The sequence below is a fragment of the Scardinius erythrophthalmus genome, assembly GCF_964197995.2.
Source record: "Scardinius erythrophthalmus genome assembly, chromosome: 13".
Taxonomy (NCBI): domain Eukaryota; kingdom Metazoa; phylum Chordata; class Actinopteri; order Cypriniformes; family Leuciscidae; genus Scardinius; species Scardinius erythrophthalmus.
The window spans coordinates 39,408,425-39,552,603 of NC_138233.1; the positions used below are offsets into that span (position 1 = coordinate 39,408,425).

General features: G+C 41.3%; 3 protein-coding genes across 3 annotated transcripts; 2 read left to right on the top strand and 1 right to left on the bottom strand.

The window, feature by feature from the left end:
* Window positions 1-2,030: 2,030 nt before the first annotated feature.
* Window positions 2,031-21,063, bottom strand: ptcd3 (pentatricopeptide repeat domain 3). The gene is made up of 25 exons (XM_081383556.1): window positions 20,998-21,063; window positions 20,560-20,755; window positions 20,275-20,327; window positions 20,142-20,172; window positions 19,698-19,743; window positions 19,511-19,579; window positions 18,901-19,005; window positions 18,689-18,812; window positions 16,166-16,275; window positions 15,227-15,309; window positions 14,414-14,501; window positions 13,881-13,941; window positions 13,709-13,791; window positions 12,466-12,610; window positions 12,315-12,365; window positions 12,115-12,204; window positions 7,068-7,096; window positions 6,877-6,983; window positions 4,934-5,012; window positions 4,766-4,856; window positions 4,003-4,088; window positions 3,442-3,590; window positions 3,324-3,365; window positions 2,450-2,608; window positions 2,031-2,373 (listed from the first exon to the last, which is right to left on the bottom strand). The coding sequence occupies exons 2-25, from the start codon at window positions 20,676-20,678 to the stop codon at window positions 2,328-2,330; spliced, it is 2,046 nt and encodes a 681-aa protein (XP_081239682.1). The 5' UTR covers window positions 20,679-20,755; window positions 20,998-21,063; the 3' UTR covers window positions 2,031-2,327.
* Window positions 21,064-21,155: 92 nt separating this feature from the next.
* Window positions 21,156-103,690, top strand: polr1a (RNA polymerase I subunit A). The gene is made up of 34 exons (XM_081383557.1): window positions 21,156-21,315; window positions 22,094-22,298; window positions 26,019-26,168; window positions 35,585-35,692; window positions 35,763-35,848; window positions 36,001-36,068; window positions 37,201-37,281; window positions 37,365-37,470; window positions 37,583-37,727; window positions 39,299-39,475; window positions 39,596-39,718; window positions 40,407-40,634; window positions 41,805-42,059; window positions 43,207-43,398; window positions 70,112-70,261; window positions 73,483-73,666; window positions 73,750-73,832; window positions 74,564-74,722; window positions 74,813-74,911; window positions 77,011-77,163; window positions 78,694-78,776; window positions 78,856-79,021; window positions 79,560-79,781; window positions 81,023-81,237; window positions 87,123-87,290; window positions 87,489-87,624; window positions 90,254-90,414; window positions 90,503-90,644; window positions 92,508-92,615; window positions 94,099-94,347; window positions 96,289-96,489; window positions 96,780-96,897; window positions 97,726-97,890; window positions 103,062-103,690. The coding sequence occupies exons 1-34, from the start codon at window positions 21,239-21,241 to the stop codon at window positions 103,166-103,168; spliced, it is 5,070 nt and encodes a 1,689-aa protein (XP_081239683.1). The 5' UTR covers window positions 21,156-21,238; the 3' UTR covers window positions 103,169-103,690.
* A 1,398-nt stretch (window positions 103,691-105,088) lies between these two features.
* On the top strand, window positions 105,089-120,854 carry prpf19 (pre-mRNA processing factor 19). The gene is made up of 16 exons (XM_081382595.1): window positions 105,089-105,556; window positions 106,209-106,358; window positions 107,331-107,407; window positions 109,920-110,061; window positions 110,149-110,222; window positions 111,224-111,289; window positions 111,381-111,422; window positions 111,505-111,579; window positions 113,027-113,102; window positions 113,724-113,833; window positions 113,917-114,072; window positions 116,368-116,437; window positions 116,950-117,123; window positions 118,857-118,939; window positions 119,038-119,143; window positions 120,493-120,854. The coding sequence occupies exons 1-16, from the start codon at window positions 105,538-105,540 to the stop codon at window positions 120,588-120,590; spliced, it is 1,518 nt and encodes a 505-aa protein (XP_081238721.1). The 5' UTR covers window positions 105,089-105,537; the 3' UTR covers window positions 120,591-120,854.
* The last annotated feature ends 23,325 nt before the right edge of the window (window positions 120,855-144,179 follow it).

Below are 144,179 nucleotides of genomic sequence, written 5' to 3' on the forward strand. Positions count from 1 at the left end.
TCGTTGAAATGTAATAGTATAAGGTTTATAAAAATAAATTAACAAAAATACTTAGAACAAGGAAAGAGGCATACTATAGTAGCAGATTAGAGAAAAACAGAGACAATATGAAAGGCACATGGAAAGTTATAAATAGTTTGTTGAAAAATAAAAATTTTGAATTTGAATATCCTAAATATATTATGAAAAAAAATATGTTGGTTGACAAAAAAGAGAATATTGCTAAAGAGTTTAATGATTTCTTTGTGAATGTGGGGCCCAACCTAGCTAAGAACATCGTTGAACCCCAAGATGAAGAGGGGGTAGAAGAATTAATTGAAAATAATTTATATACAAGTTTTTAAGGGAGGTTGATGAATGTGAAGTAAGAGAAACGGTTAGAAATTGCAAAAATAAAAGATCAGTTGATGTCCATGGTATAGATATGGCTTTATTGAAAGAGACTATTGAATGTGTGAGTAAGCCATTGACATATATTTGCAATGCTTCCTTCAAAGCAGGAATATTTCCAGATCAAATGAAAATAGCCAAGGTGTTACCTTTATTCAAAGCGGGAGATAAAAAGGAACTCTCGAACTACAGGCCGGTATCGATTCTGCCACAATTTTCCAAGATTTTGGAAAAATTATTTGTTAAGAGGCTGGATAGTTTCATTGATAAATATAATATTCTAACTGAGAATCAGTATGGGTTTAGAATTAATCAGTCAACTGGATTGGCATTAATGAAGCTAGTGGAAGAAATTACATCAGCTATAGATAAAAAGGAAATTTGTCTTGGGATTTTTATCGATTTAAAAAAGGCTTTTGATACGATCGACCATGAGATTCTTTTGAAAAAATTAAGCAAATATGGGATTAGAGGAATTGGTCATTCCTGGATTAAGTCATATATAAATAATAGAAGTCAATTTGTTTCATTTGATGGAATGGACTCAGATTCCTAAAAATACTTTGTGGGGTGCCCCAAGGCTCTGTATTAGGACCTAAATTATTTATTTTATATTTAAATGATTTGTGTAAAGCGTCCAAATCGCTTAAAAGTATTCTTTTTGCTGATGACACAAGTTTCTTCCACTCAGGCAAAGAGTTGCAGGACATAGTGAGGGTTGTAGAGAGAGAAATGGTAACGGTTAAAAAGTGGTTTGACACAAATAAATTATCGTTAAATATGAGCAAAACTAAGTTTATGATTTGGGGAAATTGCAAGGTACAGGAGATAAAAGTAAGAATTGGTCAAGGGGAAATAGAGAGAGTAGAGGAAACTAAATTTTTGGGTGTTATACTTGATTGTAAATTGGGATGGAAGAGGCATGTTAATTTTGTTAAGATGAAAATATCGAAATCAATAGCAATACTAAATAAAATTAAGGGATTGTTGAATAAACAGGCATTGTACTTGTTATACTCCTCATTAATTTTGCCATATATCACCTACTGTTTAGAGATATGGGGAAATACTTATAAGACTGATCCCCATTCAATTTTCCTTTTACAGAAAAGGGCTATAAGGATCATTACATATTCTAAATATAGAGATCACACTAATGATTTATTTCTTAAATTAAAAACATTAAAGTTTTATGATTTGGTAGAATATAAAATTGCACAGATTATGTTTAAAGTTTATAATAATTTGCTGCCAATTAAAATCTTAGTTATGTTTGAAAAAAGGGATTGCAAATACAGATTAAAAGGAAGAAGTATATTTAAAAAAAATAAAGTTAGAACTTATATTAGATGTAGGACCATCTCCATAAAGGGGGTGAATGTATGGAACAATTTAGATGATGAATTGAAATTGTGTCAAACCATTAGTAGTTTTAAGAGACTTCTAAGAATAAAGAGATTGGAGGTTTATAGATTAAGTGGGTGATTCAAGTGATTCAAGTAAAATAAATCATGAGTTTGTTTGCATTCTATGTTATACTATGATGTCATAGAGTAAATTAAATGTCTGTTGTATGTTAAGTGAGAAGGTTAGGCGTCATAAGCTGTCAGCTTCAGCCTAAACCTTTTTTTTTCTTTTTTGGTTAAATACTGATACATGTTATGTTACATGTTACATGAAATTGTTTGTATGTTCATGATTATACTGCTCCTTATGACAAAAACACAAGGTCATACATTCAGAGCTAGAATCCAGACTCAAAAGCCCAGTGAGGAAAAGAGCTAAAGATTTTAAACTATTGATTTTTTTTATTGAGTTATCTCAAGTTACACTTTTGTATGTGCCAAACATGTTGAAGTATTTTAAGTATACAGTAAATGAAGAGCAGCACATTTCACCAGATACTCAGCCGCTGATCATCGACACCGCCCCGGGATTTAATCGCTGTTAAAGGTCTGAATCTCCAGATCAGACAAGATGCTCCTGCAAGAGGACCAGATTACAATCACATTCTGGAATCTTCTGATTCATCTAAAGCGTCGACGTGGGCGAGACGTACTTGTGCTGCTCTGAGAGCTGGAACTCCTGCTGGATCCTCTGGACGAGTGTGTGTGTGTCGGGCAGACAGAAGCCAGCGGAGATCTTCACCAGCTCCACGGCCTGATCCACATCTCCGCTCTCCTTCACACACGTCAGGAACCGGTTCAGCAGATCCGCACTGACACACACACACACAACACACGTTAGTCTGAACCATAGACTGTAAAAACATAGTAGTGTTTGTGACGTCAACCGTCGTGTTTCTGAAGAGTGTTTTTGACCCCCAAAGTGGGCGGAGCCGGCCGTCGCCATCTTGGATAACTGAAAATGTGCAGCGAGGCGGATTAGCTGAGGTGATGCTAACAGACAAACGGCTAGAAGTGACATCAGAATAATCCACCTGTCACTCAAGTGGCCACGCCCTTAATTATGCAGAACTTTAAGTCTTAATATAATATAAACAGATGAGTTATTAAATATTCACCCCCTCACAGTTTTCATGAAGGGCAAAATTAGCTTTATAGACCAAAACCACTTTTAGCTCCAGGCTGTAAACATGTTTTCTTCTGCTGTAAAGTTGGGCATTTTAACATGGGGGTTTATGGGACTGACTCTCCTCTGCAGCCGGCCTCTAGTGGCCAGAGGATGAACTGCAGGTTAAGTCACTTCAGTGTTGAAGTGAAGAGAGAGACAGGAAGGATCTGCTTGGTTTGAACACATCAGGACTTGAAATAAAGCCTTTCAGTTACAGTGCACAGGGCAAACATTGCTACATTAACTTCTAGTCAATAAACATTAGTGATTCATATTGGCACATTATAAAAATCTTGATGCTTGTGAAGCAAAATCACAAATGACTAGAAAAGTCATGGGAAAAATGAGCGGGCTCTTACCTGGGAACTCTATTGTGGGTTTTGAAGAGTTTCAGTGTCTCCCTGCATGAAGAGAAGTGAAATTAACAGATCTGAGGGGCATTTAAAACACATGACAGAGTCCCATAGGAGACGTTACCAGGCGGCCGATGTCCTGTGAGCCGCGAGCAGAACAGAGATGACGTTACTGAGAGAGCCGGCCGTCCAGCTCATCAGGACCTTCCCTCGGTCACCGGTGCTGTACATGCTCTTAATGTCCAGCGCACAGTCGGCCAATGAGTCCTGCACCTGAAACACACACACACACACACACACACACACACACACACACACACACACACACAGACATTGACTGGCTTCCAATGACAATGCATGGAATTTTAACAACAAAAGCAGAAGTAAGACTTATATCGACCAATGCAGATCATCTGACGCCAATGCTACAATTTTCTGTCATAATCATTTGTTAACAAACATGTATTCATTATTACATTGCCTTAAATTATTACACTGTTTAAAACATTTTTAACTAACTGATTTGTATATGTACATTTCCGAAATGCATAACTAAGACTGATAACAGATCACTCTAATTTGTAATGTTGACTCGTGTATTTTCTGTAAAGCTGCTTTGAAGCGATGCATATTGTGGAAAGCACTATACAAATAAATGTGAATTGAACTAGTGATGGGGTTGTACCTGCTGACTGTGTGTTTCTCTGGCCATCAGTGCCAGCAGATCCTCCACCAGCTTCTGTCTGTTCCCGTGGCCCAGCGTTTTGATATCTGTGCAACAACACATTATTAGTGTTTTTCAGGTGTTCTCCTCCGACCACTGTCTGGCAACTGTTGATTTATGATGATTTTTGGCCAAACTATTCAGAAGTTATAAGCAAAAACTGCCATTTTTCATTTCTCCTGAACACTAGGTGGCACTGTGCCAAAATTGTGCAGGAATTCTCAAGTCATGGTTGTCATAACACACACCAAGTTTGGTCAGAACACACTAAAGCGTTGTGGAGATAAAGCCTCACGTTCACTTTGGCGAGCTCTTCATCATTCGTTCATGTGATATTCATGAACAGTTTGACGAATAAACCTGAATTCCATAACTTTGTCACAACGGTCTGAAGATGATCTGGTTCAATTTTCGTAAAAATCGAATTCGTGAAAAAGTAGGTTTTTCCGAAATTCCAAAATGGCAGGAAAATTGGAATGACGGAAAATGATGGTTCAAAGGTTATTAGCATAAATGAGTGCACATTTGGACAGGTGGTGGCGCTAGAGGGATTGAGCTAGTGGTTAATGTTCAGACGGTCCTCTATCTGTGTGCCAAATGTCCCAGCTCTCCCACAAGCGGATCTATGGGATGCCATCGGCTCAAGAGGAGAAGCAGCAGCATTACAGGAGCTGACATCACTTCAGTGCTCGGCCCATGATGCATCACTCTGTCAATCAATCACCTCTCCATATCTGCGGGATGAGCTCTAATCTGCTGTCGGTGTCCAGCGCTCGGAGGAGATCCGTCATGACGTTAGAGCTGGGGTAGTACACCTGCAACCACATCACATCAATGATGTCACATCCTGTGTGCGCTCACATGAAGCAGTGCATGAGTGTGTGTTACTCACTGAGGGAATCAGATCTCTGTACCACTTCATCACCACGTCCACCTGCTCCATCAGACACAGCAGACTGAAGAAGCGCGCGCTGGAACACACACACACACACACGAGCAGGTCAGACGCCAACCACCTTATTCCTGACCAGCTGACCGCACTTTGAGTTATGGGCGGCACTTCCGGTTTGGGGAACTTCCATTCAAAAAGACTGAAACTAATCATTTCAAATCATAAGCTTGCCCTACAAATAAAGCTGGGCTGGGTTTCCCGAAACCTTCTTAACGCTACGTCGTTCTTAAGTTACACCTTAAGCTGTACCTTATCGATAATACATGTTTCCTGAAACGATCTTAGTTAAGTATACCTTCTGTAAGTCATGCGTTCGTGAGGTTGGTCTGGACCACTATAGCTTTACCTTATCACTGTTGCAGGTCTACACGAATATAACTCTGAAGTTTTAATACACCCAGACAGTGTTCAATTAGGCTAATTCAAGTGTTTTCATGCAAAGAATAAAATTGTCATTTTATGCTTTTAAAGGCCAGTGAAAGCATAGGCTACTGTCAGTTAAGTCCTATTCGGACGCTAATATTGTTTCTCATGGGCTCGTACGGTATTTTAAACATTTACAGGGGTAAGTCGGTGATTTTAGTGCCGTCCGAATATAATATCAGTGTTTTTCTCACCCAACCCGCGTAAAAATCCCTGGCCAAATTAGTACCTTCTGTTTTTTGACAAACAGGTCGTGTGGGGATTTAATTGCCGTCTGAATCCACATCTCTGAGTTTACAAGAAGAGATTCAAAATTCACTGTTTAAATCCTTTTTGATCACTGCCGAGCACCGTACGTAAGAGGTACACTTTTATTACTGAAATGCTGGAAAGTATTTACAAGAACAATATTTCATTGCAGCTCCACCTCAGCGAACAAAAATGGGGAAGAGAAGAAAGCACGTAAACATTTGAAATGGTTATTATAGGCTATTATAGTTTGGATTATTTTTTATAATATCCCATGAGTCCTAATAAACGCAATTCCCACTATTTCTGAAGTGCTTCTTTAATAAAGAGCACCGCTTTCCCCTGCACGAGAGAATAGCTGATTCTCCAGCCGTCGACATCAGCAGATTCAGCAGCATCGCCACGGACAGCGCCGGGTAACGTCACACGTAAGAGGGTATATCTTAAGCAGCTTCCTAAGGGATGGTTCGGGGAACACGTCTAGAAATGGTATAACTTTAGTTAAGTTATACCTTAAGAGTCTTCATAGTGCGCTAAGAGACAACGCTATCGGGAAACCCAGCCCTGATCCGTCAGTTTTCCTTCATGATTTATTTTCAGACATACAAAAAAATGACAACATATCCTGCACATCTGTGGTCTCTTCTCCCGATTTAATTTACGATATATCCCATTAATAATTCACTGGAATACACGGAAAAATCTCGTTTTTTCTCCTCAAATTCTCACGTCTCTTTCCCGGTTGTTTTCACTATTTATTATCTGTCAAAATGACAGAAATCACTTTGAAATAGTATCACGTAATGCTGAAGTTAACGAACATTTTTGATTAACGCAACATAAGTTACATAACACATATATATTACAGTAGTGATGTTTACCCGGCCCGTTATTGCAGTGGAAGGACTGGTGCTCTGGGGTTCCTCATGATCTGCTGAAGCCCCTTGTTGATGCTTTACACTGTAAATGTCCTTTTAATGCTCGATGGTTGAAGGGCGAGTGGAATAATGTCATCATTGTACCCAGTTTAAACATTTCTCTATTATTGCGTCCACAGAGCGAGTCTCTCACTGACTGTTAGCGGAAGTAGCGGACGTCATAACTCGCGCAGGAATAAGCTGGACTGAGTGTAGCGCAGAAGAAGACGAGGCTTTGGTGGAGGAACTGACAGGGAAAGCTCTTCATGAACGAGTTTGCAGGAATACACTCACTAGTAGATGTTCTGCCTTGAATCATTTCCCATAAGTCTCCAGTTCTCCCCGACTCCCAGCAGCTCGTGGACCCTGTACGCCTGCTCGATGTCCTTGGTGTCCAGACACTGTAGACAGAGATGACACACAGGGTCACGCTTCAGAACTGTGTGGTGTTTCCCATAAAGCCCGTCGTGTTTGAGCGCACTTACGATTCTCATGGCGGTGATGAAGAACTGAGCTGGAAAACAAGAGCATTACAGCGGTGATTCAGGAGTTCTGCAGGAGCTTCAGCACATGCAGACGTTAGTGCTTAGGGTCAGTCCTCACACACACACTTGCAGTGTTGGCCAAGTGAAAGCGCATTCATGTGACAGGAAGTAAGTGTGCAAGACTAATCACATGTCTAATAAACCAAAGCACAGTACACTAAACACTTCAATCTTCTCATCACATCCACTGCAGCTTCAGCTCTATTCTCACAGTCTGACACAGTTTGATAAAGGATTCGGTCTCTCTAAACCCCGCCTTTCCGAGAGCCTCCTCTGCTCTGATTGGTCAGATGGCTCAGTCTGTTGTGATTGGTCTACTCTGCTCTGATTGGTCAGATGGCTCAGTCTGTTGTGATTGGTCTACTCTGCTCTGATTGGTCAGATGGCCCAGTCTGTTGTGATTGGTCTACTCTGCTCTGATTGGTCAGATCGCCCAGTCTGTTGTGATTGGTCTACTCTGCTCTGATTGGTCAGATGGCCCAGTCTGTTGTGATTGGCCTACTCTGCTCTGATTGGTCAGATGGCCCAGTCTGTTGTGATTGGTCTACTCTGCTCTGATTGGTCAGATGGCCCAGTCTGTTGTGATTGGTCTACTCTGCTCTGATTGGTCAGATGGCCCAGTCTGTTGTGATTGGTCTACTCTGCTCTGATTGGTCAGATGGCCCAGTCTGTTGTGATTGGTCTACTCTGCTCTGATTGGTCAGATGGCCCAGTCTGTTGTGATTGGCCTACTCTGCTCTGATTGGTCAGATGGCCCAGTCTGTTGTGATTGGTCTACTCTGCTCTGATTGGTCAGATGGCCCAGTCTGTTGTGATTGGTCTACTCTGCTCTGATTGGTCAGATGGCCCAGTCTGTTGTGATTGGTCTACTCTGCTCTGATTGGTCAGATGGCCCAGTCTGTTGTGATTGGTCTACTCTGCTCTGATTGGTCAGATGGCCCAGTCTGTTGTGATTGGCCTACTCTGCTCTGATTGGTCAGATGGCCCAGTCTGTTGTGATTGGTCTACTCTGCTCTGATTGGTCAGATGGCCCAGTCTGTGGTGATTGGTCTACTCTGCTCTGATTGGTCAGATGGCTCAGTCTGTTGTGATTGGTCTACTCTGCTCTGATTGGTCAGATGGCTCAGTCTGTTGTGATTGGTCTACTCTGCTCTGATTGGTCAGATGGCCCAGTCTGTTGTGATTGGTCTACTCTGCTCTGATTGGTCAGATGGCCCAGTCTGTTGTGATTGGTCTACTCTGCTCTGATTGGTCAGATCGCCCAGTCTGTTGTGATTGGTCTACTCTGCTCTGATTGGTCAGATGGCCCAGTCTGTTGTGATTGGCCTACTCTGCTCTGATTGGTCAGATGGCCCAGTCTGTTGTGATTGGTCTACTCTGCTCTGATTGGTCAGATGGCCCAGTCTGTTGTGATTGGCCTACTCTGCTCTGATTGGTCAGATGGCTCAGTCTGTTGTGATTGGTCTACTCTGCTCTGATTGGTCAGATGACCCAGTCTGTTGTGATTGGTCTACTCTGCTCTGATTGGTCAGATGGCCCAGTCTGTTGTGATTGGTCTACTCTGCTCTGATTGGTCAGATGACCCAGTCTGTTGTGATTGGTCTACTCTGCTCTGATTGGTCAGATGGCCCAGTCTGTTGTGATTGGTCTGCTCTGCTCTGATTGGTCAGATGGCCCAGTCTGTTGTGATTGGTCTACTCTGCTCTGATTGGTCAGATGACCCAGTCTGTTGTGATTGGTCAGATGGCCCTGTCTGTTGTGATTGGTCAGATGGCCCTGTCTGTTGTGATTGGTCGACTCTGCTCTGATTGGTCAGATGGCCCAGTCTGTTGTGATTGGTCTACTCTGCTCTGATTGGTCAGATGACCCAGTCTGTTGTGATTGGTCAGATGGCCCTGTCTGTTGTGATTGGTCGACTCTGCTCTGATTGGTCAGATGGCCCAGTCTGTTGTGATTGGTCTACTCTGCTCTGATTGGTCAGATGGCCCAGTCTGTTGTGATTGGTCTACTCTGCTCTGATTGGTCAGATGGCCCAGTCTGTTGTGATTGGTCTACTCTGCTCTGATTGGTCAGATGGCCCAGTCTGTTGTGATTGGTCTACTCTGCTCTGATTGGTCAGATGGCCCAGTCTGTTGTGATTGGTCTACTCTGCTCTGATTGGTCAGATGGCCCAGTCTGTTGTGATTGGTCTACTCTGCTCTGATTGGTCAGATGGCCCAGTCTGTTGTGATTGGCCTACTCTGCTCTGATTGGTCAGATGGCCCAGTCTGTTGTGATTGGTCTACTCTGCTCTGATTGGTCAGACGGCCCAGTCTGTTGTGATTGGTCTACTCTGCTCTGATTGGTCAGATGGCCCAGTCTGTTGTGATTGGTCTACTCTGCTCTGATTGGTCAGATGGCCCAGTCTGTTGTGATTGGTCTACTCTGCTCTGATTGGTCAGATGGCCCAGTCTGTTGTGATTGGCCTACTCTGCTCTGATTGGTCAGATGGCCCAGTCTGTTGTGATTGGTCTACTCTGCTCTGATTGGTCAGATGGCCCAGTCTGTGGTGATTGGTCTACTCTGCTCTGATTGGTCAGATGGCTCAGTCTGTTGTGATTGGTCTACTCTGCTCTGATTGGTCAGATGGCTCAGTCTGTTGTGATTGGTCTACTCTGCTCTGATTGGTCAGATGGCCCAGTCTGTTGTGATTGGTCTACTCTGCTCTGATTGGTCAGATGGCCCAGTCTGTTGTGATTGGTCTACTCTGCTCTGATTGGTCAGATCGCCCAGTCTGTTGTGATTGGTCTACTCTGCTCTGATTGGTCAGATGGCCCAGTCTGTTGTGATTGGCCTACTCTGCTCTGATTGGTCAGATGGCCCAGTCTGTTGTGATTGGTCTACTCTGCTCTGATTGGTCAGATGGCCCAGTCTGTTGTGATTGGTCTACTCTGCTCTGATTGGTCAGATGGCCCAGTCTGTTGTGATTGGTCTACTCTGCTCTGATTGGTCAGATGACCCAGTCTGTTGTGATTGGTCTACTCTGCTCTTATTGGTCAGATGACCCAGTCTGTTGTGATTGGTCTACTCTGCTCTGATTGGTCAGATGGCCCAGTCTGTTGTGATTGGTCTACTCTGCTCTGATTGGTCAGATGGCTCAGTCTGTTGTGATTGGTCTGCTCTGATTGGTCAGATGGCCCAGTCTGTTGTGATTGGTCTACTCTGCTCTGATTGGTCAGATGACCCAGTCTGTTGTGATTGGTCTACTCTGCTCTGATTGGTCAGATGGCTCAGTCTGTTGTGATTGGTCTACTCTGCTCTGATTGGTCAGATGACCCAGTCTGTTGTGATTGGTCTACTCTGCTCTGATTGGTCAGATGGCCCAGTCTGTTGTGATTGGTCTACTCTGCTCTGATTGGTCAGATGACCCAGTCTGTTGTGATTGGTCTACTCTGCTCTGATTGGTCAGATGGCCCAGTCTGTTGTGATTGGTCTGCTCTGCTCTGATTGGTCAGATGGCCCAGTCTGTTGTGATTGGTCTACTCTGCTCTGATTGGTCAGATGACCCAGTCTGTTGTGATTGGTCAGATGGCCCTGTCTGTTGTGATTGGTCAGATGGCCCTGTCTGTTGTGATTGGTCGACTCTGCTCTGATTGGTCAGATGGCCCAGTCTGTTGTGATTGGTCTACTCTGCTCTGATTGGTCAGATGACCCAGTCTGTTGTGATTGGTCAGATGGCCCTGTCTGTTGTGATTGGTCGACTCTGCTCTGATTGGTCAGATGGCCCAGTCTGTTGTGATTGGTCTACTCTGCTCTGATTGGTCAGATGACCCAGTCTGTTGTGATTGGTCTACTCTGCTCTGATTGGTCAGATCGCCCAGTCTGTTGTGATTGGTCTACTCTGCTCTGATTGGTCAGATGGCCCAGTCTGTTGTGATTGGCCTACTCTGCTCTGATTGGTCAGATGACCCAGTCTGTTGTGATTGGCCTACTCTGCTCTGATTGGTCAGATGGCCCAGTCTGTTGTGATTGGTCTACTCTGCTCTGATTGGTCAGAGGGCCCAGTCTGTTGTGATTGGTCTACTCTGCTCTGATTGGTCAGATGGCCCAGTCTGTTGTGATTGGTCTACTCTGCTCTGATTGGTCAGATGGCCCAGTCTGTTGTGATTGGTCTACTCTGCTCTGATTGGTCAGATGACCCAGTCTGTTGTGATTGGTCTACTCTGCTCTGATTGGTCAGATGGCCCAGTCTGTTGTGATTGGTCTACTCTGCTCTGATTGGTCAGATGGCCCAGTCTGTTGTGATTGGTCTACTCTGCTCTGATTGGTCAGATGGGCCAGTCTGTTGTGATTGGTCTACTCTGCTCTGATTGGTCAGATGGCCCAGTCTGTTGTGATTGGTCTACTCTGCTCTGATTGGTCAGATGGCCCAGTCTGTTGTGATTGGTCTACTCTGCTCTGATTGGTCAGATGACCCAGTCTGTTGTGATTGGTCTACTCTGCTCTGATTGGTCAGATGGCCCAGTCTGTTGTGATTGGTCTACTCTACTCTGATTGGTCAGATGACCCAGTCTGTTGTGATTGGTCTACTCTGCTCTGATTGGTCAGATGGCCCAGTCTGTTGTGATTGGTCTACTCTGCTCTGATTGGTCAGATGGCCCAGTCTGTTGTGATTGGTCTACTCTACTACTGTATTTTGTATAACATTTGTAACTTTTTAAACCCTTAATGAGAAGCTGCACAATACAATGTCTTGTTCCTGAACAGACATTTAGAAGTTTATTTTAAAGTGTAACGTACTGAAAATAATAATGTGTAAATTAAGCTCTATAAAACCTTTACTTGCATTTATGTGGGACACTCGCAGTCTTCACGGCCACACAAACACTTGGGCCAAATACAGGAAATACATCATGTAAATAGACAAGTGTTCAAGCGCAAAGAGCACAGGTGTGTGTATTAGGACAGGCCCTGTTCAGCAAACCCCACTGTGATAATGAGCAGATACCATCATCAGGGTCCTGAGGGGTGAAGCTCTTCCCCGACACCTCGTACATCACTTCCTGTAGAATGTCTTTTTGGCCCTGAACTGGGGCACCTGCAGAGCAAAGCATGATGGGAAATGCATGATCATGTGTTCCTATGTACATGTATGCATATTCTTATATAGAGAATTGAGAGAATTGTTATTGTAAGACATCAAATGACCTATTTTATAAAATATGCTGAGCAAGTGACCGTAAGAGGCCAGACTGGGGTCTGAAATCAGAAGAAAAAGAATCAATTACACACCAAAATAAATAAGCATACACCACTTCATTTCTGTAAAGCATGAATAAACGAGTATCACTCATCGGACCGATGTTGAGAGCCTTCATCTCGCTGATCACAGGAAAGGCCTGAGATTTCCCCAAAGCGCCACAGCGTCTCAAAGCCTTCAGGACGGCGTTAAACGTCAGGAGGTTCGGCTTGACCTTCTGCTCCGCCATCTGCTTCAGAAGATCCTGCAACACACACACACACACACACACACACACACTGATGCACAGGCTGGCTTTGCTGATGGGCTAGTGCTGGGCGGTGTGACCAAAAATTTACATCACAGTATTTTTCACAATGATACCAGTTTCACGTTATATGACGGTATTTATTATTTCTTCAAGCATGACTGGGTGTTAGACACATTTTCTACTGAGTGAGAGGGGAAGTACTGCAGTAGATTGGCTTAAACGCCCTATTGTGAATATTGTAGAAGAAATCACACTGGTATTAATACAGGTTTGCAAGGCTGATTAAAAGAGGTCCAGCAGGAGGCGCTGTAAGAGCGGCTTTATATGGAAAGATGAATGAAAATAACATCGAAACTTTTCTAAAGACCGTCAGTTCCCTTCAGATACATTCATATAACAAAAATAAACACCGGTATTCAGTATGAATCACACACAAATGGTTAAAACAAGAGAGACCAACATTAGATGACTGGGTAGATGTGACCATAGAGAGAGGTATATGATGGAAAATATCACTTTTTTTTGTTAATTTAAAGAGATTAATTATGTTTTTTATGGAAAAATTGAGGAAATGGGTTGAATATGTATTAGAAGGAAGGTCAGATTTTGCTGTTATACATAAATAGATGAAGATTAATATATTATGTATACGTTAACAATGTATGTTTGCATGTGTGTGTAATAATAATTATAATAAATCATTTGAGATTAAAATAATAATAAGTCATTTGAGGTTGTTAAGGATGGAATTGAACAAAGACATGTTCTCTCCCTAGATGTACATGGTTACCTTTTTTATTTTATCTTTTTTACCCTTATTAATTTTGTTTGTTTTAACTTTTTCTTTTTTTTGTAAAAAGGGGGAAAAAATGTATACTCGGAAATAATTTAACAAATCTGGAGTACAATTTATATTTAAAACACATTAGGTAATTGTACATTTTTGTATTTGTAAAGACACTTTGTGATTGCATTGAGCGCTATATGTAAACTGAAATATACTATATGATTGTACTCTTATGAATGATCAAAATAAACATAAAATAACAAAAAAAGGAAAGTGGCTTTGCAACAAAAGCTCAAGTCACGTACCACTATCAGCTCCCATTTCTCATTGTATTTCTCCTGTGCTTCTGGGGCCGCTGCTATCAGGGCGTTGAAGATGTGCACATCAGCTACAGGAACAAAACAGAAACACAATCTCCTTTAAAACACTAAATCTCAGTTACTGAGCAAGCGTCTGAAGCGTACAGCAGGCCCTCACCCGTGAGCCGGTGGTTCAGCAGGTCCGTGTAGGTGCTGAACGCCTTCGAGTATGCGCCGTACTGCCAAATCAAGCACACATACAGTCATCTTCTGCCATCAAACTAGTGGATTTGCCTGATAACCGATAATTCTTTATATTTGAAAGCCGATAACCGATATATTGGCCGATAAATCTGATACCAATTTTTGATTCTGAGAGCCTGATTGCAAAAACAAAAGCCACCATTAAAAGCCATGACCCAAACACACAATTATAATCATCTCATTATAATTATATGTAGCTTACATTACAGACTTGAACTGTATTTTCCTTTTTTTGAAGTGATTCCAAATCATATTACAAGCAATTAAAACCCATCATGTTGAACAGTGCACATCTGGAGTGTCTCAGCTTTAATATATCGGCCACATTTTCTTATCGGGTCGATAACATGGAAAATGAACATCTATGGGCCGATAGCGATATGGTGGCCGATATATATCGTGCGTCCCTCAGAGAAAAGCGTGAGCAGAAGTTCCCACACACGTTACCTTCACCATGCCTCGGATCAGAGCGCTGTGTGAGCGCGTGTTCGGCTCTGACAGATGCGCAAAGATTCGCTCAGCATTATTATTCTCTCTGTGGGAACAAACAGACAGTGGCCTCTTATGACACGACAGGGGATCATCTCGACTTTGTATTGTTATGCACCGGTCAAAATTGTTCAATACCAAGGATTATTTTGTTCGCATTGAATTTGAATCACATTTATTTGTGATAAAAGGTAAAACATTTATATTGTGAAGTATTATATACTTAAATTTTCAGCGTCATTACTCAAGTCTTCAGTGTCACGTGATCTTTTGTAATATTATAAAAATCTTTACTGTCACTTTTGATCAGTTTGATGCATCCTTACTGAATAAAAGTATGAATTAAATTTTTATTAAAATATTATTTACCCAATCTTTTTAATGTTAGTGTATCACGGTTTCCACAAAATAAGAAGCAGCACAACGGTTTTCAACATTGATAATAATCATAAATGTTTCTTGATCATCAAATCCTCATATTAGAGTGATTTCTGAAGGATCATGTGACACTGAAGACTGGACTAATGATGCTGAACATTCAGCTTTGATCACAGGAATAAATTACAGTTTACTGTATATTCACATAGAAAACAGATGATTTACATTGGAATAATATTTCACAATATTAATGTTTTAACTGCATTTTTAATCAAATAAATGCAGCTTGGTGAGCAAAAGAGACTTCCTTCAAAAATAAAAATAAATCTTAATTCCACACTTTAGACCAGTAGTGTACACACCAGGTTTGATCAGATAAACGTGATCACTCACTTCCAGGGGGCCTTCAGTAAGTCTGAGGTTCTGGGTCCTCTTCCTCTTTTAGTCTGCGGTTCATCCTGGACGTCCTCCTGGGGCTTCCATGGGTAAGAGGAGTTGATGGACATGTGGAGAATAATCACCATTACACAAGGTCTCAGAAGGCTCACTGGTTTTTATAAATCTCAGCACTATCAATAGTCACATTTATTTTTTATTTTATCCAAACTGATTTTAGAGCTGGAAGAGGGGTCCAAGACCCTAAGACTTTTTTCGCACTTGAACCACTACTACACAAAAAAAAGTTGTGGTTGAAACTTTAAAAAGTAACAAATCCTTCATTCGCGGGTCAACTTGAGCCCCTGAGGAATGAATTCGAGGAATGCTTCAGTACACATAGAAAACCCTAAAAATGCAAACTAAAAATGCTAAACCAATAAAATATTTTATAATGTCTACATGTGTATCTGAATGAACTGACTTTAGGACCCAGAGGAACAGCTCATTTGCTCCATATAGAGCTATACGGCCATCTAGTGGCTAGAGTTATGACCAAAATTATTATATTTATTATATTTAATATTTATTTTCCACAAGAGGTCGGCAAAGACACCCAATGTAAGATATTTTAAGCTGAATTAAAAGGGTTATGCATGAAATTGTGAGTCATTTTGAATTTGAAAGAATGTGAGGAATGTGCTTGCATTAAATTATCATTTATTTATTATTAAATTTGCATTAAAAAAATTGAAAAAAATATTATCAAAAATGAAATGAAATAAAATAAAGATTTCTGGACAAAAAAAAAAAGTATAATTTTAGGCTTTGGGTCATTTTGACCCACAAGGGAAGGATAAGGTTAAATGAGGAATATTGTGATGTGTTTGTGCAGGAATAGAGCTGCTAAAGACACAGAGCATCTCAAACAGTGTTTTATGGTGTGAGAGGCCTTACCGTCTCTTCAGTCCTCTGTTCGGGGACGTTCTCTTGTGCGGGATCACGGTCTCCATAGAAGCAGATCAGCTCTAACAGCTCATTCGTCACGTCCAAAGACACTGATGTCCCTGCACAGAACACACACTCGTCATCATTCAGTCACACAGACTCAGACGCAGACTCAGACTCAGACGCAGACTCAGACGCAGTCTCAGACGCAGACTCAGACGCAGACTCAGACTCAGACGCAGACTCAGACGCACACTCAGACACTCAGACGCACACTCAGACGCACACTCAGACGCACACTCAGACGCACACTCAGACGCACACTCAGACGCACACTCAGACGCACACTCAGACGCACACTCAGACGCACACTCAGACACTCAGACGCACACTCAGACGCACACTCAGACGCACACTCAGACGCACACTCAGACGCACACTCAGACGCACACTCAGACGCACACTCAGACGCACACTCAGACGCACACTCAGACGCACACTCAGACGCACACTCAGACGCACACTCAGACGCACACTCAGACGCACACTCAGACGCAGACTCAGACGCAGACGCAGACTCAGACGCAGACGCACACTCAGACACGCAGACGCACACTCAGACACTCAGACGCACACTCAGACGCACACTCAGACGCACACTCAGACGCACACTCAGACGCACACTCAGACGCACACTCAGACGCACACTCAGACGCACACTCAGACGCACACTCAGACGCAGACGCACACTCAGACTCAGACGCAGACGCAGACGCACACTCAGACGCACACTCAGACTCAGACGCAGACTCAGACGCAGACTCAGACGCAGACTCAGACGCAGACTCAGACGCAGACGCAGACGCAGACTCAGACGCAGACTCAGACGCAGACTCAGACGCAGACTCAGACGCAGACTCAGACGCAGACTCAGACGCAGTCTCAGACGCAGTCTCAGACGCAGTCTCAGACTCAGACGCAGACTCAGACGCAGACTCAGACGCAGTCGCAGACTCAGACGCAGACTCAGACGCAGACTCAGACTCAGACGCAGACTCAGACGCAGACTCAGACGCAGACTCAGACGCAGACTCAGACGCAGACGCACACTCAGACGCACACTCAGACGCACACTCAGACGCACACTCAGACGCACACTCAGACGCACACTCAGACGCACACTCAGACGCACACGCAGACTCAGACGCAGACTCAGACGCAGACTCAGACGCAGACTCAGACGCAGACTCAGACGCAGACTCAGACGCAGACTCAGACGCAGACTCAGACGCAGACTCAGACGCAGACTCAGACGCAGACTCAGACGCAGACTCAGACGCAGACTCAGACGCAGTCTCAGACTCAGACGCAGACTCAGACGCAGTCTCAGACGCAGTCTCAGACTCAGACGCAGTCTCAGACTCAGACGCAGACTCAGACGCAGACTCAGACGCACACTCAGACGCACACTCAGACGCACACTCAGACGCACACTCAGACGCACACTCAGACGCACACTCAGACGCACACTCAGACGCACACTCAGACGCACACTCAGACGCACACTCAGACGCACACTCAGACGCACACTCAGACGCACACTCAGACGCACACTCAGACGCACACTCAGACGCACACTCAGACTCAGACGCACACTCAGACGCACACGCAGACTCAGACGCAGACGCAGACTCAGACGCACACTCAGACGCAGACGCAGACTCAGACGCAGACGCAGACTCAGACGCAGACGCAGACTCAGACTCAGACTCAGACGCAGACTCAGACGCAGACTCAGACGCAGTCTCAGACTCAGACTCAGACTCAGACTCAGACTCAGACTCAGACGCAGACTCAGACGCAGACTCAGACGCAGACGCAGACGCAGACGCAGACTCAGACGCAGTCTCAGACGCAGACTCAGACGCAGACTCAGACTCAGACTCAGACGCAGACTCAGACGCAGACTCAGACGCAGTCTCAGACTCAGACTCAGACTCAGACTCAGACTCAGACTCAGACGCAGACTCAGACGCAGACTCAGACGCAGACGCAGACGCAGACGCAGACTCAGACGCAGTCTCAGACGCAGTCTCAGACGCAGACTCAGACTCAGACGCAGACGCAGACTCAGACGCAGACTCAGACGCAGACTCAGACGCAGACGCAGACGCAGACTCAGACGCAGTCTCAGACGCAGTCTCAGACGCAGACGCAGACTCAGACGCAGACGCAGACTCAGACGCAGACTCAGACGCAGACTCAGACGCAGACTCAGACGCAGACTCAGACGCAGACGCAGACGCAGACGCAGACTCAGACTCAGACTCAGACGCAGACGCAGACTCAGACGCAGACTCAGACGCACACTCAGACGCACACTCAGACGCACACTCAGACGCACACTCAGACGCACACTCAGACGCACACTCAGACGCACACTCAGACGCACACTCAGACGCACACTCAGACGCACACTCAGACACACTCACACACACTCACACACACTCACACACACTCACACACACTCACCGGCCTGCAGCAGCTGGTCGTACAGATCTACAGCGGCTTTGACCTTCCTCAGCTGAACTCTCTCTGCGAGCGCAGCTTCAGACGCCTCCTCTATCTGAGCCTCCAAAGTCTCCGGCATCAGACACTTCCAACAGAACACAGCAGATGCTTCACAACATTCACACACACGCAAGAGCAAAGCAAACCACAGGACACAAGCACTGGACACTCACGGGAATATGAGGGTGTGCGTAGTCTTTCTGGAAGTAATTTGGGTATTTGTTGATGAAATAATTGGCAGCATTTCTGCCCGACTCCTGGGACAAGGAGAATAATTTCTGTGTGGGAGAAATAAAGAGGTCAGTGTGGGTTTTCATGTAATGTGCATCTATGCTCACAACTTATGCATGCAGCATATACATTAACTCTTTCCCTTCCAGCGTTAAAAAAAATAAACCTGTCAGCCACCAACAGCGTTTTTGACCATTTTCACAAAAATTTCACCGGCCACAGAATATTTTGTTGTATTAATATCTTAACATGCAATGTGTGAAAAGAAAGATTTAAAAAAAAAATGTATTCTAGCTTCAAGCATTCTTTTTTTATCAACACTTGAATGTGGGTAAGTTTCATAAATAGCAACATTTGGCGCAAAAGGCTGAGAAAATTATGTTTTTCTCAAAGTCTTCGTCCGGATGGGATCAAAACACAGACGGAGTAGATCGAGTTCATCAACACCTCAAAGTTCAACATTTCAGTCAGTAACGTTAGCCAGTTTTGATATGCCGTTTGTGAACTTCTCTAATGGTTTGATAGCAAGTTCAATATTTATGAGCTACTCACAAAGTCTAATGATGTTCTTGGAGCGAGATATGGATCATCCTGGAATCTGTAATCTGATGCTGTAGGATCCTAGACAACACACACACACACACACACACACACACACACACACAGTAACTTTGTTTACATGATATTAGATGACAAATATGTTTATAACATGGATGTTGGAGTTGTCTTATAAACATACCCTGTTCACGGTGGATGCCAGTGCCTGTAAGACAGCCTCTTTACTCCTGATAATAATAATAATAATAATAAACTTTATTTCTATCGCGCCTTTAAAGGAGCTTCTCAAAGCGCAAAGGTAAAAATACAAGAAAATACAAAATAATTCAACAATATTAAATTGGTGTATTAAAAAAGAATATAGATCTGTGTGTCAATGGCATAAAAGTGATACTTAATACCAAGAGTTCATAAAAGTTGGCCAAGCAGGAATAAATAAAGACTAAAGAGTAAAAAGTAAAGGTCCTAAAACTGAGCTCTGAGGGATGCCAGTAGAAACTGGTCCAATATCAGACCTGTATTGTGCATCCGGGCAAATAAGTAAATTAATTAATTAATCTAATTAATTGACTGTGTAAATGAATGAGTTAGTGATCTTTCATGTGTTGATCAGAACAGTACTTACCATGTTTTCTTCTTTGGAATGACTATTTCTTCTAAAAAATATAATAAAAAAAATGTATTTCTGATTATAATGCAGCTTAATTTAACAAAGCACATGAATTATCCTATTAAAAGACAGAAATGAGTTGTCAAACCTAGTGAAGAAACGGCAGGTTGTTGGTCTGCAGCAGAATTCAGAGCAAAACTCCTGTAATCAAACCCCGTAATGAGCTGTCTCATTCTAATAAAACATTTCATATTCTGGTAAAACTTGGAAAGTTATTAATCATATGCCGACGCGAGCTGACACATAACGTTACAGCCCCTTGAAATGACCTAGAGACAACCAGTTATTTCTTTAAATGCATGGAAATGACAAAAATGTCATTTAATAAAAAAGCGCAAGTAAGCCTGTTCTTGTGCATTCATCTTAACATTACCTATTAGGCCATGAATTCTGCAGATGGATGCGCAATATTCTGCTACTCTTACAAGCATGATGCCTGAGAGCTCGCGAACAGGAGGACGCCATGACACCGAGTGCGCGATCGAAAACCATCCGCTTAAACGCTTCCTTTAAAACACCAGGAAGCGCTGAAGAGATCTCGGGCTGTCATTGGTCCATCCTGGTCAGCGCTGAGAAAAGTAACAGGTATCATGTGACGTGATCGTTCAAATTCTACTTAAATCGCGGTGTGGAAAATAATTTACTTGATAATTACACGGAGAAATTTTAATAACCATTGAATTAAAATAAATAGCGAAGAGTTAAAAAAAATATTCTGAAAGTTTCAAACTAATTTCAATTCTACCAATCTCTACGGCCGGGATATACCATCTGACCAAACAATAATAATAATAAAAACTATTCGTCTTACATCCCCGTAGAATATTAATATGCAGGTGTTTTACTAGCAAATAATTAATATTTACCACTGTTCCTTAGGTCAACATCTCTGCTTCTGTCGCTTTTGTTCATGTTTCAGTCTAATTTACCCCTCCGTGTTCTTTGGTCTCGTCCATGCGTCCAGCACGCGCTCCCACATGTTACAGCTCTACCTGACGCACATGGGGAATACAGAGAGATTTCTATTCTAATGTACATAGTTTATTAACAAAATGCAATTTTCTAAAGAAACACCATGGAGGCGATTAGAGGGCATGTCGTTTGGCTTGTACGATGCTAAGGAATTAAGGTAATGATAATAATACACTTGCACAACTAACTTGCTCAGCTAGCAGGAGATTAGTTGCATGTTACTGTAAACTAAAGACTCCAAGCGTTATTACCAAAACACACAGTTCATTTAACAGCACATGTGGAGCTTTGTGACAACATGATCAATATGCTGTCACGCTAAATGCTGTTTTAAAACATTAAGTTACGTTTGAGTCAAATATAAGCAGTAACACAATCAAGAAGCTCAATAATTCCTGAAAGTAGTCCACTGCTTCATATTCATAACTCAATAACTTTACACAGTTTTGCACTGAAATGATGACACTTTTCAAATAAGGGCTCGTTTGTTGACTACATTAGTTAACATGAACTAATAATATACTTATACTACAGTAGTCAACATTTGAAGTTGTCCTAAGACAAGAACGGGTATTGTCCAAAATTCATGTATAACTTTGATGAAAGGTTTTGATCCACTTCAAATGTTGACTACTGTATTTATATAATATAATATACTATACTTATACAGCATGTATTATAATATACTATACTTATACAGCATGCATTAAAATATACTATACTTATACAGCATGTATTATAATATACTATACTTCTACAACATGTATTAATCTAGTTAAATGTTAGTTAATTTGAACATGTACTTGTTGTTTTCCTGTGAAGCTGCTTTGAAACCAGATCTGAGTTGTATAAAGCTCTATAGAGATGAAGGTAGATGAGCTGACCTTCTGTCATCCTCTGGTGTGTGTGTGTGTGTGTGTGTGTGTGTGTCTCAGGAGGCTGAGTGTGAAGACGGTCACGAACCCGGAGCTGCTGGACGGCGTGGGTAACGCGGCCCCGAACGGGCTGTACGATCTGGCCCTGGGCCCCGCCGACAGCAAGGAGATCTGCTCCACCTGCATGCAGGACTACGACAGCTGTCCGGGACACCTGGGCCTCGTGGAGCTGCCGCTGCCCGTCTACAACCCGCTCTTCTTCACCGTAAGCTCTGCTCTCACGGGGTAGACGGTTCACACTAATATGATGATTCTGCCATTAATCACTCGCCCTCATGTCAAACCCTTGAATGAAGATCTTTTTGATGAAATCTGAGAGATTTCTTTCCCTCCATTGACAGTCTATGCAACTACCTCTTATAAAGGCTCAGAAAGGTAGGAAAGACGTCATTAAAGTAGGGGTGTAACGATTCCTTCATGTCACGATTCAATAATTATGATATTATTGCGATACTCCAAGACATATGATAAAAGGTTATAAAAAATGAACTGATTGAAATGCTAGATTTGGTGTTACATTGTGTGTGTAAATGAATATTCTTGGACTTGGTGCTGAAACCCAAAGCACAGGACAATAGAGACGCCAGAATAACAATATTCATGATTCTGAAGATGAAAACACTGAATTATTGTAGATGAATATGCTTGAACTCTTTCACTGGCTAGATATATTTAATATAATGTCAGACACTTTTACTGGTAACATCAGACATCTGGCATTATCAGGACACACACATATTCCCCCAGCGCATTATTATACACAGTGTTGTGTGTAACGCGTTACAAAGTAACGCGTTACAGTAACGTAACTACTTTTTCGGGTAAAAAGTAGTGTAACGCGTTACTACAAAAAATTTGGTAACGAAACGTAGTTCCTTTTTCAATTCGGCGCAACGTTACTTTTCCCATGGATATATTTGACAGCGACACTGCCTCAGCTGCGCGCTTGAGAGAAGAGAACGGTTGAGATCTGAAGAGAACGATTTAGTTTCATATTTATGTTTAAATAAAATAAAATAACAATTTTGTGTGGAGACATGATTTTGACCACTTTATTAAGTTTGTTTTTGTAGAAAACCTGTATTTAAAGTGAATTTCGTTTTGTATTAATTGTATCTTAATTTTAATAAATGTTTTATCAATCAATTGCCTGAATTTAATAAGAAGTAAATTAAAGAAAACTATTTAGTTTCATATTTATGTTTAAATGAAATAAATAAATAAATAAATAATTTAATCTATGTTGATTATATGAAAAGTGAAAAGCATGAGTAAGATCATAATTTTGTGCAATATATCGGGAGATAAATGGAGTGGGCAGACATGATTTAGACCACTTTATTAAGTTTGTTTTTGTAGAAAGACTTTCTTTAAAACGAATTTCGTTGAGTATTAATTGTATCTTAATTTTAATCAATGTTTTACCAACCAATTAATTGCCTGAATTTAATAAATAAGTAAATATGGCATGCGAAATAATCATGACGGCACCAGCACGTGAACTGGAGCTCGTCTCCATACTGTAAATGAACCGAAACTCAGATAAGCTATACTTGTCTCACAGACCTGAGAAATATATAGAAAGCTTGAATATGTGTACTTTTAAACAAAATATATTTTTTTCTCTCAAAATCTCTTTTTTTTCTCCTACTCCCTTAGAGTGAGTCGTATGTCTGAAAACTAAGCTTATGTCTTCTATATCATTTTGTCCTATGCTATCAAGACGCGATTCGCACCGGTGTTAGAGAGCAGGAGCGCTTTATTGGCTGTTGCCGAAATTTAAAGTTCGGTGGATGGGGGAGCGGAGCGGAGAGAAGTGGTGCGGGCGCGCTGCTCATCGCGGAGTGTCGCACTCTACCCCATGATGCAGAGCCGGCTGAGAATAAAAGTTGCCGCACACAGCAGCGCCAATGAGAAGGACTTTTTTTCTTTCGAAATTGATACTATTTTTTATAATAAAGAGCACAAAATAATTACCTGTTATGTCCTCCATTGTATAACTTTATGTCTACATATTTAGGAACAGATATTGGGTTCTGCCCAAAGTCAAGCAACATAAAAGTAACGTAATAGTAACGAGTACCGTAAAAAGTTACTTTCCAAATGGGGTAACTAAGTAAAGTAACGGATTACTTTTTTAAAAAGTAACGAGTAACGAGCAAACACTACTTTTTAAAAGTAACTTCCCCAACACTGATTATACATTATATTCAACATTATATACAGTAGTTTAATGTAGAACTGACACTAAAACTCTGAAAACTTGATTTTTTTCTCACACAGTAATTTTTATTTTGGGTGAACTATCCACAATACAGATTGCTGTATTTTTGTATTGCGATATACTGTGGCATGATTGTTACACCCCTACATTAAAGTAATCCATGTGACTCAATTACCTCAATTTTGAGCAAAACGAGTGCTCTGTTTACGCAAAAAAACAATTTACCAGTTTATTTACAAAATATTAATCTCCAACGCATGTTCATGAGAGCAGAGGTCGTCGCATGAACGCGGTTTGAAAACTTAATATTTAGAAAATAAGACTTCTGAAGAAACTCAATCACTCTATATGATGATTTAATTAATAATGTTTCTATGCGAATAAAAGCCTAAATTATTTTTGTTCATCATATAAAGTGATCGAGTCTCTTAAGAAGGCTGAGTAAGGCGCTCGATTCATAATATGGACATTTTGGGTGAACAGACTTTCAGTGGAGGGACAGGAATCTCTGAGATTTGAGTAAAAGATCTTCATTTGAGTTTCAAAGATGAGTCAAAGTCTGATGAGTTTGGAACGACACGAGGGAGAGGAAATAATGACAGAATTGACATTTTTTGGTGAACTGTCCCTTTAAAAACAAAGCAATTAAATCGTGATGAGATCATGATCCTGTCTGATTTAATAGTTTTGGGTAACACTTTATTTCAGTGGTTAACTTTAGACATATTCTACTGACTGCACGTAAACTTGCACCTACACGGCCATAAGTATGGGATCGGTGATATTTTTAATGTTTTAAAAAGAAGTCTCTTCTGCTCACCAGGCTGCATTTATTTGATTAAAAATACCAAAATAACAGTAATATTGAGAAATATTATTCTAAAGTAAATCAGCTGTTTTCTATGTGAATATACAGTGAAGTGTAATGTATTCCTGTGATCAAAGCTGAATGTTCAGCATCATTACTCCAGTCTTCAGTGTCACATGATCCTTCAGAAATCACTTTAATATGAAGATTTGATGCTCAAGAAACATTTATGATTATTATCAATGTTGAAATGTACAGTTTTTTCAGGATTATTTGATGAATATAGAAGTTCAGAAGAACAGCATTTATCTGAAATTTAAAGCTTTTGTAACATTAAACACTAGCGTTCAAGAGTTTGGGGTCAGTGAGAATTATTTTGGGGGAAAGAAATAAAAGCAATCAATACTTTTATTCATCAAGGATGAATTAAATTGACCAAAACTGACAGGAAAGACATTTATAATGTTACAAAAGCTTATATTTCAGATAAATGCTGTTCTATTCATCAAAGAATCCTGAAATGTTTTTTACACAACTGTTTTCAACACTGATAATAATAATGAATGTCTCTTAATCATCAAATCCTCATATTAGAGTGATTTCTGAAGGATCATGTGACTCTGAAGACTGGAGTAATGATGCTGAACATTCAGCTTTGATCACAGGAATAAATTACACTTTACTGTATATTCACATATATGTGTTTTTTTTTAATGCTTGGTAAGCAGAAAATAATCATTTTATTAATCTTACCGATCCCAAACGTTTGATCGGCAGTGTGTGTGTCAGCTTACTCCAGCCCTAACCTCACAGTCGTCTAATACTCTACTGAGAGTAGTTAGCAGAGTGTCTGAAGTGCATCTCCTCCAGCCCTGATCTCCCTCTCCTCACAGAATCTGTTCATGCTCATCCGGGGCTCGTGCCTGCAGTGCCACCTCATGCTGTGCCCGCGCTCGGCTCTGCACCTCCTGCTGGGCCAGCTGAAGCTGCTGGACGTGGGGGCGCTGAACGAGGCGTACGAGCTCGAGCAAGTGCTCAATCAGGTCAGACACGCTCCTCAAAGCTCTGCTCGTCAGGTCATTCAGGGTCGGGAATCAGATGCTTGTTATAAAATAAACATTTAAATTCCTCTTATCAATTTCTTTGTGAGCATTTCAATATGACTTTAAACCATTCAAGCGAGAGATGACTCACACACTGTTTTCTTCAGGAGTGTGTGTGTCAGTATACTGGATCAGTGTGTGTATCAGTATACTGGATCAGTGTGTGTGTCAGTATACTGGATCAGTGTGTGTGTCAGTATACTGGATCAGTGTGTGTGTCAGTATACTGGATCAGTGTGTGTCAGTATACTGGATCAGTGTGTGTGTGTGTCAGTATACTGGATCAGTGTGTGTGTGTGTCAGTATACTGGATCAGTGTGTATCAGTATACTGGATCAGTGTGTGTATCAGTATACTGGATCAGTGTGTGTATCAGTATACTGGATCAGTGTGTGTATCAGTATACTGGATCAGTGTGTGTATCAGTATACTGGATCAGTGTGTGTATCAGTATACTGGATCAGTGTGTGTGTGTGTGTCAGTATACTGGATCAGTGTGTGTGTGTGTGTCAGTATACTGGATCAGTGTGTGTGTGTGTGTCAGTATACTGGATCAGTGTGTGTGTGTGTGTCAGTATACTGGATCAGTGTGTGTGTGTGTGTCAGTATACTGGATCAGTGTGTGTGTGTGTGTCAGTATACTGGATCAGTGTGTGTGTGTGTGTCAGTATACTGGATCAGTGTGTGTGTGTGTGTCAGTATACTGGATCAGTGTGTGTATCAGTATACTGGATCAGTGTGTGTGTGTCAGTATACTGGATCAGTGTGTGTATCAGTATACTGGATCAGTGTGTGTGTGTCAGTATACTGGATCAGTGTGTGTATCAGTATACTGGATCAGTGTGTGTATCAGTATACTGGATCAGTGTGTGTATCAGTATACTGGATCAGTGTGTGTGTGTGTGTCAGTATACTGGATCAGTGTGTGTATCAGTATACTGGATCAGTGTGTGTGTGTGTGTCAGTATACTGGATCAGTGTGTGTATCAGTATACTGGATCAGTGTGTGTATCAGTATACTGGATCAGTGTGTGTATCAGTATACTGGATCAGTGCTTCAGGAGTGTGTGTATCAGTATACTGGATCAGTGTGTGTATCAGTATACTGGATCAGTGTGTGTATCAGTATACTGGATCAGTGTGTGTATCAGTATACTGGATCAGTGCTTCAGGAGTGTGTGTATCAGTATACTGGATCAGTGTGTGTGTCAGTATACTGGATCAGTGTATGTGTCAGTATACTGGATCAGTGTGTGTGTCAGTATACTGGATCAGTGTGTGTGTCAGTATACTGGATCAGTGTGTGTGTGTGTGTGTGTGTGTGTCAGTATACTGGATCAGTGTGTGTGTCAGTATACTGGATCAGTGTGTGTGTATCAGTATACTGGATCAGTGTGTGTGTGTCAGTATACTGGATCAGTGTGTGTGTGTGTCAGTATACTGGATCAGTGTGTGTGTGTCAGTATACTGGATCAGTGTGTGTATCAGTATACTGGATCAGTGTGTGTGTATCAGTATACTGGATCAGTGTGTGTATCAGTATACTGGATCAGTGCTTCAGGAGTGTGTGTATCAGTATACTGGATCAGTGTGTGTATCAGTATACTGGATCAGTGTGTGTATCAGTATACTGGATCAGTGTGTGTGTATCAGTATACTGGATCAGTGTGTGTGTGTCAGTATACTGGATCAGTGTGTGTATCAGTATACTGGATCAGTGTGTGTATCAGTATACTGGATCAGTGTGTGTATCAGTATACTGGATCAGTGTGTGTATCAGTATACTGGATCAGTGTGTGTGTGTGTGTGTCAGTATACTGGATCAGTGTGTGTATCAGTATACTGGATCAGTGTGTGTATCAGTATACTGGATCAGTGTGTGTGTCAGTATACTGGATCAGTGTGTGTGTCAGTATACTGGATCAGTGTGTGTGTCAGTATACTGGATCAGTGTGTGTGTATCAGTATACTGGATCAGTGTGTGTGTGTGTGTGTCAGTATACTGGATCAGTGTGTGTGTCAGTATACTGGATCAGTGTGTGTGTATCAGTATACTGGATCAGTGTGTGTGTGTCAGTATACTGGATCAGTGTGTGTGTGTGTCAGTATACTGGATCAGTGTGTGTGTGTCAGTATACTGGATCAGTGTGTGTGTATCAGTATACTGGATCAGTGTGTGTATCAGTATACTGGATCAGTGCTTCAGGAGTGTGTGTATCAGTATACTGGATCAGTGTGTGTATCAGTATACTGGATCAGTGTGTGTGTCAGTATACTGGATCAGTGTGTGTGTGTCAGTATACTGGATCAGTGTGTGTGTATCAGTATACTGGATCAGTGTGTGTGTGTGTGTCAGTATACTGGATCAGTGTGTGTGTCAGTATACTGGATCAGTGTGTGTGTATCAGTATACTGGATCAGTGTGTGTGTGTCAGTATACTGGATCAGTGTGTGTGTGTGTCAGTATACTGGATCAGTGTGTGTGTGTCAGTATACTGGATCAGTGTGTGTATCAGTATACTGGATCAGTGTGTGTGTATCAGTATACTGGATCAGTGTGTGTATCAGTATACTGGATCAGTGCTTCAGGAGTGTGTGTATCAGTATACTGGATCAGTGTGTGTATCAGTATACTGGATCAGTGTGTGTGTATCAGTATACTGGATCAGTGTGTGTGTGTCAGTATACTGGATCAGTGTGTGTATCAGTATACTGGATCAGTGTGTGTATCAGTATACTGGATCAGTGTGTGTATCAGTATACTGGATCAGTGTGTGTATCAGTATACTGGATCAGTGTGTGTGTGTCAGTATACTGGATCAGTGTGTGTATCAGTATACTGGATCAGTGTGTGTATCAGTATACTGGATCAGTGTGTGTGTCAGTATACTGGATCAGTGTGTGTGTCAGTATACTGGATCAGTGTGTGTGTCAGTATACTGGATCAGTGTGTGTGTATCAGTATACTGGATCAGTGTGTGTGTGTGTGTCAGTATACTGGATCAGTGTGTGTGTCAGTATACTGGATCAGTGTGTGTGTATCAGTATACTGGATCAGTGTGTGTGTGTCAGTATACTGGATCAGTGTGTGTGTGTGTCAGTATACTGGATCAGTGTGTGTGTGTCAGTATACTGGATCAGTGTGTGTGTATCAGTATACTGGATCAGTGTGTGTATCAGTATACTGGATCAGTGTGTGTGTATCAGTATACTGGATCAGTGTGTGTATCAGTATACTGGATCAGTGCTTCAGGAGTGTGTGTATCAGTATACTGGATCAGTGTGTGTATCAGTATACTGGATCAGTGTGTGTATCAGTATACTGGATCAGTGTGTGTGTATCAGTATACTGGATCAGTGTGTGTGTGTCAGTATACTGGATCAGTGTGTGTATCAGTATACTGGATCAGTGTGTGTATCAGTATACTGGATCAGTGTGTGTATCAGTATACTGGATCAGTGCTTCAGGAGTGTGTGTATCAGTATACTGGATCAGTGTGTGTATCAGTATACTGGATCAGTGTGTGTATCAGTATACTGGATCAGTGTGTGTGTCAGTATACTGGATCAGTGTGTGTGTCAGTATACTGGATCAGTGTGTGTCAGTATACTGGATCAGTGTGTGTGTATCAGTATACTGGATCAGTGTGTGTGTGTGTGTCAGTATACTGGATCAGTGTGTGTGTCAGTATACTGGATCAGTGTGTGTGTATCAGTATACTGGATCAGTGTGTGTGTGTCAGTATACTGGATCAGTGTGTGTGTGTGTCAGTATACTGGATCAGTGTGTGTGTGTCAGTATACTGGATCAGTGTGTGTGTATCAGTATACTGGATCAGTGTGTGTATCAGTATACTGGATCAGTGCTTCAGGAGTGTGTGTATCAGTATACTGGATCAGTGTGTGTATCAGTATACTGGATCAGTGTGTGTATCAGTATACTGGATCAGTGTGTGTATCAGTATACTGGATCAGTGCTTCAGGAGTGTGTGTATCAGTATACTGGATCAGTGTGTGTGTGTCAGTATACTGGATCAGTGTGTGTATCAGTATACTGGATCAGTGTGTGTGTGTGTGTCAGTATACTGGATCAGTGTGTGTATCAGTATACTGGATCAGTGTGTGTATCAGTATACTGGATCAGTGTGTGTGTGTGTGTGTGTGTCAGTATACTGGATCAGTGTGTGTGTATCAGTATACTGGATCAGTGTGTGTGTCAGTATACTGGATCAGTGTGTGTGTATCAGTATACTGGATCAGTGTGTGTGTATCAGTATACTGGATCAGTGTGTGTGTGTGTGTCAGTATACTGGATCAGTGTGTGTGTCAGTATACTGGATCAGTGTGTGTGTATCAGTATACTGGATCAGTGTGTGTGTGTGTGTGTGTCAGTATACTGGATCAGTGTGTATGTGTCAGTATACTGGATCAGTGTGTGTGTGTCAGTATACTGGATCAGTGTGTGTGTATCAGTATACTGGATCAGTGTGTGTGTATCAGTATACTGGATCAGTGTGTGTGTGTCAGTATACTGGATCAGTGTGTGTGTGTCAGTATACTGGATCAGTGTGTGTGTGTCAGTATACTGGATCAGTGTGTGTGTATCAGTATACTGGATCAGTGTGTGTGTGTCAGTATACTGGATCAGTGTGTGTGTATCAGTATACTGGATCAGTGTGTGTGTGTCAGTATACTGGATCAGTGTGTGTGTATCAGTATACTGGATCAGTGTGTGTGTGTCAGTATACTGGATCAGTGTGTGTGTGTCAGTATACTGGATCAGTGTGTGTGTGTCAGTATACTGGATCAGTGTGTGTGTGTCAGTATACTGGATCAGTGTGTGTGTATCAGTATACTGGATCAGTGTGTGTGTATCAGTATACTGGATCAGTGTGTGTGTGTCAGTATACTGGATCAGTGTGTGTGTGTCAGTATACTGGATCAGTGTGTGTGTATCAGTATACTGGATCAGTGTGTGTGTATCAGTATACTGGATCAGTGTGTGTGTGTCAGTATACTGGATCAGTGTGTGTGTGTGTCAGTATACTGGATCAGTGTGTGTGTATCAGTATACTGGATCAGTGTGTGTGTGTCAGTATACTGGATCAGTGTGTGTGTGTCAGTATACTGGATCAGTGTGTGTGTGTCAGTATACTGGATCAGTGTGTGTGTGTCAGTATACTGGATCAGTGTGTGTGTGTCAGTATACTGGATCAGTGTGTGTGTGTCAGTATACTGGATCAGTGTGTGTGTGTCAGTATACTGGATCAGTGTGTGTGTATCAGTATACTGGATCAGTGTGTGTGTGTCAGTATACTGGATCAGTGTGTGTGTGTCAGTATACTGGATCAGTGTGTGTGTATCAGTATACTGGATCAGTGTGTGTGTATCAGTATACTGGATCAGTGTGTGTGTGTCAGTATACTGGATCAGTGTGTGTGTGTGTCAGTATACTGGATCAGTGTGTGTGTGTCAGTATACTGGATCAGTGTGTGTATCAGTATACTGGATCAGTGTGTGTGTATCAGTATACTGGATCAGTGTGTGTATCAGTATACTGGATCAGTGCTTCAGGAGTGTGTGTATCAGTATACTGGATCAGTGTGTGTATCAGTATACTGGATCAGTGTGTGTGTATCAGTATACTGGATCAGTGTGTGTGTGTCAGTATACTGGATCAGTGTGTGTATCAGTATACTGGATCAGTGTGTGTATCAGTATACTGGATCAGTGTGTGTATCAGTATACTGGATCAGTGTGTGTATCAGTATACTGGATCAGTGTGTGTGTGTCAGTATACTGGATCAGTGTGTGTATCAGTATACTGGATCAGTGTGTGTATCAGTATACTGGATCAGTGTGTGTGTCAGTATACTGGATCAGTGTGTGTGTCAGTATACTGGATCAGTGTGTGTGTCAGTATACTGGATCAGTGTGTGTGTATCAGTATACTGGATCAGTGTGTGTGTGTGTGTCAGTATACTGGATCAGTGTGTGTGTCAGTATACTGGATCAGTGTGTGTGTATCAGTATACTGGATCAGTGTGTGTGTGTCAGTATACTGGATCAGTGTGTGTGTGTGTCAGTATACTGGATCAGTGTGTGTGTGTCAGTATACTGGATCAGTGTGTGTGTATCAGTATACTGGATCAGTGTGTGTATCAGTATACTGGATCAGTGTGTGTGTATCAGTATACTGGATCAGTGTGTGTATCAGTATACTGGATCAGTGCTTCAGGAGTGTGTGTATCAGTATACTGGATCAGTGTGTGTATCAGTATACTGGATCAGTGTGTGTATCAGTATACTGGATCAGTGTGTGTGTATCAGTATACTGGATCAGTGTGTGTGTGTCAGTATACTGGATCAGTGTGTGTATCAGTATACTGGATCAGTGTGTGTATCAGTATACTGGATCAGTGTGTGTATCAGTATACTGGATCAGTGCTTCAGGAGTGTGTGTATCAGTATACTGGATCAGTGTGTGTATCAGTATACTGGATCAGTGTGTGTATCAGTATACTGGATCAGTGTGTGTGTCAGTATACTGGATCAGTGTGTGTGTCAGTATACTGGATCAGTGTGTGTCAGTATACTGGATCAGTGTGTGTGTATCAGTATACTGGATCAGTGTGTGTGTGTGTGTCAGTATACTGGATCAGTGTGTGTGTCAGTATACTGGATCAGTGTGTGTGTATCAGTATACTGGATCAGTGTGTGTGTGTCAGTATACTGGATCAGTGTGTGTGTGTGTCAGTATACTGGATCAGTGTGTGTGTGTCAGTATACTGGATCAGTGTGTGTGTATCAGTATACTGGATCAGTGTGTGTATCAGTATACTGGATCAGTGCTTCAGGAGTGTGTGTATCAGTATACTGGATCAGTGTGTGTATCAGTATACTGGATCAGTGTGTGTATCAGTATACTGGATCAGTGTGTGTATCAGTATACTGGATCAGTGCTTCAGGAGTGTGTGTATCAGTATACTGGATCAGTGTGTGTGTGTCAGTATACTGGATCAGTGTGTGTATCAGTATACTGGATCAGTGTGTGTGTGTGTGTCAGTATACTGGATCAGTGTGTGTATCAGTATACTGGATCAGTGTGTGTATCAGTATACTGGATCAGTGTGTGTGTGTGTGTGTGTGTCAGTATACTGGATCAGTGTGTGTGTATCAGTATACTGGATCAGTGTGTGTGTCAGTATACTGGATCAGTGTGTGTGTATCAGTATACTGGATCAGTGTGTGTGTATCAGTATACTGGATCAGTGTGTGTGTGTGTGTCAGTATACTGGATCAGTGTGTGTGTCAGTATACTGGATCAGTGTGTGTGTATCAGTATACTGGATCAGTGTGTGTGTGTGTGTGTGTGTGTCAGTATACTGGATCAGTGTGTATGTGTCAGTATACTGGATCAGTGTGTGTGTGTCAGTATACTGGATCAGTGTGTGTGTATCAGTATACTGGATCAGTGTGTGTGTATCAGTATACTGGATCAGTGTGTGTGTGTCAGTATACTGGATCAGTGTGTGTGTGTCAGTATACTGGATCAGTGTGTGTGTGTGTGTCAGTATACTGGATCAGTGTGTGTGTATCAGTATACTGGATCAGTGTGTGTGTGTCAGTATACTGGATCAGTGTGTGTGTATCAGTATACTGGATCAGTGTGTGTGTGTCAGTATACTGGATCAGTGTGTGTGTATCAGTATACTGGATCAGTGTGTGTGTGTCAGTATACTGGATCAGTGTGTGTGTGTCAGTATACTGGATCAGTGTGTGTGTGTCAGTATACTGGATCAGTGTGTGTGTGTCAGTATACTGGATCAGTGTGTGTGTATCAGTATACTGGATCAGTGTGTGTGTATCAGTATACTGGATCAGTGTGTGTGTGTCAGTATACTGGATCAGTGTGTGTGTGTCAGTATACTGGATCAGTGTGTGTGTATCAGTATACTGGATCAGTGTGTGTGTATCAGTATACTGGATCAGTGTGTGTGTGTCAGTATACTGGATCAGTGTGTGTGTGTCAGTATACTGGATCAGTGTGTGTGTATCAGTATACTGGATCAGTGTGTGTGTGTCAGTATACTGGATCAGTGTGTGTGTGTCAGTATACTGGATCAGTGTGTGTGTGTCAGTATACTGGATCAGTGTGTGTGTGTCAGTATACTGGATCAGTGTGTGTGTGTCAGTATACTGGATCAGTGTGTGTGTGTCAGTATACTGGATCAGTGTGTGTGTGTCAGTATACTGGATCAGTGTGTGTGTATCAGTATACTGGATCAGTGTGTGTGTGTCAGTATACTGGATCAGTGTGTGTGTGTCAGTATACTGGATCAGTGTGTGTGTATCAGTATACTGGATCAGTGTGTGTGTGTCAGTATACTGGATCAGTGTGTGTGTATCAGTATACTGGATCAGTGTGTGTGTGTCAGTATACTGGATCAGTGTGTGTGTGTGTGTCAGTATACTGGATCAGTGTGTGTGTGTCAGTATACTGGATCAGTGTGTGTGTGTCAGTATACTGGATCAGTGTGTGTGTGTCAGTATACTGGATCAGTGTGTGTGTGTCAGTATACTGGATCAGTGTGTGTGTATCAGTATACTGGATCAGTGTGTGTGTATCAGTATACTGGATCAGTGTGTGTGTGTCAGTATACTGGATCAGTGTGTGTGTATCAGTATACTGGATCAGTGTGTGTGTGTCAGTATACTGGATCAGTGTGTGTGTGTCAGTATACTGGATCAGTGTGTGGATCAGTGCAGCTCTTAAAGTGACAGCACTAATATTCCTGCTGCGTCATAACACTGATCAGACAACAGACAGAGAAGATTCACTCGTTCTTGACTGAATAACTTGTGTAACTATATTTCTAATGTATATTTTATTAATAAAGTGCAGTGTTATTCTACATTTGATTAGTTTCTGAACCTGAATACCTGAACATCTTAAAACACTGTTTATTTCAGTCGTATATTTGCTCAGTTGTGTCTGTTTGCTGCGATTGCTAATTTATTATTTGTTATTTTTTAATCTCCGAGTGTTAATTGTCTTTAATAATGCTGAAGTGTATATCAGTTAGTCTAGCTGTTCTTCTGTGGTGTCTTCACAGGCAAACGCTGCTCTTGTAAGTGTTCCTCAGCCTGTAGAGTTTTGCTCATGATATTCAGATACAATTAAATGTTTTGCTATAAGACTAAATGTGAATGATATCTAAGGTTGTTGTTGTTTTTTTACCTTATTGGAATCGAAATTAATAATCGATAAGCATAAAATTAAAATTGCAACGATACCCAGCCCTATTTATGAGACCCAAGTGCTCACATGTAGAGCTTCTGTCTCCGTCTGCCAGTTGCTGGAGGTCACCGCTCAGCCGACCCCAGGAGAGATCCAGGAAACTCTGGATGCGTTCATCAACCCCATCCTCAGAGCCAGGCCGGACAAGCAGCACACCGCTCCTGTGAGTCCCTCTCCTCATCTCTAGTGTTGTCTCTGTGCAACTGCATCTCATACATGTGTTCTGCCTTCAGATCAGACATGTGTGTGAGAGGAAGATAAGCCTCATCCACAGTTTCTGGAGAACACACATGTCCGCAAGGAAATGTCCCAATTGCAAGTGAGGAGCTCAACTTTCTCCTGTTTTCTCCTATCTTTAAGTGAAGCATACTCTCTACGTTTTGTGTGAGAGCTGCTGTGAGAAAGTGTGTGTGTGTGTGTGTGTGTGTGTGTGTGTGTGTGTGTGTGTGTGTGTGTGTGTGTGTCTTTCAGTATCAGAGTGACCGTGCGTCAAGAACACAACAGCAAACTCATCATCTCCTCCATCTCACTACAGGCCGGTGAGTTCAGATCCAGTAAACATCATGCAGTGTGGATTAGATGCTAGTAATGTCCAGGTCTGGATTAGTATGGAAGAAAGTATGGGAATATATTTGTTTTTCTCTTGTTTTTTATGGTGTTTTGAGCTGGCATGCCGACGGTTTGTGATCATTTAGTGACCAGTTATTTGGGAGTAGCTAACTATAATAAAACAAAGAAGCCTGTAAAAGCCCTGTGCTAAACTCACAGGTGTAAGGTAGGGCTGGGCGATACGGCGACCAACAATTCATATCTCTGTATTTTTTGGTTGAATGGTGATATGCGATATATATCTCTGTACTTTCTACGTTTTTCTATTTGACTAAAGAAAATCTGTAGGCCTTTTTATTTAAAAAAATGTTATTGGACATCCAGCCCAGTGATATCCTACAAACAATGTTGATATTGAAGGAAATGGAAACAAATATAGTGATATGACATAGTATCATATGTATATAGTCTATTATATAGTATATGATGTAGGCTATGCGATATATTATGTGCAAAAATGTGGTTAAAATCACATTACATTCTAACATTGTAACATTACAATCTAATAATTATTTTGTTTTTTAAATTGACTAAAGGCTAAACTAAAAACAAAAGAACAAACTAATTATATTAGCCTGAATTTGATTACCCCATTATAATGGTCACTTTCATAAAAATATGCTTGTAGGTTTAAAAGTCCACATTTATTGTCTCCAACAACACATATTTCAGCAATATGTATATTTTAGTCAGAGTTGTTGCGCTGCTGTTTGTCTGTTTGGTGCGCTCGTTCACGGAAGCTTGAGTTTTAGCGGAGATTCTCTTGCAGAAGCTCGTCCTCTCCTGACAGTGAAATGGATGTATTTGTTTGACTTTCTAACATGTAAAGATGGAGAATACACCTGTGAAATGTAAGTTAAGCCCTGAGGAAAGCATTCAACAGCCCAAGTCTGTCAGTCAGCAACAGTATCTGTCAGAGCATCTGCAGGGCTTTAAACTCATTAACTATATTAGTATAAGTATTTTGGAGAGGGAAATGTGACCCAGTACAGTACAGTAATCCTCTCAGAGATCTTGTGTGTAGACGTGATTCAGAGTGTGTGTGTTTGCGTTCGCTCCCAGAGGATCACCAGCTGACCAAGCGTGGGTTCCTGACTCCCAGTGTGGCGAGAGAGCATATCTTCAAACTCTGGGAGAACGACGGTAAGACTCGCTGAGTTCTCCTCCTAGCATTCGTGATGCAAATAAAGCCGGTTTTCTGAGATGGGTCTTTCCGACTTCTCCAGGTTTCTTCCTGAAGCATCTGTTATCAGGCTTTAACATGAGCGACTCCGGGACGGACTTCAATCCGGATGCTTTCTTCCTGGATGTGCTGGTGGTTCCTCCATGCAAGTCAGTTTATGTCCTGTATAAGATGATCGTATAGTTTCTTCTTCTTACAGGGAGATCTTTAGCTGGGTGACTGTGTGTGTGTGTGTGTGTGTGTGTGTGTGGCATTTAATAGGTTCAGGCCTGTTAATCGATTGGGAGACCAGATGTTCACCAACGGACAGACTGTGAACCTGCAGTACGTGATCAAGGATAATTACACCATTCAGAAATTGCTCGCACTAATCGCTGGTGAGAAAACCAGCGGAGAGATGAATGAGGTGAGAAGACCTTATGTTAACAAGTGATTAATGCACTTCATTTATGGGTTTCACGGTGAATTATAGCAATTTAGTGTATTGCATGAATCTTTCTTTATGTATGTGGTCATTTTCATCAAGCATTCCTGCTGTGGAATTTAATATAGAGTTTTTTATGATGCATCGCACTTGCGTTTGATGTTCATAAACAACGTACCTAACTTCTTGAAAGCAGATATTTGGGCAAATTTTAATTTTTACAAAAAAAAAAAAAGAGAATGAATGAGAATATAAAGTGGGATGTGCTTGATGTGGTGCAAATCCAGCTTTTAATGTTGTTTATGTGTCTATGTGGTCTTTTTAATATGCTTTAAGACAAACCATGTTGTCGTGAGTGAGTGGAGGCGGGGTTCATTTTCATATTCATAGAACAGCGCATACTAAATGAGGCAAGGTTGTCGAGTTACATTCAAGATATTTTAAGGCATGAATAATTGTTTTTCAAGGAATATGTTTTTAAATATGTCATTTTGGTGATCAAAGATGAGTGTGAAGGTATAAAATGATTGACCACAGGGGGACTTTAAGCACAATAAGCCATGAAAAAGTTCTCAATGTGTTACTCGCGCTGACTGACACACACACACACACACACACACACACACACACACACACACACCGGAAGTGCCGCACAGAAAGATGCCTCTCTCAGACAGCATACAATCCTGAATGTAGCTCACTTTAGCGGTGTATTGTGCTTGGACGGTCAGATACACACACAATTATGTCAAAATGCCCATCATGTGATGATCAATGATGTTCTTTTCATTTCAATTTATTTTTAAGTAATTTTCAGTGAATTTTGTGGAAATATTTTTTCATTTCAGTAGTTGTGTGTGTATTTTTTAATGTCAGTAAATCAGTATTGGCAATTGAATATCCTATGAATGGGCCACCAACCATCAGTTTGCCATGTGTGTTTGTATTATCAGTCAAGTCAAGTCACCTTCATTTATATAGCGCTTTTAACCTTTGTTTCAAATCAGCTTTACAGTGATAATAGGAAATTACAGTAACAGAGATTGTTTGGCTTTACAGCAGCTCTAGAATAAAGTTATTGTCCAGCTAAAGTTAGTTTTGATTGATCTTCCGTTGCAAAGATCATTAGTTATTAACTTAGGGGCCGATAACACGACACCGCTTTAACTGAAAACAGAAACTTTTAATGCGTTCTGGCCGTTCATTCGCACGACAGCAGTGTTTGGTGTTCGAGAACGCAAACCTTGAAACAGTTTCAAGGTGCAAGCCTTGAAAATTTTTGACAAACGTGATCATCTCTGTGTAAACTTCAAAAACGTGAATCTGTGAGAACGCTGACGGCGTGCACATGCGGATCACATGTTCAGTCTATAGGTGTGAGCGTTTGACTATATGTGTGCACAGGCGTGTAGTCTTACTTTACAAATTGACCTCAACAAATTACTTGTCTGGCTTTAAAAACTCATAATACAGAATTTTTTTTGTCGCTTCCGCGTATCAATGTGAACTTGAATCATTTGAATCGAATGACAACGAATGTGTGTTTTGTTCAGGGTGATGAAGCCACAGAGAGCAGCGAGATCGACCAGTCCTTCTTAGTGGGCATTCCCGGCGTGACTCTCACAGACAAGCTCTACAGCTCCTGGATCCGCTTGCAGAGTCACGTCAACATCGTGTTCGACAGCGACATGGACAAGCTCATGACTGAGAAGTTCCCAGGCGTCCGGCAGGTCAGTGTGTGACCGCTCCTAGTGTTCCCGCTCAAGGCTATCTGTGAAGGACAGCCCAGAATCCAGCATGAAATCAAAAGGTGGGCAATAATGTGTGTTTCTTCTGGATGTGTCCCTCAGCTCTTGGAGAAGAAGGAGGGCTTGTTCAGGAAGCACATGATGGGAAAGCGAGTGGATTTCGCTGCACGCTCTGTCATTTGTCCTGATATGTACATCGAAACCAATGAGATTGGAATACCAATGGTGAGTTTTCAGATTTTACCTTTTGCTAGTGTTTTTGTATGTTATGTAAGGGATAGTGTGTGGTCAGCTGGTCATTATTGCCCAAACTGTAAAGTACTAAGCAAAAATGTCAATTTTGCATATCTCCTGACCACTAGGTGGCACTGTGCCACAACTGTGCAGGTATTCTCAGGTCATGGTTGTCATAACACACACCAACTTTGGTCTGAATACTGTTAAACAATTTCGAGTTTTCGTCTTGAGCCATGAGTGCAAATTTGGACAGTTGGTGGCGCTAAAGGTATTAAGTTAGAGACTTGAAAATTGCTATGGTTAGTGTTCAGACGGTCCTCTATCTGTGTGCCAAATTTCACAACTGTTTACCATACGGTTCTATGGGCTGCCTTAGACACGAGTGGAGGAAAAAGAAAAAAAAAACTTACGGTCACCATTCTGTACTTTTGGTGCATGCAATTTTTATGATCCCTCTTATTGTGTTAAAAATATTAACATCTCGCATATTCAACAAGAGGAATGTAAACTTAGGAGAACTGTACATGGATGTGAAATATTCTCCATACACAGATACTGAAGTCAGGTCGCTGTACTAACTCGCTTTGCCAGCCATGAAATGTCCAGTTTAGTGGCTATATAAAGCGTCCGATTGAAATGTGAGGTTTCTGAGCGTAGTTTGATGTGCTTCCTCTAGGTGTTTGCTACGAAGCTGACGTACCCGCAGCCGGTGACGCCCTGGAACGTGAAGGATCTGCGCCAGGCGGTGCTGAACGGGCCCGATGTGCACCCCGGGGCCTCCATGGTCATCAATGAAGACGGGTCGCGCACCATCCTCAGCAGCTCCAGCGCGACCCAGAGAGAGGCCGTGGCCAAGCAGCTGATGACCCCCTCCACCGGCCAGCACAAGATGCCCATGAAGATCGTGAGTCCGCTAGCCTGACTAGCACACGCTGCTGTCGGGACAGGCTTGATATGGCAGTATAATAGCTGGATACATGAGACACATTGTAAAATCACTGATATTTATTTGATGATATTCATTCATGACCATTAAATCAGTCGGGTCCGCTTACATTGAAATGCGCCGCAATGTTTCTACAGTGGCCCTGAGCGGACAAACGCGTTTCGCCACTGTGGTTCTTCGTGTAAAGAAGCTATAGCTAACGTCAGCGGATAAAACACTGACACAATGATGAACAGGTGACAATAATATTCACAATAACATCGTTTTACTGAATAATCAAGTAAACATAATTTCTTAATGTATCTTTGTAAAGAAACCTCATTGCCGAACTGGCTACTCTCTGCTGTCTCAGACGACGACATCACTTCCTGTCGGCCACCATAACTTCTGTTGGGTGCAATTCACAACCTCACCACTAGATGCTGGGTATCGATTCAGATCTTCCAATTCGTTTTGATTTCGATTCTCGATTCGATTTCAATTGTAAATTTGATTTTGGATTCCCGATTCGATCATCAATTCGACTCAGTGAATATAGATTTAATACAAATCCTATATTAATAAAAAAGAACAGTGAACATAAGTTTACAAGTGGTTGATTTAATAAAAAGAAATGAAGAGCCACAAACCTGTATACTAAACTCTTTTATTTTAGGTACTCTTGGGTACATTAACACAGAACACAACTCTATATTTCAGATGCATACGATGATTAGACCGGATTTTAATGCAAGAGGAAAAATTGATACTGGAAACTGGTCGAGTGAGAACAGAACGCCTCGATCAAACAGGATCCGGTTATTTTATGTTTAAGATTAAACGCACATAAAATCTCCCAGCATTAGTGTCACATTGATTAGTAACATTGAGTCTGCAAGCCTGAACAGAGGAGGAAAACTAACACTGGCTTCTGGGTGATAGAAATCGGATCGAATCGATTTTGAATCGACCACATAAAAAAAAAAAATATAAACAAAACGATTAATTGAAAAATCAATTTTTTTGCCCAGCCCTACTCACCACTAGATGCCACTATAAATGACACAGTGCACCTTTAATATAGTAGCTTTGACTGTCGCTTACCGTCGACATGTTTCATGTTATCTGAGGATCTAATGTCTCTGTCAGGTGAACCGTCACATCAGGAACGGGGATGTGCTCCTGCTGAACCGCCAGCCCACGCTCCACCGGCCGTCCATCCAGGCCCACTGCGCTCGGATCCTGCCCGGGGAGAAGGTGCTCCGCCTGCACTACTCCAACTGCAAGGCCTACAACGCTGACTTCGACGGGGACGAGATGAACGCTCACTTCCCTCAGGGCGAGCTGGGCCGGGCCGAGGCCTACACCCTCGTGAGCACCGACCAGCAGTACCTCGTGCCCAAGGTCAGTCAAACCACTGGCCAAACTGGTGCTCTTCGGACATTTTGGACTGAAAAAGTTTGCATTAAATGTTTTTTTTTTTTTTTTTTGGTAACACTTTACAATAAGGTTCATTAGTTAACTACATTAGTTAGCATGAACTCCACTTATACAGCATTTATTAATCTTTGTTAATGTTAATTTCAACATATACTTATTCAAATGTTGTTAACATTAGTTAATGCACTGTGAACTAACTTGAGCAAACAATGAACCGCTGGAGTTTTACTAACTAACATTAACAACGATTAACAAATAAAGTAACACAAACAGTGTATTAACTAACATGAATTAACCATGAGCAATAGATTTAACTAATGAAGTTTATTGTAAAGTGTTACCATTTTTTTCTTCATCGGAATGGTATGAAACTTGGTAAAGGTTTTGGCACTTGCTTTGTGAACACACAAAACTCATGCACATGACTGGAACAGGTTAAATGGTCCCGAAAGAAACACTTGAGCTCCTCGCGGTCAGAAACGAGCGCACTGTAAATGAGTGAGAGGAGTTTCCTCTAGTGGAAGCGTTTGGTACTGCAGCCGAACACACTCTCACTGAACGCTCATTCACTGAGAGATCAGCCGCACATTTGATTTATGGCTTTGATTTTCTCACAGTTTTAGAGTAAAACATGTTTTTGGAAATATATATTTCATATAAAAATTGAAAGTAGTATTTTTGCATGTTTTTCATAACAATAAATTCTGCAACTTTTAAGTTTGTTCACTTTTTAAACCTTGTTACACTTCATCAATAATCTGCCGAGTGTCGTCTCTGAAAAGAGATCAAACTGAAGTCTGAGCGCTGAAGCATTCAAGATTTACCACAGTTTAAGATGGAAATGTAATTTTCAGGTCTATGCTCAAAAAGTGAATAAATGGATTATAAATAAAGCATAAATATAATGTAGCACCATAAAATCCCCTAAAAATACAAAATATTAAATAAAAAAGATTATCAATCTAAAATATAGTACATTAATTTCATTGATATAAAAAAAAAAATTTTATTAATTATTTTTCATGTTTGAGACGGACACGCGAGGAGCGCCGAGGGCTGTGATTGTGTGTAGTTTAGGGAAGGCTTCACTGGTGCTTCTCTCCTCCTGCAGGACGGGAAGCCGCTGGCTGGCCTGATCCAGGACCACATGGTGTCCGGCTCCAGCATGACCATCCGCGGGTGCTTCTTCACGCGGGATCAGTACACGGCTCTCGTCTACCGGGGCCTGACGGACAAGACCGGCCGGGTGAAGCTCCTGCGGCCCGCGCTCGTCAAGCCCGTGCAGCTCTGGACAGGGAAGCAGGTGATCATCACATCATCACACACATCATCAGACGCACGACGTCCACATCGTCATCAGAGGTGTTCACGCACACTACCAGTCAAACGTTAAGGTTTTAATGTTTTTTTAAAGAAGTCTCTTCTGCTCATCAAGGCTGCGTTTATTTGGTCAAAAATACAGTAAAATGTGAAATATTATTCTAATGTAAATCAGCTGTTTTCTATGTGAATATACAGTAAAGTGTAATGTATTCCTGTGATCAAAGCTGAATGTTCAGCATCATTACTCCAGTCTTCAGTGTCACATGATCCTCCAGAAATCACTCTAATATGAAGATTTGATGACCAAGAAACATTTATGATTATTATCAGTGTTGAAAACAGTTGTGGGCAAATTTCAATTTCAGGATTCTTTGATGAATAGAAACTTCAAAAGAACAGCATTTATTTTAGATATAATATTTTGTAACATTATAAGTGTCTTTACTGTCACTTTTGATCAATTTAATTCATCCTTGATGAATAAAAATGTCAATTTCTTTTATTTCTTCCCCCAAAAAATAAAATTAAAAATCGTATTGACCCCATACTTTTGAATGGTTGTGTTTAATGTTACAAAAGCTTTATATTTCAGATAGACGCTGTTCTTTTGAACTTTCTAAGAATTCTGAAATTGAAATTTGTCCAAAACTGTTTTCAACATTGATAATAATCATAGATGTTTCTTGATCATCAAATCCTCATATTAGAGTGATTTCTGAAGGATCATGTGACTCTGAAGACTGGAGTAATGATGCTGAACATTCAGCTTTGATCACAGGAATAAAATATATATATATATATATATAAAATATATATATAAATATAGCTGCGAGCAGCGATTACGGGCCCAAGCCGGTGGCACCGCCACCCTGGTGCCTTTAGTTACATAAAGGCACCGGGGTGGCGGTGCCACCGGCTTTGGCCCTTCATCGCTGCTCGCAGCTATATTTATATATATATTTTATATATATATATATATATATATATATATATATATAAGACAGAAACCTTATTAGCTTATTCTGATTTTATGATACACTCAAAATATCCCACAACAAATCTTTTAAATTTAATGTAAAAATTAAAACGAAAGTAAGCACTGTTGGGCTTACGTAACCCTCTCATTAGAATCAAAATGTTTCAGCATTTGCGATGTATTTGGATGCTAAACTATTCTTTATTATAGGCTTTGTTCTTCACTCGTGTTCCAATATCGACAGAAAAAATCATCCTCTTCACACGCGCAAAAATGTGCTTGAAACATCACAGTGGAGCGGTGCTTACTGTGAATGTACGAATTGTACTACTGACTATTTAGAGCAGTGTAATTTTTATATGTTAGGTTAACTATTTTATTATTATATTTTATTAAGGCTATAATGAACAGGCTGCGATGTCAAGATTGCAATGCTGGAATGTGTGTTTGTGTGTGTGTGTGTGTGTGTGTGTGTGTGTGTGTGTGTGTGTGTGTGTGTGTGTGTGTGTGTGTGTGTGTGTGTGTGTGTGTGTGTGTGTGTGTGTGTGTGTGTGTGTGTGTGTGTGTGTGTTCATGTTTTTCTATCCCGGTGGGGACTTCAACCTGAATGCACACAGACTCATGGGGACTCGTGTCACAGTGGGGACCTAAATAGAGGTCCCCATGGGTAAACAAGCTTATAAATCATACAGAATGAGTTTTTTTTGGAAATGTAAAAATGCAGAAAGTTTTCAGTGGTGGGTAGGTTTAGGGGTAGGGTTAGTGTAAGGAGATAAAATATACAGTTTGTACAGTATAAAAATCATTAAATCTATGGAGAGTCCCCACAAAGATAGTAAACCGTGTGTGTGTGGGTGGGTGTGTGTGTGTGGTGTGGGCGCGATTGAACAGTGGACACATAAAAACATACTCCGTCATTATACAGGACGACATTCAAACTGCAAAGTGTTAACTTATATTTGTGTACAGTTGCAATAAAACACAACATTGTGCTTTTGTAAAATAATTTCAAGCAATCAACCCCCGAAAGGCGCTAATTTTAAAATTAAACTAAAATGCTCATGGCTGCACGGGCATTCATAACGGTGCGCATCCACGGCGAGGAACGAGCAGAACAGAGTGAACGTTTTTCAGTTAATTCCTACTTCCATAGGAATTCATTTGAAACGCTCGCTCAACCACTATCAATGTCAGTGTGGACGAACATATTTTACTTTCGTTTTTAAGTTGGCGATTCAAAAGCCTCCAGCGGTGTCACACGTCGATTAACCGGTGGTAAAATATTCTCACCGTCACATACCTAGTATATTTTTATGTAGATACAATAGGCCTACCTGATTTTGAACACAAGAGGGCAGTATAGCCCTATGTATGACTTGACTTTTATGGGACTAAATAGTACAATTACTATTTTTAAACTTATAAATATTTATTAAATTGAAAAAAAAAAAGAATAAAATGGGTTTAGTTGTGACATTTTTATACTTTTATATAGAAATAAATGGTGTTTAATTACATTTTTAGAAGATGAGGCTTTAAGTGTTACTTTACTTTAGTCCCTCACTATAGCAAAACCGTTTGAGATGTTTAATATCCGTTCACAATTTAGCATCTTTAATGTATCTTTATCATTTTGAAAAAGTTTGGTGTGAATAAAATAAAACCGTTAGGAAGAGTAGCTCAAAAACTCAGAGTCTGAAATATCCAAAAAATCCACATTCAAACCAAAATATCTGACTTCCTTTTGCTCGGAGCTAATAACTGTAAATTAGAAAGTTGTCCGGCTCGGTGAGACCAATATATATACTGATTTTTGTAACTGTTGGTAAAACTAACCCACCCACTTTTGTCAAACGCATGTTGAAAGTGACACACTTCCTGCTGCCAGTTGGTGGCGCTATAACTTTGACTCACAATAGTTACATCCATCTGATCGGCCTCTTACCACGAACATACTGCTAAAGTTTCATCAAGATCAGTTAATGTATGCAGAAGTTATAACACTTCGTCTCCTCTCTTTTCTCGCCATAAATTTGTTTCCTCGCCATGGCCAAACCGTTCGAGATATCAAAAATCCGTCCGCAATTTAGCATTCTCAATGTCTTGACTTCATGCTGACTGAGTTTGGAGGTGATTGAATGAATTCTCTAGGAGGAGTACATCACATTCCACAGCAAGCGTTTTCCAAACAACCCATAATAGCCGACTTCCTGTTGGGCTGGTGTGAAACTTGACAGAGGGAAAGTTGTTCGGCCCGATGAAATCTATATGTGTACCGAGTTTCATATTAATTCATGCAAGCGTGTTTGATATATGGACCAAGTTTTCAGACCCTGTTCAAGAGGGCGCTGTTGAGCCCCCCTGCCACGCCCGTTTCTGAATCTTTTCACATGTCTACTGGCTAATAAGTGTTATGTGTCTGTCGAGTTTCATCCAATTTCAAGCATGCTAAGAGTCTCAAACGCATCCGAAAAGAATATTAAAATTTGATGCGTTGCCACGGCAACAGTATCTAAGATATCAATAATCCTTTCACAGGTCTACATCTGCCGTGTGTTTACATTATACACATAAAATTTGAAGCAAATCGGGTAAAAGTAAGAGGGTGACTTCAAAGCATTTTGAAAGTGACACACTTCCTGCTGCCAGTTGGTGGCGCTATAACTTTGACTCACAATAGTCACATCCATGTGATCGGCCTCTTACAACGAATACACTGCTGAAGTTTCATCAAGATCAGTCAATGTATGCAGAAGTTATAACACACTTCCTGTGTCCCATTATTCGCCATAAATTCGTTTCCTCGCCACGGCCAAACCGTTCGAGATATCAAAAATCTGTTCGCAAGAATTGATCCTCAATGTCTTGACTTTATTCTCACCGAGTTTGGTGGCGATCGGATGAAATCCCTAGGAGGAGTATTTCACATTCCATTGTATGCGTTTTCCAAACAACGTATAATAACCAACTTCCTGTTGGGCTTTTGTAAAACTTAGAGCACGAAAGTTGTTCGGCCCGATGAGATCTATATGTGTACTGAGTTTCATATTATTACATGCAAGCGTGTTTGATTTATGGACCAAGTTTTCGGACCCCATTCCAGGGGGCGCTGTCGAGCCCCCCTGCCACGCCCCGGTACCAGCTTCAGCCCGGCCCTGATGGCCGCAGGTTCTGACGTGTGTGCAAAATTTCAAGAGTTTTTGAGCATGTTAAGGGCCCCAAAAGTGGCAAAAAGGCAAAAAAAAAAATAATGAAGAAAAAAAAAAATAATAATCCTTACGAAAACAATAGGGCCTTCGCCCTTTCAGGGCTTGGGCCCTAATTACACTTTACTGTATATTCACATAGAGAACAGCTGATTTACATTACAATAATATTTAGGGCCCAAGCCCTGAAAGGGCGAAGGCCCTATTGTTTTCGGTAGGATTATTAGGGCCCAAGCCCTGAAGGGGCGAAGGCCCTATTGTTTTCGTTAGGATTATTTTTTTTTTTTTTCTTTTTTTTCTTCATTATTTTTTTTTTTGCCTTTTTGCCATTTTTGGGGCCCTTAACATGCTCAAAAACTCTTGAAATTTTGCACACACGTCAGAACCTGCGGCCATCAGGGCCGGGCTGAAGCTGGTACTGGGGCGTGGCAGGGGGGCTCGACAGCGCCCCCTGGAATGGGGTCCGAAAACTTGGTCCATAAATCAAACACGCTTGCATGTAATAATATGAAACTCAGTACACATATAGATCTCATCGGGCCGAACAACTTTCGTGCTCTAAGTTTTACAAAAGCCCAACAGGAAGTCGGTTATTATACGTTGTTTGGAAAACGCATACAATGGAATGTGAAATACTCCTCCTAGGGATTTCATCCGATCGCCACCAAACTCGGTGAGAATAAAGTCAAGACATTGAGGATGAATTCTTGCGAACGGATTTTTGATATCTCGAACGGTTTGGCCGTGGCGAGGAAACAAATTTATGGCGAATAATGGGACACAGGAAGTGTGTTATAACTTCTGCATACATTAACTGATCTTGATGAAACTTCAGCAGTGTGTTCGTTGTAAGAGGCCGATCACATGGATGTGACTATTGTGAGTCAAAGTTATAGCGCCACCAACTGGCAGCAGGAAGTGTGTCACTTTCAAAATGCTTTGAAGTCACCCTCTTAATTTTACCCGATTTGCTTCAAACTTTATGTGTATAATGTAAACACAGGGCAGATGTAGACCTGTGAAAGGTTTATTGATATCTTAGATACTGTTGCCGTGGCAACGCATCAAGTTTTAATATTCTTTTCGGATGCGTTTGAGACTCTTAACATGCTTGAAATTGGATGAAACTCGACAGACACATAACATGTATTAGCCAGTAGACATGTGAAAAGTTTCAGAAACGGGCGTGGCAGGGGGGCTCAACAGCGCCCTCTTGAACAGGGTCTGAAAACTTGGTCCATATATCAAACACGCTTGCATGAAGTAATATGAAACTCGGTACACATATAGATTTCGTCGGGCCGAACAACTTTCCTTCTGACAAGTTTCACGCCAGCCCAACAGGAAGTCAGCTATTATGGGTTGTTTGGAAAACGCTTGCTGTGGAATGTGATGTACTCCTCCTAGAGAATTCATTCAATCACCTCCAAACTCAGTCAGCATGAAGTAAAGACATTGAGGATGCTAAATTGCGGACGGATTTTTGATATCTTGAACGGTTTGGCCGTGGTGAGGAAACGAATTTATGGCGAGAAAAGAGAGACACGAAGTGTTATAACTTCTGCATACATCAACTGATCTTGATGAAACTTCAGCAGTGTGTTCGTGGTAAGAGGCCGATCAGATGGATGTGACTATTGTGAGTCAAAGTTATAGCGCCACCAACTGGCAGCAGGAAGTGTGTCACTTTCAACATGCTTTTGACAAAAGTGGGGGGGTTAGTTTTAAATACAGTAAAAAAAAAATTTTTTTATATTGTTCTCATCAAGCCGGACAACTTTCTAATTTACATTCATTAGCTCAGAGCAAAAGGAAGTCAGATATTTTGGTCTGAATGTGGATTTTTTTGCAAAATCAGCCTATGAATTTTTAGCCACTCCTCTTAAACTATTTATTTTATTCCCACCAAACTTTTTCAACATGATGAAAATACATTAAATATGCTAAATTGTGAACGGATTATAAATATCTCAAACGGTTTTGCTATGGCGAGGGATTAAAGTAATGTCCAAAAAGGAAAAACTAAAAGCCTCAAATTTTCTAAAAATGTAATTATATACCATTTATTTCTATATAAAAGTATACAAACATCACAACTAAACATTTTATTCTTTTTTTTTTCAATTTAAGAATGAATTTTAAGTTTAAAAACTGCCAGAATGGTTGTTTAGTCTAAACAATACATAAATAAAGTCAAACATAGTGCTATACTGCCCTCTTGTGTTCAAAATCAGGTAGGCCTATTATATCTATATATAAATATACTAGGTATGTGACGGTGAGAATATTTTACCACCGGTTAACTGACGTGTGACACCGCTGGGGGCTTTTTAATCGCTAACTTAAAAACTAAAGTAAAATATGTTCTTCCGCACTGACATTTATATTGGTTGAGCGAGCGTTTCAAATGAATTCCTATGGAAGTAGGAATTAACTGAAAAACGTTCACTCTGTTCTGCTCGTTCCTCGCCGTGGACGTGCACCGTTATGAATGCCCGTGCAGCCATGAGCATTTTAGTTTCATTTTAAAATTAGCGCCTTTCGGGGGGTGGATTGCTTGAAATTATTTTACAAAAGCACAATTTTGTGTTTTATTGCAACTGTACACAAATATAAGTTAACACTTTGCAGTTTGAATGTCGTCCTGTATAATGATGGAGTATGTTTTTATGTGTCTACTGTTCAATCGCGCCCACGCCACACACACACACACACACACACGGTTTACTATCTTTGTGGGTACTCTCCATGGACTTAATGGTTTTTATACTGTACAAACTGTATATTCTATCTCCTCACACTAACCCTACCCCTAAACCTACCTATCCCATAAAACTTTCTGCATTTTTACATTTCCAAAAAAACTCATTCTGTATGATTTATAATCTTGTTTACCCATGGGTACCTCTATTTAGGTCCCCACTGTGACACGAGTCCCCATGAGTCTGTGTGCATTCAGGTTAAAGTCCCCACCGGGATAGAAAAACATGAACACACACACACACACACACACACACACACACACTCCAGCATTACAATCTTGACATCGCAGCCTGTTCATTATAGCCTTAATAAAATATAATAATAAAATAGTCAACCTAACATATAAAAATTGTTCTGCTCGTTCCTCGCCGTGGACGTGCACCGTTATGAATGCCCGTGCAGCCATGAGCATTTTAGTTTCATTTTAAAATTAGCGCCTTTCGGGGGGTGGATTGCTTGAAATTATTTTACAAAAGCACAATTTTGTGTTTTATTGCAACTGTACACAAATATAAGTTAACACTTTGCAGTCTGAATGTCGTCCTGTATAATGATGGAGTATGTTTTTATGTGTCTACTGTTCAATCGCGCCCACGCCACACACACACACACACACACACACGGTTTACTATCTTTGTGGGTACTCTCCATGGACTTAATGGTTTTTATACTGTACAAACTGTATATTCTATCTCCTCACACTAACCCTACCCCTAAACCTACCTATCCCATAAAACTTTCTGCATTTTTACATTTCCAAAAAAACTCATTCTGTATGATTTATAATCTTGTTTACCCATGGGTACCTCTATTTAGGTCCCCACTGTGACACGAGTCCCCATGAGTCTGTGTGCATTCAGGTTAAAGTCCCCACCGGGATAGAAAAACATGAACACACACACACACACACACACACACACACACACACACACACACACACACACACACACACACACACACACACACTCCAGCATTACAATCTTGACATCGCAGCCTGTTCATTATAGCCTTAATAAAATATAATAATAAAATAGTCAACCTAACATATAAAAATTACACTGCTCTAAATAGTCAGTAGTACAATTCGTACATTCACAGTAAGCACCCCTCGCTACATTTATTAGGTATGTGTCTGAGGATATTTTCCCACCGGTTAATCGACGTGTGACACGAGTGGGTGCTTTTAAATCGCTAATATAATAGTGAAAGAAAAATAATGATAATGTTGCACACACAAATCACACACATGTGGGAAAGAATGATGCTTTTAAACAACACTAAACCGCCATTAGGTGTCGCCAGGCATCCATCTTAATAAGCGAGTCATTGCTTCATTCGTTCAAACGATTCGTTCGAATGAGTCGATCATGATTAAGACAGATGTTTATGGATTGATCATTCAATCTTTGAGTCAACCGATTCGTTAAAAATGCTGAATCGTTCAGTTATGAGAAAACACGTGATGCGTGATGGTTCTGCCGTGATCTTTGTTTAACTATTTTCGCTGCTGAAACAGAACAAAAACAGTCAACACTGCATCTAAAATGTAAGTGACTTAATTGTAACTGTTTATTAACCTGTTGTATGAAATCTAGGGGTGGGAGAAAAAATGTATTCTTAGATGCATCGCGATGCGGACGTGGACGATTCTGAATCGATTCACAAATGTCAAAAAATCGATTCTCTAAAAAAATATATTTCTAATAACGTAATATTGACGGAAGGCAAAAGGCGGAACTCTAAGTGGACGTGCGTGCAGTCTGTGGCGCGCACATAACAGAGAAGTTTCTTCTGCTCACCAAGGCTGCATATATTTGATTAAAAATACAAACAAAAACAGTAATATTGTAAAATATTATTCCAATTTAAAACAGTTTAAAATATATTAAAATAGAAAGCAGCTGTTATTTATTCCTGTGATCAAAGCTGAGTTTTCAGCATCATTACTCCAGTCGTCACTGTCACATGATCCTTCAGAAATTATTCTAATATGATGATTGATACTCAAGAAACATTCATTATTATTTTAAATGTCGAAAACAGTTGTGTACAGTCTTTGATGAATAGAAAGTTCAAAAGAACAGCATTTATCTGAAATCTAAAGCTTTTGTAACGTTAAACACTACCGCTCAAAAGTTTTGGGTTAGTAATAATTAAAATTTTATTTTTTGGGGAAATAAATAAAATAAATCAGTACTTTTATTTATGAAGGATGAGTTAAACTGATCAACAGTTACAGTAAAGACATTTATAATGTTAAAAATATATATATTTGAAATATATGCTGTTCTTTTGAACTTTACATTCATCAAAGCATTTTGAAAAAAAAAAAAATCTGTACACAACTGTTTTCAACATTGAAAATAATAATGAATATTTATTGAGCATCAATCATCATATTAGTATGATTTCTGAAGGATCATGTGACACTGAAGACTGGAGTAATGATGCTGGAAACTCAACTTTGATCACAGAAATGAATTACTATGTAAAATATTTAAAAATTGAAAACAGCTGTTTTAAATTGGAATAATATTTCACAATATTACTGTTTTTGTTTGTATTTTTAATCAATAAATGCAGCCTTGGTGAGCAGAAGAGACTTCTCCTAAAAACATTAAAAATCTTACTGACCCCAAACTTTTGAACAATAATATATATATATATATAAATATATATATATATATATATATATATATATGTATGTGTGTGTATGTATGTATGTATATATATATATATATATATATATATATATATATATATATATATATATATATATATATATATATATATATATATATATATATATAAATATAGCTGCGAGCAGCGATGGAGGGCCAAAGCCGGCGGTACCGCCACCCCGGTGCCTTTAGGTAACTAAAGGCACCGGGGTTGCGGTGCCACCGGCTTGGGCCCGTAATTGCTGCTCGCAGCTATATTTATTATTATTATTATTATTGTTCTTCAAGGGTTCGGGGGCTTTTGGGGCCTTTAACGTGCTCAAAAACTCATGAAACTTTGCACGCAGGTCAGAACCCGCGGCCATTAGGGCCGGGCTGAAGCTGGTACCCGGGCGTGGCAGGGGGGCTCAACAGCGCCCCCTAGAACACAATCTTAAATCTTGGACACATACAAGAACGTATTAGTATGAAACTCGGTACACATATAGATCTCATCGGGCCGAACAACTTTCGCGCTCTAAGTTATTAGCTCTGCCCAACAGGAAGTCAGCTATTATGGGTTGTTTGAAAAACGCATGCTGTGGAATTTAATGTACTCCTCCTAGGGAATTGATCCGATCCACACCAAACTCGGTCAGCATGAAGTCAAGATATTGAGGATGCTAAATTGCGGACGGATTTTTGATATCTCGAACGGTTTGGCCGTGGCGATGAAACGAATTTATAGCGAGAAAAGATAAACAGGAAGTGTGTTATAACTTCTGCATACATTAACTGATCTTGATGAAACTTCCGCAGTGTGTTCGTTGTAAGAGGCCGATCACATGGATGTGACTATTGTGAGTCAAAGTTATAGCGCCACCAACTGGCAGCAGGAAGTGTGTCACTTTCAAAATGCTTTGAAATCACCCTCTTATTTTTACCCGATTTGCTTCAAACTTTATGTGTATAATGTAGACACACGGCAGATGTAGACCTGTGAAAGGTTTATTGATATCTTAAATACTGTTGCCGTGGCAACGCATCAAACTTTAATATTCTTTTCAGATGCTTTTGAGACTCTTAACATACTTGAAATTGGATGAAACTCGACAGACACATCACATTTATTAGCCGGTAGACATGTGCAAAGTTTCAGAAACGGGCGTGGTGAGGGGCTCAGTAGCGCCACCTTTAGTCAAAAATGGGGGCTTAGTTTTAAGTAGAGTCACAAAAATCGTTATGTATATTGTTCTCATCAAGCCGGACAACTTTCTAATTTATAGTCATAAGCTGTGACCAACAGGAAGTGAGATATTTTGGTTTGAATGTGATTTTTTGTAGAATTCTCTCCCTCTCTCTCTCTGCCTCTGCGTCTCTGTGTGTGTGAGGGGTGGGGGGATTTGTCTTTTGAGTGAGATTTGTTTAAAATTCCTGTTTTTCAAGGTTTCAGGGGCTTTTGGGGCCTTTAACGTGCTCGAAAACTCTTGAAACTTTGCACACAGGTCAGAACCCTCGGCCATCAGGGCTGGGCTGAAGCTGGTACCCGGGTGTGGCAGGGGGGCTCAACAGCGCCCCCTGGAATGGGATCCGAACACTTGTCCATAAATCAAACACACTTGCATGTAATGATATGAAACTCGGTACACATATAGATCACATCGGGCTGAACAACTTTCGTGCTCTAAGTTTTACGCCAGCCCAACAGGAAGTCGGCAATTATGGGTTGTTTGGAGAACGCTTGCTGTGGAATGCGAAGTACTCCTCCTAGAGAATTCATCCAATCCCCACCAAACTCGGTGTGCATGTAGTCAAGACTTTGAGGATGCTAAATTGCGGACGGATTTTTGATATCTCGAACGGTTTGGCCGTGGCGAGGAAACGAATTTATGGCGAGAAAAGAGAAACACGAAGTGGTATAACTTCTGCATACATTAACGGATCTTGATGAAACTTCACCAGTGTGTTCGTGGTAAGAGGCCGATCAGATGGATGTAACTATTGTGAGTCAAAGTAATAGCGCCACCAACTGGCAGCAGGAAGTGTGTCACTTTCAAAATGCTTTTGACAAAAGTGGGGGGGTTAGTTTTACCCACAGTTTTAAAAATCAGTACGTACATTGGTCTCATCGAGCCGGACAACTTTCTAATATACAGTTATTAGCTTCGACCAATAGGAAGTCAGATATTTTGGTTTGAATGTGGATTTATTTGCAAATTCAGCCTCTGCTTTTTACCCACTCCTGCTAAGTGTTTTTTTTTTATTCACACCAAACTTTTTTAACACGATGAAAATACATTAAACATGCTAAATTGTGAACGGATATTAAATATTTCAAACGGTTTTGACATGGCGAGGGATTAAAATAATGTCAAAAAAGGAATCAGAAAACATCTCATATATTCTTAAAATTTAATTATACACCATTTATTTTTATATAAAATTATACAAATATTAGAACTAAACCTATTTTATTCTGTTTTTGCAATTCAAAAAGTATGAAAAAGTTAAAAACAGGCTATTTAGTGCTATTTGTTTCAACAAAAAAGCAAACATAGGGCTATACTGCCCTCTTGTGTCCAAAAGGATATCAAAATAGTATATAAAACGTTTTACTAGGTAGGCCTATTGTATTTAAATATAAATTTATTAGGTATATGACTGTGAGGATATTTTCCCATCGGTTAAGCGACGTGTGACACGAGCGGGTGCTTTTAAATCGCTAATATAAAAGTGAAAGTAAAAAAACGGACGTCCGCACGGACATTGATAATGGTGCACGTTGGAAAGAATGATAGTTTTAAACATAACACTAAACCGCCATTAGGTGTCGCCAGGCGACCATCTTAATGAGCGAGTCATTGATTCATTCGTTCAAACGATTCATTCCAATGACTGAGTCATTCATGATTGAGACAGATGTTTATGGATTGACCATTGAATCTTTGAGTCAAGCGATTCGTTTCAAAATGCTGAATCATTCAGTAATGAGAAAACAAGTTGCTGTGATCTTTGTTTAACTATTTTTGCTGCTGAAACAGAACAAAAACAGTCAATATTGCATCTAAAATGTAAGTGACTTAATTGTAACTGTTTATTAACCTGTTGTATGAAATCAATGTCACAGTTTCAATTGTGATTGTATTCAGGAAATAGTTGCCTACTCGTCAAGTGAGGTTGCTTAACTCTATCATATGTTATAAAATATATAAAAACTCCATATTTGTAATTTTTATAGTCAGTATGTTGTTAACTGGGTTGCTTTTTTGTGTGCTGCGCTCATTTGTTTACAATTCTCCTGGAGAAGCTGCATGAGCCTCAGCAGTGCAACCTTGTTACCATTGATCAGTAATACATTTATTATTAACTGCTGATTGCAACTTAAAATGAATGTAATGAAATTAGAATAATCTCTCGTTTTAGTGATTCCCAAGTTATTTTTTTGTTATTGACGTTCTAATCAGGCTATACTTTGGTCGGGCAAGTAAAATTCTCTTTCAGGTAGGCCTATTGTATTTATATATAAATATATTAGGGATGTGACTGTGATAAAATTTTCCCACCGGTTAATCGACATGTGACACCGCTGAGGGCTTTTAAATCGCTAACTATAGTATACTATATACTAGTAAAATACAGACGTCCGCACAGACATTGATAATGGTGCGGAGTAGAGCGAGCATTTTCAATGTATTCCTATGGATGTAGGAATTAACTAAAACATTTTATTTATGTTTTTGTGTCCACTGTTCAACCGCAACCGCGTCACACACACACACACATTCCAGAATTGCAATCTTGACATCGCAGCCTGTTCATTATAGCCCTAATACAATATAATAATAAAAATAGTCAACCTAACATAAACGAATTACACTGCTCTGTTTAAATAGTCAGTAGTACAATCTGTACCATTCACAGTAAGCAGAGCTCCACTGTGATGTTTCCAAGCACATTTTTGCGCGTGTGAAGAGGATGATTTTTTCCATCGATATTGGAACACGAGTGAAGTACAAAGCCTATAATAAAGAATAGTTTAGCATCCAAATACATCGCAAAAATTGAAACATTTTGATTCTAATGAGAGGGTTACGTGAGACCAACACTTCTTACTTTCGTTTTTATTTTTACATTAAATTTAAAGGATTTGTTGTAGAATATTTTGAGTGTATCATAAAATCAGAATAAGGTAATACAAGTAATATGTTCTGTCTTATAAATATATATATATATATATATATATATATATATATATATATATGTATATATGTGTGTGTGTGTGTGTGTGTATATATATATATATATATATATATATATATATATATATATATATATATATATATATATATATATATAAATATAAATATAGCTGCGAGCAGCGATGGAGGGCCAAAGCCGGTGGCACCGCCATCCCCGGTGCCTTTAGTTACCTAAAGGCACCGGGGATGGCGGTGCCACCGGCTTGGGCCCGCAATCGCTGCTCGCAGCTATATTTATTATTATTATTATTATTATTATTATTTTGTCAACCTTTCGGCCACTTTTGGGGCCCTTAACATGCTCGAAAACTCTTGAAATTTTGCACACAGGTCAGAACCCGCGGCCATCAGGGCCGGGCTGAAGCTGGTACCCGGGCGTGGCAGGGGGGCTCGACAGCGCCCCCTGCAACGGGATCCGAACACTTGTCCATAAATCAGACACGCTTGCATGTAATAATATTAAACTCGGTACACATATAGATGTCATCGGGCCGAACAACTTTCGTGCTCTAAGTTTTACGCCAGCCCAACAGGAAGTCGTCTATTTAGGGTTGTTTGGAAACGCATGCTGTGGAATTTAATGTACTCCTCCTAGGGAATTCATCGATTCGCCTCCAAACTCGGTGTGCATGAAGTCAAGACATTGAGGATGCTAAATTGCGGACGGATTTTTGATATCTCGAACGGTTTGGCCGTGGCGAGGAAACGAATTTATGGCGAAAAAATGAAACAGGAAGTGTGTTATAACTTCTGCATACATTAACTGATCTTGATGAAACTTCAGCAGTGTGTTCGTTGTAAGAGGCCGATCGCACAGATGTGACTATTGTGAGTCAAAGTTATAGCGCCACCAACTGGCAGCAGGAAGTACATAACTATTAAAATGCTTTGAAATCACTGTCTTATTTTTACCAGATTTGCTTCAAACTTTATGTGTACAATGTAGACACACGGCAGATGTAAACCTGTGAAAGGATTATTGATATCTTAGATACTGTTGCCGTGGCAACGCATAAAACTTTAATATTCTTTTTTTATGCTTTTGAGACTCTTAACATACTTGAAATTGCATGAAACTCGACAGACACATCACATTTATTATCCAGTAGACATGTGCAAAGTTTCAGAAACGGGCGTGGTGAGGGGCTCAGTAGCGCCACCTTTAGTCATAAGTGGGGGGGTTAGTTTTATCAACAGCAACAAAACTTGGTATGTGTATTGTTCTCATCAAGACGGACAACTTTCTAATTTACATGAACCATCTCCGACCAACAGGAAGAGAGATATTTTGGTTTGAATGTGGATTTTCTGAAGAATTTTCTCTCCCTCTCTCTGTGTCTGTGTGTGTGTGAGGGGAGGGGGGATTTGACTATTGCTTTTATATTGTTAATCAAGGTTTCAGGGGCTTTTGGGGTCCTTAACGTGCTCAAAAACTCTTGAAACTTTGCACACAGGTCAGAACCCACGGCCATCAGGGCCGGGCTGAAGCTGGGACCCGGGCGTGGCTGGGGGGCTCAACAGCGCCCCCTTGAACGGGGTTCTAAAACTTGATCCATATATCAAACACGCTCGCATGAATTAATATGAAACTCGGTACACATATAGATCTCATCGGGCCGAACAACTTTACCCCGTCAAGTTTTACGCCAGCCCAACTGGAAGTCGGCTATTATGGGTTGTTTGGAAAACGCTTGCTGTGGAATGTGAAATACTCCTCCTAGAAAATTCACCGTGTCCCCTTCAAACTCGGTGTGCATGTAGTCAAGACTTTGAGGATGCTAAATTGCGGACGGATTTTTGATATCTCGAACGGTTTGTCTGTGGCGAGGAATCGAATTTATGGCGAGAAAAGAGAAACACGGAAGTGGAATAACTTCTGCATACATTAACTGATCTTGATGAAACTTCCGCAGTGTGTTCGTGGTAAGAGGCCGATCAGATGGATGTAGCTATTGTGAGTCAAAGTTATAGCGCCACCAACTGGTAGCAGGAAGTGTGTCACTTTCAACATGCTTTTGACAAAAGTGGGGGGGTTAGTTTTAACTACAGTAAAGCAAAAATAGTTTGTATATTGTTCTCATCAAGCCGGACAACTTTCTAATTTACATTCAATAGCTCTGGCCATCAGGAAGTCAGATATTTTGGTCTGAATGTGATTTTTTTTGCAAAATCAGCCTCTGAATTTTTAGCCACTCCTCTTAAACTATTTATTTTATTCGTACCAAACTTTTTCAACATGATGAAACTACATTAAATATGCTAAATTGTGAATGGATAATAAATATCTCAAACGGTTTTGCTATGGCGAGGGATTAAATAATGTCCAAAAAGGAAACACTAAAAATCTTCTAAAAATGTAATTATATACCATTTATTTCTATATAAAAGTATACAAATATCACAACTAAACCCATTTTATTCTGTTTTTGCAATTCAAGAAGAATGAAAAAGTTAAAACAGGCTATTTAGTGCTATTTGGTTCAACAAAAAAAGCAAACATAGGGCTATACTGCCCTCTTGTGTCCAAAAGGACATCAAAATAGTATATAAAACTTTTTACCAGGTAGGCCAATATTGTATTTAAATATACATGTATTAGGTATGTGTCTGAGGATATTTTCCCACCGGTTAATCGACGTGTGACACGAGTGGGTGCTTTTAAATCGCTAATATAATAGTGAAAGAAAAATAATGATAATGTTGCACACACAAATCACACACATGTGGGAAAGAATGATCCTTTTAAACAACACTAAACCGCCATTAGGTGTCGCCAGTCATCCATCTTAATAAGCGAGTCATTGATTCATTCGTTCAAACGATTTGTTCGAATGAGTCGATCATGATTAAGACAGATGTTTATGGATTGATCATTCAATCTTTGAGTCAACCGATTCGTTAAAAATGCTGAATCGTTCAGTTATGAGAAAACACGTGATGCGTGATGGTTCTGCCGTGATCTTTGTTTAACTATTTTCGCTGCTGAAACAGAACAAAAACAGTCAACACTGCATCTAAAATGTAAGTGACTTAATTGTAACTGTTTATTAACCTGTTGTATGAAATCTAGGGGTGGGAGAAAAAATGTATTCTTAGATGCATCGCGATGCGGACGTGGACGATTCTGAATCGATTCACAAATGTCAAAAAATCGATTCTCTAAAAAATATTTTTCTAATAACGTAATATTGACGGAAGGCAAAAGGCGGAACTCTAAGCGGACGTGCGTGCAGTCTGTGGCGCGCACATAACAGAGAAGTTTCTTCTGCTCACCAAGGCTGCATTTATTTGATTAAAAATACAAACAAAAACAGTAATATTGTAAAATATTATTCCAATTTAAAACAGCTGCTTTCTATTTTAATATATTTTAAACTGTTAAACTGTTTTATTCCTGTGATCAAAGCTGAGTTTTCAGCATCATTACTCCAGTCGTCACTGTCACATGATCCTTCAGAAATTATTCTAATATGATGATTGATACTCAAGAAACATTCATTATTATTTTAAATGTCGAAAACAGTTGTGTACAGTCTTTGATGAATAGAAAGTTCAAAAGAACAGCATTTATCTGAAATCTAAAGCTTTTGTAACGTTAAACACTACCGCTCAAAAGTTTTGGGTTAGTAATAATTAAAATTTTATTTTTTGGGGAAATAAATAAAATAAATCAGTACTTTTATTTATGAAGGATGAGTTAAACTGATCAACAGTTACAGTAAAGACATTTATAATGTTAAAAATATATATATTTGAAATATATGCTGTTCTTTTGAACTTTACATTCATCAAAGCATTTTGAAAAAAAAAAAAATCTGTACACAACTGTTTTCAACATTGAAAATAATAATGAATATTTATTGAGCATCAATCATCATATTAGTATGATTTCTGAAGGATCATGTGACACTGAAGACTGGAGTAATGATGCTGGAAACTCAACTTTGATCACAGAAATGAATTACTATGTAAAATATTTAAAAATTGAAAACAGCTGTTTTAAATTGGAATAATATTTCACAATATTACTGTTTTTGTTTGTATTTTTAATCAATAAATGCAGCCTTGGTGAGCAGAAGAGACTTCTCCTAAAAACATTAAAAATCTTACTGACCCCAAACTTTTGAACAATAATATATATATATATATAAATATATATATATATATATATATATATATATGTATGTGTGTGTATGTATGTATGTATATATATATATATATATATATATATATATATATATATATATATATATATATATATATATATATATATATATATATATATATATAAATATAGCTGCGAGCAGCGATGGAGGGCCAAAGCCGGCGGTACCGCCACCCCGGTGCCTTTAGGTAACTAAAGGCACCGGGGTTGCGGTGCCACCGGCTTGGGCCCGTAATTGCTGCTCGCAGCTATATTTATTATTATTATTATTATTGTTCTTCAAGGGTTCGGGGGCTTTTGGGGCCTTTAACGTGCTCAAAAACTCATGAAACTTTGCACGCAGGTCAGAACCCGCGGCCATTAGGGCCGGGCTGAAGCTGGTACCCGGGCGTGGCAGGGGGGCTCAACAGCGCCCCCTAGAACACAATCTTAAATCTTGGACACATACAAGAACGTATTAGTATGAAACTCGGTACACATATAGATCTCATCGGGCCGAACAACTTTCGCGCTCTAAGTTATTAGCTCTGCCCAACAGGAAGTCAGCTATTATGGGTTGTTTGAAAAACGCATGCTGTGGAATTTAATGTACTCCTCCTAGGGAATTGATCCGATCCACACCAAACTCGGTCAGCATGAAGTCAAGATATTGAGGATGCTAAATTGCGGACGGATTTTTGATATCTCGAACGGTTTGGCCGTGGCGATGAAACGAATTTATAGCGAGAAAAGATAAACAGGAAGTGTGTTATAACTTCTGCATACATTAACTGATCTTGATGAAACTTCCGCAGTGTGTTCGTTGTAAGAGGCCGATCACATGGATGTGACTATTGTGAGTCAAAGTTATAGCGCCACCAACTGGCAGCAGGAAGTGTGTCACTTTCAAAATGCTTTGAAATCACCCTCTTATTTTTACCCGATTTGCTTCAAACTTTATGTGTATAATGTAGACACACGGCAGATGTAGACCTGTGAAAGGTTTATTGATATCTTAAATACTGTTGCCGTGGCAACGCATCAAACTTTAATATTCTTTTCAGATGCTTTTGAGACTCTTAACATACTTGAAATTGGATGAAACTCGACAGACACATCACATTTATTAGCCGGTAGACATGTGCAAAGTTTCAGAAACGGGCGTGGTGAGGGGCTCAGTAGCGCCACCTTTAGTCAAAAATGGGGGCTTAGTTTTAAGTAGAGTCACAAAAATCGTTATGTATATTGTTCTCATCAAGCCGGACAACTTTCTAATTTATAGTCATAAGCTGTGACCAACAGGAAGTGAGATATTTTGGTTTGAATGTGATTTTTTGTAGAATTCTCTCCCTCTCTCTCTCTGCCTCTGCGTCTCTGTGTGTGTGAGGGGTGGGGGGATTTGTCTTTTGAGTGAGATTTGTTTAAAATTCCTGTTTTTCAAGGTTTCAGGGGCTTTTGGGGCCTTTAACGTGCTCGAAAACTCTTGAAACTTTGCACACAGGTCAGAACCCTCGGCCATCAGGGCTGGGCTGAAGCTGGTACCCGGGTGTGGCAGGGGGGCTCAACAGCGCCCCCTGGAATGGGATCCGAACACTTGTCCATAAATCAAACACACTTGCATGTAATGATATGAAACTCGGTACACATATAGATCACATCGGGCTGAACAACTTTCGTGCTCTAAGTTTTACGCCAGCCCAACAGGAAGTCGGCAATTATGGGTTGTTTGGAGAACGCTTGCTGTGGAATGCGAAGTACTCCTCCTAGAGAATTCATCCAATCCCCACCAAACTCGGTGTGCATGTAGTCAAGACTTTGAGGATGCTAAATTGCGGACGGATTTTTGATATCTCGAACGGTTTGGCCGTGGCGAGGAAACGAATTTATGGCGAGAAAAGAGAAACACGAAGTGGTATAACTTCTGCATACATTAACGGATCTTGATGAAACTTCACCAGTGTGTTCGTGGTAAGAGGCCGATCAGATGGATGTAACTATTGTGAGTCAAAGTAATAGCGCCACCAACTGGCAGCAGGAAGTGTGTCACTTTCAAAATGCTTTTGACAAAAGTGGGGGGGTTAGTTTTACCCACAGTTTTAAAAATCAGTACGTACATTGGTCTCATCGAGCCGGACAACTTTCTAATATACAGTTATTAGCTTCGACCAATAGGAAGTCAGATATTTTGGTTTGAATGTGGATTTATTTGCAAATTCAGCCTCTGCTTTTTACCCACTCCTGCTAAGTGTTTTTTTTTTATTCACACCAAACTTTTTTAACACGATGAAAATACATTAAACATGCTAAATTGTGAACGGATATTAAATATTTCAAACGGTTTTGACATGGCGAGGGATTAAAATAATGTCAAAAAAGGAATCAGAAAACATCTCATATATTCTTAAAATTTAATTATACACCATTTATTTTTATATAAAATTATACAAATATTAGAACTAAACCTATTTTATTCTGTTTTTGCAATTCAAAAAGTATGAAAAAGTTAAAAACAGGCTATTTAGTGCTATTTGTTTCAACAAAAAAGCAAACATAGGGCTATACTGCCCTCTTGTGTCCAAAAGGATATCAAAATAGTATATAAAACGTTTTACTAGGTAGGCCTATTGTATTTAAATATAAATTTATTAGGTATATGACTGTGAGGATATTTTCCCATCGGTTAAGCGACGTGTGACACGAGCGGGTGCTTTTAAATCGCTAATATAAAAGTGAAAGTAAAAAAACGGACGTCCGCACGGACATTGATAATGGTGCACGTTGGAAAGAATGATAGTTTTAAACATAACACTAAACCGCCATTAGGTGTCGCCAGGCGACCATCTTAATGAGCGAGTCATTGATTCATTCGTTCAAACGATTCATTCCAATGACTGAGTCATTCATGATTGAGACAGATGTTTATGGATTGACCATTGAATCTTTGAGTCAAGCGATTCGTTTCAAAATGCTGAATCATTCAGTAATGAGAAAACAAGTTGCTGTGATCTTTGTTTAACTATTTTTGCTGCTGAAACAGAACAAAAACAGTCAATATTGCATCTAAAATGTAAGTGACTTAATTGTAACTGTTTATTAACCTGTTGTATGAAATCAATGTCACAGTTTCAATTGTGATTGTATTCAGGAAATAGTTGCCTACTCGTCAAGTGAGGTTGCTTAACTCTATCATATGTTATAAAATATATAAAAACTCCATATTTGTAATTTTTATAGTCAGTATGTTGTTAACTGGGTTGCTTTTTTGTGTGCTGCGCTCATTTGTTTACAATTCTCCTGGAGAAGCTGCATGAGCCTCAGCAGTGCAACCTTGTTACCATTGATCAGTAATACATTTATTATTAACTGCTGATTGCAACTTAAAATGAATGTAATGAAATTAGAATAATCTCTCGTTTTAGTGATTCCCAAGTTATTTTTTTGTTATTGACGTTCTAATCAGGCTATACTTTGGTCGGGCAAGTAAAATTCTCTTTCAGGTAGGCCTATTGTATTTATATATAAATATATTAGGGATGTGACTGTGATAAAATTTTCCCACCGGTTAATCGACATGTGACACCGCTGAGGGCTTTTAAATCGCTAACTATAGTATACTATATACTAGTAAAATACAGACGTCCGCACAGACATTGATAATGGTGCGGAGTAGAGCGAGCATTTTCAATGTATTCCTATGGATGTAGGAATTAACTAAAACATTTTATTTATGTTTTTGTGTCCACTGTTCAACCGCAACCGCGTCACACACACACACACATTCCAGAATTGCAATCTTGACATCGCAGCCTGTTCATTATAGCCCTAATACAATATAATAATAAAAATAGTCAACCTAACATAAACGAATTACACTGCTCTGTTTAAATAGTCAGTAGTACAATCTGTACCATTCACAGTAAGCAGAGCTCCACTGTGATGTTTCCAAGCACATTTTTGCGCGTGTGAAGAGGATGATTTTTTCCATCGATATTGGAACACGAGTGAAGTACAAAGCCTATAATAAAGAATAGTTTAGCATCCAAATACATCGCAAAAATTGAAACATTTTGATTCTAATGAGAGGGTTACGTGAGACCAACACTTCTTACTTTCGTTTTTATTTTTACATTAAATTTAAAGGATTTGTTGTAGAATATTTTGAGTGTATCATAAAATCAGAATAAGGTAATACAAGTAATATGTTCTGTCTTATAAATATATATATATATATATATATATATATATATATATATATATGTATATATGTGTGTGTGTGTGTGTGTGTATATATATATATATATATATATATATATATATATATATATATATATATATAAATATAAATATAGCTGCGAGCAGCGATGGAGGGCCAAAGCCGGTGGCACCGCCATCCCCGGTGCCTTTAGTTACCTAAAGGCACCGGGGATGGCGGTGCCACCGGCTTGGGCCCGCAATCGCTGCTCGCAGCTATATTTATTATTATTATTATTATTATTATTATTTTGTCAACCTTTCGGCCACTTTTGGGGCCCTTAACATGCTCGAAAACTCTTGAAATTTTGCACACAGGTCAGAACCCGCGGCCATCAGGGCCGGGCTGAAGCTGGTACCCGGGCGTGGCAGGGGGGCTCGACAGCGCCCCCTGCAACGGGATCCGAACACTTGTCCATAAATCAGACACGCTTGCATGTAATAATATTAAACTCGGTACACATATAGATGTCATCGGGCCGAACAACTTTCGTGCTCTAAGTTTTACGCCAGCCCAACAGGAAGTCGTCTATTTAGGGTTGTTTGGAAACGCATGCTGTGGAATTTAATGTACTCCTCCTAGGGAATTCATCGATTCGCCTCCAAACTCGGTGTGCATGAAGTCAAGACATTGAGGATGCTAAATTGCGGACGGATTTTTGATATCTCGAACGGTTTGGCCGTGGCGAGGAAACGAATTTATGGCGAAAAAATGAAACAGGAAGTGTGTTATAACTTCTGCATACATTAACTGATCTTGATGAAACTTCAGCAGTGTGTTCGTTGTAAGAGGCCGATCGCACAGATGTGACTATTGTGAGTCAAAGTTATAGCGCCACCAACTGGCAGCAGGAAGTACATAACTATTAAAATGCTTTGAAATCACTGTCTTATTTTTACCAGATTTGCTTCAAACTTTATGTGTACAATGTAGACACACGGCAGATGTAAACCTGTGAAAGGATTATTGATATCTTAGATACTGTTGCCGTGGCAACGCATAAAACTTTAATATTCTTTTTTTATGCTTTTGAGACTCTTAACATACTTGAAATTGCATGAAACTCGACAGACACATCACATTTATTATCCAGTAGACATGTGCAAAGTTTCAGAAACGGGCGTGGTGAGGGGCTCAGTAGCGCCACCTTTAGTCATAAGTGGGGGGGTTAGTTTTATCAACAGCAACAAAACTTGGTATGTGTATTGTTCTCATCAAGACGGACAACTTTCTAATTTACATGAACCATCTCCGACCAACAGGAAGAGAGATATTTTGGTTTGAATGTGGATTTTCTGAAGAATTTTCTCTCCCTCTCTCTGTGTCTGTGTGTGTGTGAGGGGAGGGGGGATTTGACTATTGCTTTTATATTGTTAATCAAGGTTTCAGGGGCTTTTGGGGTCCTTAACGTGCTCAAAAACTCTTGAAACTTTGCACACAGGTCAGAACCCACGGCCATCAGGGCCGGGCTGAAGCTGGGACCCGGGCGTGGCTGGGGGGCTCAACAGCGCCCCCTTGAACGGGGTTCTAAAACTTGATCCATATATCAAACACGCTCGCATGAATTAATATGAAACTCGGTACACATATAGATCTCATCGGGCCGAACAACTTTACCCCGTCAAGTTTTACGCCAGCCCAACTGGAAGTCGGCTATTATGGGTTGTTTGGAAAACGCTTGCTGTGGAATGTGAAATACTCCTCCTAGAAAATTCACCGTGTCCCCTTCAAACTCGGTGTGCATGTAGTCAAGACTTTGAGGATGCTAAATTGCGGACGGATTTTTGATATCTCGAACGGTTTGTCTGTGGCGAGGAATCGAATTTATGGCGAGAAAAGAGAAACACGGAAGTGGAATAACTTCTGCATACATTAACTGATCTTGATGAAACTTCCGCAGTGTGTTCGTGGTAAGAGGCCGATCAGATGGATGTAGCTATTGTGAGTCAAAGTTATAGCGCCACCAACTGGTAGCAGGAAGTGTGTCACTTTCAACATGCTTTTGACAAAAGTGGGGGGGTTAGTTTTAACTACAGTAAAGCAAAAATAGTTTGTATATTGTTCTCATCAAGCCGGACAACTTTCTAATTTACATTCAATAGCTCTGGCCATCAGGAAGTCAGATATTTTGGTCTGAATGTGATTTTTTTTGCAAAATCAGCCTCTGAATTTTTAGCCACTCCTCTTAAACTATTTATTTTATTCGTACCAAACTTTTTCAACATGATGAAACTACATTAAATATGCTAAATTGTGAATGGATAATAAATATCTCAAACGGTTTTGCTATGGCGAGGGATTAAATAATGTCCAAAAAGGAAACACTAAAAATCTTCTAAAAATGTAATTATATACCATTTATTTCTATATAAAAGTATACAAATATCACAACTAAACCCATTTTATTCTGTTTTTGCAATTCAAGAAGAATGAAAAAGTTAAAACAGGCTATTTAGTGCTATTTGGTTCAACAAAAAAAGCAAACATAGGGCTATACTGCCCTCTTGTGTCCAAAAGGACATCAAAATAGTATATAAAACTTTTTACCAGGTAGGCCAATATTGTATTTAAATATACATGTATTAGGTATGTGTCTGAGGATATTTTCCCACCGGTTAATCGACGTGTGACACGAGTGGGTGCTTTTAAATCGCTAATATAATAGTGAAAGAAAAATAATGATAATGTTGCACACACAAATCACACACATGTGGGAAAGAATGATCCTTTTAAACAACACTAAACCGCCATTAGGTGTCGCCAGTCATCCATCTTAATAAGCGAGTCATTGATTCATTCGTTCAAACGATTTGTTCGAATGAGTCGATCATGATTAAGACAGATGTTTATGGATTGATCATTCAATCTTTGAGTCAACCGATTCGTTAAAAATGCTGAATCGTTCAGTTATGAGAAAACACGTGATGCGTGATGGTTCTGCCGTGATCTTTGTTTAACTATTTTCGCTGCTGAAACAGAACAAAAACAGTCAACACTGCATCTAAAATGTAAGTGACTTAATTGTAACTGTTTATTAACCTGTTGTATGAAATCTAGGGGTGGGAGAAAAAATGTATTCTTAGATGCATCGCGATGCGGACGTGGACGATTCTGAATCGATTCACAAATGTCAAAAAATCGATTCTCTAAAAAATATTTTTCTAATAACGTAATATTGACGGAAGGCAAAAGGCGGAACTCTAAGCGGACGTGCGTGCAGTCTGTGGCGCGCACATAACAGAGAAGTTTCTTCTGCTCACCAAGGCTGCATTTATTTGATTAAAAATACAAACAAAAACAGTAATATTGTAAAATATTATTCCAATTTAAAACAGCTGCTTTCTATTTTAATATATTTTAAACTGTTAAACTGTTTTATTCCTGTGATCAAAGCTGAGTTTTCAGCATCATTACTCCAGTCGTCACTGTCACATGATCCTTCAGAAATTATTCTAATATGATGATTGATACTCAAGAAACATTCATTATTATTTTAAATGTCGAAAACAGTTGTGTACAGTCTTTGATGAATAGAAAGTTCAAAAGAACAGCATTTATCTGAAATCTAAAGCTTTTGTAACGTTAAACACTACCGCTCAAAAGTTTTGGGTTAGTAATAATTAAAATTTTATTTTTTGGGGAAATAAATAAAATAAATCAGTACTTTTATTTATGAAGGATGAGTTAAACTGATCAACAGTTACAGTAAAGACATTTATAATGTTAAAAATATATATATTTGAAATATATGCTGTTCTTTTGAACTTTACATTCATCAAAGCATTTTGAAAAAAAAAAAAATCTGTACACAACTGTTTTCAACATTGAAAATAATAATGAATATTTATTGAGCATCAATCATCATATTAGTATGATTTCTGAAGGATCATGTGACACTGAAGACTGGAGTAATGATGCTGAAAACTCAACTTTGATCACAGAAATGAATTACTATGTAAAATATTTAAAAATTGAAAACAGCTGTTTTAAATTGGAATAATATTTCACAATATTACTGTTTTTGTTTGTATTTTTAATCAATAAATGCAGCCTTGGTGAGCAGAAGAGACTTCTCCTAAAAACATTAAAAATCTTACTGACCCCAAACTTTTGAACAATAATATATATATATATATATATACATATATATGTATGTGTGTGTATGTATGTATGTATGTATATATATATATATATATATATATATATATATATATATATATATATATATATATATATATATATATAAAAATATAGCTGCGAGCAGCGATTACGGGCCAAAGCCGGCGGTACCGCCACCCCGGTGCCTTTAGGTAACTAGGCGTTTGACTGGTGGTGTGTGTGTTGAGCTGACTCTCGAATGCATTCTTCCAGAAGCCCGGAAACTGATACTTGGTCTTGCATGAATACCAACATTTCGTTGTTGTTTTTCCAAGGTGGTGTCAACCCTTCTGCTGAACGTCATCCCAGAAAACTGCATCCCTTTAAACTTGACAGGAAAGGCGAAGATTCCCAGTAAAGCCTGGGTGAAGGAACCTCCCCGATCTGTTCCAGGATACAATCCCGAGTCCATGTGTGAATCCCAGGTGATGAAGGAATACACTCTGTGACAGAGCTTCAGTTTATACAGAGTTTGATAAGAGAAACCAATCTGCTCTGGCTCAGTGTAACACATCCACAAGAATCCTGTCTCTGTTCCAGAAGCCGTTTCACTCGGATACATGTAACCTGTGGCGATAATCAATATATCGACTTACGGCTGCACGATATGTCGTTTTCGTGCGATGTCAAGTATAGGGATCATAGTTGATCCATGATCTGTACTGGTCGGCTGTCCCCGGTTCAGAACGCACGTGATTCGCAGATTATTTGCAAAGTTTAACCATCATAGAGTGAAAGTTTATCATTTGCATGTGTTTTTAAGTCGAGCCAGGCATCAAGAGCAAGAAGACTGGAACTCGTGCGCTGTTTTCTGTGTGTGTGTGTGTGTGAGTGTGAGTGTGAGTGAGTGAGTGAGTGAGTGATATGGCGTTATTTTTTAGTCAAAAGTCATGAGCGTATAAGACATGCTCACGAGCACATTATGTTATTTCACACGCGCAAAAATTAACCTTCAGCTGGCATGATAAAAGTACTCGCGCACAAATTCAACAAGCGAGAGGTGTACAGGTAGCTGCGAGCGAGCGCCTGGCATACTCTCATGGGTTAACTCTGCTCGTACAGTGGAATGCTGCTCGCGCGCAGCGGCTTCTGCTCGCGGTATGCTGTTTTGCTCCCGCAGTGGATTTCTGCTCGCTCGAGTCTACACGACTTTTGACAATTTGGGGGCGGAAACCAAGGAGGGCACTGACCCTCTTATGATTGGTCACTTTCATCATGGAAAATCTTGGGAAATCCTAACCCCGCCCACCTTCTGACGCAGCGCGCGTCACTCAGCTCGCTCTGCTACTCCGGTTATCTCTGTGTATATTTTAGGCAACGAAATATGTGATAAAACACCATACTAACTCTTTTCGTTTTCATTTAAAGAAATCTTAAACATGATAGCCACACAAATGTGGTTCAGGCAATGCGTATTGATTATATTCACTGCACATTGCCTATTTATAAAAAAATATATATAGGCTATATAAAACACAAACCTGCCTCTTTTCGTTTTAAATATAATATAAAAACATTAAACATTTTAATATGGTCCAGGCAATATGTGCATTTGTACTAAACAACAGATTTTGCAGTAAACAACATTACAGTTTTTTAAAAATTTTACATACAATTATTACAATTTAAAATGACAAAACTCAACCCAGTCTCTTTTTGTTAAATTTCAGTTTTTATCAATATTAGCCATTATTTTCAGGCAAGTTTTCGGGTTGTTATGGACAAGTAAAAATTACATTATTGTATATTATATGAAATACAATTATAATCAAATTCTAAGTTATGACTACTGTATACTGTAGGCTACTGTTTTTATTTTTAAAAGGATGTGATGTTGTTGTGAGATTGTCTTTTGTCCATGTTAACATGACAGATGTGAAAAACATTTTGGCTCGTTTGACTCAGCTCACTGAAAAGAGCCGGTTCTTTTGACTCACGGCTCTTTAGAAAATAAATTCTTATCTCCTTCTTATCTTATGCTCGAAACACTCAGTTTCTAAAAAGTTTGAAATCTTCTTTGAATTGTTAAAACAACCAACAACTGCACATTAGGAGCTTGAACTCATTCTCTCGCTGCTAGTAAAGGTCAAGCTATGAACCGGAAGTAGGCAACCGGAGTCGTCGTCATGGCAGCGCGCATTGTTTAGACTGAGCAGAAAAAGGTGGATACTTTTATAATGGCTAATATTGATAAAAACTGAAATTTAACAAAAAGAGACTGGGTTGAGTTTTGTCATTTTAAATTGTAATAATTGTATGTAAAATTTTTAAAAACTGTAATGTTGTTTACTGCAAAATCTGTTGTTTAGTACAAATGCACATATTGCCTGGACCATATTAAAATGTTTAATGTTTTTATATTATATTTAAAACGAAAAGAGGCAGGTTTGTGTTTTATATAGCCTATATATATTTCTTTATAAATAGGCAATGTGCAGTGAATATAATCAATACGCATTGCCTGAACCACATTTGTGTGGCTATCATGTTTAAGATTTCTATAAATGAAAACGAAAAGAGTTAGTATGGTGTTTTATCACATATTTCGTTGCCTAAAATATACAGAGATAGCCGGAGTAGCAGAGCGAGCTGAGTGACGCGCGCTGCGTCAGAAGGTGGGCGGGGTTAGGATTTCCCAAGGTTTTCCATGATGAAAGTGACCAATCATAAGAGGGTCAGTGCCCTCCTTGGTTTCCGCCCCCAAATTGTCAAAAGTCGTGTAGACTCGAGCGAGCAGAAATCAGCTGAGCGAGCAAAACAGCACTCCGCGAGCAGAAGCCGCTGCGCGCGAGCAGGATTCCACTGTACAAGCAGAGTTAACCCATGAGAGTATGCCAGGCGCTCGCTCGCAGCTACCTGTACACCTCTCGCTTGTTGAATTTGTGCGCGAGTACTTTTATCATGCCAGCTGAAGGTTAATTTTTGCGCGTGTGAAATAACATAATGTGCTCGTGAGCATGTCTTATACGCTCATGACTTTTGACTAAAAAATAACGCCATAGAGTGAGTGAGTGTGAGTGTGAGTGAGTGAGCTAGAGTGTGTGTGTGTGCATGTGTGAGTGAGCTAGAGTGAGTGTATGTATGTGTGCGAGTGAGTGAGTGAGTGAGTGAGTGAGTGAGTGAGTGAGTGAGTGAGTGAGTGAGTGAGTGAGTGAGTGAGTGAGTGAGTGAGTGTGAGTGTGAGTGTGAGTGAGTGAGCTAGAGTGTGTGTGTGTGCATGTGTGAGTGAGCTAGAGTGAGTGTATGTATGTGTGCGAGTGAGTGAGTGAGTGAGTGAGTGAGTGAGTGAGTGAGTGAGTGAGTGAGTGAGTGAGTGAGTGAGTGAGTGAGTGAGTGAGTGAGTGAGTGAGTGAGTGAGTGAGTGAGCGAGTAAATTTGAGTGAGTCTGTGTGTGTATGTATGTGTGCGAGTGAGTGTGTGTGTGTGAGAAGGCACGCGATGACTGTTCGGAAAGCAACATTTAGTCTGACATGTTTCTTGTCCACGACACGACAAGATTTTAGGAGTGAAAATCACATAATCTGACGGAGTGACTATCGTATCAGACAAACAAATCGTGTAATCTGAACCAGGCATTAGTGTGTTGTTGCGGTGTGTATGTTGCCTGTGGTGGTGTGTTGATGTGGTGTGTGTGTGTGTGTGTCAGGTGGTGATCCGCCAGGGCGAGCTCCTGATGGGGGTTCTGGATAAGGCTCAGTACGGCAGCTCGGCGTACGGCCTGGTCCACTGCTGCTACGAGCTCTACGGCGGACAGACCAGCGGGAAACTGCTCAGCTGCCTCGCCCGACTCTTCACCGCCTTCCTGCAGCTCTACCGCGGCTTCACCCTGGGTAACACACACCGCAATCCACAACTCACCGCACTCAACACTCAGAGCGAGGACTTGTGTTTGACTCTCATTTGCTTCTGACAGGTGTGGAGGACATTCTAGTCAAAGATGGAGCCAACAAACAAAGGAGGAAAATTATCCAGAAGTCAGTCTCATGCGGCTCCAAGGTACATCGCTCTATCATTACCGTCAGACCTGTGTGACTGTCTGAACAAATGTATATGCTTGTTCTAGAGCTGCACGATTAATCGTTAAAAGATCGCAATCTTGATTCAAACACACACTCGATCTTATTCCTAAATGACAGCGATTCGGCTCTTATGTCGATTAAACCTCTGATCACAGGAACGTTCAGATCCGTGTTCTGATCCAGAGATTGTCATGTATAGATATGAAACCGCTTCATAAACAGTCTTTTCAACCTCACCGTATCATTATTTCTGTATATGCAAATGAGCCCCGCCTCCACTCACTCACTCAGCTCAGAGATCCACTGGTTGACGATCACACGTTGATCTGATTGGTTACAAGGTAGTTTGTGACGTCAGAAACACCAGCGATTTCAAAGCGTGTGTTTGAGACTGTCTTTGGTTCACTGCAGTTTTAAGGAGGAAATACTCAGCAATGCTGTCGACTTATGAATTTACACATGGTTTGTCTTGAAGCAGATTAAAAACACCACATAGACATATAAACAACATTAAAAGCTGGATTTACACCACAGGGGGACTTGGGTTGGAGTAAGAAGAAATGATGAAACACTGAATAAAGTGTCAGATGTGTAAAACATGGCAAAGATCCTCTAACTAAACTAGTATGATCCTCTGTTTAAAGATATCCAGTATATTATGAGGGAGTATTGTAAGTTCATGTTCAGTGACTCTCATGTTTCACACAGGCTCTCCGGGCTGCGTTTAACCTTCCTGCGTCCGCCGGAGACGCTGAAGCCCGAGAGCGCTGGCAGGACGCACATCTCAACACAGACCAGAGAGATTTCAACATGGTGGACCTGAAGTTCAAAGAGGAGGTCAATCAAGTGAACAACAACATCAACAAGGTGCACATTAATAATCCAGAGCTCGTCTCCAAATGTCCTCGCTGTGGAAGTTCGATCACTCTGTCTTAATGGGTTTCCTCTGGTCGTCAGGTTTGCATGCCACTGGGTCTCCATCGCTCCTTCCCAGAAAACAACCTCCAGCTGATGGTGCAGTCCGGGGCCAAGGGCTCGACGGTCAACACCATGCAGGTGATGTTTCCCACAGCGCAGGCCTGAACCAATCAGAACCTCCCGTCTCTCTCTTCAGTCCAACACGGAAGAGACTTAACCTGCAGTTCATCCTCTGGCCACTAGAGGCCGGCTGCAGAGGAGAGTCAGTCCCATAAACCCCCATGTTAAAATGCCCAACTTTACAGCAGAAGAAAACAGGGGTGGTTAATCTGTCTGATTTCCCGATTCGATTACAGTCGATTTTCGATTATTAACGATTCTCGATTAGCGATTATTGATTTTCCATTTCACAACAGTAAACGAAAATACACTACAAAGTGATTGCAGTATTAAAAAAAGTCAGCTTCTGAATTACTTAACTCTTTTATTGAGTAACAACAACTCAAAGCACTTTCTGTGTCGTGTAGTTATAACTTCAGAATTATTTGTATGTAGCTTATGTTCTGTAGAACACAGAAATGAATACATCACATTGTGTTGTGACTCATCAAGTTGAACTAAACAATAACAAATTAATGAAAGGCTTATTTCCTTTAGGAAGTAGATCAGAACCAACATACTGTAGAAATTGGACAATTTTCTTCTAGAAAGACAAGGTGTTGAGGTGGAGGAAGACTGCAGGTTGCAGTCGAAACATGTCAAGGTAAAGAAAAAGTTTTCTCCACCTGAACACCTTGTCTTTCTAGAAGAAAATTGTCCAATTTAATCATTAAGAAGACAAAATGAACATTTTTGAACAACTTACTGTAGCTTCAATTAGTAACATACAAAGCCACTCTTATACACAACTAAATAATAAAGAGTTATGACTTGAAATGTTTGCTGTATACTACAATCAAAAACAGCTTATACAAAAAAAGTGAATGAACTTCTGCAGAGAGCACAGTCAAAATGTAACTTTTTGTGACTGAAATTATATTGTAGTGTAACGTACGTATAACAGATCGGTTTACACAGTGTACTGTTGTGAAAACTAAATACAGAAAGCAGCTCTCATACAAAAATACTAAATAGGTAACAATGAAATTGCCAATTTTACATACGTTAGCTTTTAACGAAGAAGGTGCCGTTCGAATTTGGCGCTCAGCCGTCATGAGTCTGTTATGTATGTGCGCGACTCTGTTATGTGCGCGCCACAGACTGTCCGCGCACTGCACGTCCGCTTATAGTTCCGCCTTTTGCGTTCCGTCAATATTACGTTATTAGAAAAAAAAATTTTTTTTTTTAGAAAATCGATTTTTTGACATTTGTGAATCGATTCAGAATCGTCCACGTCCGCATCGCGATGCATCGAAGAATCGATTGTTCCCCCACCCCTAGAAGAAAACATGTTTACAGCCTGGAGCTAAAAGTGGTTTTGGTCTATAAAGCTGTTTTTGCCCTTCATGAAAACTGTGAGGGGGTGAATATTTTTAATAACCCATCCGTTTAAATTATATTAAGCCTTAAAGTTCTGCATAATTAAGGGCTTGGCCACTTGAGTGACAGGTGGATTGCCGCTGATGTCACTACTAGCCGTTTGCCTGTTAGCGTCACGTCACCTCAGCTAATCCGCCTCGCTTCACATTTGCTCCGCCCACTTTGGGCTTCAAAAACACTCTTCAGAAACACGACGGGTGACGTCACACACACTACGAACATATGTTTATACAGTCCATGGTGTGAACACCGCAGCTTTTTTATCACTTTTGCACAGTTCATCCTGCGCATCCTTAAAAAGATCATAAAAAGTGGATTAACAAAAGACTTTTCATGGGGCCTTAGATTTGGGGACAAAAAAACAGGAATGTGATAACGTGATTGTTAAACTTGTTGATAATGTGATGAAGATATTTTAAGATCATCATTGTTGTGTTTCGGCTCAGTTCACAGTCAGCGAACACCACACATTTCAAGGGTGCTCTGATCGATCGGCTGATAATCGTGTTACATATTGTATCATTCACCACAAAATGACAATACATTTGCAACGTCACTGCGGAGACATTACTTAACGGCCAAATCAGCGATCAGGGAAAGAACTCTGCTGATGCCTTGTTTGATCCCTGACTGGGATTGGTTAAAGCAGATGTTGTTGTTGTGATCGTCGCCTGACCCTTGTTCTTGTGTATGTGCAGATCTCCTGTTTACTGGGTCAGATTGAGCTGGAGGGCCGCCGGCCACCACTGATGCCTTCTGGGAAATCCCTGCCCTGCTTTCAGCCCTATGAACCGCAGCCGCGCTCCGGAGGATTCGTGACCGGCAGATTCCTGACAGGGATCAAACCTCAGGTGCGTTCAGGCTGGATTGTGATGAGTCTAGGGGTCAAGGCGGACGCAACAGTAATTAAAGAGCGTTGATCCGAGTCCTGCCACAGCACCACGAGCAAACTGATTATCATAAAGTGTTTTATTATTATGAGCTCATGGAACAAGACAAGCTATAATAGGAAAATAAACTTTAAGGGAAGCAATGGCTTCAGAAGAGGGCAAGGCCAAAACAACAAACTAGAAGCAATCTAACTGGGGAACTGACTAAACTACCAAAGAAAAGGGAATTAATAACAGAATTGTACCCGATCTCCCTTCCTGGCCCCAAAACAGGAGAAAACAGAGGCGTCCACCTCCCTACAGCTTCCAGATGAACAAAACAAGCATCCAATAAGATAACTAATAAACTTGACTTTAACAGCAACAACAATAAAACAAAGAAAGGCTGTTAATAAAGGTAACCTCCACAGTTAAACTGAAGAGAGACACAACAATAAAATAAAAATACAAAACCAGTAGCAACATTAAAGAACACAACTCTTCTGATGGACCATGACAATAATAATATTTCGTCTCTGGACGTAACAGTTGTGAATGCACAGTTTTGTCAGTAGTCACTGTTGCTCAGAGGGGTTTGTTCAACGTCCTCAACCCTAGTTAGGGGTCAAGAACCGAAGCCACTGGGAATTGTTAGTTTACTTGAATATCAAGTCTATGGCAGCCCTATGAACGGGAAAGAGGAAAATAATGAAAATTGGCACACTTGTAGTGCTTGTATTGAATTATAATCTGACCAACTTTTGGGTCTCTAGGACTGACTCTATAGCGCCACCACCAGTTCAAAAATTCACTATTCAAATGGTTGGAACTTTTGAAACCTTTAATCTAGAAAAGTGAAATATATTTCACCAGCATACTCTTCTCATGCTGATCACATTGCATATCTTACATCAGCGTTTCACAAATGGTGGGTCGCACCACGACCCCTCCGTAAGACCGTTTTCATTGGGTCGTGGAATGTACAAGCAAAGGAACAACAACAATAAATGTAATTCTGTTTTTCTGATCCAAGACTTTTATTTTGATTCTTAATATTTTTATTTTACCCCGGTGCGCCTCTAGCCCTGTTGTCCCCTTTATTTATTTTCTTTTAGGTAAAACTCCCAAGTAAAAAATGTGTAGCAGCTTAATGACCATAGGGAAATGTGGGTCCCATGGCCAAACCAGTTGAGAACCAGTGTCTTACATTGAAATATATTATAATCTGTTTGTTTGTTTTTTTGCTACAAATTTTGCACAATTCTTACTAAAATTGGCTCAGACGATCACTGGACTGAGCCACACAGAAATGACTGAACAGAATTTTGCTATTCCTTTTTGTCCAAAAGTTATTGTGATGTTGACCCAAAATCAGATTAGATGCTGTATCTCAGCCAAACTTTGATCAATTGAAATGAAACCCGGTGTGCTTCATCTGAAAATCATGTATGTCACTGTGTGTAGAAAAATTTAATGAAAAAATGTAAGTGGTGTCTCTCTTTCTATTTTCAGGAGTTCTTTTTCCATTGCATGGCTGGTCGTGAAGGCCTTGTGGACACTGCGGTCAAAACCAGTCGGTCTGGTTATCTGCAGAGGTAGATCTGGGTCTAACTGAGCCGCTTCTGCTTCATCACTCTCTTCTGTCGGCAGATCTGAAGTGCTGCTGTGTTTCAGGTGTGTGATCAAGCATCTGGAAGGTCTGGTGGTCCAGTATGATATGACTGTGCGGGACAGTGATGGAAGTGTGGTCCAGTTTCTTTACGGAGAAGACGGGCTCGACGTCCCCAAGATCCAGTTCCTACAGCCGCGCCAGTTCCCTTTCATCAAAGACAACTACGAGGTGGCCGTACATAGACATGTTTCTGCACTACATTTAACAGCAGTGTTGGGGAAACTTACTTTTAAAAGTAATGCATTACAATATTGCGTTACTCCCAAAAACAGTAACTAATTGTGTTAGTTACTTTTTATGAAAAAGTAATGCATTACATTACTTTTGCGTTACTTTTTCTCACCTGGGCTGGGCTTGCTTGTTTGTTTTTTAATAACAACAAAAACAAGTTATATTTTTGGCAAATGTTCAGGCCTTTTCACACTAAAAGTGAAATGAAGCCTCAGGCAGAAGGAAATGCTTGTTTACTCTTGTACAGTAGAGGTACTAAATATAGAACTAAAGATAACCATCATGTTCACACACACAAAAAAAGGAAAAAGTAACTGAGATATTTTGTTGTAAATTGAAGTAATGCATTACTTTACTAGTTACTTGGTAACAAAAGTAAAAACTTAGTAAAAAGTAATCTGATTACGTAACTCAAGTTACTTGTAATGGGTTACACACAACACTGTTTAACAGTGCATTATTTCCTATTTATCAGGTTATCAGAAAGTCTAAGTGCTTGGATGAAGTCCTGGATAAAATGGACCCACAGGAAGCGTATAATCACTTTAAAGCCATTAAGAGATGGAAAGCCAAACATGAGCGTGTTTCTCCCAGAGACGGTGGCTTTCTTCTCTTCTCGCAGAAGAAGATGAGCAAGCTAAAGTCTCAGATGGAGGCCCAGGATCTGGCCAACGGGAGAGAGGCGGCCACTCTACAGGTACTGGAGCCTTTGTGGAGAGTTTCAGCTTACAGATGCTGGTTAGAAAGATGATTCAGTTCCTCAAACCTTTCCAGAGTAACACAGTATTGTTTAACCCTCGTCCTTCCATCGCACTTTGAAACACATCTTTCCCTCGTGTGTCAAAATGACCCGAAGCCCTAAACTTATCAAAAACGTTTTTGTTGTTTTGTCTAGAAATCTTATTTTATTTTAATTTTGATCATATCTTTTCTATTTTTTAATGCAATTTTTTTGGGAGATTTTTTATTTTTTTATTTTATTTACCTTTAAATTACTAGATTTGATCAACAAATAAGAAATAAATAGTAATTTAAGCACATTCCTCTCATTCTTTCAACTTAAATTCAAAATAACTCACAATTTCATGCATAACCCTTTTAATTCAGCTCAAAATATCTTACATTGGGAGTCTTTGCCGACCTCTTGTGGAAAATAAATAATATAACATGAAATTTAATGACTCTTGCCACTAGATGGCATTATAGCTCTATATGGAGCAAATGAGCTGCTCCTCTGGGTCCTAAAGTCAGTTCACTTCAGTATGCATTCAGATACATGTAGACATTATAAAAACAGTTTTTGGTAAAGTTTTAGTATTTTTAGTTTACACACAGAAAAATCTAAAAATTCTCAATTCACTGAAGGATTCCTCGCATTCCATTCATTCCTAAGGGGGTCAAATTTCCGAACGAAGGATTTGTTACTTTTTTATATTTCAACCACAAAACTGCTAGAATACTTTACATATTTTTGTGTATGCAAGTGTGACAAAAGTCCGGGGGTCTTGGACCCCTCTATTGAGCACTCAATTTAAAAAAAAATATTAAAAAATTAATTTCTGGTCAAAATGACCCAAGGTAAGGATGAGGGTTTTAAAGTTGGCATGAAAGGGAAGTTGCGCCCTGAAACGCTTCTGGAACAAGAGCAAATGTGGGCGGGGCTTGATTGTGTCTGTGGGGAATTGATTGGATGGTTGTGGTTTGCTATTGGCTGATCTCATGTGAGTGACAGGTTATAGCCACGCCCACATCATCAGAGAAGAGAAGAGATGCTGCAAGAGGAACTTATTCTGAGTCGAGATTATTAACACAATAATGATGTGCACGGATAAATTATTTCTAATAAACACTGCAATATTCCATAAAAAAAAACTAGCATTGTGCATGTTGATTTCACTGTGACTGTGAAGGGCATGACAGTGCTGTGTCTTGTGTTAGCTCACGGAGAGGTGGAGAGCTCTGGGCGAGTCGGGCCGGAGGAGGTATCTGAAGAAGACGTCTCGTTGCCCTGACCCGTGTCTGGCTGTTCACCGGCCCGACATCTGCTTCGGCTCAGTGTCCGAGAACTTCGAGGCCATCGTCGAGTCCTACCTGGATCAGTTCAACGTCAAGCAGGAGTTTCCGGTGTCTTCTGAAACCGTGGACTCCGACAGGTAAGAATTCATGTTGATTGTTCAACATTTAACAATCTGGATTAAAGGGCCACTCTAGAAGATGAACAGCTACTAGAGTCAGTCAACATCTGATGTTGGTGAAGAGGTTTCCTAGGGTACATCTGTTGGGATGGTTTACTGTCTGACAGGGTTACAGAAACTAGGGGTTTCCATAGATTTAAGTCAAGTCAAGTCAAGTCAAGTTTATTTATATAGCGCTTTTCACAACACAGGTTGTATCAAAGCAGCTTCACAGTAATAAATTAGAACAATACATCAATGTTTGTTTCTAGTGGAACGTCTACGTTCGGTAATGCTGATCAATAGTATCGTTGATTGATTAATTCAATTAAATATCCCCAAATATCCCCAACTGAGCAAGCCAAAGGCAACAGTGGCAAGGAACCGAAAAACTCCATCAGGTGACCTAATGGAGAAAAAAAAACCTTGGGAGAACCCGGGCTCAGTCGGGGGCCAGTTCTCCTCTGGCGTTTATGAACTAGAGGTCGGATTTAACTGTAGGATTAAAAGTATTATATGAATGCCTGGCTGAAGAGATGCGTCTTTAATCTAGTTTTAAACTGGGAGAGTGAGTCTGAGCAACGAACAGTATCCGGAAGACTATTCCAGAGTTTTGGTGCTAAATGTGAAAATGCTCTCCCTCCTTTGGTGGATCTGGATATCCTAGGTATGACCAAAAGCCTTGAATTTAGTGATCTTAAAGAGCGCGATGGATTATAGGGCGATAGAAGATCGGTTAAATAGACTGGAGCTAAGCCGTTTAGGGCTTTATAAGTCAGTAGCAATACCTTGTAATTAATACGGGACTTTATAGGTAACCAATGTAGGGATGATAAAATCGGTGTTATATGATCATATTTTCTTGATCTAGTTAGAACTCTAGCGGCGGCATTTTGGACTAACTGTAGCTTGTTTATTAAGGATGCAGGACAACCGGCTAATAACGCATTACAGTAATCTAGTCTCGAGGTCATGAATGCATGAACTAACTTTTCTGCGTCAGAAACTGATAGCATATTACGTAGCTTAGCAATGTTTCTAAGGTGGAAAAAGGCTGTTCTTGTAACATATGAAATATGATTTTCAAAAGACAGGTTGCAGTCTAATATAACACCCAGGTCTTTTACTGTAGAGGATGAAGTAACAGGACATCCTACTATGTTAAAGTTGTATTGTGAGAGGTTTTGTGGGTGGTTTTTTGAACCGATAAGTAGTACCTCTGTCTTGTCTGGATTTAATAAAAGAAAATTATGCGTCATCCAATCTTTTATATCTTTAACACACTCTGTCAATTTGGATAATTTAGCGTTTTCATCTGGCCGTGATGAAATATAGATTTGAGTGTCATCAGCATAACAATGGAAACTAATTCCATGTTTCCTTATAATATTTCCAAGTGGCAGCATATATATTGAGAATAATAGAGGGCCTAACACAGATCCCTGCGGCACTCCATAGTTTACTGGAGTTATGATAGATTTTTCTCCATTTAAATAAACAAAATGGTAGCGGTCAGATAAATACGATCTAAACCAGCTTAATGCTTGTCCTTGAACACCAGTATAATTTTGTAGTCGATCTAAGAGTATTGTATGATCTATAGTATCGAACGCAGCACTAAGATCAAGTAAAACTAATATTGAGATACAGCCTTGGTCAGAAGCTAAAAGTAAATCATTTGTGATTTTAACGAGCGCAGTTTCAGTGCTATGATGCGGCCTGAATCCAGACTGAAACTTTTCATAGGTGTCATTTTCTTGTAAGAAAGAGCCCAGTTGAGCGGACACAACTTTTTCTAGTATTTTAGACATAAAAGGTAGATTTGAAATGGGTCTATAATTTACTAGATTATTCGGATCTAATTGTGGTTTCTTAATGAGAGGTTTTATAACTGCCAATTTAAATGTTCTTGGAACATGACCTAAAGATAAAGATGAGTTAATAATATTGAGGAGAGGCTCTTCCACTACAGGTAACACTTCTTTCAATAGTTTAGTTGGTATGGGATCTAATAAACATGTTGTTGTTTTAGAGGAAATGATAAATTTATTTAACTCTTTTTGTTCTATAGTTGAAAAGCACTGTAATTGTTCTTGCGGCGTGATAATTGAGGCTGAATTATAAGGCGCGATTGAGGATTGAACGTTTACAATTGTGGTTCTGATGTTTTCTATTTTCTCAGTGAAGAACTTCATGAAATCATTACTACTAAACTGTAATGGAATACTTTGTTCAGGAGACATCTGTTTATTTGTTAGTCTCGCCACGGTGTTAAATAAGAACTTAGGATTGTTATGGTTGTTTTCTATTAGTTTGCGAAGATGCTCAGCCCTGGCCGCTTTTAGGGCCTTTTTATAACGTGACGTACTGTCTTTCCATGCGATTCTAAAGACCTCTAAGTTAGTTTGTTTCCATTTACGCTCTAAATTACGGGTTTCTCTCTTTAGAACACGCGTAGTACTGTTGTACCATGGTGCTTTACTTTTCTCTCTGACCTTTTTTAATCTAATGGGCGCAACAATATCCAATGATCCAGAGAGAATGGTGCTCATAGTGCTAGTTAATTCCTCAAGTTCATCTGTTTGTTTGGGTTCACTGAGCAGCTGAGACAGATCCGATAAGCTGTTTGAAAAATTATCTATGGTGGATGGAAGGATTGTTCTGCCTAATCGATAACGCGGCGCAGCATGATATATTACAGGAGTACGTAATATGCAAGTTACCATGTAATGGTCAGTGACATCGTCACTTTGTGGAATGATATCTATATCGGTTGGATCGGTTCCATGTGATATAATTAAATCGAGTGTATGATTAAATCGATGAGTCGGTCCGGTAATGTTTTGCTTGACCCCAAAGGAGTTTAATAAATCAGTAAACGCAGCCCCTAACGCATCATTTTGATTATCTACATGGATATTAAAGTCTCCAACAATTAATGCTTTATCGAAGTTAACTAATAGGTCTGAGAGAAAATCTGCAAACTCTTTTAGGAAATCAGCGTAAGGCCCAGGTGGTCTATATACGGTAGCCAAGGCTAGAGATAATAGGGATGTTTTTCTATCATCTAAGAGCGTAACATTTCGTACAAGTACTTCAAATGAAATAAACTTATAACCCGTTTTCTGAGTAACATTGAGAAAATCTCTATAGATTGTTGCAACACCGCCGCCACGACCATTCAGACGGGGCTCGTGCTTATAGGAGTATCCTGATGGAGTAGACTCATTTAGACCGAAATAATCATTTGGTTTAAGCCAGGTTTCAGTAAGGCAAAGTACATCGAAGCTATTATCTGTGACTATTTCATTTACAATAACTGCCTTAGGTGTGAGTGATCTAATGTTTAAAAGACCTAGCTTTAAAAATTGTTTTTGATTACCAATAGCAACATTTTCTGGTTTAATAACAATTAGATTTTTTCTAGATCCTGCAGTAGATTTATGATTTGATCTCACTAAACGAGGAATAGACACAGTTTCTATGCAATGTTCTACACTATTTATATCAGTTAAATTGGTGCAGCAGAGACTATGATTTGGACTTTTGTTTACTAGTCAAAAGGTATTTAACATTTTGGAGATGTTATCTGACAGAAGATCCGATCCGAATCTGCTTGGGTGTAAGCCATCAGCACGGTAAAGCCTAGGACGCTCCCAAAACAGATTCCAATTATTTACAAAGAGAAGTTTCTGCTCATTGCACCATGACATTAACCATTCATTAAGCGCAAATAATCTACTAAACTTTTCATGACCTAGTCGGTACGTGGGAAGCGGTCCTGACACAATAATCGTTATATCAGGCGATGTGCTGCGTACCGTATCGATCAGATTCCTGAAGTCTTTCTTCAAAACTTCCGTCTGGCGCAGTCTGATGTCGGCCCCTCCCGCGTGCAGGACAACGGTTCCGACGCGCTCGTTCAGAATCTCGGGAACGTGAGCAGCGACTTCGGAAACACGAGCACCAGGAAAGCAGTGACTATGCACCTTACTTTTATTTAACGTAACGTGTACGTGTCGAACGATGGAATCGCCGATGATCACAGCATCGCGTTCTGTTTCGCGAAGAGGGGAGAAGCGGTTTTGTGTGGATATCTCGAAAACCGGGAGGGTCGGAGAGAGTTTTCTTGGTCTAGACCTGACTCGCGACTTCCGCTGCGGAAAAATCCAGGCTTCGTGATGGCATGTTGGAGCCGGAGTGAACGAGACCATGGCTGATCGCGACCTCGACGTTCGGGACCGATGTTGAGGAACGCACGGAGTAGACGAGGTCGGAGTCAGCGGGTTAGTAACATTAATCTCTGATTTGTGTGCCTCGGCGCGCGATGTTTCGAGAGCCAAACGCCGGTCTATCAGCTCGGCTTTTCTTACTAAAAGGTCGTGGATCTGTTTCTCAACAGCTTCCAGCTCAGACTGCACCGCGTGCAGCTCAAATGTGTCTTCACCTGCACCAAAAGGTAGACTACTTACATTTGATATATTCGCCATTTTAACAGATGGACAGTAAGTTAAGTTAGCAACGACGCTACCAGTGGTGCTATCAATATTAATACTAATTTATGGCTTAAGTCTTGGATATAATCCGTCTTTTCAGTGGTACGGGTGTAGAGTAGACGCACGATAGGTGAAAAATGTTTGTTTGTAACTTAAATGAGTGCGGAGAAGACGCGTTCAGCCGTGATCCACGGACGTAACCTATAAGAGTATCCAGCGTTGGATCACAAGGCTTGAGACGCGTCTGCTCAACAATCCGCGTTATAACTATGAGGTGAGGAAAAGTAGAAAATGTTCGTTGTAAGTGAGTTTAAAGAGAAATCAAGAATTATAAATCAATCGATGGAGCTCCAAAGACAACAACGCGCTCAGACGCGACGCATGCGCATTCGAAACAGGAAAAGTTCTGTTTAAATAAGTTACTAAAATAATTTTACAGAAAGCCTCGAATGTGAACCGCTTCTCTGACAGAATTCAGACAGCGTGCGAAGGCTGATGCTGAATAGAGCTCTCTTTCACGTCTTCTTGCGTTTGAACAGACATAGTCACACACGATAAGTACCCTAGTAAACAGTCTTAAGTTAACATAACAGTTGAGAAATAAAAAGCATGTGTATGAGTATATTGGATCGGTGCAGCTCTTAAAGTGACAGCAGCCTAATAAACCTGCTGCTTTTGTTTTAATGTTAAACAACAAACTACTCACTGCTCTTGACTGAATAACTTCTGTAACTTTAATAAGGATTCATCCATATTTCATTTATACAGTGAAGACTGTGCAGTGCTATTTTACATCTGATTATTCATGTTCATTACTGTTAGACTCCCCTGAAACACATGGAAAACAGTGTTTGTTCTGTTGTTTTTGTGTTATTGCTTGTAATTTGATTATTTGTTTTTATCAAGCGGCAACCTTCCCGTCTTTTTTAAACCAACACGGAAGTGACTTAACCTGCAGTTCATCCTCTGGCCACTAGAGGCCGGCTGCAGAAGAGACTCAATCCCATAAACCCCCATGTTAAAATGCCCAACTTTACAGCAGAAACAAACATGTTTACAGCCTGGAGAAAAAAGTGGTTTTGGTCTATAAAGCTAATTTTGCCCTTCATGACGACTGTGAGAGGGTGAATTTTTAATAACTCAAACGTTTAAATTATATTAAGCCTTAAAGTTCTGCATAATTAAGGGCGTGGCCACTTGAGTGACAGGTGGATTGCTCTGATGTCACTACTAGCCGTTTGTCTGCTGTCTATTAGCGCCGCGTCACCCCAGCTAATCCTGCCTTTTTTGTGTGTGTGTGTGTGTGTGTGTGTGTGTGTGTGTGTGTGTGTGTGTGTGTGTGTGTGTGTGTGTGTGTGTGCGTGTCAGACTCAGGCCCCTCCTGCAGCTGAAGTGGCAGCGGGCGCTCTGTGACCCCGGGGAGGCGGTGGGTCTGCTGGCGGCTCAGAGCATCGGGGAGCCCTCCACACAGATGACCCTCAACACCTTCCACTTCGCCGGCAGGGGCGAGATGAACGTCACGCTCGGCATTCCCAGGTCAGACCTCACTGACAGGGAAATCACACAACTCTGCATGAACACATTCAGGACCAATGTTTTTTTTTTGTTTGTTTTTTTTATTCAACATATACATTTAGTTCTCTTTTATTCCAGACTGGTGTTTGAATTGCTTGATTTTTATTCAGTACCGATATGCTACAGAGCGAAGTGTTAACGTGAGATCATCCTCCACAGATTAAGAGAAATACTCTTGATTGCCAGCCCCAACATCAAGACCCCCATGATGAGCATCCCCGTTCTGGCCAACAAGAAAGCCTTGAAGCGTGTGAAGACACTGCGGAAGAAGTTAACACGCGTGTGTTTATCAGAGGTGGGCACGGCCTGTTCAGTGTCACTCCTCTATATGCTGTGTTATTCAAGAAGGTTTTCCTCTCAAATCTACACTGTGTGCAGAATTATTAGGCACGTTGATTTTCTGATCATGTTTTTTTCCCAGGCATATTTACCAATTCCAAACCACATTAATCTTAATAACTACTATTAATTTTGTATTGAATCATTTATAAGTGATATATAATTGTTCATGAAGGCTGGAAATGAAAAACGCCTTATATTCAGGTGTGCATAATTATCAGGCAAGTTTTCTTTTACAGATAAAATAAGACAGTGAAATGCTCATTGGGTCAGCAGGGTCAGACAAATACAGGTGGAGAAGAAAAGACACATGTTAAGTGCTAAATAATTAAGAATTAAGTGTGAAAGCATCAGGAAAGCCTTTAGTCTCCAGTGCTCCAGTCTTCAGAAGTGCAAGGTGTCAGGGTCTCAGAGACTTAAGCTAGGTAAAGAGTCCTAAAAAATGGATTCTTAATGGTTAAGTTGGTAATATGTGCCTGAAAAAAAAAAATATGATTGGAAAATCATCGTGCCTGATAATTCTGCACACAGTGTAATGGTCATGTGTGTTTAAATATGGCACCTTAAATGAGTCATCGTCATCGTTCACTCACACTCATGTCATCTTCGAAGCACAAATGAGGATGTTTTTAATGAAACCCCAGAGCTTTCTGTCCCTCCGTTAAACGTCACGCAACTTTCAAGCTTTAAAAAGTTAATAAAGTCATTGTTAAAATAATCCATGCGAGTCGAGATGTCTTTGATTCTCGCACGGTAAGCGAGCACAAGTGAGTTTCCACCGGCCATATTTGTGTGTGAATAAAAGCCTTAATTACATCTGTTCATCATATAAAGCACTCGTTTCTCTTCAGAGGACTGATTAATCTGCTCAACTCTTATGGATTATGTTTATCATCTCTTCATGAACTTTTTGAATGCCTTCCTTTCTTGGACTTTCAGTGGAGGGACAGAAACCTCTCAGGGTTCATTCAAATAGCAGAAGTCTTACGGTTCGACATAAAAGTGCTTGAATTTGGCTTTTGGAAATGTAAGTCCTGGAAAACCCCTGAAAACAGCCATATTTCATATTTTTGAAAAGGGGCTTGAAAAGTGCTTGAATTATTAAGAGACAATATACGTGAAATTATATTTGCTATGAGTGTGATATTGCTCATAAATGTCCACGTATATCAGGGGTCGGGAACCTTTTTTGACCAAAGAGCCATTTTTTCATTTTTGGATAATGCATTTTTCCAAAAGAGCCACAGTAGGAAAAAAAATTGCCTATATATATATATATATTATTAAAGTTAATATTAAAGACGTGCTTTTTTCAATAAAAAATTCAACCGTAGTAATTATTATTAATATTATTTAATTATTAATATTATTAACAAATATTCAGCAAACAATAAATAAGTTGGAATATGGAATTAATTCTGCAGGGCTTTCACTGTGAGGTTGAGTACCAAGTGATGAGCATATACCATTTTGTGTGCGTGTGAGAGAGAATGAATGCACACAGTACTATCTGCTGTGTTTACGTGAATACTCGACTTAGCATTTTGATATATTTCTGTGTTTATTTGGCCGTTTAGGCGCGCAACCGAAGACAAAGGCTGCTTGTCCGTGTTGCGCTCGGAGCGCGCGCACAGTATCCTGTCAGTTCTCTTTCGCGACTTATCGCGCTTTTAATATTTCTTTTCAATATAAAGCACATCCTGTTCTTTTCTTTCTCATTCATTCATGTTTTGTTTTTAATAACTTTAAACAGAATCGTCAACTGAAATCTGCGCGGATTATCAAAAATACGACACATTTATAGGACATAAAGGGTCTCTGCGGCAAAAGTGGAAGTAGCCTACCAGCGGGTGAAATGTCTCTATGCGCAGCAAAGCACCCGTTTCAATAAAATATTATATTAAAGTTTATAAAGTCTACTTTTACATTTTTGCTGCTGTTCTAGAATGGTTTTCGCCAGCTTGAATCCCAGTGCAGGAGCTGTAGGTTACCACAGAAACGTAAGCGGTTAGTTGATTGCTGTGGTGACTCGTGACACTCGCGAACAGCACTGAACACACACTTTTGCCGGTACAACTTTAATATTATTATTATCATAAACTTTTCATTAACTTCAGTAGGCTGTACTACAACAAGGGAATTGTAATTGGTTGCTTTTTCTGCAGAGAGCCGATCTCTGTTGATGTGTTTTAATTGTTTTTCATCGATGGTTTGTTGGTAAAGGGTTAGAGACCTCGCGAGCCACATGATTTTTGCCAAAGAGCCAGATGTGGCTCGCGAGCCATAGGTTCCCGACCTCTGACGTATATGATAGTTTATATTCATCATGTATTCATGGGAGAAAAAATCTGTTTAACCTCAGTCATTGCATGTGCTGCTCTTTATTTGCACCCTTTTTTTATTAGTTCATTTATCCATTTTCATTTTTTTAGAATTTGAAAGATGATCTTTGATAAATGAGATCTCTGATTTAGTTGTACAGAAAAGTTTAATTGTACAGTATCTGGATGAACCCTGTTATATGATAAGTTGGAAGAGTTGCTGAAACCGTGTGACCTGGCATGATGTGCTCTCGATCTCCACAGGTGCTTCACAAGGTGGATGTGGTGGAAACCTTCCGCATGCTGAAGAAACGAGGCGACAAATCCCGAGTCTTCAAGCTGACGTTCCAGTTCCTGCCCCCGGAGCGCTACCAGCAGGACAAGCTGCTGACCCCGGGCGAGATCCTCCGCTTCATGGAGCACAGGTGTGCCTGACGCCCCAGTGTCCTGCTTCTGCTAACGTGATTTCCCAGGCGCCTCACAGGCTCATGTGTGTGTGTGTGTGTGTTACAGATTCTTCCGGCTGTTTCTGGAGGCCATTAAGAAGCTGAGCGTTAAACTGGCGGCGATCAGTATGGTGGACACGCGCAGAGCCACGGCCGGCGATGGGGAAGGAGAAGGAGGAGGAGACGCCGCTGGAGTCGCGGCCCGAGAGGTACACACTCACGACTAGTGATGTAACCATTCACTCGACTCACGATGCGTTACGATTCATAATACCATTTTCTCACTTTAACAACATGAGATTTAAGTAAGTGATGATGTTCATCCAGTGTGTGTGTGTGTCTGTGTGTGTGTGATTTCAGAATAAACCCCTTCAGGTGTGTGTGTGTGTGTGTGTGTGTGTGTGTGTGTGTGTGTGTGTGTGTGTGTGTGTTTGTTATCTCACAATAAACCAAAACTGTCTTCAAGAGTCTTCAAGCTGACATTCCAGTCAGCTGACGTCCCTGATCGGGTGATCAGGATCAGGTCTTCATCAGCCTGAAGGGGTTTATTCTGAGATAATACACACACACACACACCTTTGAAGGGGTTTATTCTGAGATAATACACACACACACACACACACTTGATGGGGTTTATTCTGAGATAATACACACACACACACACTTGAAGGGGTTTATTCTGAGATAATACACACACACACATACACACACACCTAAAGGGGTTTATTCTGAGATAATACACACACACACACACACACACACACACACACACACACACACACACACACACACACCTGAAGGGGTTTATTCTGAGATCACACACACAAACACACACCTGAAGGGGGGTTTATTCTGAGATCACTCACTCACACACACACACACACACACACACACACACACACACCTGAAGGGGTTTATTCTGAGATCACTCTCTCTCTCACACACACACACACACACACACCCCTGAAGGGGTTTATTCTGAGATCACTCTCTCTCACACACACACACACACACACACACACACACACACACACCTGAAGGGGTTTATTCTGAGATCACTCTCTCTCTCACACACACACACACACACACACACACACACACCCCTGAAGGGGTTTATTCTGAGATCACTCTCTCTCTCACACACACACACACACACACACACACACACACACACACACACCTGAAGGGGTTTATTCTGAGATCACTCACTCACACACACACACACACACACACACACACACACACACACACACACCTGAAGGGGTTTATTCTGAGATCACTCTCTCTCTCACACACACACACACACACACACACACACACACACCCCTGAAGGGGTTTATTCTGAGATCACTCTCTCTCTCTCACACACACACACACACACACACACACACACACACACACACACACACCTGAAGGGGTTTATTCTGAGATAGCAACCGGATGGATGCACATTATCTGCTTATTACACGGCTAATTGCCACACAAGTAAATCATTAAACACAAAATATTGATCCGAGTTGAAATATATTATCAGGTGTTTTAACGCAAAGCTTCCGCGGAGAGAGCAGTTTCAGCGGCGAGATCAAACTAGACGGACATTTGAGATACGGTATACAGTGTCACAACACTTATTAATTTATACACATTAATAATTATGGAGATAAGAGATATTGATTTCAGATTAAACTGTTTTAAAATCGTACCTGTTTGTATCTTATAATCTAACAGTCAGTGTACAAAACAATACATAAACAATACATACAGTTTGTATGAAACAAGAGCGAGTCCACGATACTGGATGGCATAATTAAATAACTCTACACAAAATACTTGATTCGACTGAGTTTTAATACTTTATTAGCTCACCAAATGCAAAACTTCCACAAGGAAAAAGTGTTCCTAGCGAGCGTATTATAGCGCTGCTTACTTAAGTACCCGGATGAGCCTGTGTTTCTGTTGTTATCTGGGAATATCACACCGCTGGATGGAGCGATCGACCAATCAGAATCCGGTATTCCACAGAGCCGTGTAATAATGGGATAATGACCGTCTTATGCCTGACTTCTCCACAGGATGAAGGCAATGAGGATGCAGAAAACCACATGATTGTGGATGACGTGGCGAATGAAGGTGATGCTGATGCTACGGATTCCAAGAGAAAAGAAAAGCAGGAAGAGGAGGTATTAAAGTTCCTCTTATTTCTGCTCTGCTTCTGTCCATGTTCGTCTGTCTTTAGTGTGTACTGTTGCTGTTTGAGCATGAACAAGCTCTGAGTTCTTCTCTATATCAGTGTCAGTGTTTCTGAACTCCTGAAACGCCTCCATTATAGTCTTGAGTTTCTCCCGGAACGAACACGTCACAATATTCCTCATTATAATAATTCATATGTAGAATAACGGGGCGGGGCCTGGTTGAGTTAGTCAGTAGTGTGTTAAACTGGCGGTTATGGGAAGGGGCGGGACATTTCCCAAACACACTCGAAGCGCTCGACCAATCACAACACACTGCTCCAGCCGGCCAATCAGAGCACAGTGTGCTTTTCAGAAGGAGGGGCTTCATAGAGACAGGAACTAAACAGAGCGTTACTGACAGACTGGGAAGAGAGGAGCCGCAACAATGGAGAATATGAGGAGAATAATCAACATTCAAGCAGGAAAACCTGTTGTAGTAGAGCCGGAAACACAAGACTTTGAAAAAGAGAGCCCAAACACAACATCAAGACTGTAAAATGGCACAATTTTGCAGCTTTGTTTCAGCAAATGCTGTTTTTTCATGTTATTTTTTTCTGTATTTATGTTTTAATGCTTTAATAACATTTTAATAATCTAAACCAATGTCTAAGGGATCAAAAAGTGAGATTCTTATTGCTTTGAGAAGCACTATAGTAAGACATTTCTGTTATGACGACTTCGAACTCTTATTTTGGCGGGTTGTGCTGAAGACCTCTGAGTGTGTGTGTGTGTGTGTGTGTGTGTGTGTGGATATATGATATGATGATAACACGAGTCGGCATGAAACACGAGTTGTGTTCATGTGTTCTTCTCTATCGTGTCGTATATCCGAGTGAATCTGGCCAAATGCTGTGACGTTACGCCTTATACTATAAAGCTACGGTCACATGACTTTGAGCACATGACATTTATACGGATATTGCAATGGTTGCGATATGTGTTATATTGCGTTTTTATAAACATAAATTCAACATATAACAAATAATAATGAATCCAGAAAGTAAAAACATACAGTCTATCCTCCACTTGATGCGAATTTACAGGTCAGAGTTCACCAAACTTGACCTTTTGAACTTCTTTTGCTTGAGCTTGGGTTTCCGGTCTCCGGTATTCGCATGCGTATGAATGCAAGTCAATGGAACCTAATGTATTTTTATGACTATTTTTATGCAGTTTCCAGATTGAACATATTGAACATGCTATCCAGACTTGTATAGCGCAATACACATCATTTCAAAGCAGCTTTACTGAAAGTGCACGAGTCCAGATTATAATTTAGAGTGATCTGTTATACAAAGTTATGTATTTCAGAAATGTACATATACAAAATCACAGTTAGCTAAAAAATATATATATTTAAACAAGCCCTAGGCCCCTGTATATGTGTGACACAGGAGTGTGTATAACCGGCTGTGTGTGATGTGACCCTCAGGTGGACTATGAGAGCGAGGAGGGTGAGCAGGGCAAGCAGGGCAGTGATCAGGAGCAGGAAGTGGCCGAGGACGAACAGGAAGTGACCTCACACACACAGGAAGAGGCGGGATCCCCTGACGAGGGCCCGGGTGCTGAGCGCTCTGAACAGCCTCAGTCAGAGGAGACCATGAGGATCAACGCTGTGCTTCAGTTGAGCTCCGCTGTGGAGGACTACAAATACGACACCGTGAACGGGCTGTGGTGTGAGGTGTGTGTGAAAGTGGCACATGGTAACCCATACCTCTGCATTCTCCACCCATCCAAGTTAGTGCACACACATTAGGAGCAGAGTAGTGAACACACACACTGCAAACGTGGATACACACACCCGGAGCAATCGAACCAGCAACCTTTGGGTCTCCAGTTCACCTTTCTAACCATTAGACCATGACCGCCCCTAAAGGCTCTCTGCCAGAGACGGCCCCTGCCACAGCCACTGTATATCAACATGAAATACTCATTCAAAATCACCTACGTGTGTTAATGCTGCATATTTATACCTGAGAATGCTTTGATGCGTTTCCACAGTGCACAATGCCTAAGGGAACGTCTGCCAATTACACCAGCTGCGGTAAACGTAGCCTATAATCTTTATTATTTAAAATTACTTAAACATTTAAAAATAGACGTCTTCAAATTTCAAAGCTTGTAGAAGGCTCCTAATGGCAATACTGACTCCGGCTACAGCTTTCCTGGCAGCCTTGAGTCAATTAACTTGTCTCAGAAACTTATTCATAAAACATAAATATCAGTTGAGCCTGTGTTTACTTTCTTCACTGACACAGACGACAATGAAAAGACTATCAGTCAAAGTTCAGCTTTAGGAGAGGAAGAAGGAGTGCAGGATAAGGAGACGGATAGAAAAAGAAAGATGGAGATGAGGAGAGAGCCGGTATTGACAAATAATCTAATACCCACCAACATGGTTTTAAAGCTATTTCTTAGCCATTTTTTGGCCTTCAAAAGTCTTAAATTGCACATATGCAGGTCCGAGAAATCAAAATTTTCATCTGAATTTACATTGTGAAAAACATGTTCCATATTGTGGTGTTCAGCAATTATTAACATAGTATCATCATGATCATATCAGTGTAGATGGACCAAAATAAAACCATTAAAATATCAAGTGAATAAGTATTGTAGTAGTTGGTGCCACAGTGACACTCTTGTCCTGAAAAGTATTGCTATACCACGATACTCAATATATCAAATCAATACCTGCCAAATCCCACTTTAACCACTGTTTCTATGTACTATTTCTATCTATCTAATATTTCTTTATCTATCTATCTATCTATCTATCTATCTATCTATCTATCTATCTATCTATCTATCTATCTATCTATCTATCTATCTATCTATCTATCTATCTATCTGTCTGTCTGTCTGTCTATCTATCTATCTATCTATCTATCTATCTAATATTTCTTTATCTATCTATCTATCTATCTATCTATCTATCTATCTGTCTGTCTGTCTGTCTGTCTGTCTGTCTGTCTGTCTGTCTGTCTGTCTGTCTGTCTGTCTGTCTGTCTATCTATCTATCTATCTATCTAATATTTCTTTATATATCTATCTATCTATCTATCTATCTATCTGTCTATCTGTCTATCTGTCTATCTATCTATCTATCTATCTATCTATCTATCTGTCTATCTGTCTATCTATCTATCTATCTATCTATCTATCTGTCTGTCTATCTGTCTGTCTGTCTATCTATCTATCTATCTGTCTGTCTGTCTGTCTGTCTGTCTGTCTGTCTGTCTGTCTATCTATCTATCTATCTATCTATCTATCTATCTATCTATCTGTCTGTCTGTCTGTCTGTCTGTCTGTCTGTCTGTCTGTCTGTCTGTCTGTCTGTCTATCTATCTATCTATCTATCTATCTATCTATCTATCTGGCTTTTAAAACTATTAAACTAAAACTTAAAACTATTACAAACTGAAAACCTTCAAACTTCAAGCTTTTAAAACTATTTCAAAATTTATGGCTAGGCTTTTTTTTAAGTCAACTTAAAGTTTGTCTACAAACATCATCTAGTGTCAGTCAGGCTCATGTTGGTCATAAATAGGACCCGAGCAGAGTTGTCAGTGTGTGTATACCGGTGTGCACTGAATTGAGATTGTCTTGTGTGTGTGTGTCTCAGCTGACCCTGGTGCTGCCGGTCAGTAAGGTGCACTTCGACCTGACGTCAGTGGTGTCCCAGCAGGCCCACAGCGCCGTCATCATGGAGACCAAGGGCATCTCGCGCTGCCTGCTGAGTGAGGTCACCACGAAGGAGGGCAGCAAAGAGCTGGTGCTGAACACTGAGGGCATCAACCTACACGAGATGTTCAATCATGCGGACGTGAGGCTCTCACTATCAGCACATCTGACTCTCTGTGTCTGTTCACTGTTATTGCACACACTACTCCTGTATACACTGCTGCTCAAAAGCCCTTCAAGATAATATTTCACAATATTATTATCATTTTTCTGTATTTTTAATCAAATAACTGCCGCCTTGGTGAGCAGAAGAGACTTCCTTTAAAAACATTAGAAATCTCACCGACCCCAATCTTATGAGCGGCAGTGCACTGCGGTGAGTATTTTCTAGTGCAGTAATGGCATGTAATGCGACGCGTTCTGTCGTTCTAGATCCTGGACTTGAACCGGTTATACTCCAACGAGGTTCATGCTATAGCCAACACATACGGCATCGAGGTGGCCCTGCGAGTCATCGAGAAGGAGATCAAAGATGTGTTCGCTGTCTATGGTAATAAAGCCTGTGTGTGTGAGTGAGTGAGTGAGTCAGTGAGTCAGTGAGTGAGTGAGTGAGTGAGTCAGTGAGTGAGTGAGTGAGTCAGTGAGTGAGTGAGTCAGTGAGTGAGTGAGTCAGTGAGTGAGTGAGTCAGTGAGTGAGTCAGTGAGTGAGTCAGTGAGTGAGTCAGTGAGTGAGTCAGTGAGTGAGTCAGTGAGTGAGTCAGTGAGTGAGTCAGTGAGTGAGTCAGTGAGTGAGTGAGTGAGTGAGTGAGTGAGTGAGTGAGTCAGTGAGTGAGTCAGTGAGTCAGTGAGTGAGTGAGTGAGTGAGTGAGTCAGTGAGTCGGTGAGCGAGTCAGTGAGTCGGTGAGCGAGTCGGTGAGCGAGTCGGTGAGTCGGTGAGTGAGCGAGTCGGTGAGCGAGCGAGTCGGTGAGCGAGTCAGTGAGCGAGCGAGTCAGTGTGTGAGTGAGCGAGCGAGTGAGCGAGTGAGTGAGTGAGCGAGCGAGTGAGTGAGTGAGTGAGTGAGTCAGTGAGTGAGTGAGTGAGTCAGTGAGTGAGTCAGTGAGTGAGTCAGTGAGTGAGTCAGTGAGTGAGTGAGTGAGTGAGCGAGTCGGTGAGTGAGCGAGTCGGTGAGTGAGCGAGTCGGTGAGCGAGCGAGTCGGTGAGCGAGTCAGTGAGCGAGCGAGTCAGTGTGTGAGTGAGCGAGTGAGGGAGTGAGTCAGTGAGGGAGTGAGCGAGCGAGTCAGTGAGCGTGTGAGCGAGTGAGTGGGCGAGTGAGTGAGAGAGTGATCCTCTCCATATTGTGGACACTGGGATATTGAATGTGTGTGTGTTTCTCCTCAGGGATCGAGGTGGACCCGCGGCACCTGTCTCTGGTGGCCGAGTACATGTGTTTCGAGGGAGTGTACCAGCCGCTGAACCGCTTCGCCATCCGCTCCAGCAGCTCTCCTCTACAGCAGATGACCTTCGAGTCCTCCTACAGGTTCCTCAAGCAGGCCACCATGCTGGGTATGTGTGTGTGTGTGTGTGTGTGTGTGTGTGTGTGTGTCCCAGTTGAACCCTCGGATATCTGGAATCTGAGGGTGCAAAAATCGAAACATTGAGGAAATCTCCTTTAAAGTTGTGCATTTATGTTCATGATAGGCCTATGTCACACTTCCTGCTTCCGGAACGCGAAGTAGGGATTCAGAACTTCCGGTCAACAGTATTTCTCAATAAGGATTTATATTATCAGCCATAATGTCTAAACCATCCGAGGTAGACTGACCAGGAGCTATGAGGTTGTGAAACGAAGGTTTTTGCTCCTGTAGAAGCTATAAGTTCGTATGAAATCAACCTTGTTTTAAGAAAAACATGTTTTATCCGCGATCTTATGAAAAAAAAACTACACTACCCACAATCCTAAGCGTAGCAGCAACGTCTGCTGATTGGTCCAACTCGCTGTTACCATAGAAACGTTTACCTAACTGGCGAACGGCCCGCCGCTGTTGCTGTAGTGCACCGGGCTGCTCTGCGTCAGGACGTACACAGCCATACCTCAGCTTTCACGCTTTTCCACTGGAGAGTTTTCATTTACCATCCGAACCACGTCGTCATATGTGGCTTCAGGCAGGTTGCGGAGAAGTTTGGTCCAGCGGTATCTATCGACTCCGCCATTGTAAAAAGCTAACCGGAAGAGCCGTATCTCTACTAAAGGACGTATTTCCGGTCTTCAATTTTTCCGTGACATAGGCCTATTGTGCTGCATTCACTCACACAAATACATGTTTTATATATTTACGGTGGGAAATTTACAGAATATCTTCATGGAACATGATCTTTACCTAATATCCTCATGATTTTTGGCATAAAAGAAAAATGGATAATTTTGACCCATACACTGTATTATTGGCTATTGCCACAGATACACCCATGCGACTCGTGACTGGTGACATGATCCAGGGTCACTTGTATACAGGGATAGGCCGTAAATAGGCTTATATTTCTCAAATAGTGTAATAAATGTCTTAATTTGAGTTTGAATAGGTCTTAAATAAATGCTTGAACTCTGGGTACAGTCTTCTCTCTCAGCTGTGATGCTTCAGCTGCTGTTTAGATGACTTTAAGTTGTTGGGGTTTTCCCCTTTAGGGTTTCACATAATGAATACATTCATTATTAAAATTGAATCAAATGTCAAAGACAATTTTATGGAAGTAAAATAATCTCAAATGTTTTTGAAACAAAAAGCCTGTTGAATTGCACTACTTGAAAAATAATAGGCATTGCATTAACCATGCTTGCATTTTAATGCATTGTATTTTTAGGGCTTGCATTTTTATGGGCTGAAATTCAACATGGTTGAATATTTAAGCTGTGAATATTTCAATTAAAAACATTTCAAACACATTTTCATTATTAAAAATTCCATAATCCATATTCACCTTTCATATTTCACTTCCAAAATATTCAAACTGTTTAAAAATACAACCTATAATATTCAACAGGCAATTTTCGGTCCATTTTATTTCACTTCCACAAATTCAGTGGTTCAAATTCGACAGTAAATTCAACGGAACTGCAGGAAAAGCAATAGATTATCGAGCATACTATCCATCTGCTGTTAGTCAATCCCACCAGCAGGAGGTGCAAAAGCGCGTGTTGTTGACGAAGACCAGCAACTGTTAGAGCAAGCCATTCATTCATAAAATGAAAATGATTAGTATATGCGGAAAAGATGATGAAGACACAAAAGCTGTGTTTATGTTTCATTCAATAACTTCATTGTTACATTTTGTAGCCTACATGTTATCAGCTTTCTCTACCTACATGAACTGGATTATAATCGGTTTCCCTCAATACCTCACACTCAAGGATTCCCCTTCTGTCGGGGCAAAACGCTATGGACTAATACAGTGATATGAAAGACCAAACTCGCACCTTTATGGGGATGTAGGCTGTAGGCTACTATGGACTAAGAATATGAACGTAACGCGCAAAGTTTCATGCAGAGCGTTTCGTGATATACTGGCATAAAATCAACACTTGATCATTAACACTTTCTTTTCTCTTCTCTCTCTCTCTCTCTCTCTCTCTCTCTCTCCACACACACACACACACACACACACATGTGTGTGTGTGTGTGTGTGTGTGTGTAGAGAGAGAGAGAGAGAGAGAGAGAGAGAGAGTAGTACGTTGCATTAGCTTAAACTGTGAAGAGTCATAGTACTTGCATATTGTTGTCCTCCTATTGTTAGTTTAACTGTAAATCGCTTTGGATAAAAGCGTCTGCTAAATAAATGACTAAATGTAGCCTAATAAATGTAAAATTGGCTTGACATTGGACATTCGCACATTAAGGGACCGTCTCAAAAGTTGCATACAACATTGGCATACACGTTTCTAACTTCAATAGCAAACTTTAATTTATTTGAATAAATATAAAAAATCCAAAGGGTGCGCATTATGGCTGGCACCACATGAACACTTTACAGTTGGTTTTATGACTGTAAGTCGTTCTATTCAAATGATATTGAAGTTTGAAACGTGTATACCAAAGACGTATACACTTTAGAGGCGGTCCCTAAATGTGCGAATGTCAAACGTCAAGCCAACTTTATGCCAGTCTATCACTGGGAAACGCTCAGCATAGGGATGAGCGAGTACAGCATTATCTGTATCTGTATCTGTATCTGTTAACCACATGAATTATCTGTATCTGTACTCGGACTGGGCGGGGCCTAACCCGGAATTTAATCCGGAAGTGGGTCGGGTTGTCTTGAAATGGGCGGGGCTTTAACCAGTATGTTATTTTAAGCATGCAATTGATATGGGTTGATCAGAAATTGTTATATTTATTGCTGATTAGAAAACTATTTACATGACAGCATCAGCATTGATCTTCAGATCAATGGTTTTGATCACGATAACAAACGAACTACAGAACAAGTTTTGCAACAATGAATACAACACATGCGGTTGCAATTATGAAGTAAAATGTAATGAACAAGAGTTTTCATGTCAACTAGGGCTGGGTGATATGGACCAAAAGTCATATTCCGATAGATTTAGCCTGAATTTCGATATACGATATATATATCCCGATATGTTTTATTTTTCATGTTTTATTTTTTTTTCAAAATTTGTTAACACACACAAGTACTGTCCCCCTTCACTTAACATAAATTGTAAGAATGACTAATAGTAAAGACTAGTTCTAATAAACATTAGGCCTATGCTAAAGGTATTAAATAGCAGTCCCAAACTAGTTTTTGTTAATACAATGTTGGTATGAGCCACCACAGTCATTTAAAAATATAAAAAAATAACACAAAGAAAAATAGTGGCATTTTGGGGTTAATATGGAAACGACAGTTACCATGATGAATACACAATACTAACAAGAACTGTTAATGAAACATGGAAACTGCTCCTGGTGAATAGAATGAAAATCATACCTGCATTACTTTTATTTCATGTAATTTACAACGTAACGGCGTTGCATGCTCGTAGTTTCTTTTGCACTTTATATAGCCTACAGTGAGGCGATACACAGCGCGCGCCGCCGCATTTGCGCGTGCAATTGAGTGTGCGCTACGACTACAGTATAACGGCTGACAGGACAAGAAAGTCAGTTTTTTCTGAGGTGAAAGACTTTATTTCATGTTATAACATTACATGCTCTAAACACGCACGCAAAGTGGAAAAGGAGGGGCGCGGGGAGCAGTGCAGAGAGCTCCGGGTCAGCTCTGCTTGGAGCAAGGATCACAGCGCAAATTTGAACTATATCAATATGCGATATGATCTAATTCCATATCGCGTTTAAATGTATATATTCTTTATATCGATATATCGCCCAGCCCTAATCTCAACTTAACTTTAAAAAAAAAAAAAAAAATCCGAGCACCGATATTGACTCGTATTACTTGTATAATACTCGTACTCGACAAAAGTGCTTTATCCGTCTCGGATACTCGTTTCAGCCGAGTATCCGGCTCAACTCTAGCTCAGCATTAAACTTTGTGCGTTATTCTGAGTCAATCTGCTTGCCTGCGAGTTTGGTCTTTTATATCACTGTAATTAGTCCATTAAGCTACGTTAAGCGTTTTATATGTCCAGCAGGGGAATCCTGACGTTTTGAGGGAAACCCTAATAGCTTGCATGCAGCACATCGCCACAATATAAAGTTAAGGCAACTAAACAACCAAGAGAAATATACGTCAACCTCAAAAATGTAACATTGGATCTGCGTATCCGCATCGGGGAATAACATTATAATCTTGTTCACGGTAGAGAAAGATGATTGTAGGCTACACAGGGAAAGTAACCGTGAAGACACTGAATTTAACATACAACCGCCGTCATAATAATCACAAATACACTTACATTGCTGTTAAATGAGTTTAATGAATGAATGGCTTGCTCTAACAGTTGCTGGTCTTCGTCAACAACACGCGCTTTTGCACCTCCTGCTGGTGAGATTGACTAACAGCAGATGGAGTTTATGCTCGATAATCTATTGCTTTTCCTGCAGTTCCGTTGAATTTACTGTCGAATTTGAACCACTGAATTTGTGGAAGCGAAATAAAATGGACCGAAAATTGCCTGTTGAATATTATAGGTTGTATTTTTAAACAGTTTGAATATTTTGGAAGTGAAATATGAAAGGTGAATATGGATTATTGAATTTTTAATAATGAAAATGTGTTTGAAATGTTTTTAATTGAAATATTCACAGCTTAAATATTCAACCATGTTGAATTTCAGCCCATAAAAATGCAAGCCCTAAAAATACAATGCATTAAAATGCAAGCATGGTTAATGCAATGCCTATTATTTTTCAAGTAGTGCAATTCAACAGGCTTTTTGTTTCAAAAACATTTGACATTATTTTACTTCCATACAATTTGTACATTGAAATATTGAAATTTGTAGTAGTGAAAATATACAATTCAAACCAATTTAGAGAAGTTGAAAAAAAAGTATGTTTGTATGTTTGCCTAGTATATATTAAACAAGTATGTGCAGTGTGTTTTAAAGTGCAGAAAGCTCTTTGTAAATGAAAGGTTTGTGTGCAAGAACCTGGAGTAGACAGTATATCATCAGGACCAGGAGGAGTTATGATGCATCACAGTGCTGGTTCTGGATGTAATGCTCCTGTAGTTCAGCACTGTAGTGAGTGTGTGTTGTGTTGTGTTGTCAGGCTCCTCTGATAAGCTGCGGTCGCCCTCAGCTTGCCTGGTCGCAGGAAAGGTTGTGAAAGGAGGAACCGGCATCTTCGATCTGAAGCAGCCGTTGAACCGGGACTGAAGGACTCAGCGCCTCTAGAGTTAATGAATGGACTGACTAACTGTGTCTCTTTTTTCTCTGTATCATCAATAAATGCTTTTTCTTTTTACTTTCTGCCATTTTATTCATATTTTTTTGTTTTGTTATTATCATCATTTATTTTGCTGTGCCAACACATAACTATATCACACGGGTGAAAGGACACACCGATATGTATTAAAGAAAATCAACTAAACAATTACAATTTCACCAATTACATTTGTGAAATACGTTTGTGAAAATGTGAAATGCAATTATAATTTGTATTTTATTATGTTATATTTATTAGGTTTGATTTTTGTTGTAGTAATTTTGTTATAATAGTTTTAATCTGTTGGCAATGGTTACTATTTATTATTTTTCCTAGTCATGTTTTTTTTATTTATTTTTTATTTTTTTTTATTTTATTAAAACCAGTTAAGGTCAGTTTTAAACATGATTATTAAGTATAATTATATATTAAGAATATGGAACCCACAACAATTAAAACATTTTTTTTAAAGCAAATTAAATGTCCACGTTTTTGAATTCATAAATAAGTGATATTTCAATTACATTTTGACCACAGAATTAGAAAATGTCTCGTTATATTTATTTTGTTTGATTTTTGTTAAGTTATACTTTTGTTATAATAGTTTTTATCTGTTGTCATTGGTTACTATTTACTATTTTTCATAGTGTATTTTTTTATTTTTATTAAAACCAGTTAAAGTCAGTTTAAACATAATTATTAATTATAATAAAAGTATATGGAACCCACAACAATTAAAAAAACAAAAACTTTCTGTAAACCGTTTTTTAATTCAAAAATAACAAGTAAGATTTCAATGACATTGTAAAACACAGAAATAGAAAATATTTCCCGTTTACATTTCATTAATCACTGCTTTATTCTTTGATATTCCTCTGTTCTGTATATTAATGCTAACAATTGGGTTGTACTGAATAAAATGAAATCCTACATAGCTTTTACGACACTGTTAAAACCTAAATGAGATACGAAAATAAAGCATAAAAGACATAAATACTTAGAAATACAGAAAACCGTTCCCACGTTCATGAATGAATCTGAATCGGTTCGCGATTCCGTGAATCACTCGGTTCAGTTCACTCATATATGGAGAGGTGAAATAGAGAGCACAGGGTGAAATAGACTATTTACTCCAAATCTTTTGAAACACAGGCCGCTAAAAATACAGGTACAGCTTTATACGTGTAAGTTATGCTCCAGTATAGAAACACACCTGTTGTTTTACAACAGAATATATCCAGCACATACACGGCATTATGTCACGTGGTGCCTGTGACATTTCTCAGCGCTTTGTCAACACCAGTGGGTAAGGGTTTCATATTACTTTGAAGGTACCCCCGGGAGCCGCCATTGGCTAACAAGCCTTCACCTGCTGTTAGCATCCCATTGACTCCCATTCATTTTGGCGTCACTTTGACAGCGAATAACTTTACATCTGAGGCGTTTAAAGACTTCATTTGTCCATGGTTTATTTCTAAAGAAACACGACAATGTATAAAAGGCTCCATTACCTTGTATCTTACGTTATGGCCCCGTAGAAGCAGTTTTTGTAAAAGTAGGCTAACGATTGCGTCATAACCACGCGACTCTCTGGAAATTACCGTAGAGACAGGAAGAGAAGCTCGCATGCAATTTGGGGGACGTGGAGGCATAAAGTCCGATAAAGTCAAAGGAGAAGGCCATAGAGAGTCATGACGTTGCTCCTGCTCCTAGCTCATGGACAGCTCCTACTCACACTTTCCATCTCTGCAAGATTCGGAAGGGAATGGTTCAGATTTCGTCTGGCACAGCTACTAGAAAACTTACAACTGTCAGGCAGGCTGCTCACGTCACATCCACGTTGTCAAGCTCAGTTTGAGTCTGCGCAGTACGCCTGGCAATCAGGAAATGAGGGCTTCTAATGTGCTTCACTTTCTCTCCGTTGAAACCTATGGGGTCGCTGTGTCCAGTTTATATACTGTCTATGGTCAACACAAGCCAATCAGGCCGTTTGTGATTATCGAGAAGACTTCTACTTACACGCCCATTATCAGCTGTACAGATTAATATATTTAAACGATTATACTTTTGCGTAAACATGTTCTGGCTGAGGATGTGGTGCGCGGAAGCCCGTCGGTTTCAACTTCCGCTCTCCAGTATCCCGTCATGCACCGGTGTTTGAGCGGCACGGCATCTCAACGTGTTCCGACCGTTCCGACTCAGGGCATGCAGCGCCTTGACTGAGCTAAAATCATCATCTGTGTGTGGATATTAACCCGGTGGATGAACTGATATAACTCCAGCTTTACCTGAGAAGCGGAAGCGCGTCTGTTCGAGCGAGATGTCTTTGGTTTGTGCGAGTAAGTGAGTTTGTTTCTGTTAGCATGAGTGATTAGCAGGGTTAGCCATTGTGCGCATATTAGCAGAAACTTTGTGTTCGAGAAACTGCGCGTTAATAACGATGCTTTCTTCCGCGGCTCTGCTGTGTTTCACTAAACTAGAAGCGCATATGTGTTTAACCTGAGGCCTGAAGTTCTGCTTGTGTGTCTGAAGCCCGAGCTAACTCTGTGTCGGCGAGCGAAACACCGATTAAAAAGGGAAAATAAACCTAAACCTCAAGGTTTGTGAAGTCTAGCCTAACTGTTGAGTCTAAACATGAGACAATAGCGTATGATACACATCTGATGAAGAGTGGTGGCACTATAATGAGGTGTTCTGTTCTGCAGAGGAAGGACACTTCAGGTTTGTTGCTTTGAATGAAACCTATTGATCCTAACGCTACACTAACTTTATTTTAAGGTGTTTTTTGATACACTTAGTAATTATAAGTTTAAGTGCTGAATACTATTAATTATCATGTACTTTCAGGAGTAGGGTTTAGTTCAGGCTTAGTTGCATATAATGACGCACAATGTATTGTTGTTATCATTGCCACAGTAAGTATCATCACCTAACAAGGACACTGTAAAATGGAGTTACATGATTATAAATGCATATCTTGTCCTCTTCCAGTCTCCAACGAGGTCCCGGAGCACCCGTGTGTCTCTCCCGTGTCCAACCAGGTGTTCGAGCGGCGTCTGATCGAGAAGTACATCGCTGAGAATGGAGCGGACCCCATCAACGGCCAGCCTCTGTCTGAGGAGCAGCTCATCGACATCAAGGGTACCGGAGCCCGCCTGGTCCACACACACTCGGCACACCTCACAGTGTTCACACACACGCTCGGAAACCTGACACTCAACGCCAGAAACACACACCAGATCTGCAAAACCTTACACTAATTCTCAGCCTTCGACTCAGTTTTCAATTTCATAAAATACCTTTTGCAAACCACAACACACACTTCCCTATGTAACACACAAGTCTTACAGGAAGTATCTTGATTTCCTCTTTCAAACACATATCAAAACACCACAGTAATTCATCAGAGCCTCACACACACACACACACTCCTCGCATGTGCAAACACTCATTGCTTTACTGAACACCTGCCAATCAGGGCTTTAGAATAGGCCTATAAACAGGTCAAAGGTCAAGTTATGGGTTCTTCGGACTGTGTAATACTGTATACTATTCACAATCATAAATGCTTACAGTAAATATATATATAAATACAGTAGTCAACATTTGAAGTGGATCAAAAGCTTTCATCAAAGTTATACATGAGTTTTGAACAATACCTGTTCTTGTGTTAGGACTTTGGTGAGCTTTTCCACTTCAATGTTGAGTACTGTAGTGTGGCTTCAGTCTGGCTCTCGTGTTTAGCGTGAACTTTGCAACATCTCTCTGTCAATTACTTTCAATCTCGTACAGAAATGAACATATGAGCTCATGAAAGAAGAGCTTTAGGATTTTAATAACTGTATGATGCATCCAAAAATATAAGATTATGGCAAAGGTGTTTGCAATGTAAGACAAATGTTTGCCTTTGAGATGTTTGTGATATTTTGAATGCAGTGCTTCGTTTAGCTCTTGCGAGACGCATTGTGTGTGTGCAATTCTTGGATTTGAGTGTAAAGTTTTGGAAAAAAAGAGGCAAAGTTTTCAAATGTGTGTGAGCAGTTGAAGTAAATCTAAGATGAATGCACAGGTCCAGTATACTGATCCACACACTCCTGTTCTCCTCTCTCTCAGTGTCGCACCCCATCCGCCCGAAGGCTCCCTCCGCCACCAGCATCCCTGCCATCCTCAAATCCCTGCAGGACGAGTGGGTGAGTTCCCGACCCCAGGACAGGCTCTTCTCCACACATGAGTTTGTCCAGGGACGAGCTTCTTCTGCTTATTTCAGCCTAAAGTCCTGACTAGGGTTGGGTACCGAGACCCGGCGCCGATAGGGAACCGGTCCGCAAGTGACCGGTGTGGAACCGGACCGAATCAAAACGCAGATTTCGCTGCCTCATAAACGCCTCAGCTCAGTCGGCTATCGGTGAAACATTGCCCTCTGCTTCTCCGAAACACTCAAGCATCATCACCGCATGTGATCGCTGGTTAACCCTTCGGCGCGTACGATCGTTCACACCGCTGTGATTAATGTTCAGATCGCGTGATCATCAGCTTCTTTCGCTTCACGGCGTTTAAGGTGATGATCTGAATAGCGCTCGCCGTGTGAGGACATGACTCAGGAGAGCTGTGGTGTTTGGCCAGAGAAGACAGAACACGTGAAGGAAGTGCTGAGATGTGGAGCTGGTTTGTGGAACGCCAGAACACAGACTGTGCTGTTATTAGCAGTGTTAGATTACTGTAGCTTAGGGTTATTGTGAATTCATGATGTAAATTTGTTGTGTTTTACTTATATTTATATATTTACTCTAAAAAATGTTAAATATTCAATTAAAAAATTTTTTTCAATAATAACCCGTTCTTTAATGTCATTCGCCATCGTTTTGAAGGGTTTTTTTTTTTTTAATGTATGGGTTCAGGCACCGGTACCGTTTTAAAAGTATTGATTTGGCACCAGTATTGAAAAAAACCCAAACGATCCCCAACCCGAATCCTGACCCGCGTGACTCATGCAGATCAGTAATACAATTAAAAAAAAGGTCGTCAGGAATTGGATACTTGTTATAAAATGTAAATTTAGATTCCTTTGTGTGCATTTTAATAGGACTTTAAAGCATTGGTGTTTGCTCTGCTGCGCACTCTCAGAAGAGAGACTTCATGTGATTTTGACCCTTTAAGCACGAGACTCAGAGGCTGTTTACTGACAGCACTAATATTCCTGCGGCGTCTCTATGATAACACTGATCAGACGAGACAGAGAAGATTCACTCGTTCTTCACTGAATAACTTGTGTAACTATATTTCTAATGTATATTTTATTAATAAAGTGCAGTGTTATTCTACATTTGATTAGTTTCTGAACCTGAATACCTGAAAACACTGTTTATTTCAATCATATCTTTGTTCAGTTGTCTATTTGTTGCAATTGCTGATTTATTATTTATTTATTTACAGAGTGTTAATTGTCTTTAATAATCTATATCAGAGCTAGTTGTTCTTCTGTGGTGTCTTCACAGGCAAACGCTCCTCTTGTAAGTGTTCTTCAGCCTGTTGAGTTTTGCTCATGATATTCAGATATAATTAAATGTTTTGCTATAAGACTTAAAATAAACATTAATGATATCTAAGTATTTTTTTTTTATCGTATTGGAATCGAAAATAGAAATTGATAAGAATTGAAATCGATAAGCAGAGTCGTAGTCGGAAACGTTAAAGTTCAGACGATACCCAGCCCTAGTGTGTTTAGCTGTAGCAGTGGCAGTAATGGTGGGCTCGCGGTGTACAGTTAGCAGGGTGAGCGCTAAGCTGAGAGTTAAGCTAGCTTATCTAGCTGACGTTACCCCAGTGCACTAGTGTACTAACGGCGTGAGAGGTTCGGCTGAACACTGGCTTTACATGCACAACTTCTGTTTCAGTCGGACTGAATTCATTCTGATTGGTGAATCTGAATGTAGTGTAAAACCATCGGTTCTTTATTTGTTTAAACAGCAGTCTGAATATTGATCCATTTTGGTCATAATTTGGAGATAATGAGCATATGAACCGTTGTGCCGCTGCTTATATTGATCACTCAGTAAAACTGCCCTGTCGTGTGTGTATGAGCGTCTGAAGCAGCACTGCTGGGCCGCTGTCCTGCTCCACTTCACACACGCAGAGACAGGAGGATTATAGGAGGACGAGACACTCGTTTATACCACACTTTATTCATCAGGAGAACAGCTCGTTCTGCACGTCATTGTGCTATTCCTACGTCATTACGCTCTTTCTACGTCACTGCATCAGATTTCAGTCCGATTGAGCCGTCAGTCCGATTCCTACGGGATTGTTTGTGTGCGTGTAAGCGTAGCCCGTGTGAGGGACAGTGGACAGTAGCTGGCTCACGCTGTTCTGGATACGCTTATTTCTATTTTACTTCTTGGGTTTAAAGTAGCCTACATGTCAATCATCTACATGGACGATTGCTCAGAGCTTTGAAACAGTGGATGTATTTGCTGTGGTTTCTGGGTCTTAAATGTCCTGTTTTTGTCACGCGCTCGATCACATCTCTGCAACTCGTGTCTGCTCACACCCGAAAAGGGGCAACTCTGACCGGCTATAGTAATGATCTGGGGGAATTATGAGCTGATATTTCACAGACACATTCTAGGGATACCGTAGGTTTATATTCACCTGTGTTTTTCACTCGCACGATCTCATCTGTGTGTGTGTGTGTGTGTGTTCCAGGACGCAGTGATGCTGCACAGCTTCACCCTGAGACAGCAGCTTCAGACGACTCGACAGGAGCTGTCCCACGCTCTCTACCAGCACGACGCCGCCTGCAGGGTCATCGCTCGCCTCACCAAAGAGGTCACCGCTGCCCGAGAGGGTAAGAGTGTGTGTGTGTGTGTGTGTGTGTGAGGTCCTCTCTGGGGTCGCGACGGACGGCACTCACCTGTTCATCTTCTGTTTGCAGCTTTGGCCACGCTGAAGCCTCAGGCTGGACTGGTGGCTCCTCAGGCGGCTCCTGCGTCCCAGCCCGCAGCCGTGGTCAGTACTGCACATCACACACACACACACCACTGCTGCTTCATCTGCTAGCCGTTAGAGCCCATCTGATGAGTGTGGTGTCGGGATGATAAAGCACAGCCGTGGGAGTCACTCACTCTTTCACTGTGTGATGTAGAGTCTGTCCACATCGCCTTATGTCGCTAGTCTTCAAAATGGCTGAAAAGCTAAATTCGAAATTCTCTCTTAAATATTAGCAAAATTCCAATTCTGAAAGCAATACTGAATGTTAGAGGGAAAAAGTACTGTATTGTCTCGTATGTCCACAAACAAGAGCAATAGGCAAATATAAACCAAATCAAGCGTCGCATCTTTTATTGAAATTAAATGACATTCACTTATGGAATTATGAACTGACTTATGACTTATTAAAGTGCATTCACTTTTGAAACAATTGTTCTTAAATAAAATGTATTTAAAAAACTATTTATCTTTGTTAAAGTTGCAAAGTAATTTTCTCTCTTCAACCCTCTACACACACCTTGGCAATAGAATCGCCATTGGCTACTCGCCAGATTATCTTTGTAAAATGGTACAGATTTTTAAATATCAAAATGTACACTCTTAAAATCAGTCAATCAAGCATGATATTATGATAATCAAGCATTATTTAATGATAGAACTTAATTAGAACTAAAACTTGATAATCCTGCATGAATGCGTATTTGACGTTTTACTTCAGTGTTGTCCTTAAGATATTATTCGTCATTTGGTGTTTCTGTAAAAAAAAAAAAAATAGATAACAGTAATTATTAAAAGATGATAATCGTACTACTGATTCTGCTACTAATAATGACAATATAGCCTACAACACATGCGCTGCTGGGTTCATGAACATTGATCATGTTGTCAGCTGTATAGTGGACAATAGATCGAACTGATAATCGATTGTGAACCGCAATAATCGCATCATGAGATTCTAGAGCTAGCGTTCATGGCACAGTCTAGTGTAGTGTTTGATTGTAATGTCTGTCCCCTGTCAGGGAGCCGGCGGGGAGGCCATGGAGGTCAGTGAACAGGTGGGAATGACCCCGGAGATCATACAGAAGGTGCGTGACACACAAGTGTTCATCAGGGGTATGATTGTGTGTGTGAGATCACATGTTCAGAAGTGATCAAGCTGATCTCCTCTCTTTGCAGCTCCAAGACAAGGCCACCGTGCTGACCACCGAGAGAAAGAAGGTGCGCTTTCAGTCGCTTTTACGTTTAATTTATGTGCTTTTACTCGTGTCCTTAACCTTCTGTGTGTGTGTGTGTTGTTCAGAGAGGAAAGACCGTGCCGGAGGAGCTGGTCAGAGCAGAGGATCTCAGCAAGTATCGTCAAGTGGCGTCCCATGCTGTGAGTCACCAAGACACGAGCGTTTCCCATTGTTCACTCCATAGCTCTGCTCCCAAACTTACGAGTTGTGTTCCCCAAACAAATCTGTGTATCTCATATCTGTGGTTCATAACTGAGAATTAGACACTGAGTTTGAACGCTTCTCACCGGATCTCCCAGCGCTGTGTAGTAACAGTGTCTCGTGATCCAGATGGGTCCGCGATAGGGGTGTGTGATGGATATCTTCATCAATAATACCGTGTCATTATCCAGAATGTCCCTCACTTCACTAAAGCACATCTAGAGTTTCACTCGTACACTACATGTAGTCTAGTAGGTTAGACTAGTGCACTTAAGCGTTTAGAGCACACACTTTCACTGAGTGATTTACTCTAGTAAAATCCTCAATATTCCAGATAAGGTGCAAAAATACCTCTTTATGGCTTTATATTTATATTTAACATAGTTAATCAATATCACATGAAGAGTGCTGTTTATTTCTCCAAATATCAGCATGATTACAATGTGATCTTGTTTATTGAACTGTTGTAAAAAACAAATGTTAATATTAAGTGACTTGCATTTCATTGCCTGTTTTTACTCCATTTCACCACTGAAAATTGTTCCAAACAAAGACACAGTGGTGTTTCTAAACCCAATGAATGATTCAATGACTCGCTCGTTAAAACAAATGCTTCGTTCCTGAATGAATCAGCCGTTTGAATGAATCAGTTGAAACTCAATGACTCACTCATTAACAGTGACTTAATTTAGTATCTTTTCTTTTTTTAAATCCATTTAAAATATCAATATTCAGCGTTTAAAACATCAGCACATTATTTCTGCATGTGTACGTGCGGGTTAAACACACTGATGTTCCTCTGATCTGCATTCAACAGTCTGTGTAAAAGCATCTACACTTCAGATGCAGCTTCTGTGTTTCCCTGCAGTGCAAACATGACTTTTGTTGATTCTGATTTGATTTAATAGGTAACAGCCCTATTGTGTCTTGAATTTATGGATTAAATGTGAGAATTTGACACAAAATATGATGCATACATTTAATTAGGTTAAAATGGCTTTATAAAGATGGAACTCAATGTAAGCTGATTTTAAAAGCTGATTTCTGTCACTGCTGTGAACTGACCACAGCATATGAAGAATATCAGGAACTTTAGGAGTCTGTGTCCACAAACCTGCCAAGGTACACACACACTTATTAAAATATCCTCTAAATATTATCTAAAAAATTGATTATCTGTGATTTGTTATTTGTGATTTATTATCACAAAAATATTGATATAATTTTTAGTCAATATTGCGCACCCCTAGTCCGCGAGTAAACTGGTGTGATCGCTGTACCAGTACGACCTTTCCAGTTGCTCTGAGAAGAAAAAGCCCTGGCTATGTGTTTATACTCTTTAGCTCAGCAACATGCAAACATCACGCTTTGTGTTCTGCTTCACAGGGTCTTCACAGTGCCAGTGTCCCAGGAATCCTCTCTCTGGATCTCTGCCCAACAGACACCAACAAAGTCCTCACCGGTACCGTTACAATACATTCACACCAGGCCTTAGAAAGTCAGATGTGTCAAATTTAAGGCCATCAAAAGTCTTAGATATCCTAAAAGGTATGAGTCTTAATCTGCATTTGGGGACTGAAGAACAGGAATTGCGATATGGCTTTAAAGTCCCACTGAAGTGCCTTGATACGTGCAGCTTTGTTTGATGCGTTGATGTCATTTCCACTGAAACAGGAAGCTAAGGCGGGACATGAATGGCTCCTCCCCCTTTTCAAATAACTGCTATATTCTTAAAGGGATAGTTCCCCCAAAGATGAGAATTAGCCCATGATTTACTCTGCCTGAACTCATCCTAGGTGTATGTGACATTCTTCTTTCAGACGAACACAATCTGAGTTATATTAAAACATGTCTTGGCTCTTCCAAGCTTTATAATGGGAGTCAATGGCTGTATGTTTTTTGAAGAATGTCATATACACCTAGGATGTGTTCAGGGTGAGTAAATCATGGGGTAACTCTCATCTTTGGGTGAACTATCCCTTTAAGTTTGATTTTAAAAACCCTGCACACGAATACGGTCAGATTAGATCATGTGTCTCCTGTGAGCGCTTGCACATGTAACACACAGTGTTTTTCTCCTCAGGTGGTGCGGATAAGAACGTGGTGGTGTTCGACCGGCGAGAGGAGCAGATTGTCGCCACCCTCAAAGGACACACTAAAAAGGTCTCGTCCGTCATCTACCACCCTGCTCAGGTAGGCCCTCGCTCCTCACACACACACTCGTCCATCAGGAGGTGTGTGTCAGATCTCTCACCGCTCTTCCCTGTTCTCCTCAGTCGGTGGTGTTCTCTGCGTCTCCGGACAGCACGATCCGCGTGTGGTCGGTCACTGGGGGAAACTGTGTGCAGGTCATCAGGGCCCACGAGGCGGGAGTCACCGGCCTCTCTCTGCACGCCACTGGAGACTATCTGCTCAGCTCCTCTGAGGACCAGGTATCTCTCGCACTCACTCACTCACACACTCACTCACTCACTCACTCACACACTCTCATTCTCACACTCACTCACACTCTCACTCTCTCACCCACACATACTCACACGCTCACTCTGTCACTCGCTCACTCGCTCTCACTCTCATGCTGTGTGCCAGTCCACTTTTAGACATGCACTTGTGAACTTCCCTAAGCACTTCCCCTCGGGGGAATCCCTGCCGCCATTATGAATTGCGTCCACTTCGTGAAGCGGACGAGGGAAGTGTATATGGACAGACCCTCGTTCCCTCGATTTTGACCGAGGGAGCGAGTCTACTTCATATGTACACTTCAGGCACCTATGTGTCCCACAATGCAGTACGATTGCAGGGCTCGACATTAAGGCTTGTCCGGGACAAGTGGATTTTTTTTTAGGACAAGTGGAAGAGAAAATTAGTTGTCCCACTGGACAAGTTAAATTTCAAACAAAATAAAATGCCATGTTACTTCACGTCATGTGCCGCTCATTACGTCTATAATTTTACAGATTTAATTTTACCGATTTGAGATTCAAACTGCCAGATTCAAACTGCTGAGAGTCGGACGCATTCAGCGCTGTCATATATCACAACTAAGCAGTGTTTTCAACCTCATAATGTTTATTTTAGGTTTCAGATATTTAAATACACAAGCACGAGTAAAACAATACATTTGGAGTTTGTAAAATACACACTGATGTCTGTGGAAGCAGCAATAACAATCTATTCAAACATAATTTGCCAACATGTGTTATTCATATCAGACAAACATAGTGGAAGGAACTATAAAGTTTACTCTATTCTTCTCGGTTCACCAGCCACTTTCTTGCATTTATTTCGGGAGAAACTGATGAATTCACGTGCTGTAAATCCGACTGACAACATTGCAGCGCCCATCATGTTATTATAGATCAAGATTATTTATAAAGGTTTTTAAACGACCAAACACACTCACTTACACGTATTTGTGAATCGGGATATTAGATAGGCTAGTTGATGACATGGTAAGCAAGTTTGTGAATATTTTGAATAAAGGAAAAGCGAAATAAAAGCGACACATCTGTCATACAGTATTATTGTGGCTGCGGTGTATCGCGTGACGCGTCGCCATGGAAACATTAAAGGGAACGTTCGCCTTGAAAAAACTCACTCTGGGGGGTGGGGGGTGTCAGTTAGAATATTTTAAACTTACGCGTGAAAGGGTTAAAGAAAAGATCAAAAATAAATATTTGTGTGTGCTGTAAAGTGGTTAGAAAAAATAAATCGGAATCGGCAGGTCAAACTCAATGAAAAACTGGAATCAGCCTAGAAAATTGTAATCGGTGCATCTCTATGTCTACAAAATTATTTTAGATATAGTATACAGTAAGTCTAGCTAGCTTGCAAATACTGAGGATACCTACAAGAGTCACCACTTCCTCTGGTGATACACTGCGCACCAGCGTAAAGTATTACTTTGTATTATGGAGTCTGGAGATCCTTATTTCTTGTTGAAAGGGGAACTCTGTTCTTGGGACACGTTCCTTTCTACTGTTTCAACTGAATTTTATTAATATTGATAGTGTTTGGATGCTTTCAACGGTTTGTTCGAATTCTGCATTAGCAAAACACACACACACACAAAAAAAAATTATAAAATTATAAATCTTTACCCGGACAAGTGACTTTTGTGCATGGACAAGTAAAACATAAATTTACTTGTCCGAAGGACAAGTGCCTCAAAGTTAATGTCAAGCCCTGCAATTGTGACGTCACCACAGATCTCGTCTAATCACCAGCACAACAAACAACTCTATGATATATTAATTATAATTCTTTTATTTATTTAAAACAACCCAAACACCTATAGACATCTGGATGCTGCATTAAACAAATTCTTAAAGGAAAAATAAATGTAAATAATAAATCAACTCCACAGCTGATTCCCAGTGATCAAGGGCTGAGGACGTTCCAGTTCAGCCCGCCGCAGTTTCCGCCAGTAGTGGGCACTCGTGCAACGCAAGCAATGATGTAGGCTACATCCGAGTGAACGAGACGGAGGGAAGTTAGCGAGTGAAGGGCATGACAGTTTTGGACTGGAACACAGCATCACTCTCACACTCACTCACTCAAGCAACACACACATTGTTATATATCACAGTATGATCTGTGTGAATCGAGAGCCCCTTTAACTTGTTTGCTGGTTCAGTTTCTCTTCTCTTGTGAAAAGAACAATCCTTGTTTGTATCAGTTTTCTGTGTGTGTCTGAGTCTAAAGCATCTCACGTGTGTGTGTTGTAGTATTGGGCCTTCTCTGATGTGCAGACTGGACGTGTGCTGACTAAAGTCACTGATGAGACCGCTGGGTGTGGTATGTGTTCCAGATATTAACCATATATTCTGTGTCCTGTTGGTAATAGAAACATTGATTAGGGATGCACGGATACAAACATTTTGGCCAATACAAATAATTCTTTATATTTGAATTTATATTATATATGGTGGGCGATATATCATGCATCTCTAAGCACATTATTTATAGGCTTTGGAACTAAAACCCCTTATTCAGAACTGGTTTAATGTAACGTGTAGTGTCACTGACAGCAGGGCCTGAATTGTCTGGAAATGGGAATATTCCCCCATAGGCTCATCAGTCTTTCCTTTCCTCGAATCTCAGTGTAAACTAGATTTTTACGGTTCCATGTCTTGCATTAGATCACTTGAATCTTCTTGTCAACATTGGCTTCTGGTTGAAATGAGTGAATGTAAATGTATAACACGCATATAAAACATATCTTGAGGATCTTCAAAAGGCTGAACAGTATTTGTTCCTCAGCCCTTAACTGTGAGTAAACTGAAGTGTTTCCCGCTCTTCTCCTCCAGCTCTGACCTGTGCTCAGTTTCATCCTGACGGCCTGATCTTCGGCACCGGCACAGCCGACTCTCAGATTAAGATCTGGGATCTGAAGGAGCGCACCAATGTGGCCAACTTCCCCGGACACTCGGGTCCTGTGACGGCCATCGCCTTCTCTGAGAACGGCTACTATCTGGCCACCGGTAGGTCACATGACCCGCACTGCACTTCAAACAATGCTGATCATTACTGTCAAGCTGCTTTGAAACAGTGTTAATGTTGTAATATCTCTTAATTATGAAACTAATTTCAACTTGGTGTCATTATTCAGCTAAATTTGAAAGAAAATCTGTTCAGTTCGAAAACTATAATAGTTATGTTTCAATAGTTATGCATATTTTTATGCACATCGGCATATTTTTATGCACATCGGCATATTTTTATGTTTTATGTGTTATAAAGCCTATTTTTGGGATATCTCATAAAAAACTGCTGGATGGCGACGTTTATAAATTCTAAAACTTAAAAAAAAAAAAAAGTTTTTTAAATATCCAATAAGAGGACGCGGATATAATGCAGATTGTTCTGAAGCAGCTTTACAGTAATGAACAGTGTTAAAGGAGAACTCCGGTCAATTTTAACATTGAGCTAATTTTTTTGTACATTTGGAGTGCTGTCAATACAGAGAACAACGACAAAAATCGGTGTTGCCTACACCGAGTTATTCTATTTTTAAAATTTGCACCCTGTTGACTTCAATGGGGCAAGTACTAAACCTGCTTTTAGGCTCTTAACATCCTTACTGTGTCATTACAAGTGCACAGAAAATGTGAGTGATTCCTTCAGAGTGAACACGAGTGGATCTGACTGCAGTAGATGTGAAAGATATGTATAAAAATGATGTTATTTAAGCCAGCGCAAATACCTGTTTACATCCTGTTTTTCGGTTGAAGTCCAAAGTAGTCGATTGCCGAGTTCACGCGCATTGGTTTAGTTACCTATGATCACGCGCGTGAACTCGGCAATCGACTACTTTGGACTTCGACCGAAAACAGGATGTAAACACAGGTATTTGCGCTGGCTTAAATAACATCGTTTTTATACATATCTTTCACATCTGCTGCAGTCAGATCCACTCGTGTTCACTCAGAAGGAATCACTCACATTTTCTGTGCACTTGTAATGACACATCAAGGATGTTAAGAGCCTAAAAGCAGGTTAAGTACTTGCCCCATTGAAGTCAACAGGGTGCAAATTTTAAAAAGAGGATAACACGGTGTAGGCAACACCGATTTTTGTCGTTGTTCTCTGTATTGACAGCACTCCAAATGTACAAAAAAATGAGCTCAATGTTAAAATTGACCGGAGTTCTCCTTTAATGTTGTAAAATCTGTCAATTATGAAACTAATTTCAACTTAGTGTCATTATTCAGCTCAGTTTAAAACAATGTTGTTTCTATTCAGTTTAATAACTGTCAATAGTTGTTTCCATCAGCCTATTTTTATGTGCGTTTTAGGATGGCGCATAAAAAAATGCAGGATGGCAATGTTCAAAATCTTCTAAAAAATATAAAAAATATCCGATAAGACGCGCATATGTTAGAAACACATTCACCATTAAGTCCCTCTATGAGCAGAGCAGACCTCTGGCTCAGCGTCGGCTGTGACTGCTGTGGATCTCTGGTGGATGAGTGTGTAACGGTCCCGGATGTTGTCTGTGGATCTCTGGATGAGTGTGTAACAGTCCCGGATGTTGTTTATGGATCTCTGGATGAGTGTGTAACAGTCCCGGATGTTGTTTATGGATCTCTGGATGAGTGTGTAACAGTCCCGGATGTTGTTTATGGATCTGTGGATGAGTGTGTAACAGTCCCGGATGTTGTTTATGGATCTCTGGATGAGTGTGTAACAGTCCCGGATGTTGTTTGTCCCGCAGGTGCTCAGGACAGCTCACTGAAGCTGTGGGATCTGAGGAAACTCAAGAACTTCAAGACAATCACTTTGGACAACAATTATGAGGTGTTGTATAAGCCCCAGACTCCTCTGCATGTGCTCTTCATGAGCTCCTCACTGTTTTCCCTGAGAGCCTGCCTGATGATCCCGTGTGTCTCCTGTAGGTGAAGTCTCTGGTGTTCGACCAGAGCGGGACATATCTGGCCGTCGGTGGATCCGACATCAGAGTTTACATCTGCAAACAGTGGTCTGAGGTGCTCAACTTCTCTGGTAGGTCCTGCCAAACTACTCTCTGTGTGTGTGTGTGTGTGTCTGTGTGTGTGTGTGTGTGTCCAAGAGTCACTCAGAAATGCCTTCCTCTGGTGCTCTTTAAATTTATTAGTGGGAATGTTATGAAACTTGGTAAAGGTTTTGGCACTTGCTCTGTGAGCACAGAATAAACTCATGCACATGACTGGAACAGGTTAAATGGTCCTGAGAGAAACACTTGAGCTCCTCGCGGTCAGAAATCAGCGCACTGTAAATGAGTGAGAGAGTTTCCTCTAGTGGAAGCGTTTGGTACTGCAGCCAAACACACTCTCACTGAACGCTATACCACTAAAAATAGTATTTTTGCACGTTTTTCATTACAATAAACTTAAAATTATTTTTAAGTTCACTTTTTAAAACTTGTTTCACTTCATCAATAATCTGCCAAGTGTCGTCTTTGAAAAGAGATCAGACTGAAGTCTGTGCTCTAAGGCATTCAAGATTTACCACAGTTTAAGATCAGGTCAATGCATTTATAATCACTTTATTCACTTTAGCAGAGTAAATATAATCAGGGTTTCTGCGGGGCATTAAAAAGCATTAAGTCATTAAATGGATTTTGTGAAAATGAAGGCCTTAAATGGCATTAAAAAGCATTACATAAATCCTACAGGCATTAAACATTTACAGTTTTGAAGAAAATGTTATATTATAAATTTATTTGAATATAGCCTATATAATTAATCCTTTTTATTTGCTGTCGCAAAATATGTACATTAGTGTGATAAACACGCGGAACCGGTTTGGTAATTACTTCTGGCCGGAGACATTTATTATAGGTTTATGTGAGGATTGTTTAAGTTCACTTAAAGGAACCGTATGTAAGATTGTGGCCAAAACTGGTACTGCAATCACTTTCAAACTACTGTAGAGCGGTGTATCATTTTATGATTGGACAGCAATCTAATATATCTGAGGTTAGTTGGGTCATGTATGGCTTTTAAAATGTAAAAAAAGGCATTACATTTCATTTGAAGATTCCTGCAGAAACCCTGATAATGTAGGACCACAAAATCTCCTAAAAATACAAATTAAATAAAAAATATCGACCGAAAATATAGTACATTAATTTCATTGAAATAAAATGATAAATGTTGGTCCTCTTGGATGGACACACACGAGCAGCACCAGAGGGTTGAGGTGTGTGAGTGTGTGTTGAGCTCTGAGCTAATGTGTGTGAGGAGTGTGTTGTGAGCTGATGTGTGTGAGCAGTGTGTGTTGTGTGCTCTGAGCTGATGTGTGTGTGTGTGTGTGTGTGTGTGTGTGTGTGTGTGTGTGTGTGTGTGTGTGTGTGTGTGTGTGTGTTGTAGATCACTCTGGCCTGGTGACGGGCGTGGCGTTCGGAGAGCACGCTCAGTTCCTGGCCTCCACCGGCATGGACCGAAGCCTGAAGTTCTACAGCCTGTGATGAAGCGAGTCCGTCAGTGTCTGCTGTGCATGTGTGTTGTAGATAAACATCATCATCATCATCATCATCGTGATGAGTCCTCTGAGCGTCCAGTACACACTTGAGGCGCTCCTCTGTCACTGCTCTCCTCCTGTCCTCCTCTAAGCTCTGACTGTAGGCTGGTAAACTCTGTTAGTGTCCCATGACTGTTCTCTTTTTTTAACCCTTTTGTGGACAATAACAACAACTGTGACATAGATTCCAATAAAGTTTAAATGGTTTTTATGTATTGTTCTGGTGTGATTTTCATGTCCACTGAAGGTCCGTTGCAGGAACGGCATCTAATCGAGGAGCAGATGAAGATCATCATGATGATTCGCAGTGTTTCATTTCTAATAATAGATGTATTTGTAGAGGAGGTTCACTTATGGCGCTTTTCCACTACACAGTACTGGCTCGACTCGGCTCTGTTTGGTTTTCCACTGTGTAAAAGTTGTAACTGTATCTGCTTCCAGGTACTTTTTTTCGTACCACCTCCGGCGAGGTTCTAAGCGGGCTGAGGCGATACTAAAATGTGACGTGAAAACACGACAGATTGCTGATTGGTCAGAGAGAATCGTCACTATTCACTGCGTCATCATTGCACACGCCAGACGGAGTATCCTGAATAAAAAAACAGCAAACAAAAATAAAAACATCCAAAAACAGCATACACTCGATTTCCTCCATTGTCCTGTGTGTGTGGGTAGCGCGTGTGTCTCGCGTAAAAGGTCACGGCAGTTTCCTGCGGCGTCGCTATGACGACCAGGTACTATTGTGGAGGTACTATCTGCAATGGAAAAGCGAGCCGAGTTGAGCTGGTACTGGTAATGGAAAAGCGCTACGAAAACGAAACGAAGCTAACGTTAAGTGTTGTTTCAGCGTTGAGCATTGTAGCCAATCACAGACATGTATATTACGCGCATGAACGCAGTGGCAAATCAGAGGCGTTTTAGTCACCATGCGGAGAATTCATAGCCTGATTCTACCAGACTCGTACATTTCATTTGTACAGAGAGTCTGGCCTCTCTCCATTGAGAAACGTTTACTTCCTTGTAGGCAGGTTCTCTGTTAAAGTTCAAAACTATTGGATCTGCCCAGAGTCGCTCAGGATCTGCCATAGCCAATCGCTAACGTGTGGTTGACTGTGACGTATGTCATCATGCGCCGAAACCGGCCGGCGGAAACAAGAAGTCCAAATGATCAGAGGATTATGTTTAGAATAAGATGTCTGTCAACGAGAGCTGCTGGTTTTGTTAATCGAATTTAAGAGTTCAAGGAACAATTATAAATTTTAAATGTATATTTGACACTAAGGACAGTGATGTATTCAGTCAACTGTCGAAGCTGGGTCTAATCATTAACAATACGGCGCTGCGGTCGTTTCGGATCTGCCGCAAATGCTGTACAGTGATCACCAGGCTACTGCGCGATACGGAAACAACTTTTCTGCCTCCTTCACTTGGTCCTCCATTAGTGCAACAAGAGGGGAGACGACAACAACTATCGGCTTTGCATCCCTATCGTTCGCCTTAGCTAACTCATTCACCTCTAGAACTGTTTGTCATTTTGACCGTTTTGAATTTTATATCTGCAATAACTTTGTTGAAAAAATAAATACAATCCTTCTGGTACCTGACTTTTCCTAAAAGTGTCTGTATTTTCATTTAAAATGTTTTTCATATAAATTACACATAAGGCAAAAAAACAAACAAATGAACATAGCCTATTATTTACCTATTTCGGTCATAAACGGTCATATTGGCCGCACTGAATTTCGGTATTATTATACCAATATAGCCTACGCAACAATAAAATGTGGTAAAAAAATACACTAAACATATTCAACACAAATCATTTAAATGTAATGATATTCAGAACAGAACAAGAATGTAAAAATAACTAAAGCCTTTAGTTATTTTTTCATTCTTGTTCTGTTCTGAATATCATTACATTTAAAGCCAAAATGAAATGCTTTATAAGCGAAAGTGAAAGTAAGAAATGTTTCAACATTTGCGATGTATTTAAACGCTAAACTATTCTTTATCATAGGATTTTGAACTTCACTCACGGTCCAATATCGACGGAAAAAATCATCACACGCATAAAATTGTAGCCAACTAGTACTGAGAAGCAGTTGAATTTATATGTTAGGTTGACTATTTTATTATTATATTTTATTATGGCTATAATGAACAGGCTGCAATGCTGGAATATGGTGTGTGTGTGTGTGTGTGTGTGTGTGTGTGTGTCGGCGGGCGCGATCAAACAGTGGAAACATGAAAACATAGGCTATAGGCTATTTGTTCAGGGCATCTACGAATATAATTTATTTATAAATTATAATTAAACTTGTTTAAATGTACAGTATGGTGTTGTTTTGTTTTTAAAAGACATCCTAGTACAATAAATGTATTAATCTCTCAATTTGGGATTTATCATTAAAGATAGCCCAGAGCTTTGAATAGCGATCAAAATGACTGCTTGCGGCAGTTTAGTAGTTATGGAATTCTGGCACTTAGTGCTAACGGAGTGAGCTGGAAATCAAACTTTTCCCGAACCCGGTGGGGAGGAGGGCCACAACATCATTGCCACCAATAAAACTTAGCAAACATTGTTCTTGCTCCGGCTTTAACTTCTGTATATTCGGCAGTTTTGCAACAAAGGACCGAATAGCTTTTCTCACATCTTTCTCCTCTGCCATTACTCCAACTGAAACTGACGCACTACATCAACGTCATCGTTCTCAGCCACTCCCTCTGTTCGCTGATTGGTCCTACAAAAAATTTGGTTCTGGAAACCTAAGAATATACAGCAGTCCCAGACTGTCCCAGACGTAGTACCAGAGCCTGTCTACGGAGAGCCTGGCCACTCCCTATTAAGCCCTATTGTACCGAATTTTGGTTGTAGTACCACCAGAGTTCCACTGGCGGCGATCGCCATGAGTGCAAAATGAATGGGAGTCAATGGGGCTAGACGGCTAAATTTGTCTCTTTCACCCGATTGCCGTTGATAAATCTCAAATCTGATTGTAGATTTTGCAAGTTCAACATGGGTTATAGGTCACAAGTTGAATGAACGAGTACTTATGTCCTTTCGATTTCTTACAGGTTGAGTTGTTGTTGCCCATAACACGCTAGCATTCTGCTAATGAACGCTGATTGGTCAGTGAAGGACTGATTACGACCAGAGATACCGCTTGATGGCATCGTGTCATCCGCAGCGGGACCAGAAACAAACAAAACAAAAACTCTTCTAGCACGTGTGTTTACCTGTGTCAGCTGTGAGGTCGATGACCTGCGTGAAGTTGGCCCCCCACCCAACGCAAAACGTCGTCAAACTATGCTCAGTCGTTTGTGCTCCGTTTGTGCTGGTTTGTGCTGTAAAAAGTTTCGTTTGTGCTGTTTCGGTTTTTTAGATATTCAAAAAATATTTTTAGGTCACTCTGAGGTCACTCAGCCCCCCCACATGCTATAAATTCACCCAAAATAGTCTCGTTCGTTTGTGCTGGTTTGTGCCGGTAAAAGTTTCGTTTGTGCTGCGTTGGGTTTTAAAATATTATACATTAAATTATTGTTGATGACGTCACCAGCCCCCCCACATGCTCCAAATTCACCCAAAATAGTCTCGTTCGTTTGTGCTTCGTTTGTGCTGGTTTGTGCTGTAAAAAGTTTCGTTTGTGCTGCTCCGGTTTTTTAGATATTAAAATAATATTAGGTGGTCACTCTGAGGTCACTCAGCCCCCCACATGCTCCAAATTCACCCAAAATAGTCTCGTTCGTTTGTGCTTCGTTTGTGCTGGTTTGTGCCGGTAAAAGTTTCGTTTGTGCTGCGTTGGGTTTTAAAATATTATACATTAAATTATTGTTGATGACGTCACCAGCCCCCCCAAATGCTTCAAATTTACCCAAAATAGGCTCGTTCGTTTGTGCTCCGTTTGTGCTGGTTTGTGCTGTAAAAAGTTTCGTTTGTGCTGTTTCGGTTTTTTAGATATTAAAAGAATATTTTTAGGTCACTCTGAGGTCACTCAGCCCCCCACATGCTCCAAATTTACCCAAAATAGTCTCGTTCGTTTGTGCTTCGTTTGTGCTGGTTTGTGCCGGTAAAAGTTTCGTTTGTGCTGCGTTGGGTTTTAAAATATTAGACATTAAATTATTGTTGATGACGTCACCAGCCCCCCCACATGCTCCAAATTTACCCAAAATAGGCTCGTTCGTTTGTGCTTCGTTTGTGCTGGTTTGTGCCGGTAAAAGTTTCGTTTGTGCTGCGTCGGGTTTTAAAATATTAGACATTAAATTATTGTTGATGACGTCACCAACCCAAAATAGTCTCGTTCGTTTGTGCTCCGTTTGTGCACAACTGAATGGGAGAGACACTGAATGAGAGAGAATTCTAGACGGTGCACCACTTTTTTTAACAGTAGACTAGTTAAAGTAACAAGGTAAGACCTAAAGAATCGGCAAACCAAATCATAATATTCACTTAGGTTATTATGTTGTCCTGTGCGTTTTCAACTTTTAACTAACACTGCGGATCACAGGATGTGGATGCAACACAAACTTCAAGGTAAGTGTTTTTACTTGCTGTATCTTGTGTTTTGTTAATAACATATGAAAATTGTCACAAATACATGCACCATAATCTGTTTGCTGCGTTTATACTCGTGTGTAAAGGTCTATAGGCTACAGGTTAACAGTTTGGATTCTTCTTTTTTTATGTCTCTTAAGCTCACTAAGGCTAATTTTTATTTTTTTATTTTTTTGATGAAACGTACACTGATATTGTGAAATATTATTACAATTTAAAGTAGGTATTTTAAAGCTAGCTATTTTCGGTTTTAATATAATTACAATGTCATTTATTCCTGTGATGTAAAAGCTGAATTTTCTGTATCATTAGACCTACTCCAGTTTTCAATTTCACATGATACTTTAGAAATCATAGTAAAATGTTGATTGTATGCTCAATAATTATTGGTGCTCAGTTAAGAAAGGCTCTTAATTTTGATCAATGTTGATCATCCTTTTTTTTTTATTATGTCCTTGCTAAATAAAAGTATTATTTTTCATATTACTTAACCAAAATCTTTGAATTGCTGTTTATATTGGTTTTCAGAAGAAGAAAAGAACAACAAGCAGCACAACTGTTTTCAACATTGATGTTTCTTGAGCATCAAATTCTTAACATCAGTAGCTATATTAGAATGTTTTCTGAAGGATCATGTGACACTGAACTAATGATGCTAAAATTCAGCTTTGATTACAAGAATAAATTACTTTACTATATATTCACATATACAACTGCAGTATTACATTGGAATAATATTTCACAATATTACTGTATTTTTGATAAAATAAATATAGCCTTAGTGAGCATAAGGGAAAATTAAACTTTGAGAAACATTAGAAAATAAACTTTTTAAATCTTTTGACTGGTAGGCTACTACTGTGTGTGTATCTATGTGTCTGTGTGTATATATCATTTAATTACTATTATTATTATTATTATTATTATTATTATTATGTATGTGGAAACTCATGACTCAATTAAATCAAAATGATTTAACTTTTGAAATTTAATAATGTACTATCGAACATCCATTAACAAAAAAAAAACTTAAAAAACTTAAACTTAAAAACACTTAATACTGACAAGTTACAATCTGTCTTTAAACCAAAGATACCACACAAAATAATAGACTTGAGTGCAAACTTACATAAAATAGCACACTACTTCTCCTAAGAGTAAGAAAACCAGGGTGTGTGGCATACAAAAAGTTCAACAAAAATAATTTAACTTGTGAAATTAAATATAAATAGTGCAATCAGTCTTTTGTGTATAATACAGCATGTGGGCATATTTTGTTTTTATCTGACACTCCTGTCACTCCACTTCTCAGGTCGTCATACATCTCCCAGACACATGGAGACCTCCTGCAATAGGCCACATAATGTCCAAGAGCATCCTGGGTTAAGCCTCCTCTAAAAGCAATGACTGCCCGTAAAGTAAATCTCTTTCCCTGGAGCATCAATCATTTTGGGTTGGTGACGTCATCAACAATAATTTAATGTCTAATATTTTAAAACCCGACGCAGCACAAACGAAACTTTTACCGGCACAAACCAGCACAAACGAAGCACAAACGAACGAGCCTATTTTGGGTAAATTTGGAGCATGTGGGGGGGCTGGTGACGTCATCAACAATAATTTAATGTCTAATATTTTAAAACCCAACGCAGCACAAACGAAACTTTTACCGGCACAAACCAGCACAAACCAGCACAAACGAAGCACAAACGAACGAGACTATTTTGGGTGAATTTGGAGCATGTGGGGGGCTGAGTGACCTCAGAGTGACCTAAAAATATTCTTTTAATATCTAAAAAACCGAAACAGCACAAACGAAACTTTTTACAGCACAAACCAGCACAAACGGAGCACAAACGAACGAGCCTATTTTGGGTAAATTTGAAGCATTTGGGGGGGCTGGTGACGTCATCAACAATAATTTAATGTATAATATTTTAAAACCCAACGCAGCACAAACGAAACTTTTACCGGCACAAACCAGCACAAACGAAGCACAAACGAACGAGACTATTTTGGGTGAATTTGGAGCATGTGGGGGGCTGAGTGACCTCAGAGTGACCACCTAATATTATTTTAATATCTAAAAAACCGGAGCAGCACAAACGAAACTTTTTACAGCACAAACCAGCACAAACGGAGCACAAACGAACGAGACTATTTTGGGTGAATTTGGAGCATGTGGGGGGGCTGGTGACGTCATCAACAATAATTTAATGTATAATATTTTAAAACCCAACGCAGCACAAACGAAACTTTTACCGGCACAAACCAGCACAAACGAAGCACAAACGAACGAGACTATTTTGGGTGAATTTGGAGCATGTGGGGGGGCTGGTGACGTCATCGTCTATAATTCAATTTCTTATATTTTAAAACCCAACGCAGCACAAACGAAAATTTCACCGGCACAAACCAGCACAAACGAACGAGACTATTTTGGGTGAATTTATAGCATGTGGGGGGGCTGAGTGACCTCAGAGTGACCTAAAAATATTTTTTTAATATCTAAAAAACCGAAACAGCACAAACGAAAATTTTTACAGCACAAACCAGCACAAACGGAGCACAAACGACTGAGCATAGTTTGACGACGTTTTGCGTTGGGTGGGGGGCCAACTTGCCGATGCCTCGAGACCTAAGAAAGTGCAGAGCGCGAAAGCATCAGTGTGACTGAAGGATTGCCGTGAAGCAGTATCTCTGGTCGTACATGTATATGACGTCATTGACACTTTAAAAGACGTTTTTAAGCAAATAAGTGACTCAAAAAAATCTAACACCCAGCAATGTGTAATTTATTTGCATCTCCTTTCGAATACCACATTCAAATTACTAGACAAAAAATTATATCCTGAGAAAAGTGGATTTTTATTGGTATAGCGCCATAGACCTCCATTCATTCTGCACTCGTCCTGTGAGCGCCCTCATATGGAATCAGAGAGGAACTGCAACCAGTTCAGAAGCCGGAAGTGTACTGAGAGTGAAACTTCTCGCCATATTAGACAGAGGCTGCGTCCGAAACCGCATACTCAATGAGTAGGTACTTAATTTCAATGAGTACTTACTTAACGAGCGCTAAAAGAGTAGGTACTTTATAGCCAGATCTCGTTGAGTATGAATGCGAACCGGACATCTGCCATGTTGACGTTATCATGTGACCTACGACGCATTATCACACGCGCAACAACTTAAAAGATTTGAACGACACGTTTAATTAATCTATCTGTAAATATTGATATTGATTAAACTTGCTCATTTTGAAGAAACTGCTGCCCATTTATTTTGTGAATACATTTAGGGTTGATCAAAGTTCTTATATTTAACCCTACTAATGTGACCCACCGTTTTATCCTTACAATATTGTTTATTTTTATTACGAAATCCCAAAATGGTCATCTCTTGAATGTTGTTAATTTCTTTATTTTATATCCAAACATTTTTATCCACAAGCAAAAGTGGCTAACTGCTTTATGTTTTCCTCTTTTTCTTGTTGAATTTAACTCTCGTTTCATCCCTCAGGCCTAGGCCTATAAATATTTTTTTTAAATGCATTTTTAAATGTATTATAATGAATTATTTAAGAAAAAATATATTAAAATATTCATCCTTGTACTAGGTTCTTTTTTCCTGTGTAAAAAAAAATCTCATATTATGTATGCAAACCCATGATATATATATATATATATATATATATATATATATATATATACTCACCTCATAACATCAGTAACTCAACAGCCCTACCTAGAACGGGTTTCCTCAGCGTTTGTAATGTCTGCACAAAAGGCAGCTGTGCAAAGATTTGCCTTTGGAGAAAACTGTTGATTTTATACTCAAAAAAATTTAAGTATCATTAATATTAAAAATTAATCTTACCCCAGAATGAATTGCATTGATATCCCACCCCAAAACATACAATAATAACAACGATAAATGCTGACCAATACTTAATTACTTTTTACTGAAAATATTCAATTCAATAAAACAAACAAAATATAATGCATGTCATATGACAGCTATGCAGGACTGAATACACTCTACATGTGTATATAGTGAACATACCTACATTTGCATTCAAACAATTAAATAAAGCATTTATTAAATAATTATTGTATTTACTGACAACAATGAGAAATATTAATAAATTAGTAAAAGAATGAATGAAAGTCACCATCACACAATAAACAAATGCATATACAAGTCAACACATGAAACAAAGCTTTATTCAAACTACAATCATGTATGTAGGCTGAAGGCGCTGAGGTTGTTGCATGTTGTGTTGTGCTTCACAATCTGAGGCAATAAGGGCAGGTGGAGTGATGCAGGGACTCGTAAGGGCAGGTGGAGTGATGCAGGGTCTCGTAAGGGCAGGTGGAGTGATGCAGGGTCTCGTAAGGGCAGGTGGAGTGATGGAGGGTCTCGTAAGGGCAGGTGGAGTGATGCAGGGTCTCGTAAGGGCAGGTGGAGTGATGGAGGGACTCATAAGGGCAGGTGGAGTGATGGAGGGTCTCGTAAGGGCAGGTGGAGTGATGGAGGGACTCATAAGGGCAGGTGGAGTGATGGAGGGTCTCGTAAGGGCAGGTGGAGTGATGGAGGGTCTCGTAAGGGCAGGTGGAGTGATGGAGGGACTCGTAAGGGCAGGTGGAGTGATGGAGGGACTCGTAAGGGCAGGTGGAGAGATGCAGGGTCTCGTAAGGGCAGGTGTAGAGATGGAGGGTCTCGTAAGGGCAGGTGGAGTGATGGAGGGACTCATAAGGGCAGGTGGAGTGATGGAGGGTCTCGTAAGGGCAGGTGGAGTGATGGAGGGTCTCGTAAGGGCAGGTGGAGAGATGCAGGGTCTCGTAAGGGCAGGTGGAGAGATGCAGGGTCTCGTAAGGGCAGGTGGAGTGATGGAGGGTCTCGTAAGGGCAGGATGAGAGATGGAGGGTCTCGTAAGGGCAGGTGGAGAGATGGAGGGTCTCGTAAGGGCAGGTGGAGTGATGCAGGGTCTCGTAAGGGCAGGTGGAGAGATGCAGGGTCTCGTAAGGGCAGGATAAGAGATGGAGGGTCTCGTAAGGGCTGGTGGAGTGATGGAGGGTCTCGTAAGGGCAGGTGGAGTGATGCAGGGTCTCGTAAGGGCAGGTGGAGAGATGCAGGGTCTCGTAAGGGCAGGTGGAGAGATGCAGGGTCTCGTAAGGGCAGGTGGAGTGATGCAGGGTCTCGTAAGGGCAGGTGGAGTGATGGAGGGTCTCGTTAGGGCAGGTGGAGTGATGGAGGGTCTCGTAAGGGCAGGTGGAGTGATGCAGGGTCTCGTAAGGGCAGGTGGAGAGATGCAGGGTCTCGTAAGGGCAGGTGGAGTGATGGAGGGTCTCGTAAGGGCAGGTGGAGTGATGGAGGGACTCGTAAGGGCAGGTGGAGTGATGGAGGGACTCGTAAGGGCAGGTGGAGTGATGCAGGGTCTCGTAAGGGCAGGTGTAGAGATGGAGGGTCTCGTAAGGGCAGGTGGAGTGATGGAGGGACTCATAAGGGCAGGTGGAGTGATGGAGGGTCTCGTAAGGGCAGGTGGAGTGATGGAGGGTCTCGTAAGGGCAGGTGGAGAGATGCAGGGTCTCGTAAGGGCAGGTGGAGAGATGCAGGGTCTCGTAAGGGCAGGTGGAGTGATGGAGGGTCTCGTAAGGGCAGGATGAGAGATGGAGGGTCTCGTAAGGGCAGGTGGAGTGATGCAGGGTCTCGTAAGGGCAGGTGGAGAGATGCAGGGTCTCGTAAGGGCAGGTGGAGAGATGCAGGGTCTCGTAAGGGCAGGTGGAGTGATGCAGGGTCTCGTAAGGGCAGGTGGAGTGATGGAGGGTCTCGTTAGGGCAGGTGGAGTGATGGAGGGTCTCATAAGGGCAGGTGGAGTGATGCAGGGTCTCGTAAGGGCAGGTGGAGAGATGCAGGGTCTCGTAAGGGCTGGTGGAGAGATGCAGGGTCTCGTAAGGGCAGGTGGAGAGATGCAGGGTCTCGTAAGGGCTGGTGGAGTGATGGAGGGTCTCGTAAGGGCAGGTGGAGTGATGCAGGGTCTCGTAAGGGCAGGTGGAGAGATGCAGGGACTCGTAAGGGCAGGTGGAGTGATGGAGGGTCTCGTAAGGGCAGGTGGAGTGATGGAGGGTCTCGTAAGGGCAGGTGGAGAGATGCAGGGTCTCGTAAGGGCAGGTGGAGTGATGCAGGGTCTCGTAAGGGCAGGTGGAGTGATGGAGGGTCTCGTAAGGGCAGGTGGAGTGATGGAGGGACTCGTAAGGGCAGGTGGAGTGATGGAGGGACTCGTAAGGGCAGGTGGAGAGATGCAGGGTCTCGTAAGGGCAGGTGGAGAGATGCAGGGTCTCGTAAGGGCAGGTGGAGTGATGGAGGGACTCGTAAGGGCTGGTGGAGTGATGGAGGGTCTCGTAAGGGCAGGTGGAGAGATGCAGGGTCTCGTAAGGGCAGGTGGAGTGATGCAGGGTCTCGTAAGGGCAGGTGGAGTGATGGAGGGACTCGTAAGGGCTGGTGGAGTGATGGAGGGTCTCGTAAGGGCAGGTGGAGAGATGCAGGGTCTCGTAAGGGCAGGTGGAGAGATGCAGGGTCTCGTAAGGGCAGGTGGAGTGATGCAGGGTCTCGTAAGGGCAGGTGGAGTGATGGAGGGTCTCGTAAGGGCAGGTGGAGTGATGGAGGGTCCCGTAAGGACAGGTGGAGTGATGCAGGGTCTCGTAAGGGCAGGTGGAGTGATGGAGGGTCTCGTAAGGGCAGGTGGAGTGATGCAGGGTCTCGTAAGGGCTGGTGGAGTGATGGAGGGTCTCGTAAGGGCAGGTGGAGTGATGGAGGGTCTCGTAAGGGCAGGTGGAGTGATGGAGGGTCTCGTAAGGGCAGGTGGAGTGATGCAGGGTCTCGTAAGGGCAGGTGGAGAGATGCAGGGTCTCGTAAGGGCTGGTGGAGTGATGGAGGGTCTCGTAAGGGCAGGTGGAGTGATGGAGGGTGTCGTAAGGGCAGGTGGAGTGATGGAGGGTCTCGTAAGGGCAGGTGGAGTGATGCAGGGTCTCGTAAGGGCAGGTGGAGAGATGCAGGGTCTCGTAAGGGCAGGTGGAGTGATGCAGGGTCTCGTAAGGGCAGGTGGAGTGATGGAGGGTCTCGTAAGGGCAGGTGGAGTGATGCAGGGTCTCGTAAGGGCAGGTGGAGTGATGGAGGGTCCCGTAAGGACAGGTGGAGTGATGCAGGGTCTCGTAAGGGCAGGTGGAGTGATGGAGGGTCTCGTAAGGGCAGGTGGAGTGATGCAGGGTCTCGTAAGGGCAGGTGGAGTGATGCAGGGTCTCGTAAGGGCAGGTGGAGTGATGGAGGGTCTCGTAAGGGCAGGTGGAGTGATGGAGGGTCTCGTAAGGGCAGGTGGAGTGATGCAGGGTCTCGTAAGGGCAGGATGAGAGATGGAGGGTCTCGTAAGGGCAGGTGGAGTGATGCAGGGTCTCGTAAGGGCAGGTGGAGTGATGGAGGGTCTCGTAAGGGCAGGTGGAGAGATGCAGGGTCTCGTAAGGGCTGGTGGAGTGATGGAGGGTCTCGTAAGGGCAGGTGGAGTGATGCAGGGTCTCGTAAGGGCTGGTGGAGTGATGGAGGGTCTCGTAAGGGCAGGTGGAGTGATGCAGGGTCTCGTAAGGGCAGGTGGAGAGATGCAGGGTCTCGTAAGGGCAGGTGGAGTGATGCAGGGTCTCGTAAGGGCAGGTGGAGTGATGGAGGGTCTCGTAAGGGCAGGTGGAGTGATGCAGGGTCTCGTAAGGGCAGGTGGAGAGATGCAGGGTCTCGTAAGGGCAGGTGGAGAGATGCAGGGTCTCGTAAGGGCAGGTGGAGTGATGCAGGGTCTCGTAAGGGCAGGTGGAGTGATGCAGGGTCTCGTAAGGGCAGGTGGAGTGATGGAGGGTCTCGTAAGGGCAGGTGGAGTGATGGAGGGTCTCGTAAGGGCAGGTGGAGTGATGGAGGGTCTCGTAAGGGCAGGTGGAGTGATGCAGGGTCTCGTAAGGGCAGGTGGAGAGATGCAGGGTCTCGTAAGGGCAGGTGGAGTGATGCAGGGTCTCGTAAGGGCAGGTGGAGTGATGCAGGGTCTCGTAAGGGCAGGTGGAGTGATGGAGGGTCTCGTAAGGGCAGGTGGAGTGATGCAGGGTCTCGTAAGGGCAGGTGGAGAGATGCAGGGTCTCGTAAGGGCTGGTGGAGTGATGGAGGGTCTCGTAAGGGCAGGTGGAGTGATGCAGGGTCTCGTAAGGGCAGGTGGAGAGATGCAGGGTCTCGTAAGGGCAGGTGGAGTGATGCAGGGTCTCGTAAGGGCAGGTGGAGTGATGGAGGGTCTCGTAAGGGCAGGATGAGAGATGGAGGGTCTCGTAAGGGCAGGTGGAGTGATGCAGGGTCTCGTAAGGGCAGGTGGAGAGATGCAGGGTCTCGTAAGGGCAGGTGGAGAGATGCAGGGTCTCGTAAGGGCTGGTGGAGTGATGGAGGGTCTCGTAAGGGCAGGTGGAGTGATGCAGGGTCTCGTAAGGGCAGGTGGAGAGATGCAGGGTCTCGTAAGGGCAGGTGGAGAGATGCAGGGTCTCGTAAGGGCAGGTGGAGTGATGCAGGGTCTCGTAAGGGCAGGTGGAGTGATGCAGGGTCTCGTAAGGGCAGGTGGAGTGATGGAGGGTCTCGTAAGGGCAGGTGGAGTGATGCAGGGTCTCGTAAGGGCAGGTGGAGTGATGGAGGGTCTCGTAAGGGCTGGTGGAGTGATGGAGGGTCTCGTAAGGGCAGGTGGAGTGATGGAGGGTCTCGTAAGGGCTGGTGGAGTGATGGAGGGTCTCGTAAGGGCAGGTGGAGAGATGCAGGGTCTCGTAAGGGCAGGTGGAGTGATGCAGGGTCTCGTAAGGGCAGGTGGAGTGATGGAGGGTCTCGTAAGGGCAGGTGGAGTGATGGAGGGTCTCGTAAGGGCAGGTGGAGTGATGGAGGGTCTCATAAGGGCAGGTGGAGTGATGGAGGGTCTCGTAAGGGCAGGTGGAGTGATGGAGGGTCTCGTAAGGGCAGGGCAGGTGGAGTGATGGAGGGTCTCGTAAGGGCTGGTGGAGTGATGGTGGGTCTCATAAGGGCAGGTGGAGTGATGGTGGGTCTCATAAGGGCAGGTGGAGTGATGGAGGGTCTCGTAAGGGCAGGTGGAGTGATGGAGGGTCTCGTAAGGGCAGGTGGAGTGATGGAGGGTCTCGTAAGGGCAGGTGGAGTGATGGAGGGTCTCGTAAGGGCAGGTGGAGTGATGGTGGGTCTCATAAGGGCAGGTTGAGTGATGGTGGGTCTCATAAGGGCAGGTTGAGTGATGGAGGGTCTCGTAAGGGCAGGTGGAGTGATGGAGGGTCTCGTAAGGGCAGGTGGAGTGATGGTGGGTCTCATAAGGGCAGGTGGAGTGATGGAGGGTCTCGTAAGGGCAGGTGGAGTGATGGTGGGTCTCATAAGGGCAGGTGGAGTGATGGAGGGTCTCGTAAGGGCAGGTGGAGTGATGGAGGGTCTCGTAAGGGCAGGTGGAGTGATGGAGGGTCTCATAAGGGCAGGTGGAGTGATGGTGGGTCTCATAAGGGCAGGTGGAGTGATGGTGGGTCTCATAAGGGCAGGTTGAGTGATGGAGGGTCTCGTAAGGGCAGGGCAGGTGGAGTGATGGAGGGTCTCGTAAGGGCAGGTGGAGTGATGGAGGGTCTCGTAAGGGCAGGTGGAGTGATGCAGGGTCTCGTAAGGGCAGGTGGAGTGATGGAGGGTCTCGTAAGGGCAGGTGGAGTGATGCAGGGTCTCGTAAGGGCAGGTGGAGTGATGCAGGGTCTCGTAAGGGCAGGTGGAGTGATGGAGGGTCTCGTAAGGGCAGGTGGAGTGATGGAGGGTCTCGTAAGGGCAGGTGGAGTGATGGAGGGTCTCGTAAGGGCAGGTGGAGTGATGGAGGGTCTCGTAAGGGCAGGTGGAGTGATGGAGGGTCTCGTAAGGGCTGGTGGAGTGATGGAGGGTCTCGTAAGGGCAGGTGGAGTGATGGAGGGTCTCGTAAGGGCAGGTGGAGTGATGCAGGGTCTCGTAAGGGCTGGTGGAGTGATGGAGGGTCTCGTAAGGGCAGGTGGAGAGATGCAGGGTCTCGTAAGGGCAGGTGGAGTGATGGAGGGTCTCGTAAGGGCAGGATGAGAGATGGAGGGTCTCGTAAGGGCAGGATGAGAGATGGAGGGTCTCGTAAGGGCAGGTGGAGTGATGGAGGGTCTCGTAAGGGCAGGTGGAGTGATGGAGGGTCTCGTAAGGGCAGGATGAGAGATGGAGGGTCTCGTAAGGGCAGGATGAGAGATGGAGGGTCTCGTAAGGGCAGGATGAGAGATGGAGGGTCTCGTAAGGGCAGGATGAGAGATGCAGGGTCTCGTAAGGGCAGGTGGAGAGATGCAGGGTCTCGTAAGGGCAGGTGGAGAGATGGAGGGTCTCGTAAGGGCAGGTGGAGTGATGGAGGGTCTCGTAAGGACAGGTGGAGTGATGGAGGGTCTCGTAAGGGCAGGTGGAGTGATGGAGGGTCTCGTAAGGGCAGGTGGAGTGATGGAGGGTCTCGTAAGGGCAGGTGTAGAGATGGAGGGTCTCGTAAGGGCAGGTGGAGTGAAGGAGGGACTCGTAAGGGCAGGTGGAGTGATGGAGGGTCTCGTAAGGGCAGGTGTAGAGATGGAGGGTCTCGTAAGGGCAGGTGGAGTGATGGAGGGTCTCGTAAGGGCAGGTGGAGTGATGGAGGGTCTCGTAAGGGCAGGTGTAGAGATGGAGGGTCTCGTAAGGGCAGGTGGAGTGATGGAGGGTCTCGTAAGGGCAGGTGGAGTGATGGAGGGTCTCGTAAGGGCAGGTGGAGTGATGGAGGGTCTCGTAAGGGCAGGTGGAGTGATGGAGGGTCTCGTAAGGGCAGGTGGAGTGATGGAGGGTCTCGTAAGGGCAGGTGGAGTGATGGAGGGTCTCGTAAGGGCAGGTGTAGAGATGGAGGGTCTCGTAAGGGCAGGTGTAGAGATGGAGGGTCTCGTAAGGGCAGGTGTAGAGATGGAGGGTCTCGTAAGGGCAGGTGTAGAGATGGAGGGTCTCGTAAGGGCAGGTGTAGAGATGGAGGGTCTCGTAAGGGCAGGTGGAGTGATGGAGGGTCTCGTAAGGGCAGGTGGAGTGATGGAGGGTCTCATCCATGGCACCATCTCCAGGATTCAGCTCTGGGCTCCTCATCCTCAGTGCTCACACCAGCCTGCTGACATTTCAGATCCTACAAAATGCACAAACATAACACAAAAGCAGTCATTTTAACAGCACAATGTCATATGATTTCTGTATTATTTAGAAGACAAAACCACTTTTTTTCACAAACGCCGCCATCATCTTCCCTTGCAGGTCCTGCTCCACCACAAAAGCTGTGCAGCAAATGCACAGAAATCAAGAATCAGAAAAGTGCTGTAATAGCTCTGTTTGAAATTAGAATAATTAGTTATTGTTATTAATTTCTGTGGTATACTCACTCAAAGCCTTTGATGGCAGCATTCAGCTTCATGAGCCACTCTCCACCGGATAAACACACTTCTGTTCATCTGACCCTGTAACATCCAGACAGGATTCACATTACCTCTGTTAGTCAGGTCCGAATCTTCAAGATTGTGTAACCCTGTAGGCATTTTTGAGGAAAAGTTGTTATACCACATTTTTAGAAAGTTCAATATCTCCTGAATAAGGATCCACCGTATAACATTGAAATAAGGGTCCCATTTTCTTGTAATTGTTATCAAAACAATAGGTGCATTATTCACAGCCGTAACAGTACAGGTGGATAGGGTAAAAATTTTAAGTTATAGATATCACCATAAAAACCTTTCCAGTTTTTCACTTACATAGAGACAGACATTTATTGTATTACAAGTTTTCTGAAATGTCATGTTTACATATGCAAATGAGGCATACTAGTATATATATATATATATACCAGTACACGGTTCTCCCTTTTGGGCTAGCCCAGTCTCCTCGTGTCGTCACAAAGGTTGTCGAGGCAGCCCTTGTTCCTCTTCAGGAACACGGGGTTCACATCCTGCATGACTGTTCACATCTCGATGACTGGCTGATCCTAGCTCACTCTCGAGACAAGGTTTGCGAACACAGGGACCTAGTGCTCCGGCACCTACCTTGTCTGGGCCTTCGGGTCAACTGGGAAATGAGACTTCATATGAGACCGCTTCAGCTTTGGCTTCGCGATCAAGTCCCGAGGTGGGCATGGCAACACGGCACGCTCCGAGTCCCAGTGACTTCGTCCTGCCGTCAGACCTTCACCCCGTGGACGAACCTCAGTTTTCTATGGGCTTGAGTGCCCATAGAACGAGTTTCTTGGCATGTTGTTGTATCAACAGATGCCTCCACAATGGGCTGGGGCACCATGTGCAATGGACATGCTGCCGCGGGCTCCTGGACAAGACCCCAGCACCTTTGGCATGTCAATTGCCTCGAGTTGCAGGCTGTACGTCTCGCCCTGCACCGCTTCTGTGCGTTGCTCAGGGGTCAGCACTCGCCCGCCACCTCCTCATATGGAGTCAGAAGCATCTGAGGTCGCTTCGAGCCATTTATATCCCGGGAGACCTGAACCGTGCAGCCGATCTGTCTCGGTTTCGGTCTCTCGCTGGAGAATGGAGACTCCATCCCCAGTCGGTTCAGCTGATTTGGGATCAGTTCGGGGAACCCACAGGTAGATCTTTTTGCCTCCCACGACTCGTCCCACTGCGACCTGTTTTATTCTCTGACCGAGGGCACGCTCAGCATGGATGCACTGGCGCACAGCTGGCCGCAGGGCCTCTGCAAGTATGCGTTTCCCCCAGTGAGCCTTCTTGCGCAGACTTTGCGCAAGATCAGGGAGGACGAGGAGCAGGTAATTTTGGTTGCCCCGTATTGGCACAACTGCACTTGGTTCCCAAAACTAGTACTCCTCACGACAGCACCTCCCTGGCCAATTCCTCTGAGAAAGAGGTTTCTCAGGGACGGGGCACCCTATGGCACCCTCGTCCCAATCTTTGAAACCTCCATGTGTGGTTCCTGGACGGGACGAGGCAGGTTTGAGTACCCTACCACCAGCGGTGGTGGCTACCATCATTTCTGCTAGAGCATCGTCCACGAGACATGCCTATGCGTTGAAGTGGAACCTCTTCGTCAACTGGTGTTCTTCTAAACTTCAAGAACCCACGAAAGTCAGTGATCAGTGTCGTGCTTTCCTTCCTGCAAGAAGGGTTGGAGCGAAGGCTGTCTCCCTCCACCCTGAAAGTGTATGGTGCCGCCATTGCCGCACATCACAATGCAGTTGAAGGTAAGTCCATTGGAAAGCACGACCTGATCATCAGGTTCCTGAGAGGAGCGAGGAGACTGAATCCTCCTCGCCCTCCTCTCGTTTCCTCTTGGGATCTCTCAGTGGTTTTAACTGCCCTGTAGAGTGCTCCCTTTGAGCCTCTGCAATCAGTGGAGCTTAAGTTCCTGTCAATGAAGACAGTGCTCCTGGTTGCATTGGCCTCCATCAAGAGGGTAGGGGACCTGCAGGCATTTTCGGTTGACGAAGCGTGCCTGGAATTTGGACCGGCTAACACTTACGTGATCCTGAGACCCCGGCCTGGATATGTGCCCAAGGTTCCCACCACACCCTTTCGAGTCCAGTTGGTGAACCTGCAAGCGCTGCCCTCGGAGGAGGCAGACCCAGCCTTGGCACTGCTCTGTGCAGTACGCGCCCTCCGTGCTTACTTAGACAGAATGCAGTGTTTCAGGACTTCAGACCAGCTCTTTGTCTGTCATGGTGGGAAGCTGAAGGGAAAGGCTCTCTCCAAGCAAAGGTTGTCTCACTGGATAGTGGACGCCATTGCTTTGGCTTACCAGCAGCAAGGTCGACCATGCCCCCTTGGTGTGACGGCCCACTCCACCCGGAGTGTAGCATCCTCTTGGGCTCTAGCGCATGGCGCCTCGCTAACAGACATCTGTAGAGCTGCAGGCTGGGCGACACCTAACACGGCCTCTGGGTGATCCCCACGTGTGTATTCCACTGTAAGCCTCTCTGAGCATGTGTCTTTCCCTCGGCAAGCCACCTTGCCACCCCTGGGTTTGAAATATTCCACCTGTGGCTGGACACCCCAGTGATTCTCAATATGCAGCCCCCTGGGGTCATGTGTATTCCAAGTCCCCCCCTTCAGGCTGGGCATAATTGCATATTTCCACTGATATATGCTTCCCAGTGTACCTTGGTACCTTGGCATAATTCCAGCAGCCATTCAAAACTGTCCCTTTCATGTTAATGTTGTTTTTTCATTGTTTACATGTTTAAATATTCTGAGAATGCATAGTTTAGTTCTAATGTTTAATGTTTAAATTGCAATAAATGCATTAAAAGTTTTTGTTTTGTTTTGTTTTTGGCAGCCATTTTGTTTTTATTGTTTATGCCAAAACAGTGATGTTTACAACTTGTTATACGGCAGAAATGGATTCAGCACCTAAAAATCATATAGAAACAACACTTGAAGTACTTTTCCTCAAAAATGCCTACTGCATCTTATCCAGGGCTATTTATCTATTTTGGGACTTGACTATGTGATTTATGAGCTTGTTTTAACTTTTTATCCAACATAAATGTTCCTCAATTTATCAACAGTACTAATGGACAAATAAAATAGATAACTTATGTTTAGTTACTTTATAGATTTGTTCTACATAATAGCACACATTCATCACTCAGATGTCTACGGTATTTTGTGTTGTGATGTGCTCTTCTGCAATACTTACTGAAGATTTTCCTGTCAGATGTAAATGTACATTTAAAATAAGCGTCTTTAGGATGTATATGGTTTATGTAACTCCACTTTAGAGACCTAACTAACGTGTCCTTACTGGAGCTCGCCTGTTAGCTAACGTTATACATAATAAAACGTGTTTTTACAGCAAAATCACAACTATACTTTACTGTGTAACGTCTTTACACCTTCAACAATTCAACAGTTTACTCTACAGTAGTTCAACACATGCAATTTTAACAAAAGGAACGTGTTTACTCACATTTGAAAGCACCCGCGTCGCTGATCTCTGCGATGTTTGATAATGACGTATCCTCTCGCGTGGCCAGGGCCGTGCACAGGGGGGTGGCCCGGTGGCTAGAGCCACTGCCCCTCTGCCCTCATCGACTGAGGTGCCCCTCTTCCCCACCCCCCACCGCTCCGCTCAAAGCATTTCGCTGATTCCGCTAATCTGCTCCAGGTTTTCCCGCTCGCTCCGCAGCATCACTCACAGTATTCACCTTATTTTTAACGGAAATACGGGCGCAGCCAGTTGACGGTATTTTGTGCGAGACTTCCGGTCAGGCACTTCCGGTCACTGGCGCGCTAACTCACTTTTCACCATAGCGGTTAATTAAACAAGTGTTCGTAAGAACTAACTCATCTTTATGGCTTCGAGGAAGACCGGGATTGTTTGTGCAGTTAGAGGTTGTCATAATAACTGGTACAAAATAAAGGTTTACTTGGAGCAGGAGTGTTTTAATCATCGAAATCATTGACATTTTAATTATCAGGCGCCCTACGACCAGAGACACACTGCGTGGCGTTTTACATGTCTTTGCACACCAGAAACGTGTCTGACGCGGCACTGCTAGGTGACATATGATAAGCCTCATTCATTGGTGAATAAAATTCGACATAATGGGGAGAGAGTTGTGGAAGGCCTATACTTAATGTTAAACATAAATATATAGCAGCAAAGACAACGTCGGCAGTATTGACGGCAAAATAGGCTACAGAATATTTCGTTCTGTATTGACAGGTGCAATATTAGAACTTTTTTTCCATTGCATTTAGATCTGTATTTGTCAAAACCTAAACTTTCAAACATCAAAATGTCATTTATTAATATGTATTCATGTCAAAATGAAATACAAACATATTTTCCTATTCTATTTTGCCTGGAAACGCTTCCAAAACGCTTGCGTGTCGCGTGAAAAATAGGCGTCGATTCTATTTATAGCATGCACGCGTTTTCCGCGCCTGTGAGACGCGCGTCTTTTTTTACTGTCTATGGTTCTAACCTGTTCTAACCTGTTAACATATAACAGGTTAGAACGAAAATAAAGCCGAAATAAAAAAGGACACGCCACGCAGCCAGTGTGTCGCCGGCCTGAGGAATCCCTTCGCCTGTGGTTAAAAGCTTTACATTTGAAGAAACCATCGAAACGACCGTATGTTTGTTCTTTTCATTTCGTGAGCACCCACAGAAGACCACCCGATACCAGAAAAGTGGCTGGGCTATGAAGTCTCAATAAAAAACTACATGATAAAAACTCCAAGGAGAAACAAAATCATTATAGTAACCCCTGTATAAAATCTAGTGATCATGGCATAATGGCATGATCATGGCATTTATTTTGTATGATTTACAATTATTTATAGCCATCTACTTATTGCTATCCTATGCTTTGGTTGCATTCTGATGGCATTATTAATACATTTGACATGACAAAATACCTCCATAGATATATTAGTCCAGCGTTGGCTCGACTGTGTTTAGGGCGGGGCTGAAGGCGCCGGCTAAGTTTTGGCACTCTGCCAGCTAGATGCATGAGTGTTTTCAACCAGGTCCGGTACCCTAACTGAGTGAGGCGGGGCTTTAGTTCTTTGTAGTATTCATCTGCTACGCATGTGTAACATTTTTCTGTCAACTCTGCATAATCCTTCGCGATCGATATCGTTATTTAGCCCAGGGAAGTGAGGAAACGGAAGTGCCGCACAAAAACCGGATATTGGACCCATGTTTACTTCCGCGTTCGAAAATAAGGTGATAGTTCACGAGTGCTAACAACTTGTACAACCAGGGCTGGACTGGCCATCGGACATACCGCACACTTTCCAGGTGGGCCGACGTGCTTTTTGGGCCGATACATCTCATACTCATACATTATTTTTCTTTTTCACGGCCCATAAAATTTGTACATCGGCGGCCCATTCGTTTTGTTTTGCTTAATTGGCTGTGCTGGGTTTGTGCCAGTGTATGCATCAGAAAAAGTCAGCGTTAGGTTTTTTTTTCTTCTGACAGACCAGTCCATGAAACACGTAGATCAAAGGCCCAAGTATAGAAATTGGTACAAAACTAATTATGAAAGTTTCCTTTATTGTTTTACAAAATATGGCTATTACTGTCATGTGATTAATATTATAACTATTATAGGTGTAACGTAAATAGACACTGTAACTAAAAGAGTTTTGAAATTTTCGTTTAAATTGCACATTGAATATGGGTTTGAGCTTTTAATTTTGAACTCTCAAAGTGCACCAGATTGATGAATTTAACATGAAAATGCACAAAATTTTCTTACGGACCCCCCTAGAGGACCCGAGGTCCACCCACCACAGTTTTACCAAAAATCCTGTAAGAAACAATGGTATTTATATGCCAGTGCAGCTTATTGCTTGTTTTAGGATTCATCGCTGTATTAATAAATGTCAAATTTTTACTTATTTCATCTGTTAACTCTCACTCGTTCCTATACTGACTCATAACATGGCACTAGTAGTTTTAAGGAATTGGAGTTTATGATCATATAGTGGGCTAGTCTGGAACAAAATGCCAGGGCCGATTTTTTTTTTACACTTTGTAGTGTGCCAACCCCCCCAAAAATAGTGCCCCTTTTTTGGTTTAGGCCACTGCCCCTTAAAATGTCTGTGCACGGCCCTGGTTTACATACACCTTGCAGAACCTCTAAAATGTTATTTTATTTATTTTTTAATAATACGGATAGGCCTAATAAAAAGGGTTTTTTTATATACTGCCCTGAAAAAGCTTTTTCACATTACAGATGTTTAAGTAGGCTATAGCCTAGTCCACAAGACAAAATACAAACAAAAAATTAAATAAGCTTGATTTTTAATACTGTGTCATTACCTGAAAGATCCACAACTGTTTTTTTTTTTTTTGTAATGGTTGTTCATGAAACCCTTTGTCCCGAACAGTTAAACTGCCCAATGGTCTTCAGAAAAATCCTCCAGCTCCTGCACATTCTTTGCTTTTCCAGCATCTTCTGCATATTTGACTCTAGCAGTGATTGTATGATTTTGAGATCCATCTTTTCACACTGGGATTCATACACAACTATACTGGTATTACAAACACTGAAAACATTCAGTGATGCACAAGAAGGACACATCCATTCAGAGCCAGGGCGTGTAAATTGGTGTAAATTGTTCATATTTTGTTTAAAAATTCATGAATTAATTTAATACTGCCCTTCAGAGGCTAAATACGATATTAACATAAAAGCAAATAAGAAACATGTACATATCACTATCTTCTTGATCAAACGTTTACCCCTGGCTCTTAATGCATCGTGTTGCATATTCTTGAGCATTACCTTGCAGATTCTGAATAATGTGACCAGTCATAAAGCAGATATCCACCATTTTTGTCTGACAAACAAACCAAATCAAAACTAAAAGGTGTGTATTGACATCTTTTTGCATTTCTAATGTTCATTAACTAAAATAGATGATCAGTTCATGCTGCTTGAACTAAGGCGCTATACAGTAAAGCGCCACAAAATGGTATTTATTGTTTGAATTTCACAAAATTACTCATTTTAAAGCTGAGACTTTATTTTATACCAAAAGGACCCTGCTCTGTCTTGTCTGGTGGCGCATTGTCAGTATCCTCTCCACAATACATTTGTCACTGTGTGAGAACACTGTGGATTGAGAGCAGAATGGCTTGTCAGGCGTAGCAACAGTAACTAAGAGGGGCGGGTCTTTGTGAAAGATCAATTTCAAATCATTGAAATCTTTGTGGACTCGGATGTTAAGGACTCGGACTCAAGTCCAACTCGGGCCCATTTGTTCTCGGACTTGGACTTGATTGGTAAGGACTTGGACTTGACTCAGACTCGACAAAAGTGGACTCGGACCCAACACTAAGTGTTTGTCTATTAATAGTCTTTTCAGAATTTTTTTTTATATATTTATAAAAAAAAACTCCTCTATT

Coding starts and splice junctions, on each gene's coding strand:
- ptcd3 (XM_081383556.1), bottom strand. CDS start 20,678: ATGGTTTTCGATCGCGCACTCGGTGTCATGGCGTCCTCCTGTTCGCGA. Junction 20,173..20,274: donor ACCTGCCGTTTCTTCACTAG/GTTTGACAACTC, acceptor TATATTTTTTAG/AAGAAATAGTCATTCCAAAG. Junction 19,744..20,141: donor ATTCCAAAGAAGAAAACATG/GTAAGTACTGTT, acceptor TATTATTATCAG/GAGTAAAGAGGCTGTCTTAC.
- polr1a (XM_081383557.1), top strand. CDS start 21,239: ATGCAATTTTCTAAAGAAACACCATGGAGGCGATTAGAGGGCATGTCG. Junction 37,728..39,298: donor CCAGCGGAGAGATGAATGAG/GTGAGAAGACCT, acceptor TGTTTTGTTCAG/GGTGATGAAGCCACAGAGAG. Junction 43,399..70,111: donor AGCTCTGGACAGGGAAGCAG/GTGATCATCACA, acceptor TGTTTTTCCAAG/GTGGTGTCAACCCTTCTGCT.
- prpf19 (XM_081382595.1), top strand. Junction 111,290..111,380: donor CCCCGGAGATCATACAGAAG/GTGCGTGACACA, acceptor CTCTCTTTGCAG/CTCCAAGACAAGGCCACCGT. Junction 113,103..113,723: donor CACCAACAAAGTCCTCACCG/GTACCGTTACAA, acceptor TTTTCTCCTCAG/GTGGTGCGGATAAGAACGTG.